Source organism: Grammomys surdaster, unplaced genomic scaffold, assembly GCF_004785775.1.
Source record: "Grammomys surdaster isolate TR1022 unplaced genomic scaffold, NIH_TR_1.0 261, whole genome shotgun sequence".
Taxonomy (NCBI): Eukaryota; Metazoa; Chordata; class Mammalia; order Rodentia; family Muridae; genus Grammomys; species Grammomys surdaster.
Window position 1 is genome coordinate 1,588,945 of NW_021604702.1, and position 144,179 is coordinate 1,733,123.

Sequence of the window (144,179 nt, forward strand, 5' to 3'; positions counted from 1 at the left end):
CTCTGTCTACTCAACCCCATTTTGTGGCCCACACAACTCTGGCTGCATCCCCAGATGTCTGCTTGTGGCAGGAACTATCAGATAGTTAAAGAACAGCTTAAGAACACTATCAACATGAGCCAGGTCAATATGATACCACCAAAGCCCAACTATTTTACTACAGAAAGCCCTTGATATCTCAAACACAGCTGAAACACAAGAAAAGAACTATAAATCCAAACTTATAAAGATGATAGAGGTCTTTAAAGAGGAAATAAATTGATTCATTAAAGAAATACAGGAAAATACAATGAAAAATTAAAGGAAATCAGTAAATAAAGACCAAAGATGGAAGTAGAAGCAATATTGAAATCACAAACTGAAGCAATCCTTGAGATGGAAAGCCTAGGTAAGAGAACAGGAACTACAGATCACCAACAGAATATAAGAGATAAAAGAGAAATTTTCAGGCATTGGAGGTATAATAGAAGAAATCAATACATTGTTTAGAGAAAATGTTAAATCTGAAAAGTTCCTGAAACAAAACATCCAGAAAATAGAGGATATAATGAAAAGTTCCAACCAAAAAATAATAGGAATAGAAAAAGGAGAAGACTCCCAGCTCCAAGGTCCAGAAAATATTTTCAACAAAATTATAGAAAAAAATTTCCCATAAAGACAGAGATAGTGATAAACATATAAGAAGCTTATAGAACACCAAATAGATTGGAGCACAAAAGAAAAATCCTTTCAACACGTAATATCCAAAACACAAAAATGTATAGACAATGAAAGAATATTGAAAGGTGCAAGAGAAAAGGACAAGCAACTTTTAAAGGCAGACCTATTAGAAGTATACACAACTTCTCAACAGACACTATAAAAAGGGACTAGGCATAAGAGCCTAGGAGACCAGAGATGCCATCCCAGCCTACTATGCCTAGCAAAATGTTCAGTCTCCATAGATGGAGAAAACAAGATATATTATGGTAGAACCACATTTAAATAATATTGGTACACATGAAGGAAAACTCCAAACCATTTAGGTTACTACACCTACAAAAACACAAGAGATAAATCTTTTTCCACCACTGAAACCAAAAGAAGGAGTACAAATGCAACCACTACAAACATCAAAATACCAGGAATTAACATTCCTTGGTCATTAATATTTCTCAGCTTTAGTGTACTGAATTCCCCAATAAAAAGTCACAGGTTAAAAGAATGGCTGTTGGAATAGTATTCATAATTCTGCTGCATACAAACATTACCTGAGAGCAAAGTGCTATAAAAATATTTTTCCATGCAAATGGACCCAAGAAACAAGCTGGAGTAGCCATTATAGTGTCAAATAAAATAAAATTTCAACCAAGATTAATCACAAGAAACAGGGAAAGACACTTTAAACATATCAAAGAAAAATCTGCCAAGATGAAGCCCTAATTTTGGATATCTATGCCTTAAAAGCAAGGGAGTATACATTTATAAAACAAACATTACTAAAGCTTAAATCAAATCACACATCAAACTACAAATATTAATAAGGGGAGGTTTGAACATCTCACTCTTATTAACTTACAGGTCAACCAGAAAGAAAGTAAACAGAGAAATAATTAAACTAGGTGATGTTATGGCTCAAATGGACCTAACATACATTCACAGAACATTTAACCCAAACACAAAAGAATATAGTGCTTTTCATAGCCTCAAAGAACCTTCATTAAAACCACATACTGTTATACTTATACTTAGTCACAATGCAAGTCTGAACAGGAAAAAAGAAATTTGAAATAAATCCCTGCAGTTTATCAAATAACCATGGACTAAAGCTAGATTTCAAGAACAGCAGAAATAACAGAAGGTCTACAAATTTGTGGAAATACAAAAAATCTCTACTAAATAACCACTGGGTCAAGAAATAAATAAAGAAACTAAAGACTTTCTAGAATCCAACGAAAATGGAACCACACCATACCCAAAGACAATGCTAAGAGGAAAGCTAATAGCTTTAAGGGCCTTCATAATGCAATTGAAGGGATCTCATTCTAGCACTTTACTAGCAAACATGACAGAAACAAAGAACAAACCAGCAGGAGGAATAGACAACAGAAAGTAAATTCAGGGCTGAATCAATAAATTAGAAACAAAGAGAGCAATACAAAGAATCCACCAAACTAAGAGCTTTTTGTTTGTTTGTTTGGTTTTTGTTTTTGATTCTTTTTGAGAAAATCAATGAGGTAGACAAACTCGTAGACAAACAAACTAAAAGGCAGACATATTATCTCCAAATAACAAAATCAGAAATGAAAAGGGAGACATAACATCAGACACTGAGGAAATCCAATGTATCATTAGGTCTTACTACATCGAACTGTACTCTACAAAGTTGAAAAATCTAAATGAAAGGCATAATTTTTGAGATAGATATCACTTACTAAAGTTAAATCAAGACCCAGTAAACAATTTATGTAGACTTACATAGAAACAGTCACTCAAAGTCTCCCAACCATAATAAAACAAACAAACAAACAAACTAGGACCACATGGTTTTACCTCAAACTTCTAAAGAAGAGCAAATGGTAATACTTCTCAAACTATCACACATAGTATAAACAGAAGGGTCATTGCCAAACTCGTCCTTAGAGCCCATATTCACCCTAATACCTAAACCACTCAAAGACTCAACAAAGAAAGAATGTCAGACCAATTTCCATTGTGAATATAGATGCAAAATACTCAGAAACTGAGTATATATGAAAGAACACAAGAAAACATCCTCCACATCATCAAGTAGGCTTCATCTCAGGGTTGTAGAGGTGATTCAACATAAAAACATCCATCAGTGTAATCAACCATATGAACAAACAAAGAAAACAAGACACATGATCATCTTATTAGAGTCTGCGAAAGCCTTTAACAAAATCTCACACTCTTTCATGATAAAAGTCATGGAGAAATCATGTATATAATGACTATACATAAATACAATAAAGGCAAAATACATCAGGACAATATCATCATCAAATTAAATGGAGGGAAACTTCAAGCAATTCTCCTAAAATCAAGGACAAAGTTGGCCACTCTCTCCATGTATGGAGAAGGGCCCAAGGGAGAATGCTTGAATTTCTCTGAGAAGAAAAAATAAAATAGACATTGGATGTGGATTGAGGTAAGGAAGTGAATGGAAGACTGTCTAGAGAGGGGAACAGGAGAAATCGTGTGTCAGCAGGAGAGAGGGAGAGAGACTGGTAATGAAAACTTGGAGGGACATCCTTGGGATTATCTAGAAACTTAAGACAATAGAAACTCCCAGGAATCTATGAGGGAGACTCTAGCTAAGACTCCTAGGAACAAGGAATATGGAACCTGAAACTCCCACCTCTTATAACCAGGCAAGATTTCCAATAGAGCGATGAGAACACTAACTCATTCATAAAACCATTGATCCACAATTTGCCCTGCCTACAAGTTGTATAGGGATAAAAAAGGGAGCAGAAATTGATGGCCAACCAATGACTGGCCTGCCTTAAGACCTATACCATGAGAGAGAGGCTACCACTGACACTGTTAACGGCATTCCTCTATACTTACAGACAGGAGTCTAGCATAACTGTCATCTGAGAGTCTTCACAAAGCAGCTGATGGAAACAAATGCAGAGACTCACAGCCAAACATTAGGCTGGGCTCACAGAATCTTATGGAAGAGAGACAATAAGGATTGAGAGAATGAGAGGGTTCAAAGATACCACAGAAACATACACAGAATCAATTAAGCTGGGCCCATAGGAACTCACAGATAGTGCAACACTAATCTGAGAGCATACATGAGACAGTCCACGGCCCCCTATGCATATGTAACAGATATGCAGCTTGATCTTATGTTGGACCACAAACAGCAGGAACAGGGTTGTCTCTGACTATGTTGCTTGCATTTGGATCCATTTCACCTACCAGGGCTGCCCTCATCCTCAATAAAAGAAGATACACCTACTCTAACTGCAACTTGATATCCAGGAGAGGCCTCCTCTGAGGAGAAAAAGAGGTGTGGGAAAAGGTAGGTAAGAGTCAGATAGCAAGAGAAACTGGAAGGAAAGAAGAGATTAGAAATTGTGATTGTGATGTAAAGCAAATTAACAAATTAACTAATGAAATAAAAGATTCTCAATGTAGAAAACCTATGAACCTCACCAAAAACACTATTAGAGATAATAGTGTTGAGAACATAATAAAGAGGCACAATTTAAAAAAATACAAACAACAAATTTTTTCAAGAAAACAAAAGTGTTATCTAAAAAAAAATAAAATAAAGTCAATCTCACACTTGAAAAGGCTCAATGAAAACATTATTGGCAGCTGGGCAGTAGTGGCACATGCCTTTAATCCCAGCACTCAGGAGGCAGAGGCAGGCAGATTTCTGAGTTCGAGGCCAGCCTGGTCTACAGAGTGAGTTCCAGGACAGCCAGGGCTACACAAAGAAACCCTGTCTTGAAAAACCAAAAAAAAAAAAAAAAAATTATTTGACATAGTCTCGGTTAAGAAAGTAAAAAAGCAATCCAATAAAATTACATGCTGAACACAAGAAAAAAATTTAAAACATTGTAATGTTTAAAGATCTCTGTCATTCTTGAACTGGAAGGATTTCTATATCTAAAATGTTCATTCTACTGTAAGTTCAATATAATACCAAATCCATTCTTTGCAGAACTAGAAAGTAAAATTCCAAGATGTATAGTCAAGTAATATAAGTAAGTGAGCTACAACACTAAAGTTATAGCTATCAAAATACCAGATTCTAAGACATATGAGAAAGTCATAGTACTAAAAATATTATATTGACATATAAACATAGATAACTGAAAAAAGAAAAAGAATAACAGTGAATCCATGCATCTGTCAAAACAATCATAGGAAAAATAATAGTCACTGTTAACACATTGCATTTGCTTAAAAGATATAAACTTGACCACATAGCTTACTTTACACACACACACACACACACACACACAGCAAACAAAAAACAAACAAAACAAAACAGAAAACCAAAACTAGATTGAATACCTTCTTTTGAATTGATAAAAGAAAAATGTAAGAGGTATAGTTTAATATATTTGTTTAGACAATGAGTTTTTGGATAGGTCTCCAGAAACACAGAAAACAAAATAAAAAATAGATCAGTGTAATTATACTAAACAAAAATTTCTCTGCTCAGCATTGGAGACAGTATTCAACTGGAAAAGACAGCAACAAGAAGGGGGGTAAAGAAAACAAGAGCTTTAGTAGTCATTTGACTGAGCATCAGCATCTATAATATATAAAGTACTCAAATCACTATCAGAGAAGTGACAGGTAATCAACTTATAAAATAGACAAAAAAAAAAAAAGCTTTCCATTTCTCCTCATACACTGTCACTTAGGCTCATCCCAAAGGCTGCAACAGAAGTTATTCAAATTATTCGAGAAAACTGAAACAGAAAGAACATTATCAAATTCATCTTATCAATCTGATGGTGGGACTGCATTGCCAATGACAACATCCACACAATTCATTGAATGTGTTGTGCTAGAGCTGGTGTCTGTATGGAGTCTTCACCTGTAAGTTCTAGGCTCTTTGATGCCTGAAGGTACACTGCAGGCTACTGAAAAAGGATCTTGGACATTAAATAAATCACAAAACCTTTGAACTACAATTTGTTCTGCCTGCAATGTGAGCTGAGACAATGCTGAAACAGAATTGTGGGAGCGTTCAACCAATATCTAATTTAACTTGAGGCCTACTTAACAAGGGGGAGTCCATGTACAACCATGCTTAGATGGCAGGAACTGTAGACTAGATAGCCCAGAGACTTTGAGAGAACCATACAGGACTACTCTAAGAAAATAATAAAAATGAAATAATTTCTAGTGATTCTGTGATTATAGTCATAGTAGGTACCTTGTCCAGCAGTCCTCAGAGAGAGTTCCTCCTTCAGCAGAAGGGAACAGATACAGAGAGCCATAGCTGGACATTATGTAGAGAGACAGTATAGACTGGAGATCCCCATCAGGTTCCTCTCCTCAGTGCTCATGGAACCTTGTAGAATCAAAGAAAAAACAGAAAGACTGTAGTATTCAAAGGGGATAGAGTATGACAGAAAAACACAGCCCAATAAGTCAAGTAAGCAGGGCTCACACATAAGCTCACAAGGACTGAAACAGTAAGCAAGGGGTCTACAGGGATCTGTATCAGGGCTTCTGTACATACATTGTGACTGTTAGCTTAGTGTTTCTGTAAGTCTTCTAACTATGGGAGTGGGTGTGTCCTTGATTTTTTTCTTTTTTCTCTTTTCTTTTCTTTTCTTTTCTTTTTTTTTTTTTTTTTTTTTTGCCTGCTCTTGGGACTCTTCCTTCTATTGGTTTGCTTTGTCCAGCCTTTGTATGAGAGTTTTGCCTTGTCTTAATTGTATTTTGTTTTGTTGTGTTTTGCAGCTGTTGCTTGGAGGCTTTTATTTTTTTCTTAAGGAGAATTTAAGGGAGAGATCTGGGAGAGAGAGGATGTTAGCAAGAGCTGGATGGAGTGGAGAGAGGAATGTGTGTGGTTGGGATGTATTTTATAAGACCTGATGAACCTGTTTTAAAGACAGATGGATGAACAGATGGATGAAAAGATGGATGGATGGATGGATGGATGGATGGATGGATATATAGATAGATGATAGATAGATGATGAGAGAGAGAGAGAGAGAGAGAGAGAGAGAGAGAGAGAGAGAGAGAGAATATGATATATTATGGAGTCCTGGCCATAAATACATTTAAATGGTATAATCTCACATTTGAAAAAAAAAGTGTTCACAAAGAAGTGAATAACAGTTATTATTACATACTGATGGTGAAAATGGAAATGTGAGTTAGTGTTGTAGGGGGAGGATCTGATACTAAAATCTGGTTCCCTAATTGATTACGTCAATAAGGATGGCAGAAGCCAATCACTGCATGAAGGAAAATAAGGTGGTATGTCTAGGGCCTAGGAGGAAGAAAAGGGGGTGAGATAGAGAGAGAGGGCTTTACAGCAGGCTTTGAAAAGAGCATGGACATCGTATAAGGCCTGGGGCAACTAGAACCAGTGGCAACCTCCACCACTGGCAGAATTCTGATACAGGATAGCTGATGAGTTTAGAGCAATAGATTCTGCATCCATCAGTTTGTTATCTGGCTGGCTTTAAAGTGTGAGAACTGTCTGGTGTTTTCCATCGGCAGAGCCTCAAGTGGATAAGAAAAAGGGCACAGTCTGGGTAGTTGTTAGAGGCTTGGCAGAGCTAGCCTCGTGGTTGGTTGGCTGGAGTAGAGGGAGCACAGTTCCCTGCAATCATGGTAAAAGCATCAGAGCTGGCAGTTTGACAGAGCTGAGTAAGAGGGTTTCATCGGTAGCTGAACTCAGAGCTAAGTAGGGAGCACAGCCCTGAGAAAGGAGCTATCTATCGTGTTTATAAAATTACACACAATATAGTGTGACCTCTGTGAAAAATAATGTGGGAGTTCCTCTGAAAACACTGAAGACATACCGTCACACAATATAGATGACATGCTTCTACAGTATATTCCTAAAGGAAATGAGATCAGCATACAGGAGTTACATTGTGTTCATGCTTATTTTAGTTCACACTGCCTAAAATACGGAACTAGTATAAGTGCCCGTGAACAGTTGAAGGACATAGAGAATGTTGTCCATTTGCATAACAGTATCATTTATCCCCAGAACAAAAATGAAATCCTTCTGTCTGCAGACAAATGGGTAGAAAGATAGCATACCATATTAAGCAAAAGAAACCAGACCTACCTGATCTTAAAGAAAAGAAACAGAGGCTTCCTCACAGTTGTGGAAACTGAAACAGAAGTTATAAAAGTAAAAGATTGATGACTAAGGAGTTTAAATTGCACTGCTATCCAGTGAGGAGAGAAAAAAGGAAAGGATCTCAGATGAATAATATATGTATTCAATGAAAATATCACCCTGAGACACACTATCATGCACACATCATATGTTAATTAACAACTTAACAATTTATTATATAATAAAATTAAAGAATAAAGCCATTTTACAATTGTTTATATTGAAGGGTTTCTCTTTTCATGATAGCACAAGAAATTCAAGTATATTACTGGGCCTTAGAACAAAAGTCAGTTGGAGATGCTGGTGAAAACCCTATTAAGCATGACTGGTTGATGATATAAAGAGAATATATTCTAGTATCTGTTATTAGTTTTATATAAAATATATATAATTTAAAACTCCATTTCATTTATTTTTTAAAAAATATTTTACATTATTTGTAAATACATAAAGATTTTTACAAATATTAATTTTTATAAAATAAGAGACTTCTGTTATATAAATGTACTGAATGTATTTTATAGACTACATTAAATACATTATATAATAAAAGGTTTATAAATGTGCTAAAAACATTAGGAACATTAATCATTAATGCATATTGAATTGTATTTTAGATATTTATTTGTGTATGTGAGTGTGTATTAGTGCATGTGTGTGTGTGTGTGTCTTCATATGCACATGTGTATGCAGATAGTCCTGGAGTCCAGAAGGAGCATTAGATCCTCTGGAGCTGAAGTTAAGGTGACTGTGAGTTGCCTGATTTGGGTGATTCAGCAAGATGACCACTAGTCCTTCCAGGAGCAGCAATTTCAACTGGTGATTTATCTCTCCAGTCTAGATATTAAATTTTATCAAAGAATTATCCAACAAATACTTAAGTGATTTATGATTTATATATTTGCTAGAGCATCTCATTCTCAGAATCCTAGGAGAAATTTTTTGTTTTCTAAAGTGAGAGACACAGTGCAGTATTTTTCACAATCTTATTTGTGCGTTTTAGATATCTCAATCATTGTTTCTCAGAAGTAAGAACAGAATTTTACTTAGAATGAATTATTTGCTTTAGGAATATTACTGTTGAGAAAAAATGCTATAAGTTGGAGAATTTTTAATCCAGTCCAACACATTTTGAGAGACAATGCTATGGATTAGTGAATACTAACAAAAAAATAAATGAATAAATAGAACATAATTATTTTTATTATAAATTATAAACCATTAAGACTATGATTTCATGTCATTATCATCCAGAATTAATGCTTTTCAACAGTTTTTAATCATAAATTTTGTGTACTTAATAGGATAAAAATAATGAAATTTAAAGCTAATGACTCAAAAAATTTCCTAGTCTATATTACATACATATTTCTATATATGTAGTCTATATATTTCCTGATCTATATTACATGATAAGTTAAACAATGGGGTAGACATATATACATGATTTTCATTTCTAAACAGAAGAATTAGTTTGCAAAAATGTAGGTACATACATGAGGTTACTCCAAATCAACAGAGTTTTGGGATCTCTGGCAAAGGAATCACTGGTGGGATAGTATTTAGCCTATATCGATGCATGATTTATTTATTTATTTTTTATAACACTCAGGGCCAGGAACTCTCCTGGAATAAGTCTATTCAGTGAAGCAGAGATTTAAAAACAGAGGCCAGAAACTTTGTTGTAAATCTGCCTGCCTCAGTCACCACAGCTTAGCTTATGGCTAAGCAGCTTAACAATCCTGAAAAATAGTGTTGCTGATCCTTGCACAGAGATGTCCCTGTTAATGTCAGGTTCAGTTGTACTTTCTGTGAACAGAAACACATGTGATTCATAAACCCACCTGAACATAAATGGTTGGGGGTGGTACAGAGCGAATAAATAGGTTAGTGGCCTGTTTCTCCATGCACAGATGGCACATGAGGAACAGAAAATACGATCTGTGATTATGTGAAATGGCAAAGGTTGTAACGAGCAGTGTTGAAATGTAACTGAAATGACACAAAGTTACAAAATGAAGGCTAATGTAGCCATTAAGATCTATGTCTGAGCTACGTTACAAAAACATTTATATTCCAGAGAGATTTGTGACAAAATGTGAGACAGATTTGAAGAAACCTTAAAGATTAGTAAATGTTCAATAAAGTGTCACACCATCTGTATTTTAGATTTCTCAAATATAGAAAACAAAACAATGGAAAAATATTGAATGCATAAGTGGAGCTGTAGAGATGAATCAGCAGTTATGAGCACTGGTTGCTCTTTTAGAAGATGCATGCTTGATTTCAAGCACCCAAATCGTGGCTCAAAACCATTGGTAACTTTGGTTTCAGGGGATTCATCTTACACCCTGGCATCTTTGCCAGGTTCTGGCATCTTTGAACACCAGGAGGGCAGTTGGTAAACAGTCATCTTTGCTGGTAAAACACACATACATATAAAATGCTTACTTTTTATTTCATTTGTTCCTTTTAATTAAACTTAGATTTTTCTCTCCAATAATATTTAAATACAGTTTGCATTCCTTCTACTCTTTCAAGTACCTCTTCATTTTCTCTTCCATCTGAGTCTATTTCCTTTCAATCTATATAGTGGCTACCTGAGTTTGTCCCCCCTCCACCAGAAATGTATGTACTCCTCTTACATTATACACCCTCACCCGTATGAACTGCCACTTGTTTTGTTGATCTTAGTCATTTTGAGATGTGTAAGACGAAATCTCAAAGTAGTTGCATTTCTTTGATGGTGAAGGAAATTGAATATTTCTTTAAGTGTTCCTCAGCAATTTGAGTTCCTTCTATTGTGAAATCAGTGGTTGCTCTACTTCAGTATTGATCAACTGATCAGTATTGAAATTGATCTGTTTCAATATCCAACAATGTCACTAGACATGTAGGCAAAGAATGTTTCGTCTTACAACAAGGACATTTGTTCAACCATGTTCATGGCTGTTTTACTTATAATAACCAGCAATTGAAAATAACATCAATATCCTTCAGTTGAAAAATGAATAAAGAAAATAAAGTAGATTTATATAATCACTCAGCCATCAAAAAAACCTGACATAATGAAATTTGCAGGCTAATGGATGGAACTGCAGCAATTCATCCTGAGTGATGGATCCCATAGCCAGAAAGAAAAAAAAGTATGTATTCACTTATATGTGGATATTAGCGGTTAAGTCCAATGATAACCAAGCTATAATAAAACAATAGATGGTAGGCATAAAGTAAGGTACTCAAAGGGATGGGTACTAGAAGTCATGGATCATCTTGGCAGAGGGGGTTGTGGGAAGGAATATGGGGAAAATACTAAAATTTAGTGATATTTTAGGGGCAGTATGAAAACCTAAAGTAGTGGAAACTTCTTAAAATATATATGTTAAGTTTTAAACTCTAGAGAAAAGGCTAAGGTGTTTACTAACATATTGAAGCAGATGCTGGCTGCAATTCTGTCAGCACTGGCAATACCTAATGTACTCTACCCTCTTATTCTCAACTTTGCATCCCAGGTACAGGTCTGGGCTTTCCTCCTCTCAGATCCTCTAGCTCCTATGTAACTCCAACATTTTGGGTCCATTGATCCCTTAGTCTCTTGTTCTCTTGATTCCTGCTTCTGTATCCTCTCTTGGCCTCCTGGCCTCTTGGCCTTCCAACTCTTCTGTTTTACCTTGTGCCTATCTTCTCATGGCCTGTGGGCTCAGTCTGCCAGCAATGTCTAGTCAGCACTCTTAAAGATATGCATCTTAAAGATATGTGCGCTCACATATATCTATAATAAATTTCTTCCACATGTTAGATATAGTCATGTCCTCCTTTCATTCTGCTTATTTATTATACATAAAAATATAGAGAGAATTGTCACTTACACCTGCCGAGAGAGGAAAATTCACTTTTCTCCAACTAAATAACACCTGGTATATCAATAAACCTAAGGTAAGTCTCATATTCAGAAATAGTTGACCAAAATATTATGGACATCACAGTTTTTGTTGTGTGGTTTGAGACTTGGTTTACAGTGTGATAAGTTTTTTGTTGTTATCAATTTTGCTGTTGTTGTTTGATTTGAGTGTTGCTTTCTATTGTACTTTTAGTTTTGGGGATTTGTTATTATAATGAGGTTTTGTTTTTTGACAAAGAGCTAAAAAGTGGGAGAGGATGGAGGGGAGAGAAGAAATTGTCAAAATATATTCAAATTTAAATATTTTTTAAAGTAATAGAAAATATAATAAAAAAGAAAACCTCACCCAGCTGTGGTTGTGCAGGCCTTTAATCCCAGCACTTAGGAGGCAGAGGCAGGTGATCTCTGTGAGTTTGAGGCTAGTCTGCTCTACAGACCTAGGACCAGGACATCCAGGGTTACACAAAAAAACTCTCTCCAGAAACCAAAACCAACCAAAAATCAAAAACCAAACAAAAAATGCCCAATAGAGTAATGTAGAAGACACTTATAAGCAAGTTTGTAATGGGGTACTGTCAAAACAAACAAACAAACAAACAAACAAAAGAATTCTAGCCAATTGATTTCACCAATGAAGATGCCAGATACTGGGGTTAAAACCTCTAACTCAGAGAGGCAGAGAAAGCATCCAGCTGACCTTCATACTCCACTTACATCCCAGAAGGAAAAACTCCTTCCCCACCTTGTCTGAAATCCCTTCAACTCAAGGACCAGTTTTTCTGCTTACTTATATTCGCTTACTGTCAGGTGGTTGCTTGTTCTGCCTCTTCACCCATGGCTGACTTTATTTAGCTCTTGAATTAAAGGTATGTTCTAGAACTGAAGCAAACCACAAAAAGGTTTTTCTGTAAATAATACAATCTTGGGATCAAATATCCTGCAAAAATGGGGTGAAAAAGGGAGTTCTATATGACTCCAGTTGAGTTCCTAGAACAGAGAAAACTATGAATCTAAAGAATGTTAACCCCATAAGAAGGTTAAAAATGTCTTTGGTGAATGGCATGGTCTTTGTTCTAATGTACTCATATAACCTTGTTTACCTGAACACAATACACTCAGGATTGGTAATGTCAACACTCTCTTGATAAAGGATTCTTATGAGGCTCTGCCACTCCATGTGGAACTATTGGCAACAATACTTGATGGTAGAAGGGGAGTTATCTTTTTCAGTGGTATAGCCATTGGTCAACATTTTATTTTGTGTTAACAAGAGCATTAAATAAGTTATGGGGTCACCTCTCAACTATGCAAAAAAGACATGAAACTAAAACACTAAGTGCTAACTGCAAAGAGGGAGGGTGGGGTAGATATAATCAAAATATACTACATATATGCATGAAAATGTCAGCCCATGCTGTTAGTATGTATATGTATGTATAAAAAAAAGTGTCAAATCACCTTACCATGTTGCAATTAATGTTCTTACCTTTTTCAAATTCATGCAGTTATCAAGCTGTTTTTTTTGCTGCCATAATTTGACCTTTACAGGAATATGTTCTTAAAAATGAAGGCAATGGAGAGATTGTGGGACTGCATAAGGGTATCCTGGTTCATAGCTGGGCATAGGCCTAGAACCCCAAGACTCTGAGTGAGAATCGGCAGGAGTTTGGCCATGTCCCCAGAACCCAGGGTCCTGACACATAGTCTCGTCTCCATAAACCTACATTGTTGAGTCAAGTAGGCCATTACAGATCCTCCCAAAGTGCACAGGTAGAGGGCATGACCCAGGCCTCAGGCCCTAAGGATTTACATACTAATGAAGGCCAGAGGGCAGAGCAAATTAAGCCTGATTCCCCAGAACCTCCCCCTTCCTTCCTCCCTATTTAACTCAGGACTGCCCTGAGTTTTACTGGGCATACATCCAGATCCACCCATCATCTGCCATGACAATAAACCCTTTTGGAATCAAGGACTTTCTCGTGTATGTGGGACCAGCCAGCATGGAAAGCCCCCAGGCCTTTGGAACTCTAGACTTTCTCCTGTATGTGGGACCCGCCATGTGGACCGCCTCTGGGACTCCTCCTCTGACATTTACAGGAATATGGTCTTAAAAATGAAGGCAATGGAGAGACGGCTCAGTGGGCAGGACTATATGTTGCAAGCCTTATTCAATGTTCTCGAGAGGTACAGGATTTGTACAAGGAATACATACGAAAAGAGGATTTGTTAGATCTACCTACAGGCTGGCAGCCATATTAACAATGACTGACTGATCCTGGAGAGCCAGAGAAATGGTAGGTATTCAGCTCATTAAACTGTGTCCTCAACAATTTCAATCTTGTGCTGAAAGTTTGGATGAGTCTTGGCAAGACATGGCTTTCAATCAATAGTAGAAGACCAGAACATAATGAGTTCTACTGTTAGTTGATGATGAAAGTATCAGCAATGTCAGTGACAAGGGAAGTATCAGCAACAGAGTTAATGAACTCAAGAAAAAGACATAAAGACGAAAGACAGTAGCTTTTGTACCTACCCCACCTCCAGGAACTCCTTCCATCTGGGCCTTTGAGAGGTACTAATCATATTTAGGGCCATTTGTACCACTTCAATTAACCCAATGAAGAAAATCCTTTACAGGAAAGCCCAGAGGCTAAACTAATCTAGATAATCTTTCAAAGGAATGCCTAGAGGCATCTGTCATTAGTGATTCTAGATCTCTTGAGATTGACAATTACCATTAAATATCACACAGTGCAAACATAAAGAAATGAGTTATTTTTCTTTTGTATCAGTTTTAGTCTTGTAAAAGTTAATACATGTATACAACAAACTATGTCAACACATATGTCCACCTCCAGCAGCCCAACAACCCTGTATCTTCCGACATACCCAACCCTTCATACATTGTTTTCCTTTTTTCCAAGAACCCACCAAGTACATTGGAGCTGTCTAACTGATCACATCTTCTGAGAGTTCATGTGTAAAATAGCCATGTCAAATCCAAAATATAGAATTTCATCAACACTCACCCCCAATTCTCCAACACTTAAATGCTTCATTCCTCTTTTACTTTGACATCTCTTAAACCTTGATGAGTATGGGAGCTTGAAAAGCATGTACCATTTAGGGCTAATTACTTACAGTCTCTTAATCTCATCATATTGATGAGTCATGCTTCTCATCATTGCTTCCTACTACAAAAGAAGTTCATACGACCGAAGTTAAAGGCAGTTTACCCACAAGGCACAAACATACTAATTTGTAAGGCGTTTTGACAGCATAATCATTGTACAAAATAATGAAGCAGATTCTACTCTAGCATCTATTGCCTCTTCACTGATAAGCTTTTGACCGGGATTTCAATAACAAATATGAAATTATTTCTGTGGATTTAGCCTCAAGTCCAATCAGAAACCATTTAGCTATTCTATTACAAGCATGCCACTATTGTATCAGTGAACACAATCTTGTCTGGCAGTTCAGGTCCATAATTTGTCAAGCATGATTTAGTGCTGAGAAAAACAATTGCTGCATTTTTTCCCCTCCAGAACCGTGTATTGCTGGCACTGTGAAAGCTAGCCAGCAGGAAAAATTTCTTGGTCATTTGAGACTGAGTTCTCTATGTCATGTAGGCAATGTGTATGATGTTTTACTCATCCAGGAATTATCATATAATTTCTGTGGTAACCAAGGGTTTCCATATAAGGTAACCATGTAACAATTATAACTTATGTGTGCAATAACACAAAAGGAGATATCTCCTGCTCTGTATTATGACTTGCATGTCTTCTTAGAGCACCATTGTCCACTTATGTTTGATACCTCAGTTAGAACTTTTTTTTTAATAATTTATTTTTTCTCAAATCGTAATTAATTCACACAGGGGTTATAACACAAAAAGGCAGGATGTGGGGGAAGGAATGAAACTGGAGTGTGAGTGATCAGGGGGAATACAGGTATCATAAGAACCGGGTATCGGCTGGGTGAAGGTTCAGGGGACAAGTCACTGTGACTCTGCCTATGACTCCCTTGTCCTTATCTAAGTTGGTATTGTCTGCCCAGGCTACCTATTTACAAGGTCTATGACTACTCAGGCTGGTAAATTTCCACAAAAGCTGCCTGTTTACATTAGCTTATAGTTATATGTTTCAATGTTTTTCCACTGAGACCCAAAACTTGGTGTTAGTATACATGTATGACAGGCCTATTGCTGACTTTAGGCCTATGACTGATTTTAGGCCTTCAGTGTGTAAGCAGGGCTGCCCCTGACATCTCCTCCCTTCTCTAAGTATAGAAGGGCTGTGGCAATTCTAAACTTGCAAAGGCAGGGATAGAGGCCTGACCTCCAGTATTTGAAGGGGACCTTGTAATGGCTCCAGCCACCCTGTCGTTGTCCAGTGAGGCATGAGGGCCAGACCTGTCCTGATGTCTTTTTCCTGGAGAGGGGATATTTTTGACATCAACCCCTATGCAGTCAGGCTTGTCCCTCAGGGAACCCAGATAGATATTTTTATCTTTTATTGATATTCCCTTGCAGTGCTTAGCCTTGCAGTCTAAGCAAGAATTCAGATCGCCTGACAGAGGGGGCTCTGGGTGGCCCCTCTCTGCTTAGTCTAGGGGCAGAAGTCCCCCCTTTTAGGTTGGGTGGAGATGGGTTTTGGAAACACCGTGTATAAAGTAGCAACCTCATCTTGAGTCTCGTGATCCTCCATATCTAACTTATGTTAATGTATCTGAGTAGGTTTTGCTACCAAATTATTTGTCTGTTGTATCAAAGAGTTAGTCCGCCTATTGAGAGCCAGGGACCAGCAGAAAAAAGAAAAAAGAACCCAAATAATGGTCCCAAGATGGGAGGAAATAGGGTTGACAACCTTGGAGAGGCTGAAAACCAATTCTTGTACCAGCCTTCATCTGTGTCTTTCTCTCTCTGATTTTTCTTAGGGCCTTCACCACCTGTTTCATGCTCTCTTTAACCCTCCTTGTCTTGTCTATGTAAAGGCAACCTTCTTCTTTAAGAGCTGTACACAGTCAAGAGCTGTACACAGCCTTTTCTATTGTAATAGAGTAAATCAAGTCCAGTAAGGATCTTTGCGATTTTAGGAGGTCTCTTCAGACAGTGAAACGAAGGATTTCTTCAGATTAGTGATGTCAATCTCTAGCTGTTTGATGTTCTTGTCAGTGGCCCTTCAAAAGTATGAGTAGTGTAAGTTCGGAGGCCAGCATCTGGATTAGAACTTCTTACAGCAGTCATCATGGGTGATTCATATTACCTGGAAAGGAAAAAGAAAGGAATTCTCAGGGAGATTTCTCTTCCCTGGATGTAAATTGTTATTCATCGTATTTATGGTTGGGCCTGGCTTTGTGGGGGGTATCTATTTTTTTATTAATCTTTTTGGTAGCCAGTTAGCTGTGCCTTCTGTGGAATCAGACAGGCATATCAGTCCTCGGCCCCATAAGGGAACTGGGTCTGGGCCATTCCCTTTATGGGTAAGAGGGTCCTTCCCCATATATGTGGCAAAGTTTGGTTGGTCTTGGTGTTGTCAGAGGCAGTCAGCACCAAATTTGCCATGAGCTTTCAGCTTTAGAGAGATAAAAGTGAACAAGGCACGATGGAGAGTATTTCAGGACGACTCCTTCTGAGGGGGTACAGTTCCCTCTCTTTTGTTTTTAAAGCCAATTTTTTAAAGTTCTTGTAACATCAGGGCAGAAGTGCCAACAGTCGCTCCTTCCACACTCAGAGAGTCATAAAGACCCTATTTAAGGATATATAAATTTATATTAATAATCTTTTGTCAAAGGACTGTTATAGCACCGCAGACAACTAATCAGACTATATAGTATATCGATTAGTAATAGCTTCTTCTACTTTTTGTGAGATTACCTCTCTTTTGTCAATTAATTGTTGAGGAAAATTAGGGTTTACCTCTCTCTTGAGAATATTGAACAGAGACTTAAATTCTTTTGTGGAGAGCTTAAAATAGGATCTTAGCCAATTAGCAACTCCTAGAAACTTTTGAAGTTAATTTAAAATAAGTGAACTCTCTCCTTCTCTTTTTTTTTTAGACCCTTTATCTGTGTGATTTTTTTATATTGGATAAGTATTTACCTTTCAGTGTAATCTCCTCTCCCATTCTCCCCAAAAACCCCTTATCCCATACTCCATCCTCCTAATTTTTGTGAGGGTGTGTTCCAAGCATCCTCCCAGTCCCATCTCCCTGCTCTCGAATTACCACACAGTAGGGGATCCAAACTTTTGGGGACCATGGCCCTCCACTTTCATTGAAGTCCAACAAGGTCACCCTCAATTTCCAATACAGGTGCATGAGTCCCTCCCTTTTTGTTCTCTGGCTGGTGGTTTAGACTTTCGGAGCTCTGGTTGAAACTTTTGATACTCCTTCTAGAAAGGACCAAAGCATCCACACTTTGGTCTTCCTTCTTCTATGTGAGTTTTATGAGGTCTACACGGTGTTTCTTAGAAATTGTGAGCTTTTGGGCTAATATCCACTTATCAGTGAGTGCATACCATGTATGTTCTTTTGAAACTGGGTCACCTCACTCAAGATGATATTTTCCAGCTCCATCCATTTGCCTAAGAATTTCATGAACTCATTGTTTTTAATAGCTGAGTAGTACTCCATTGTATAAACATACCACATTTTCTGCATCTATTCTTCTGTTGAAGGGCATCTGGGTTCTTTCCAATTTCTGTCTATTATAAATAAGGCTGCTATGAACATGGTGGAGCATGTGTCCCTGTTGTATGTTGAAACATCTTTTGGGCATATCCCCAGGAGTGGTATAGCTGGGTCCTCAGGTAACATTATGCTTATTTTTCTGAGATACGGCCAGACTGCTTTCCATAGTGGTTGTACCAGTTTACAATCTCACCAACAGTGGAGGAGTGTTCCTCTTTCTCCACATCCTCGCCAACATGTGCTGTCACCTCTGTTTCTAATCTTAGCCATTCTGACTGGTGTGAGGTGGAATCTCAGTGTTGTTTTCATTTGCATTTCCCTGATGACTAGGGATGCTGAACACTTCTTTAGGTGCTTCTCAACCATTTGAGCTTCCTCAGTTGAGAATTCTTTGTTCAGCTCTGTGTTCCATTTTTTAATAGGGTTCTTTGATTGTCTAGAGTCTAATTTCTTCAGTTCTTTGTATACCTTGGATATTAGCCCTTTATCAGATGTAGGGTTGGTGAAGATCTTTTCCCAATCTGTTGGTTGCTGCTTTGTCCTAATGACTGTGTCCTTTGCTTTACAGAAGCTTTGCAGTTTTATGAGGTCCCCTATGTCAATTCTTGGTCTTAGAGCACAGGCCATTGGCGTTCTGTTCAGGAACTTTTCTCCTGTACCTATGTGTTCCAGGTTTTTCCCCGTTTTCTCTTCTATTAGTTTCAGTGTAGCTGGTTTTAGGTGGAGGTCTTTGATCCACTTGGAATTGAGCTTTGTACAAGGAGACAAGTATGGATCAATTTGCATTTACCTACATGCTGACCTCCAGTTGGACCAGCACAAGTTGTTGAAAATGCTGTCTTTTTTCCACTCAACGGTTTTAGCTCCTTTGTGAAAGATCAGGTGACCATAGGTATGGGGGTTCATTTCTGGGTCTTCTATTCTATTCCATTGATCCTCCCGCTTGTCTCTGTTCCAATATTACACAGTTTTTATCACTATTGCTTTGTAGTACAGCTTGAAGTCAGTGATGGTGATTCCCCCAGAAGTTCTTTTATTGCTGAGAGTAGTTTTCGCAATCCTGGGTTTTTTGTTATTCCAAATGAATTTTAAGATTGCTCTTTCTATCTCTGTGAAGAATTGAGTGGGAGTTTTGATGGGGATTGCATTAAATCTGTAGATGGCTTTTGGCAAAATAGCCATTTTTACTATATTAATCCTTCCAATCCATGAGCATGGGAGATCTTTCCATCTTCTGAGATCTGCTTCGATTTCTTTCTTCAGGGGCATGAAGTTCTTGTCATACAGGTCTTTACTTGCTTGCTTAGGTTCACACCCAGGTATTTTATATTAACTGTGACTATTGTGAAGGGTGTCATTTCCATAATTTCATTCTCAGCCATTTTATCTTTTGAGTAGAGGAAGGCTACTGATTTGCTTGAGTTAATTTTATATCCAGCCACTTTACTAAAGTTGTTTATCAGGTTTAGGAGTTCTCTGGTGGAAGTTTTGGGGTCACTTAAATATACTATCATATCATCTGCAAATAGTGAGATTTTGACTTCTTCCTTTCCTATTTGTATCCCTTTGACCTCCTTGTGTTGCCTAATTGCTCTGGCTAGGACTTCCAATACTATATTAAATAAGTAGGGCGAGAGTGGGCAGCCTTGCCTAGTCCCTGATTTTAGTGGTATTGCTTCAAGTTTCTCTCCATTTAGTTTGATGCTGGCTACTGGTTTGCTGTATATCGCTTTTACTATGTTAAGGTACGGACCTTGAATTCCTGATCTTTCCAAGACTTTTATCATGAAGGGGTGTTGAATTTTGTCAAATGCTTTCTCAGCATCTAGTGATATGATCATGTGGTTTTTTTCTTTGAGTTTGTTTATATAGTGGATTACATCGATGGATTTCTGTATATTGAACCAGCCCTGCATTCCTGGGATAAAGCCTACTTGATCGTGATGGATAATTGTTTTGATGTGTTCTTGGATTCAGTTCGCTAGAATTTTATTGAGTAATTTTACATCAATGTTCATAAGGGAGATTGGTCTGAAGTTCTCTTTCTTTGTTGGGTCTTTGTGTGGTTTAGGTATGAGCGTAATTGTGGCTTCATAAAATTAATTGGGCAGTGTACCTTCTGTTTCTATTTTGTGGAATAGTTTGAAGAGAATTGCCATTAGGTCTTCCTTGAGGGTCTGATAGAATTCTGCACTAAAACCGTCTGGTCCCGGACTTTTCTTTGCAGGGAGACTTTTAATGACTGCTTCTATTTCTACTGGTGTTATGGGACTGTTTAGATGGTTTATCTGGTCCTGATTTAACATTGGTAACTGGTATTTGTCTAGAAAATTGTCCATTTCATCCAAATTTTCCAATTTTGTTGAGTATAGGCTTTTGTAGTCGGATCTAATGATTTTTTTAATTTCCTCGGTTTCTGTTGCTATGTCACCCTTTTCAGTTCTGATTTTATTAATTTGGATACTGTCTCTCAGCCCTCTGATTAGTCTACCAAAAGGGTTATCTATCTTGTTGATTTTCTCAAAGAACCAGCTCTTGGTTTTATTGATTCTTTGTATAATTCTTTTTGTTTCTATTTGGTTGATTTCAGCCCTGAGTTTGATTATCCCCTGCCATCTACTCCTCTTGGGTGTATTAGCTTCTTTTTGTTCTAGGTCTTTCAGGTGCGTCGTCAAGCTGCTAGTGTATGCTCCCTCCAGTTTCTTTTTGTAGGCACTTAGAGCTATGAATTTTCCTCTTAGCACTGCTTTCATTGTATCCCATAGATTTTGGTATGATGTGTCATCATTTTCATTAAATTCTAAAAAGTTTTTAATTTCTTTCTTTATTTCTTCCCTTACCAGATTATCAAGGAGTAGGGTGTTGTTCAGTTTCCATGTGAATGTAGGCTTTCCATTGTCTTTGTCATTTTTGAAGACCAGCCTTAGACTATGGTGATCTGATAGAATGCAGGGGATTATTTCAATTTTTTTATATCTATTGACACCTGTCTTGTGCTCAATTATATGGTCTATTTTGGAGAAGGTACCATGAGGTGCTGAGAAAAAGGTATATTCTTTTGCTTTAGGGTGAAATGTTCTATAGACATCTGTTAAGTCCATTTGGTTCATAACTTCTGTTAGTTTCACTGTATCTCTATTTAGTTTCTGTTTCCATGATCTATCCATTGCTGAGAGTGGGGTGTTGAACTCTCCCACTATTATTGTGTGAGGTACCATGTGTGTTTTGAGCTTTAGTAAGGTTTCTTTTATGAAAGTGAGTGCTCTTGTATTTGGCATATAGATATTCAGAATTGAGAGTTCATGTTGGTTGACTTTTCCTTTGACAAGTATGAAATGTCCTTCCTTATCCTTTTTGATAGCTTTAAGTTGAAAGTCGATTTTATTCGATATTAGAATGGCTACTCCCACTTGTTTTTTAGAGCCATTTGCTTGAAAAATTGTTTTCCAACATTTTACTCTAAGGTAGTATCTCTCTTTGTTGCTGAGGTGGGTTTCCTGTAAGCAGCAAAAAGCTGGGTCCTGTTTGCGTATCCAGTCCGTTAGCCTATGCCTTTTTATTGGGGAATTGAGTCCATTGATGTTAAGAGATGTTAAGGAGAAGGTGTTGTTGCTTCCTGTCATTTTTGCTAATAGTGGAGACATTGTTTGTGTGGTTATCTTCTTTTGGGTTTGAGGTAAAAAGATTATTTTCTTGCTCTTTCTAGGGTATGATTGCCCTCCTTGTATTGGAGCTTTCCTGCTATTAGCCTTTGTAGTGCTGGATTTGTGGGAAGATACTGTGTAAATTCAGTTTTGTCATGGAATATCTTAGTTTCTCTGTCTATGGTAATTGAGAGTTTTGCTGGGTAATGTATCCTGGGCTGGCATTTATGTTCTCTTAGTGTCTGTATGATATTTGTCCAGGATCTTCTTGATTTTATAGTATCTGGTGAGAAATCCAGCGTAATTCTGATAGGTTTGCCTTTATATGCTACTTGGCCTTTTTCCCTGACTGCTTTTAAAATTCTTTCTTTGTTTTGGGCATTTTGTGTCTTGATTATTATGTGATGGGAGGTATTTCTTTTTTTATCTAGTCTGTTTGGCGTCTGTAGGCTTCTTGTGTGATTATGGGCATCTCATTCCTTAAGTTAGGGAAGTTTTCCTCAATAATTTTTCTGAAGATATTTACTGGCCCTTTAAGTTGGGAATCTTCACTTTCATCTACACTTATTATCCTTACGTTTGTCCTTCTCATTGTGTCCTGGATTTCCTGGATGTTTTGTCTTAAGAACTTTTTGCATTTTGCGTTTTCTTTGACAGTTGTGTCAATATTTTCTAAGGTATCTTCTGCACCTGAGATTATTTCTTCTATCTCTTGTATTCTGTTGTTGATGCTTGTGTCTATGACTCCTGATTTCTTTCTTAGGTTTTCTATCTCCATGGTAATCTACCTTTGTGATTTCTTTACTGTTTCTACTTCCATTTTTATGTCCTGGATGGTTTTGTTCAATTCCTTCTTCTGTTTGTTTGTGTTTTCTTGTAATTCTTTAAAGGATTTTTGTGTTTCTTTAAGGACTTCATCTTGTTTTCCTGTGTTCTCAAGTTTTTTGATAGTGTTATTTATTTCTTTCTTATAGTCCTCTATCATCATCATTAGAAGTGGTTTTAGATCTGGTTCTTGCTTTCCTGGTAATATGGGGATTTTGGGACTTTCTAATTTGGGAGAACTAGGTTCTGATGATGGCAAGTACTTTGGGTTGCTGGTTCATGTGCTTGCCTTTTGCCATCTGGATCGCCTTTGTGCAATCTGTGCTGTCTCTGACTGGGGCCTGTCTTTCCTATTATCTAGGTTGTGTCAGAATTGTTTGGGATGGGTTTTGCTGCTGGGGTTAGAGCTGAGGCACAAGATGTGCTCTGTGCTCAGGTGGAAACTGGAAGGGGGCCCAGGCTCCGGGTCAGGAGTGGATTCCTGGGTCCTAGTGAGTCCCAGTTGCTCCCTGATTGGCGCAAGTATTGCTGCTTCCTAGCCTATGATACTGGTTGAGTTAGAGCTTCTGGGATCCCCGCTTCCTCTGGGTGCTGTGAGTTTGGGTGCAGTGCTGTTTCCCGGGATTTGCCGAGTGCTAGGGCTCAGACCATAAGGAACCTGTGCCCTGGGCCAGGAGTGAATTCTTGGGTCCCAGAGGGTCCCGGTTGCTCCCTGTTTGGGGGCAAGTATTTCCACCTCCTAGCCTAAGATATTGCTTGGGTTAGACTTCCTGAGAGCCCTGCTTCCTCTAGGTTCTGTGAGATTGAGTGCAGAGCTGACTCCTGGGATCTGCTCGGGCCCAGACCAGATGGAGTCCTTGCTCTGGGCCAGGAATGAATTCCTGGGTCCCAGTGGGTCCCAGTTGCTCCCTGTTTGGGGCAAGTGCTGCTTTTTCCTTACCTGGGATGCTGCCTGAATGAAAGCTCCTGGGGGTCCCTCTTTCTCTTGGTTTTCTGGGGTTGGGTGCTGAGCTGCTGCCTGTGACCTGCTCTATGCTTGGACCCAGACCGGAAGTCAGAACTTTTTTTTACAGTGTTACATTTTAAATGAAAAATCCTTATGATAACTTAATAAGACTTGATTTTTAATTTTAATAAATCAAGAGGCACTGCCTTGTGTATGTCTACAGTGCAAGTACTATTAGCAGCAACTATGAGAACTGTGCTTTGCTGGCTACCAATATAACTTAGACTGTCTCAGGGAAATAAGGAGGAGACTAATAGTCAGACATAGGACTTCCTTCTCTAACTACTGTATGCACACACAAATGTACCCGTATAACACACACACACACACACACACACACACACACTCATGCATGCATGCACACACACACCAAATACAACCCAAGCTATATTAGATATAACAAAAGTAGTTATTTCATGTTGAGGGCCATCGGCCACAGTTGACCGGGTTCACCTGAAAGAGAGGTTGGGAATGGAAGAAGGGACAGGAGGGCAGGAAGAGATGAAGCCAGGACAAAGGTTTCTGATCGAGGCTCCATGCTTTAATGTTCAGCTTTCAATTTAAAGGTGGATAACCCACCCCCACCCTCAGAGTTCCTTCTCGCTTTGGCGGCTGGGGCTGGGGGTGAGTTCTGGGTGTGAGCAGGAAACCATCCTGCTGGAGGTGAGTGGAATCCATAGGTAATCATGTCTCAAAGCAAGCTCAGCAGGAAGTCTATTCTTCTCAGCTTGTGTACTAGGCTACAGAAAGCCAGAGAGGTGCCAAGGGCAAAGCAAACACTGCCTCCACCAAGGGCAGGAAATGCCTCCAGGCTATACCTCCAGAGTCCTATTGTTTGGTCTATTGTTGTAAACAAGGTCTCATCTCGTAGGCCTGCTCAAAGCTGGGGGAAGGGCACAATTTCAGATTGAATTCAGTTTTCATATGATAAAAATCACTGAAATTTTTCCATGTTATATCATAGCTTGGTTGTTCATTTCCTTTTGGTGCTAAATAATACTCTCTCGTCTTCATGCAATGTTAATTTGTAATAAAACAAAACTTATAATATTTAATTAAAGTTGCTCGTTACTTCCATGTTTTGCACTTATGAATATTGTTGCTATAGTCTTTATAAACAGTTTTAATATAGAAATATAAATGAGCATACTTGCAGAAAGCAGAGTAATAAGAAGTATACATTTAAAAATTATTTCTTTAAGTTTTGCCATTTATAATAATTACGTAATTTCCCCATCTCTTTTCTCTCTCTAAATTCTCTTAAATATTTCTTTTGCCTTTTCCATGTTGCACTCATACATTCTCAGAAAGTTGACTGCCTAAAGATGAACTAAAGAAGGAGAATAAACATACTAACATGGGCAAGGAAAGGCCTTAACCCTGTACAAAAAGCTCCATAAAACTACGTAATGCTGAGAGATAGAAAATTAGTCCTCCCCAGGCAACATCATACCAATGGATTTTTATTCAATCTCAAATGGTCACCTCTTTAAACCTATACATACAAGTAACATTATATCAATTGTGTAGCTTGCACATTTCTAGGAACAAATCTATATATGTATACGTCTATATATGTTCACATACATATGACATATATACAAATTTTGTATATATGTAACATATATGTATATATACAAATATATGCCTATGTGTAGATACATATATATTTTTATATATGATATATATATATATTATACATATGTATATATGCAATAATACCTAATGAAAAATAAGTAAGTGGACTTTTATAAGACACTTTCAGATTGTCTTCCACAGCAGCTTTGACATTTGCATCATCATTAATGATTTGAGAGCAGTATTTGTCATACACCTAACCTAGATATTGATGAGGTCTGATAGATTCTTCCTGGGATGATTGCAGCCATCTTTTTTTCTTTTTAACCTCCCTGAGCAATCTTATCAGTTTTCTCTGTAGAGTTTTCCAGGCTAATATAAACAGGCAAAACAGTTAGACAATATGTAAAGTTTTCATACTGAAGACATCAGCATCTAGATCATTTGGATCAGTGAATACTTCCTCAGCTTGGATTGAATCATAATTCTCCTGGTATTTGCCAGCTTACCTTTGACTCAAATTGTTGCTGTTCACTTGGCTATGGAAATTGAAAATGTGTCTCTTAAATAAGAGTATGTGTTCTTTACTACAGTGCCTTCACTCCAGCCTTTTGGAGTTTAATATCAAAGTACTGTCTGCTGCAAGCCTTCTAGCTATCTCAGAATTCTTTTTAAATCATGATTTTTTACTAGAATTTGTTTAACAAGTGTTTGATATTTTTAAAAGTTCACTTCAAACAAGATAATAAGGAAATTATATTCAATAATATTGGCTCAGAAATGGTGCCCTTATATTTATGTCAGATATGATGATTTTTTTCTACTTTATGACATTTTGAGTGTCTTTTCTTGACATTCCTTGAAAATGCTGGAGTTTTTTTAGGAACTATCTTGGGATCATATTTTTTCTTCAAATCTCACTAATGAATGTCATAAGCTCTCAAAGATGGCATCTTTATGTAGAAATCTTCCAAATTCATGTCTTTAGCCTAAGCCTTTCCCCGAGCACCAGTTCCTACTTGCCATCTTCTATCAGATGTCTTCCAAAGATAGAAATTCACACATCACAAGCTTTGCATGAATGAATCAAAAATCTTGCTTTTTTTCTAATCAACTTATTTTGTATTTTACATGTTATTATTGTAGTAAATACTGCCACTAACAAGTAGTAAGCCGGGCATCTTTATACAAGCTTTCCCTTCTTTGAACTACTATGGCTAAGAATAAATCTGGTGTGTGTGTGTGTGTGTGCCCATGTGCATGTATACTATATATAAAAATGAACAGAATTTATGATGTATTTTATTCTGTGTGGTTGGAATCTATAATATGTAGATATTTTAGGGATAATTAGCTTGCAAACCTATTTGGTTTATATACAAACAGAGGTGGTTTTTTTGTATGTATGTATGTATGTATGTATGTATGTATGAATGTATGTATGTTTGTTTTTAATGGATTCTCTTTTACTTGTATATTATACTGTATTCTCATTTGTTCTTATAATTGCTCATAATCTGTAACCAAGACTTTAGACTTTCATCATGACCTTTCTCTCATCTTAGACAAACAAATATTTTAAATTTTGATCAAGTCAAGAGGTGGTAACTTTTAGAATAATTGAGTAAGCATAAAAAGAAGACAAAATTTATCCTATAAAAGTTATTCTGATTTGTAGGCATTCATATGCATTTGTGTGTATATGTGATATGTATATAATTCTTCTCATTTTACATATACAAATATAAACAAGTCTTGTAATAATGGTATGGTGAGTTAAATGAGAACATTGCCCACAGTTTCAGATGTTTGAATATTTTGTCTTCACATGGTGATGCTCTTTGTGTATGATTAGGAAGAGCAGTTTGGCTGAAGTTAAGTTTGTTAGTGGGGGAAGACTTTGCTATTTTAAAGCAACAGATTATTTTCTTTGCCTTTTGGTTGTGCTTTAAAATGTAACTTCTCAGCTTTCTTCTCCAGCTGGCACATTTGCTGCCACTATTCCTTGTCAGGACAGACTCTCATCCCTACAGAACCATTAGCCAAATAAACATGTTCCTTCATATGCCACCACAGTCATGGTGTTTATATCATAGAAATAGAAAACTAAACAAGAAGAAGGAAGAGAAGGAGAAGGAAAAGGAGGAGGAAGAGGAGTAGGTTGAGTACGAGGACAGGGAGATGAGGACGAGGATGAGTATGAAGACGAGAACGATGAGGAGGAAGAAAAGGTGGAAGAATTAAGATCTAGAATTATTTTGAAAAGTTCAATGTATTATCAAGAAGTCTTAAAAATGAATATTATTATTGACTCTTTAATGTGTGTTACAGTTTTTTTCTTTTCAGCTAGCTTCCAAATAATTGAAATTGGATTATGTTACTTATTTAACAAGTTTAAGACACATTACTGACTAGTTATTACTCTATTCTGATCCTGTAAAATAATCTGGCTACCTCCTAGCCAAAATCCTCTGGATATCTGCATGTTTTTGGTTTCTCTGCTCATGTTATTTTTTCATTCTGGCTTCTGGTCTCTCTCCCCATGGCTAACTCTCTACTTTCTCTCTCCAATCCCTTCGGCTAGCTGGCAGTAAGTCCAGCTCCATTTTTTTCCTTGCTTAATTTGTTGTTGAGCTCTCTTTATTGACAAATCAGGCAACATTTGGGGAGCTGATGTTTACACAGGATTGAGATAGGAGATTCTCTGAATAAGGATTTCAACCAGATATAGGGGAGACAGGAGTAAAAATTTGAATCTTCACACAGTGCACAATGACATTATGCCTTCAAATCATCAATTGTAATAAAAAATGCATTTATTCACCCTTCTAGAAATGATTAAGACAATTTATGAGTGATAATTATCAAAGTCTTTCATCAGAAACATTATTGTTTGTTTGGGCTGAAATTTCAGTAAACATAACACTATTGTATATACTTAGCTAAAACAGCTAAGAAATTTATTCATATTTCCTATATTGAATCATCTCCTGTTTAAATTCATTTCCATATCACAGTTTTTTCTTTCTGCCTATACTGTAGCTATCCAGTACAATTTTTCAGGCTGTAGAATTTCTAAGTTATTGGTACTTCTGAATTTTTAATCAAACTTACTATATGCCCAGAAAGAGTAGGCCAAGACACATTTTTGATCAGATATGTCTGACAACTGACTAAATGCAAATTCTTTTCACAGTTATAAAAATTTTTCAACAGATAATATTGAGTGATTGATATACAGTGCCAATAGACCTACATAAGGTTTCCTAATTTAGGCAATGGTTTGGATCATTTACTTAAAGCTCACCATACAGAGTAGGACTATGTATTTCACTAGGATGCAAGCTTCAGGTCTCTGCTGAGGTCAGAATAACAATAAATTTTTAAAAAGTAATTATTCATATCCCTCTCTGTGATTCTATCCTTATAGCTCATTTGTAATTCAGGAAAACTCCAGCCTACCACTATTCTAACACAGCTTTGTAAGCCAGGCTGAGAATAGAACACACTTACTTAATTCTTATTCTACCTGTTTATCCCAGTAACTCTTTACTTTATTACTTTCAAAATTTATAAACCTACTTTACCTTAATCAGTGTTCTAGGGATACAGAAAGAATAATGATCACAGCAACTTTTATTTTAAAACACATTTAATTTTGACTTAATGCATACATGGGACTGTGGAAGTTGAGAGCTCTGCATCAAGATTCACAGGCAGCAGCTAAAGGGAGAGCCACTTGGCCTGACTCAGGCGATTTAAATTTCAAAGCCCACATCCAGTGACACAATGCGTCCATCAAGATCACACTTCCACCAAAACCATACAAAACCATACTTCCTTTTTAAGTAGTTCCATTATTTAATTTGACACAACACCCTCTCCCTGAAATGGACACCTATACCGTATACTGCTTGGGTGACCAAGAACCTGATGCTAGATAGTCCAGAGATCTAGTCTAAAATCAAACACTACTAATATATTTAAAAAAAAAACCACATAAGGATAAAATGACCCCTAATTCAATCATCATCACAGAAGCTTACTCCTACAGCAGATGAGAACAACTTCAGAGGCCCAAGTCAGAAATTACACATATACACAGAGAGAAATTGGACCACACACCTCTAAATGGGATGCCCCCATCCAAGTTCTACCATCAGAACTCAGAGAACCCTGTTGAAGAAGACCCAGGTCTGGAGGAAATGTAGAACACAGAGCTCTAAATGGGATATTCTCAAAGCTCAGGGAACCCTGTAGAAGAGGGGGTAGAAAGAGTATAAGAACAAGGGAGGATGGAGGACACTAGGCAAACAAGATCCTCTAAGTCAACTCAGCAAAGCGGTATGAACTTACAGAGACTGATGCAGCAAGCACAGCCCCTGTATAGGTCCCCTGTGTATACATTATAGTCTTTTATTTAGTATTTTCATGGAACTTCTGAGTATGTTAATGGGTGGATCTCTGGCTCTTGTGGCTTCTTTTAGGCTCGTTTTCTTTTGTTAGTTTGCCTTGTAAAACTTTATTTTGATTTCTTTGTGTATGCATTGCTTTATTATGTTTTATATGGTTATACTTTTTTAAAAATTAGTAAAAAAAAATTAAAACTTACATTTTAAAGTCAGGTCATAGTGGTGCATGCCTCTAATCCTAGCACTTTGAAGGCAAAGGCAGGTGGATCCCTGTGAGTTTGAGGCTACCCCACTCTACAGAGTGAGTTCCAGAATAGCCAGGGCCAGTAGACAGAGAAATTCTGTCTAAAAATAATTACAATTTAAAATAAATTCTATAGATTTTTATTATGACTCAATGTCATTTTGATACTCATTCATTATGGATTTGTAGTAATTATTAACCATTAAAATGAATTTAAAATTATGTCATAAAAATTGCCAAGGTAGCGTGTAAATTGCAATGGCTTCATACAATCGTTTGGCATTCTATGAAATGTCAGGCCTACTAATACAATTGAAATCCAATGACAGATAGTAGTTATTTCATCATTTTTGTTTGAATATTCAGATAATGAATATATTTTCTTTTCCACTTATAATAGGAATCAGCTACCAACACATAATATTAGCATTCATTTACATAGAACACTAAGTAATCCTTTCTACAAGATCATGGCATATTAATAATTATTAAAACTATCATTTAAAATTTAAAATGTATGATTATATTTAAAATTATGTCTAATTTGTAGATTTTCTAAGCCTATATATGTATTCTCTTTTGTTTTTATTGCAAATAGTTTTCCATTCAATACATTTCAACTGTGTTTTCTCTTTTCTGATCTTCTGCCAGATCTTCCACACCTCCCTCCCATTTAACTCCATGGTTTCTTTCTCTCTTTTTAGAAAACAAACAGACAAAAGGAAAAGAAGTGCAGGAAGAAGAGGAAGAAGAGACTGAAGAAGAAAAATAAACACACACACAAAGACACGCATATGTACACACACACACACACACACACACACACACAAACAAAACCCTTAAAAGCAAACACAGAAATTATAATATAGAGGCATAATATCAGTAAGATAAAAATTGCTCCCCAAATTCAATGGGAATGCGATCTATGCTTAAATAGGGTTGATATGCTTAGTAAGAATCTGTTGAAGAAAACTAATTTTTTCTTTGCAGGCAGCTGTGAACTGGAGATAGTTCCTTGCATAGAGATGAGGACTCTTGTCCACTTCCCTGTCTCAGACCTAGGACCCTGTCTGGCTTAAACCTGTGCAGGTGCTTTGCATGTTGCCACAGTCTTTTTGAGTTCATCATGAAGAACACTAGATAAAATCACCCTGAGTTCTGTCATCCAGACTCATCAAGATAAATATTTTTTTTTCTTTTTTAATGTTATGTGATGCTGGTTTTTAAGTCCTTGATAGGCATGCTACAGTCCTTATAACCACAGAGTTTAGGTATGGAGTAAGGGAATAGCTGGGAAGGGAGGATCTCTTAATGGAGGAAAATTAGAATATATAATTTCAGAGAGGCAGCATGGGGAAACTGGAACAGTTTCTTTGATTCTTAATGACAGATACAGCACCTCATAGTGACAATATTAAATTTTAAAAACCAAACTGTTTTCTGGAAGAAAATTAAATGCAGCTCTCTAAACATATGATAACACATTTTCAGAATTTTCAAGCAAATGTTCCTACATCAAGAAACTGATAGCACACCTGAATCAATAACTAATCAGGACATACATACATTCAAAACTACATTTCTTACCTTGCAAATTTGTGAACTTTGCTGATGGGGAAATTGATTTTAATCTGTTCTCCATTGTTAACTACAAGCAATAAGGACTTTGAGTCCTGAATATTCGCAGCGCTATTAAACACTCTTCTTTTCCCTGGTGGGGAATCCCCATCGTTCTCACAGAATACATGAAAGCAAATGGTTTTTATCTTTTACAAAAAAAGCTTTGACATTGGAAAATCTTAATATTGCTAGATGCTTGTTTATTATGTCAATTTATAATTTAAATAACAAAACCCCTCTATACTATATTTATATGCATGATTAGGAGATATTATAGATATTGTATATGCATATTAATATATCACTTAACAAAATATATTAATAATTTATTTTAGCAATCATTAGCATTGGATTTTTGATTAATGACATAATGTTTGAGCCATAAATTAGATGTATCACATAATTAGATATTTATACTCACTGGCATATGATAGTAAATCATAAGAAATAAACTAGGTTTTTATTATACTTTGCACAAACTCTCCTATCAAGCCATCTTTGAAGTAAGTTTTGAATTATACTAAGAAAATTAATAAAGTAATGATTTAAAAAGAAGGTACTAATCTGTTAGTAATCACTCCACAGCCTCCTACACAGACAGATGTCTCCTTTAACGTTCATATGTTTATTAAAGGTTTCTCTGAAGCACAGTTTTATATAAGCAGCTCTGCTCCATTAAACAAAATTAAATACAGTATTTTTTTCCAGGTGGTACTGATATTTCAATGTGACCTTAGGATATTTCGTTTGGAGAATGGCTTAAATAATTTTTATACAGTGCAAGTACATAGTCTGCCAAAAGAGATGGGCACTCTACTTTTAGATAGCACAGGCAAATTGATGCATTATACAAATTCCGTACATCTTTTATAGGTGCCCAAATGTAATAGCACAAAATGCATCACCATAAATCATTTCTGTCTTATTATTTAAAGTATAGAATGCCATCTCCAATATTAAGACAATATTAGCTATAATATTTGCTATCGAGTAGTAGAGAAAGTCCATAATCTCTTAGTGATTGCAAGCCCATTTTTCCTTTGAATTTTGTGCTTTCCTCCATCTCACTTTTACGATATTTTTGATACTGTTTTTGCCCAAGAAACAAAAAACCATGGTAATGTGAAGCATAAATTTCCTGAACTAAATGGAGTCCATTAAGAGAAATGCTGGATGCAAAGCTGTTAGATAAGGAATGGCAGCTTACCATAAATTAAGCAGTAGCCATTCAGGAGAGGATGCATTAGAATTCTCAGATTCTCAGCAGCTCATTTATCAACAACAGAGGCTGTACTCTGTTTCAGAGGCAGAATATTAAATGCCAGATTTAAAAATCTTATAAAATCTTTCCATTTTTGACAATGCATAAGGCCATGTTCAAATCAGATCACTATTGAATATGTACTGCTTGCTGACAGTTTGATTACATAAAGGCCAAGAAATATGTATTCTCTTTTATTTGTTTTAGATTACTATAGTTTATTTAGAAGTCACTTCCAAGGGTTTTAGATACTTTTAAAAGTCAAGAGAAAGTATTTATAAGTTAACTTGGAAATTGAGCATGCAGTTCTCACGCAGAATGTTAAAAAGTAGTATAGTTAGATGTAGGAATCAAAGAGGATAGCTGCCTAAAACTCTCTTTCATTAAAAAGATAAAATTTACACCCAAAACATAAGTGCACTGATCTTTAAAGCTATGCGTGTCAAGAACAAGAGATAGGATCTCTCTACCATGAGTTATGGTGGAAATCAACCTTCTCTATCATCAACGTCAGTGTTGATGCTGAGTTTCCCTCTAATACAATTGCTTCCAAAGGCAGAAACAGTCAGAAGCAAAATGAGAAAGAATTACAAGTTTGGGTAATTGACAAAGACACATATAATAGTGTTCAAATATTACTAAAGCTAACGTCTGCCTCTTTTTCTCTAGAGTGATAAATTCCTCATGCTATAGCACTCACTGTAGACTTGCTGGCTATGACTAAGAGTACTAGCCCTAGGACCTTACAGTGTATTGGTAAAGATTTTGCATACATGATCCCTACAGAAAGTATGCTCACAAGAGGAATATTTATCTCAAATAACTTCATCAAAATATTCATCATAATTTTATAACATAAAAATAAAATGTAGAGTTATTAAACTCAAGCAGCAAGACCTATTTTATATCATTGACACCTTTATATTGTTTATAATCTCACCAGGGTGAGGTCTTTATTCAGATGACAGATACCTTAAAGCAGATTTTATGTCGATCATAATATTGTCTTATCACTTATTTATAGTAAAGTAGGAAACATTAATTTTATTCTTGTATAAGAGTGGTTTGACAGATGATTTTGGATGAGTTAAAGAAGATTGTCACAAGAATATCCAGTGTTTAAAAAAGTAGCATAAGGTTTACAAAACCCCATGTCTTTTGTAAGACAGCATGCATGGAGAGAATTCATGATTGTAAAATAATCATTAGTGGAATGTGTGACTTTCTCCTACTGAATCAAAATCTGAGCTTTGAGGGAAGGAATTAGAATACTGTGTAAGTACAGGACATTTAAGGCTGCTTGGATAAAGACAGGGGTACTTGTAAAGGAAAGCAAAGGCAGAGAATAAAAAGAAATCCATTAATCCAGCAACTGCAGTGAGTTACTAAGGTTACATTCTTAGAGAAATCTAAAGATACAGTAATAGAATTGAAATAGAAGCTCAAAAAACCCTAGGTTGAAGACAGTAGAGAAATATTAACAGCGTTCAGTGGTTCAGGGATCCCTCCAAAAATACTTCAAATCCTAGGTATTATTAAGCAGCAAGGCTTGTAAGTAGCACATCCTAGCAGCCTAACTGATGACAGACTTCCATCCATGAGCTGATTACTATAAAGGCTGGCTGTTAAACACAAAGTATGAAGTGGTTTTGAATGCACTGGGGCACAGACAGTGTCTGCTACACTTCACTAGCAGAGCTGACATTACATATCACACTAACAAAATGTTTATCATCAGTCAAAAACCCTCTTATCCATAATTCATGATGAGTCTAACTATGCTTCAATTATATAATTTAGAAGCATGCATCCAACTCTGAGTTAGAAACAAATTAAACAAAGTATTAATAATGTTTAAGAAGGTCCGTGCAGAGGGAGGGAGGGACCTGGAAAGGAGACAAAAGGGGGAGGGGGAAGGGGTAACATGGTCAAGTATTGGGGGAGAGAAACAGGAGAAGAGCCCTGAGAGCCAGCAAAATAAATTAAAATATATAATCTCAGGAGATGGGAGGAGGGGGAACACTCTAGAAAGTACCAGAGAATTGGGAGGTGATAGACTCTTAGGATTCAAAGAGAGGGACCTTAGATGAGTTCCCAGACAGTGGAGAGAAGGAACTTATAGAATCCACCTCCTGTAGAAAGGCCAGGCATCTAATGGAGCGATGGGGTTACCATTCCACAGTAAAAAATGTTGACAGAAAATTGTCCCTCTCTAAAAGAACTGCATGGATCAAAATGGAGAACAGACTGAGAGAAATGAGGTCCAGTGACAGGTCCAAATTGGGAAACATCTCAAGGGGATGCTCCATGCCCTGACATTATTACAGATGCTATGTTGTGCTTACAGACAGGAGCCTAGTATGGCTGTCCTTTGAGAGGCCCAACAAGCAGATGACTGAGACAGAGACAGATACTTAAACAAAACCTTTGGACTAAAGTCAGGAACTCCTGTGGTTACATTAGGGAAAGGCTGGAAGAAGCTGAGGAGGAGGACAACCCCATAGGAAAACAACAGTCTCAACTAACTCATACCCCTGAGATCTCTCACACAATGAGCCTCACATACTAGCTGTTCTGAGGCCACTGACACATATACAGCAGAGGACTGCCTTGTCTGGCCTCCGTGGAAGAAGATGCACCTAACCCTTGAGAAACTTGAGGCCTCAGGGAGCGGTGAGGCCTGATGTGTGGAAATATGACGTCCTCTTGGAGAAAGAGCAAGGAAATGGGATGAGGAACTGTGGGAGGGCAGACCAGGAGGAGGGTAATGACTGGATTGTAAAGAAAAAAAAAGTAATAATAAGTCGGTGGAAAATACATGTGTTACATTAGAAGAACTGAATATAACTTAAGAATATTGTCATCTTTTAATATTAAATATCTAATAGAAATTTGTTAGAGTATATGACTTCTATAATCTCTTACAAATTCTGAGGACTCTAAAAGAAAATTAGATTAAGAACAACAGAATATCATAAGTTAGCTATGGAGGACCATGAGATTAAAGATGAGGTTGTTACTCTATCCAGGGTGTTCCCAAAACCCATCTCCACTCAACCTAAAAGAGGAGACTTCTGCCCCTAGACCAAGCAGTGAGGAGTCACTCAGAATCCCTTCTGACTGGCAATCTAAATTCTTGCTTACGCTGCGAGGCTAAGCAATGCAAGGGAATATCAGTAAAAGTTAAAAATATCTCTCTGGGTTCCCTGAGGGAAGAGCCTGACTGCATAGGGGTTGATGTCAAAAGTATTCCCACTCCAGGAAAGACATCAGGATGGGTATGGCCCTCATGCCTCACTGGACAACAACAGGGGGACCAGAGCCATTACAAGGTCCCCTTCAATTACTGGAGGTCAGGCCTCTATCACCACCTTCGCAAGATTAGACTTGTCACAGCCCTTCTATACTTAGAGAAGGGAGGAGCTGTCAGGGGCATCCCTGCTTAAACACTGAAGGCCTAAAATCAGCCATAGGCCTAAAGTCAGCAATAGGCTTGTCATACATGTATACTAACACCAAATCTTGGGTCTCTGTGGATAAACACTGAAACAAAGGGCTATAAGCTATTGCAAACAGGCAGCTTTTGTGGAAATTTACCAGCCTGAGTAGTCATAGACCTTGTAAATAGGTAGCCTTGGCAGATATTACCAACTTAGATAAGGATAAGTGAATCATAGGCAGAGTCATAGTGACCTATCCCCTGAACCCTCACCCAGCCGATACCCTGTTCTGAAAAATATCTGTATTCCCCCGAATACCCATACTCCAGTGTCATCTCCTTCCCCACGTCCTGCCTTTTTGTGTTTATAACCCCTGTGTGAATGAGTATAAATTACAATTTGTAAAAATAAATAAATTATACGTATATAAGAAAAAGAATAACAAAATAAAATAGTTTTGATATAATGAGATGAATAAAACATGAAATTTAGATATATAGTTATTCCTTAACTGTTTTTCACTGACATATGACAGACTTTGAGGAAACACCTATTTTTGGTGAATTTGTATATGATGAGCAATATACAGGCCATGACTCGTCTTGAAAGTGAATCTAGAGCTGAAGAAGTCTGTGTTGGTTGCTTTCCAGAACAACACAACAGTATGGTAATCTAGAGATCAGATGGGCTGTGCTTGCACAGCTTTTAATTATTCTTTTTCCTGATGACTGAAAGCAGCACTATAAATAAGTGAAAAAAGTGTCACACTTGAGGCAACAGAATTATGGCTTTAGTATTACTTATTCTCAAGTGGCAATGAGTTCATTCTTTCAGGGAAATAACAGAATTACTTACACACATCAAGTTAAGATTTTCAAAAGCTTCTTAGCAGGGGCTTTCGGAGGTTATCCTGAAGCTTGAGACAGTCACACTGCCTGGGGTCTTCCACAGTTTCTTCTCTTGCTCTTTCTGCTGAAGAGAATATAATAAAATGGGGTAAATAGGGTCTTGACTAAATATTTGTGTGTCTGTGTGTTTGTGTGTGTGAGTTCTGTGTATACAGAAAACAAAAAATACTAAAGATAGATTTAAAATTATATTTACAATTCAGCTAACTTTAAAAAAATAATTTGGGTCCATTATGGCACTAAAATTATTTGTGAAGTATTTTCCTTATCCCTCTCCTTATGATGTGTACACACACTATGGAAATGACATTTTGTCATAGATGGCTTCTTATTTACATATTGCTGATAAGTTGAAAGTTCATATGCTAAAATCCATCCATACAATTTACTATATGTTAAAAGTAAAATCAAAGTTAGTAAAAATAAGAAATAAATCCCCTTTTGAGTATTTAATATAAATTTATGTCAGTTATGTCAATGTGCTTATGAACTGAATTATATGATAAAGCTCTGACCAGCTATAAATCATTCTGACGAGTGCTCTTTTTTCCTGTCACATACATTTTATAAATAAGGTGTAATGTTTATACTGCTGGAATATATGAGTCAATAAATAGCTCTTGATAGGGATGAAATGCCAAAATAAAGCAGACCTATTTGATAACCAACAAATCGGTGGTCTGTAGCACCTGTCTCTATGATGGAAATTGTCCCCACAGGTACAAATTTCATGAATAAAGGAATCAATGGTTTAATGGAATTTATTCAAAGCCCCACTACTATCTTACCTACTTTGTTGGTATTAAAGCAAAAAGTGAAATATAATAACCTAACTCAGTATAAAGGCCATTTTCCATGGCAAATTTTAAACTATAATTATTTGTAATCCTCTGTGGTTTAAAATGTCTCCCCTTGAAACAAATGTGATATTAGAATATTTGTTACTACCTGGGAGCACAGCCATGGGTTTTTCCCCATGCTACTGCATAACAATTGGACTTTTATTGCCACAATTTGAAATACCTGCCACGGTTTTGGTTGTTGCTGCTTACGTCATTTCCTAGTACAAGCCAGTCTCAGACTCATGATCCTCCTGCCTAAGTCTCCCAGGTTCTGGTACCAAGGCATGTGTCATAGTGCCTGGCTCTACAATGCAACTGTGAATATTTAAATGACAACTGCAGTCTTAAGAAAAAAATAAAAAAATACTGCTTTATATCAGGAAATACATAAAAAGCTTCGAAAACTACATACTGCAAAAGCCAAAAGGAGTTTTTAGCTTCCAAGGTATTGTAAGTAGTAAGTACTAATTAAAATAATGTTAAAGTATATCTTTATACTATTTTACTTCATTTTTTGGTCATTATCAATTATGTAATTTATTTGACAGAAAATAAGATAATATATAAATAAATAATTATTTTTTTTGTTTTTGACTATGTTTTTACCATGCATATTCATTGGCTTTTTTATAAACAGAAACACAACAATTTCTAAGTACAATGGTATATTAATAGTGTGTTTCATTCAGTTAAAGTGAAGTATGATCAGAATATACTGTTCTAGTAATAGTCTATATAGTTTCGAGAACACATAGTATTTTCAGCACCTTTGAAGATAAATTGGAAGAAGATCTGCAAATTTACCTCTGTACAATGAATCTCATAGAAAGGAAACAAAGAGCTTTCCAATGAAATGAATTAAATACAATGGGAATTAATCTCAGTAAAGATGTACAATCAATCACATACCAGAAAGTCAGGTTTTTTTTTTTGCATGAAAATTCATCAGTCACCATGTATGATGGTGTAAAATGCAAATAATGATCAACATGCCAGCAGTAGCAGAAGAATTCAACAGCTCAGAATCTCTCCTTGAAGTACTGTTGTGTTTAAACATTTGGGCATTTAAAATTTTTTCTCTTTTTATAAATTTTAATTAAAATATAATTACATCATTCTCACTCCCTTCCTTTCTTCCAGTCACTTCCACGTCCCCTCTCTCGAATTCTTCTCATGTGCCTCAATCTCAAACTTAAAACTAATTCCACAGTTATTATCGCTGTACACAGACACACACATGCATGTGCGTGCGCACACACACACACACACACACACACACACACACACACAGAGAGACACATACACACATCATATTGTATATGATTTCAGGTAAATATAAGATACTAAGATTTCTTGAAATGTTATCAAACAGCTTTAATGTGAATTTCCCCTTCATTTCTTCTCTTTTAAATTTAGCAAATGACAGTTGTTACCATAATACATGTAAGAATACTACAATTCACAGATTTTGTTTCTTTCCCAAATTAAGGGAATTTGGGTATGTAGGTTACCAAAATTTACACCATAATTTCTGCACTACTGAGTTGTATTTACTACAGGTTGTGTGTGTCTGTTTCAGTTAATTTTAAAATCCTGAGTTAATGTAAATGAAAATTAAAAATGGAAATATCTGAATGTGGGTGGAACTAATCTACCAAAATTATTCTCATTCAAATCAGTCCTTCATCAAGACACTGATTTCTTAGTGTGGAAGATACACCCCAATGTTTATAGTTGGTAAGAACAATTATTAGTTAACTTGGTAGCTCTTTTATTGTAAGGTGAAAATTTATAAAAATGTAAGTCTCGATATGAACAAACTATGCATACTCCTTCTCTAAAAGGGTATGAAAATACTTCAGAAAAATACTGATACAAGAATCATAAGTTGATGTCCAATTAATGAAATAACTCCACAGCATCATGCCAATTACTGTTATTTGAGATCCTACATATTTCTTTCTACTTCTCTGTTCCAATTTTCCAAAAATAAACATAATTTAAAGAACACAGTATTAGTAGAAAAACGCCTTCACTTCCCTCTCTTCAGTCTCTCCCAGAACTCAGCATTCTGAAAGGAACATGTTGTCTGTGGTTGTCCTCTCCCTTTATCTTTTGATATCTCTCACCCACAGAAATGAGAGGTCATCTCATCAATGTAGGTCTAACAGCTGTCACTCTTTTTTGAGGGTGGAGGAATGGTTATTAAGTTGGTGTTCAGCACATTACAATAATACTAAGCTAGTTTCTGCCATGGGCATCAGAAAGGCAGCTTCATCGATATCTTTCAATTCTTACAGAAATTGACCTATTATAATACATTTGTGAAAGAACAAACTCCCATTACATAGACAGCAGTGCCTTCTGCATCACACATGAGTGCTCTTAAAGAAAAATTTTGTGTTTTCTTTTACTTTTGAGGATATAATTTTCTTATAGCATTTCTCTTCTCCATTTCCTAGTTCTAAACTCTCCATATACTCATCCCTGCTCTCCTTAAATTCCATGGCCTTCTTTTTCTCACTAATTCTTATTACATTCATGTATGTTTATGTATATACATTTAAATTCCTAAGTATATAAAACCACCTCCTTGGTATGTATACTAGCACTTGTATGTATGTTCTAAGGGCTGACTATTTGATGTTGTAGAGCCTATTGGTACACTCTTTCCTGAGAAGATGACCTCTCCTTCTCTTGATTCTTCAGTTACATGTATTTCTTTGTGTAGGACTGAAGTCTCCTAGACTTTTCCCCATCCAGTTTGGAACTCTCTTTGGAGCTGAACAAGGATAACATCAAAGAAATATGAAGGTAAATTTTTTAAAATGCTGGGTTAAAGGGATATTATTTAAAGGTAATTAAATTTTTCTTTTTTCATATTTTTACTGGTTATTTTATCTATTTATGTTTCAAATGTTATCCCCCTTGCCATTTTCCCCTCCACAAACCCCCTATACCATCTCTCTTTCTCCTGCCTCTAGGAGGGTGCTTTCCCATTCACTCATCCATTCCCACCTCAGCACCCTTGCATTTTCCTACGCTGGGTTATTGAGCCTCCACAAGACCAAGTGATGCCAGATAAGGCAATCCTCTGCTGTATCTTCAGCTGGAGACATGGGTAATCCCATGTGTACTCTGTGGTTGGTTGGTTTAGTGCCTCGGAGCTCTGGGAGTTCTGGTTGGTTGATGTTGTTGTTCTTCCTATGAGGTTGCAAACCCCTTCAGCTCCTTCAGTCCTTGCCCTAACTCCTCCATTGGAGTCTTTTTGCTCAGTTCAGTGTTTGGCTGCATGCATCCACATATGTATTGGTCAGGCTCATAGAGACAGGGGTTAGAGGATGGGATAGGAGATTTGTGGAGGGGAAACTGGGGAGGGGATAACATTTGAAAATGTTAATAAATAAAATAACCAACAAAAATATGAAAAATAGAGAAAAATTTAATCACCAGACTCCTTTCAGCAAGAGCTTCCTGGCTTCAGCAATAGTGTCTGGGTTTGGTGTCTGCAGATGGAATGGATACCTAGGTGGGGCAGTCTCTGGATGGCCTTTCTTTCAGTCTTTGGGCCACAATTTGTCCCTGCATTTCGGTTTGACAGGTTTGACAGGAAGAATTCTGAATTAACATTTTTGAAGTGGGTGGGCCATGCCTATCCATTGGATATGGTCTCTAGAGTTTCTATCTTACCATTGTTGGGTATTTTGGCTAACGCTTTCTCTTTTGGATACTGGAAACCTCTTGGATCCCTGGCATCGGGTACTTTTTAGTGGCTACCCTCAGAGCCCCTAGCCCACTTCAATATGCCTCCTTTCAAATTCCTGACTGTCTGAACTTCTCCCTCATCTCCTTTAGTACCTGAACTAGCCCCCCTTTTCTCGCCCTCTCCCTTCCCTCCCAGATCCCTCTCTACCTCTACTTCCTGAGATTATTTTCTTCCCCCTTCTGAGTAGGACTGTAGCATCCACATTTTGGTGTGGTCTTTCTTCTTCTTGGGGTTCATATAGTCTCTGAGTTGTATCTTGGTATTTCAAACTTTTCTTTGGCTGATATCCACTTATCAGTGAGTACATACCATGTGTATTCTTTTCTGACTGTGTTACCTCACTTGGGATGATATTTTCAAGTTTCATCTATTTGTAAGAATTTCATGAATTCTTTGTTTTTAATACAGTACTAGTAATTTATTGTGTAAATGTATCACATTTTCTGTATCCATTCCTCTGTTCAGAGACATCTGGACTGTTTCCAGCTTCTGGCTATTATAAATAAGGCTGCTATGAAAGTAATGGAGCATGTGTCCTTGTTATATGTTGTAGCATCTTTTGGGTATATGCCCAGGAGTGGTATGGCTAGGTCCTCAGGTAGAACTATTTACAGTTTTCTGAGGAACCACCAGACTGATTTCCAGAGTTGTTTTACCAGCTTGGAATCCCACCAGCAATGGAGAAGTATTCCTCTTTCTCCGCATCCTCACCAGCATCTGCTGTCACCTGAGTCTATGATCTTAGGTATTCTGACATGTGTGAGGTGGAATCTCAAGGTCACCTTGATTTGCATTTCCCTGATGACTAAGGATGTTTTTCTTAAGATAACATTTTCTTTTTTATTTCATGCTTAGGGGAATACTTGCAAATTTGTATATAATTTATACTTTGTATCTATATGAAAAAACTCAAACACAAATCATATAACTGTGCTATATGATTGATCGCCAGAATCATGTAAGTTGCTTTAGTTACAGAAATCTATGGCCTTATCTAAAAAAGTAGAAAGTTAGTATCAAGCCCCTTCTGTCAGAGGTTGCTTAAAGTTTCAAATAAAATGATAACTCTAAAAGAACTTTGAGAAATTCAAACTATTTAATACATGTAAGCAAAAAGAGGCATAATGAAGAATTTAATAAGTAATGGGAATTGACTCAAACATAGACAATTAGACAACAGACAAAGCATGTGTCAGTTTACAAAATTAGTAATCGTCTTTCAAGGTATGTTTGAAAAAAAAAAAACCTCATCTGGTTTAGTTTTATCTCATATCTGATGAGTAATTTTAATATTGATACCATATCTAAAAGCCAGACTTTCCTTATAGAATAATTTGACTTCAAATTTCACAAACAAAAGTGATTCCTGATATATTTTATATATGTTAGGCATAATATAACAGCCATATGACTTGAAATTATAAGCTCTTAAGTAAAATTTAGAATGAGCTGTAAAACAGACAAATTTGTAAAGATTGCATTTGTATAAAATAGGAGAGATAAAATCAAATTCTACTTTTGTCTCCTTGTGTGACAACGCAGATTCTACAAACTTACTAGATTAGGTCAAGAAATTTTTTCTATGACGAACAATTTGAGAAGGAAAGCTAAGTATATTTCATGTATATGTTAGATGGAACTGCCTTGTTTCAAGGTACTGCTTCTGAGGTCTATGGAGCATTCCTGCTATATCCACTATTAACAAGGCCTGACATCACCTTAGGAACACAATGGAAATGCTAGAGCCAGAAAATCATGACATGCAAGCCCGTGTAGTAATGAAGAGAGTAGCACTTCACTAGAGTCTCCTAATGCCTCTGATTTTTGTAAATTATTGTCATATTTTTAATAAATAAAATAAACCTCTTCCTAAAGAAGCATCAGAAAAAAACTGTATAGTTCATGTTTAATTTTAACAAGAACATGTATCCCTGTACTTCCCAGCTGTGAAAAGGACAATTTGGGGAGTGTAGCACTGTGCATCTCTACTCTACCAACTGTTAGCTTTGTCTTCCAACATGGATTTTTAAAATGTTGGAGCTCAAAGCAGATGATGACATAAAAAGAGAGAATAAGTAGGTTAATAAGGGATTCTATAAAGTTTTTTAAAGATTATCTATTAGTATAAGTGATCCTTCAATAAATGCACTTGCTCAAGTATAACTTGGTGATGGGTAAAGAGAAACAAGATTGTAGAACGATGAATTATGGAGAGATACTTACAAAAAGAAAAACCATGATTACATCCTTCTATGAGCAAAGTCTGAAGGGAAAATAAAGGGGTCATTGTTGTTGCTGCTGTTATTGTTTTGGAATCTGTTTATTCAAAGCAAAGAAACAACTATGACTGATAAAGCCTGGCTGAAGACTTAAGAGAAACTGAAATGACCTAGAGCCAAGCAATGACTTTCTGGTCAGAAAAAAACAACTTTTTATCATCAAAGGAAAAACAGAAAATGTCCCTAAGTTCACATGAAGATCAATATTTGAACATCAAATCTAGAAAGTAAGTTACCAGATCTATAGCAGTTTTAATTTTATACTGTAAAGTTGAAGAGGTCATCTCTGAAGAATGGGAACATAAAGATACTGAAGAGATTTCAAAGGAAACCACCCCAAAAGGAAAGCAAGTGACCCATGATAGAATTGACAAGCAGAGTAGATATGGAAGCTGACGCAGAGAACCCCAGAGTCTAATCACCCTGGTCTCGTTCTTCAGCTGCACACACGAGCATGCATGACAGAAGACCAAAAGTGATTATGGGAGTGCTTGCAAAAACATGATGAGGAACAAGTACTTGCAAATACTGAAAAATCTTGGTGAAGAAAGAAAAGAAATAAGCAAAGAGCTATTTTGGACAGTATCATATGATAATAATGATGATACCTGATTAACACAAATAGCTAATAATTGCTTAATTATTATTATGTGTCAGGAAGTACTCAGAAGGGTACTTATATCAAATACACGAAATTGCTGCTGTTCTTAACTCCTTTTAATCAGTCAGGTAGGACACAAAAAATTAGCTAAATAGTTCCCAAACCATTCAATTAGCAAATGGAATTTTTAAAAACGACCACTAAGCTGATATAAGATGATCTTTCAGAATACAATAAATTGAGAGTTAATGAGGAAGACGAGGGAAAAATGTGCTAATTGTCATATTAGAGTGTAAGATTTAAAAGGTTGAAAATTTGTTAGGATTCTCACTACCAGTACTTGTGTGGGTGAAGAAGAAAACATTTCTAATTAGAACCTGAGTCATAAGTATCACAAATGTGAAGATTCATACATAATTAATATAACTGTTGAAAATACTACTTATTTTTAAAAATATACCCTTTTTCATTTAAACCAGATGTTCCAGGGGCTTTTCCTTTATTTGTTTGTCAAACTGACCTTGACCTTACAAACAGTCCTCACCCCTCTAGTGACTCAGAACAAGGTTTGCAGTCAGTTTTGTTCATCTGAAGATTTTTCATGTAATAAAATGTATCAGGTGAAAGTTACATCTGAGCTGGGCGGTGGTGGATCATGCCTTTAATCTCAGCACTTGGGAGGCAGAGGCAGGCAGATTTCTGAGTTCGAGGCCAGCCTGGTCTACAGCGTGAGTTCCAGGACAGCCAGGGCTACACAAAGAAACCCTGTCTTGAAAAAACAGAAAAAAAAGAAAAAAAAGAAAAGAAAAGAAAAGAAAAGAAAAGAAAAGAAAAGAAAGAAAGTTACATCTGTCCTTATCATGAAGAATATATGATAAAGCAATAAATGTAACATTAGAAAAGTCATGAAATCCTGTGATACACAAAGAAAGTTAAACTATTTGAATAGTAAGTTCTTCTTGAACTAAATGAACTAGAGGACAAGATGAGTTACAGTTCTCCAAGTTTATTGAATGGTTATGGAGGGATGATATTAATTCTTTAGAGACTGGTAAACGAAACAATTACACAACAAGAAATGAAACAGAATAGCTGGACACCAAGGACGGGTAGAATTTAAGAACAATTGATTTTGATCTTTTAAACTATGTATCAAGCCCTGGATCTCACACATGCTGGATAAATTCTCTAAAAATAGTTACATCCCTAGCTCTTCATTCAAGTCTTACAACATAACCAAACTTGTACAACCACTGTAGACAATAACTTCATGGTTTCTCAGATATTAAAAATAGTTATACCTTAACCCAACCATACCACTCCTGCATATATATGCAAAAGATATTCTAGTATACCAAAAGAACATTTACTCAACTATGTTCATAGTAGTTTTATTCATAATAGCCAAAAGTTGGAAACAATCAATATGTCTCTCATCAAAGAATATTAGAGAAAATATGATATATTTGCACAAAGATGTCATGAAAATTTCAGGCAAATGGATGAACTATAAAATATCATCCTTAGTGAGGGAATCTAGACCCAGAAATACATGGTATGTACTTATTTTTAAGTAGATATTAGTCATAAAGTACAGGATAACAATGCTACAATACAAAGACACAAAGGTATTAAGTAACAAGAAAGACAGACCTAAGGAGGATGCCTGAATCTCACTCAGAAGGAAAAATAAAGTAGGCAGCTGAGGTGGATGGAAGCAGTGAACTGGGTGGTGGTGAAGGATAGAGAACTGGGAAAGAGAAATGGAGTTGGTAGGCATCTCTGGGACAAATTTGAAATCTAGGACTAGGGAAACTCCCAGGAATTTATGAGGGTTATCCTATGCTAAGACACCTAGCAATAGGGCATATGGAACCTGAAATGACCACCTCCTGTAACCAGGCAAGACTTGCAATGAAGAAGAGTTGGGCACAAACTCCCCCACAAAACTTGTGACTCAAAATGTATCCTGCCTACAAAATGTGCAGGGAAAAAGTTGGGACAGAACTTTAGGGAACGGCCAGCCAATGATTGGCCCAACTTGAGAACCATGCCATGAGAGGGAGGCCACTCCTGACATACTGATGATATTCTATTATACTTGAAGACAGGAGTATAGCATAACTGTCCTAGGAAAGTCTTAATCCAGAAGCTGATGGAAACAAATATAAAGGTGCACAACCAAACATTAGACAGTCTAGAGGAAGGAAGGGGAAGGAAGGACTAGAGAAGCCAGAGGAGTCAAAGACATTATAAGGAAACCTACAGAGTCCACTAACCTGGGCCCATGGGGGCTCAGAAAGACTGAAGGATCAATGAGAGAGCATGTATGAGATGGAAATAGGCCCCCTACACATATCTAACAGATGTATAGCTTTATTTTCATGTGAGATCCTTAACAACTAGAGCAGGGACTGTCAAAGACTCTGTTGCATGCCTTTGAATCCCTTTACCCTAACTGGGCTCTGTTGTCTAGGCTCAATTTGAGAAGATTACCTACTCCTACTGCAACTTAATATGCCAAGGTAGGTGGATATCCATGGAAGGAAAAGAAAAGAAGAGAGGAATGGGGTAGTTGAGGAGAGAGGGAAGGACCTGGAGAAGAAGAAGAAAGAGAAGCTTCAATTAGGAGGTAAAGTAAATAAATAAAAATTTTAAATACTCTCAATAACAACAACAACAACAAGAATATCAATATGAAGATCCAAATTATATTGGGTCAAGATTGTGGCAAAAATATTTCTACAAAAAATAAGAATGTGAGCGTAATATTGCTTAATATTGTGCAATCTTCAAGAATGTTTGCTGTTAAGGTTAAGTAGAAGTAAAATTTATAATAACAGGCAAAGAAACAGTTTCATTTTGCGTGATAAGCATATACAGTACAAAGGTAAACAGCTCAAATACTTTGTTTTGCTTCATTTTTTTGGTGTTTTGTTTTGCTTCAACAATACCAGATTACTTTTTTTCTCAGCACCAAAGACAGTTTTGATAATCAGATATATCAGGTTGTTCTAAGAATCATCATATCACTCTGACTCCTAAAAATGGAATTGGAACATTCATTCTTGAAAGGAACTAACTGTACGCTGTTTCATTCTGTACTGACCACTAAGGTAGTATGGGAAGCATCAGGCAGGAGAATGAGTCTTCTCTTTAAACAAGAAAGTTAAGGCCTAGGTAACTTTTGTCTAGCCTGTCATTTTGTGCTGTTACAAATGTCAAAAGGAAACTTTTTTATATGCTTTTACTGTTGTTACTAGGATGCTCTATGCTTTGGTGTTCTTGGAAACCAGTCACAATAGAAGAAAATTAGAACAACTCTGAAAGCTATCCATGATAAACTTGGACCCAAACCAACTGCCCAGTAACACTGCATCTGTGAATGAACTTTTTGTGATCTTTGCTTTTAAAAGCTGCCCCTGGGATGGATTCCAACAAAACAGAGGCACCTGCACTAATATAAGAGATTCTTTGCAATAAGACTTTCATTTTGAGCAGGGATTGAATAAGGTTTAAGTTCCCAAGACCTCCCTGGGAACTGACATCCTGCTTATCAGAATAAGAGACGTACATACGTAACTTATAAGCTGGTTGACAAGTTAAGACATGAATGTTAGGCAAGGCAAGTCTCCTTTCACAGTTGAATATCCCAACCAATAGAAATAGAAGAAGTGTACAACAAAAACATGTTCCTAAGGAAATTCCCTATCCCTAAATTTTGATTTGTGAAATAACTTGGTACAGATATTTGTACATTTCAGGCTTAACAGGATCTGGACTTGATGTCACAGTCAGCCCCTTAGTCTGGTCTATGATCCTGATCAGTGAGTACTAGGGCAAATGCTCAATAAACTATTTCTGTCTGATAGAGATCACTGTCCTGAATTCCAAGAATGATAAAGAATTTATTGAGTGTAGTACTACAAGACAACAGTGGGTTTGGTAGTAATTACAATATTGTATCTAACATAGAGCAATAAGCTCTGGATTCCTTGAGACTGGTTGTTTTTTTGGTTGTTTGGTTTTCAGTTGTAGTGAGTTTCTGTGTGCATACCATGAAAAGAAAAATAGCAGTCCAGAATTATTGTGCACATAATTTCCAGTCTTGCCACCTCTGCCTGACATAAAATGGCCAGATACACCATGGCCTAGGTAAATAAAGACCAGGAACAAAAGGTCAGTCCTGATTAATCTATATCCAAACTTCATCAATGAATTGAGTCACACTACTACAATGCTAGAAGCTTGAGATTTCTAGATAATATTTGTAACAATTTCCTAAGGGAATACACTCCATTTTCCTGGTCTCTTTAATGGAATTTCCCATCAACACTAAATATGACACTAGTACAGTCAATGGAATTTAAAAGCAACAACAGACACAGGTAGGAAACAGAGCTCTTCAGTATATGCTTAATAAGGCAAAGGAGTCTATGATTACACATGATACTAACGATCATATCATAAATGCATAGATGGATTTAGAGTAATTGATCTAGACTCAATTGTTGTGGATAGACCCGGCTTTGTATTTTGATATTAATTCCACTTTCCTGTAAAGGGCTACAGAGGAGGTGTGAGTCATTACACAGGTGATTTCTAGTGAACCTTCTGCTCATCTTAACTTGTAAAATAAAGGCTGAAGCCAGTGACTGAGCATAGGAAGGGGAGGTGGAGATATAAAGGCTGGTGGGAAGAGAGCAGAGGGGAGGACAACTGGAGGAAGACAATGGAGGAGGAAGACGACAGAGCCCACAGAGATGATGACAACTGAGGAGAGAAGAGAGAGGATGACTAGGGAGAAGAGAGGAGAGAAAAGATAATGTAGGATGACTGGGAAACAGGAGGTGGAAGGACAAATGCAGGATCTGGAAAAAACTCAAGTTATAAGGGTCTCATAGCTGGGGAACAGAGTAGTGTAGGGGTATCTCCCCAATCTAGGCTTAAAGAATATATTCATAATTACTGAGTTGTGTTTTCATTGATCGGTCATATTTGGTTTGGAGATTTAAATATCTCCCACAATACTCAACCAATGATATAAATGTGCAATGTAATATATGCACGAGTGATACAATGTACATTGTTTGTTGAAAATAATCAACACTAGCTTCATTTCTAAGATGTGCCTTATACTACACTATATCTAGTCACAGGTTATTCCATTAAGTAAGATTAATTTAGAATTTCCCAGACATACCCAAGGGTCAAAATAAAGTACTGGATTTCATTTTATGATCAATGCATCAGTGAACATCTAGATGACATCCTGACTGTAAAAGATGAATGTAATTACCAGGCACACCCCTGAGTCATCCTGCTATTTGTGTAACTTTTTGGCTGGATGATCATAGGACCATGTACTTAAAATCACTACTCAGGAAACATTAACATATATTTCATATCAGACATTAAAATTAAGAAGATACGTGTACATTGTATACTGTAATATTTAGTACATTTATTTAGATTAATACTTAGATTTTTTTTTAAAAAAGCTGTTCTTAGGTAGTGTTATTAATGTTATTCTAAAAACTGTAAGGATGACCAGAGAGATAAGAACAAAATGCATGCCTTGGTTTAGATTATTCATAAACTCATTCAACTTTATGAATTATTAGATGAACAAAAATGACCTACAGAGGCATGCTATGGTTCAAAGAATTCACCAGAACAATGAAAGAATAGAAAAAAAAACCTTTACAATACATGGAAAAGGAATTATAGGAGAAGTTCAAGTGATACTGCATGATATCACAGCATCTTCTCCCCAATACAAATGCCATGTGGTTTACGTAAGTATGTATTCTGAAAAGCATGAAAATCCACACTATTACTAATATAACAAAAGTTGATGTTTTAATTTTCTTTCTCAAAATACACAAAGCTCGGTGTTTAGAATAAACTTTAACAATGACAAAATTAAGCCTACAGAAAAAAAAATCCTTTATGGTCATTAACATAATCCTAGTTGTGTGAGTTCTAAAGTCAGTTAGCATGGTTTGGATCTCAAAGCAGCTGCTTAATTGATAATTCAATAGAAACTATATAGTTTCAACCCTAGGCAAATGTGTAAAGGTTCAATTTTAAATGGAATATTAATTATACTGTAAAATTTAAGTATATTAGAAAGTTTACTTAAAATCATTAATGCTCTACGATGAGGGGACTGTCTTCAGAAGTCCTATAGAGTACTGATTTTCTTCTCTGATTTTTGGAGGATGCTGGAAGTTCTATCTATTCAGATAAAGCTATGGATCTCATTTATACAATGACAGGTTAAATCCTAATTAAACCTTTGAACATTAAAATATTCCACATCAAAAATGCATTTAGTACACTTAATATCCTGAGAACTGAGGCTGAACAACACAACATAGCACATCATATATTCCAGTTCTTTACCTTCAGGAATAAATGACTGACTGGGATTGTGGTCTGCCACCCCGGCCAACAAAATAAGAGAGATTTATAATGACAATCACCAAAGCTGAAATATAAAGTTTACACATGATTCATATAACTTATTTGTATACATAAACTTTATACATTTATAAATCAACTATTCTGAAACACATCACAAAGTATTTTTATTCACTCTGATTTATTTTGTTTCATATATCCTGTTTATTACCACCTACTATAAATATTTCAAAATAAAATTAAAATACTTTGAAAACTTTAGGTGACTTGGGCTATATGATTATTTTATGCATTATGATTGGCCATTTGATTTTTACCAAACATGAACCAAATTTAGTTTTTTTTTTCTTTCAAAGGAAAAGTTGTTATTGGATTAGAGAAGAAATGGGCCTGTGTTTTCATCATCCAAGTTCTGTGTTTCTTCTCATAGGATCCCCAGACACAAAACCTACCACTTAAAAGTGATGCCTGTACTAAGTTAAAAGTCTCAAAAGAGTGGTTCTTTCTAATACCTTCTCTAAACCCAGAAACATTTGAAGGACTCAAACTGCTAGACTGAGATTGCTCATTTAAACAGAACTCCAAATGTACCCAAACACATTATATTTTGCTTAGAAAATGTATGAAGAAGATAATAAATATCATGCCCTTTTTTGAGGTGACAGATACAGGAGATACTGACATAGTTTTTATGTAGTTCTTATCAAGTCTTTAAGGCAACAGTAATGCTCCTGGCAAGGCCTGCTAGACTACCCAAAAATGATCCCAAGATTTGAATCTTATTTATAACCTGAAAAATGTAATTAGAATTACGCAAACTCATAAATGGGTCTTAGTGAAATCCATCTGTTGCAGTTATAGAATAAAGAGACATTTAAATATATAAACAGCAACACTGTTAATAGAGTTCTTCCAAAAAAGCCTCAGGAAAAATTCAGCCTGCTAAATCCTAGAGCTTTGATTTACATCCTATAGATATATGAAGAGCATAATTTACTTTATTTATATAGCTTAGTTGATTGTATTTTATATTATTTTATAATAATGTTAGCACATTAATTCTGATTTTGCTGACTCTAAGTTGGGATGGTGCTATAGCAAATATCTAAATCTGTAGCAATGTCTAGGAAACTTAATACCATGTGGAACTTGCAAAAGTGTTAAGAAGCATGTGAAGAAGAAAAGGACAAGATTTGCCTAAACTAACTATTGATGGTAATGTATGTGTTAAAGGTGATCTGCTAAAGGTATAGGGAAAAAATGTAAGTGATGATTTTGGAAACTGGAAAGTGACACGCTAATAAAATGATAATTATTGTGACTGAATTGTGCTCTAAAATTTTGTAGCGATAAGTTTGGATATACATCTGAGAATATTTTTAAGACAAGATTTAAAGATGCTGCCTTGATTTCTCTTGGTGCTGATAGTAAAATGTGAAATAAGGAAACACATTAATGAATAAATAAGTAAAAAGGAATGACAGATTATGGGTGTTGGAAGGTCTCACCAAGTACACATTGTAAATAAAAAAGAAATATGATCTGAGGAGAACTTGGATTAATCATGTAACTAACTCAGGGGTTTATCAGTCATCTCAGCAGAGTACAGGAGGAGATGGAGCTAACAGCACATATACTGCTAGTGTTGCAGAAACGGGACAGAAACAGGGCTGACTGGAACATCGGATGTTTGAAAGACATTTCTTCTATTATTAATATTTTATAATTCTTCTTGAAAGTTTTGAACATCTATGGGTTATATGTCCAACTGTTTTCTCTTTCTGAGTCTTCTCTTTTGAACTAGTTTGGCTTCTATAAAGTTTATCTCACCAATGCATTTTAGAGACACTTATTTGTAAGGTTTTACAATTGTTCTTGGAAAAAATCATAGGCAAGATTTGTATTTAGAGAAGATAGTAATATCAGTAATACAAATCTTACTTATCAGTAATTTCTGTATGCTTTGGAGTTGACTCTGAACTTAATTTATTTTCAAGGAGGACATCAGTTTGAGGGGTCAAGAGATCAAGTGTTACAGGCTGAATTATGTACTCTTTCGCGAAACCTGCATGTTGAAGCTCTAACTCCCAGATGTCAGAATGTGGCAACATTTGAAGATAAAAGACTTTTTAAAATGTAGTGAGACAAAATTAATCCTAACAGAATGCAATTTATATTCTTAGAGAACATAGGTGATACATACATGCAGATGAGAATCCTGTGGAAGTTGTGCAAGAAGCTGGCTGTCTGCCAACCAACACGGGGAGGTGGGGAGGTGGGGAGGGGGGCAACAGGGGAAACTAGTTCTGTCAGCACATATGTCCTAAGACATATGTCTTATAGAATTACATGAAAATATGTGTTGGCTATTGAAAACTCCTAGTCAGTGGCATGCCATTATGACAGTCCCAGAAAACTAATATATATGGCAACTCATTAAAGTCACATTCACTAATGGACACTTCTCCCTTTCCTCTGTCTATTTTATTGTATTTGCTTTGCAAAACCACAACTCTAGAAAATGCAGTGTCTACCTATTTTATTACCCAACCCACATTAAGTGTATGGAAAGCAACAATGGATCATACAAAACCACACTGAGTGTTCCTGCTGGAAAACAAACCTACCATTGTCAAAGGGGGCCCTTAATTGAATCGCAAATGTACTGTGCTTCCTAGTGACTTTCGACATGGCTACAAGAGCAGTCTCAAAGTTTTAACACCTCAAAATTCTCACAGATTCAGAAATGTATTCTTTTATTGAAAAGCTCGAAACAAGTAAAATCAGTTTTCATATTTTTTATTACCACATTCCTTTACTCATCAGAAATTATGTCAAAATGCAATAATGTTTTATGAATTTGGAACATAGGTATTAAAACATTGGATTAATACATTACTGTAACATCTCATCTTCAGTTTTATTTGCTGACAAAGAAAATAAGGTTTAAAATTCAGTCTGTATCCTAAATAGTCTAACTAAATGTTGGCCAAATGCTTATAAATGGTAGAATATACACTATAACATATATGTCTCACACAAACAGGGAAATAAAGATTAACAAGAAAACTGCACATTTGTTTTTATGTATAAACTAGTCATGATCTTGTGATTGTTTTTTTTCTTTTAATTTCATTCTAAAACTTCTATAAGGATTCTGATTCAATTTTATATTATGAAAAAGAAAAAGCACAAGTAAACCATTTCCTAAGCCTACATATGTGGCCTGTCTACTCCTGATCCTATGTACTTCTTACTTTTCCATAGCCCTTAATATCTGCCTGTTTATGCAACATATTTTATGATATTTTTCCAATCCTTCCTATTATTGATGTATCCCAGATAATTAAGACTTCCATCTTTATGATTAAATGGCATTATTTACTTAACCAACAGTGGCTTTGTATACTCCAGTACCTGCTTCTTATCTGAATTGACAAAAGAGTTAAATGGAAATGTGGACTTTCAACTCTTCACTTCCTTGCTTTCAGTGGTTGGCATTAGTTCTGGTCTCTGTGCAGACATTTGTTCCTGGAAGTTCCAGGCCAAAGAGGCAAAATAAATACCATAAGATCTAAGAAATGACTGGTGCTTCCTGACTTGGTATTAAATAAAACACTGGTCCTTGGTCTAATCGTTCTACTTCAAAGTCCAATTAGCTTCTTGGGACTGTGATCTTAACTAGGTTTTAGAATGCTGCCCCTCAAGCAGTCTTAGCAGTATTATTGAACATTCTATAATTCTACATAAGGTGCTCTTTTTTAAATTATTCTATATAGCATGACTCATTTTTTTTTAACTTGTAGAAAAGTTCTGAACGAATTATATTGCAGCAAGCCACTGAGCCTCTCCCATTTCAGTATCTGCAGAATATCTCTTTTGAACCTTTATCAATTGCTTCCCTCTGGCACCATCAATATACCCTTGTCAAATTTCCATACAACATTTCAAACTGACCCCTCTTCATTTTCTATATAACAGTGTTCTAAAGTTATTTTCCATACCAAAGACCAAAAGCAAACCAGCTTTTTTACATGTGAGCCTATTGTAAGGGAGTATTATGGAAAATAGTAGGCTGCAGTGGTGGTGGAGTCCTGAAGTCTTTCCACACTTTGGTGGGTCCCACATGCGGCAGGAGGTCTAAGGTTCCAGCAGCTGGGGGCTTTGGCAGCTGCAGGACTCAATGACAAGAGGAAATCTTTGGTTCCAGAAAGGTTTTATTGTCATGGCAGATGGTAGATGGATCTGGTTGTACCCCCGTAAAACTCAGGGCAGTCTCGAGTTATATAGGGAGGGAGAAAGGGGGCGGCATCTGGGAAGGATCAGGAAAGGATCTGGGGAGGCATGCTTAATTTGTTCCGCCCTCTGACCTTCATTACTATGCAAATCCCTAGGGCCTGAGGCCTTTAGTCACACCCTCTACCTGTGCACTTTGGGAGGGGCTGTAATAGCCTACATGACTGAACAATGTAGTTCTATGGAGACTAGACTGCTTTTCAGGACCCTGGGTTCTGGGGACATGCCGAACTCCTGCCAGTTCTCACGTAGAGTCTCATGGTTCTAGGCCCATGCCCAGCCATGAAACAGGATACCCTTACACAGTCCTACAAAGTATATTTTGTTTGAATGTTATGATAGATAACATTCAAATTGAATTGAGAGAGTATTATTTCACTTTTAGCCATAGTACTTTAAGCATGACTATGAGGGATAACTATTACATTCTTTTTGATTCTCCAGAAACATAATTAAATAACAGAGGGAGGAAGAGCTATGTTTACCTGACTGTATTTATACAGAATTATGACTATATGTATACAAACTTTTAGAATTTTTATATCTAATAAGGCACTGATATTTTTCCAACTTACTCAGTTTTCTGAATACACAGCTAGAGTTTAGCAAAAGAACTAATGATGAAATAATTTGCATTGATGTATTTTTTCTTGTCTATAGCAACTGAAGAATAAACCGCTGCTTAAAAATCCTTGTAAGTACCACATCTTGCAGAGAGGAAGCAAACATGTAAACCACAGAAAAGATTTAGACATGGCCCAGAGACTCAGGTTCACATCCAAAGATTTATGCTTCTTTCAACCTTAACAGAAGCTGCTGATGCCACTGGGAAGTGGACAGTGCAGACTCCAAACTCTCCCATGTGCCCAGAATAAGCAACTGTGAACTCTCAGCCACAGATTGAGTATTATCTATTTCACATTTCCACTGCTGCAAGCCTCAGAAACCCTCAAGATAGAAAGAAAAGAATATTAAGGCTGGAGGATGGGGAGGAAAACTGCCAATCCCTGCCTTCTGGGCATGAGTATTTGGATACTCAGCAGCTAAAGTTAGCTGCACAAGACTTTCAGAAGACCAAACAAGCCAGTTAACAATCCAGCACTGCCTGAGGAGATGCCCCTAAAGCAACACACCTATCTAAGGAGCTACAGACAGTTATGATTTCTGGGGAAGGGAGAATGGTTATTCTTTAGGGTGTGTCCATTGGTAGTTTGCCTCTGTCAGAATGGATGACTACATATTCACATCCATGTGAGTAACAGTAATTGGACTTGGTGAGTTATCTTTAAAATGAAAGGTGATAAAGTTGAGGAGGCTATATATTTAGAGGCAATGACAGTTTGGAAGGGGAGGAGTTGTAGACTAGTAAGATTAAGATACATTGTATACAAGTAAAAAATTCAAAAAATAAAAAATAATACAAAAGATAAAAACAAAGCAAAAGCAAGAAAAGGTAAATCTGTTTTGTCAACTATATTAACAAAAAATTAATAGAATAATGAAATGAGATAATATTTAAAACTTAGGTATACCAGGAAAAAATTTACACTTTACAATTCTAAATGACATAAAATATGAAATAGGAATACATATCTAGTACTTATCAGATTGTCTTCTCCTCATATTAGGATTATAAGAGGATACTTATAATTGTCAAATAAAATTCAGCTTCACTGAATGCTTTTCTTGATTCTGTATAAGTACAAAGTTAGAGTTAGCCTTCAAGTACATATATCAACTTTCATTTTTCCACAAACATGTGGGTTTAAGATTGTTGTTGTTGTTTTATGGTTGAAGGGAATGAAGGTAGGAACTTGTATATATTAGACATGTTCTTTACTACTGAGCTACAGGCACAGCTTTAAGCTGGTGACAATGAATATTATATATACACATATACATACATAATATATATTAATATATTCAGTGAGAGATAACATTCAAACTGAATTGAGAGAGTATTACTTCACTTTTAGCCATAATACTTAAAGCATGATTTTGAGGGATAATTATTACATTCTTTCAGATTCTTCAGAAACATAATTAAATAACAGAGGAAAAATAAGCTGTGTTTACCTGACTGTATTTATACAGAATTATGACTATATGTATACAAAATTTTAGAATTTTAGTATCTAATGAGGAACTGATATTTATCCAACTTATTCTGTTTTCGGAATACACAACTGGAATTTAGTTATCACTTGTTACCCCAATATATATATATATATATATATATATATATATATATATATATATAGATAGATAGATATATATATATATATATATATATATATAGATAGATAGATAGATAGATAGATAGATAGATATTAATAGATATTACATATATTATATGTAATATATATGCTACATATAAAATATGTAACACATATCACCTATATTATGTATATAAATTTATATATATATTTATAACTATATAAGATACATAAATATATATATATATGTTAGGTAATATGATAATATAGTATATTATGAAATTATCTATTATTCTTTTTTTGGTCTTATATTTGTTATTAATCTGATAAACTTATTTTTATTAAAATTAGTAATTTTATTTGCTACTTTCTTTTAATATATTCATTAATTATTAAACTAAATTAATTATGTAAAATAAATTATATTCCATGTAATAATCATACATAATCATATGCATTATTATATTTAATTATATTAAAAACAATAATTAGTAATTATTTATCAATAAATTTTATATTAAGATTGAAAAGATGTTTATGTGTTGCCTATTCAATAATTGTATTAATTATGATTACATTAATAATGCATATAAGTATATAATTAATTATAATTATTTTAATATAATCTCTATATAATAATGTATGTATTATATACATATACTTAATAAATTATATAATATGTAAATAATGTATGACATATGTTTATATAAAATTCTGTATATAGGGGCTTATATATTATATTCAATATATAATAAAATACATATACAATATATATACTTAAGTATTAAATAATATAATAATAAATATGTTATATTTTATGTAATATAATGTGTAATATGGAACCTAGAATATAAATGCATATATATTTGTCATATAAATTCATACTTATTAAATATATGTACATATACACCTATGCACATTCATATACAATGCACATCAAATATATTAAATATTAAATGAAAATACTATATACAATTTATGTATAATATATATATATATATATACATATATTTATATTAAACATGTGTATGCATGCAAAATATATATTTGTATGGTAAATATAACATTAATTTCTTTATTATATCTAACATATATTATATGGAAATTATATAAAATATTAATAATATTAAGGTAAGTGTTTAAACATCAAATTCACATATAGGAACTGTACATATTTACATGTAATAAACACACATACACATCAAAACACAAATAGAATATTGAATGTTGTAGATAGGATTCAGAGTTTGCATAAGGCACAGTTTAAATATATATATAATATATAATGTTTATATATTATTTATATATTTGTTAAAGACAGAAATAGTTCGTGCCATGTCATAAAAGTTACTATTTTAGCTGATGTGCAAATATAATTAGAGATAAAGCAAAGCATGTCTGTAGCCCATGTTTTCCATATCTATTGCACTAGCTGCAAAGCAACCTCTCTCCAAAATAAATCTCCTGGTTCACTTCATTGTTATATAAAATGTTTATTCTACTATTGTCAAAAAGTATTCATTTGTCAAGCCAAAGATTTGAATTAAAACAAAAACAAATTTCATAAATAGAAAGATATGGATTAATAATCACTGTGTTGCATTACAGAGGATTTGGAACATGTACTAACTAGGTCACATGTTCAGAGATTCACATTTTAATACATATTTATGGAGAACTAATGTAATCACATTCACTGTGAGTTTAGCTAGAGCGTAAAAATTAGAACCTTGAAGAAAAGGAGAAAAAAATTTCAGAAGTGGATTTGGGAGGATTTAAATGGCTTTCCTGTTAAGAGCGCTGGCCGCTACTGAAGAACACCTAGGGTCAATTCTCAGTAGTCACATCACTGCCCACAACTGTAACTCCTGTTCTAGAGGATCCCATGCCCTCTTCTAACAGCCTCAGGCACCAGACTCGCAAACACCACTTGCACATATTTACATGCAGTTAGACACACAAACACATAAGAAACATAAATATATTTTACATAAATATATTTATAATATATTACATATACATTTATGAATATAAATATATTAAGCTACATGAAGATAATTTTGACTATATAAGTAGGAGTTGTATTATTTATAAGATACAGACTACAAAATAGTTGAATCACTTTTGATACAGTTTTTACACCATTCATTAATTATTGTTCAGTTTATTTTTACATCAGGTACAATAACTGAAGTCATCATCAAAAGCCAAGTTCTAGGTCCTGATTCAAGATGTTTCCTTCCAAACAAAGCAAACAGAGTTAGTTTTCAGCTTAGCAAAAGCAAGGGATCTATTTTAGCACTACAAGAATCCAGCCATTTTAATAGGATAGAAGGAAGTGGATTTGTTCTCAATCCTTTAAGCTTCTACTTTAGAAGGATAAAATGTGGTAAAAGGAGTTTCTGATCCAATTTTAGAAAATATTTCAAATCCACTGAGATGTTCCACTTTCAACATACCTCTGCAACATGACTGGTTTGAGAAAATTTGTACTTTCCCAAGGCTGTCCACTTCTGTGTTGAAATGTAGGAAAAGAATGAAAGCATGCAGTCAAGGGCATGTAAAGAGAAATAACCAAAGAGTAAAAGAACTTAGAGTATAGTCACTCCACTCAGCATTTCTTGCTTGTTAATTTTACTTCATCTAAGAAAACTTTTAAAATATTTGAAAAAATTTTTTCTAGGAATCTGACAAAATTGTTTTTGTTATGCATCCAGAAATTGTGTTCCTTAAGTGAATCAAAGTTATGAAATATAACATTCAGAATATATTACCAATTTGATGAGAATTTATATATATCATTTATTATTAATATTTATTATAATAGATTATATTAAAAGAGAAAAGGATCAACTTATGATCTTTCTAATAAAAATTTTTGATATATTAAGGTATTTTATAGCCTTAAAACTCTATAAGTTGGATCTGCAATGTATCATTTACTAAGATAAACTTTAACTTAAATATGAATTATGATTCTTTATATTCTGAAATGAGCTTTTATAAGAGTGGACATACTTATAGAGTACATACAGATATATAGATTAGGATATATCTTATTATCATATATTCTGGCAATTTTTACTGTTATAGAATCTTTTATTCCTAATCCTCTCCGTTCTCATGATGTTTCTTGCTTTCCACATATATGGTTTCTTTTTAAAAATAGACATATATATATATACATATATATATATATATTTCTCTGTATCTATGTGCAATTGCAGAACTTATAACTCACAATCACAAATGAGAGAACATGTGATATTTCTGTTTATGATTCTTTTATATTGCTTCATAAGGTAAACTGTAGTTCCACCCATTTTCAGTATTACAGGTTACAATGTAATTATGTTATTTTTTGTGTGAACAAAATCCTACTATAAATATATTTCTTGATTTCTATCTCCAATCATCAGTTGAATTACATAACTTATGTAATTTAAATAATGTTGCAAGAAACACAATAGAGAAAGAGATATGTTGACTTAAATTCCTTTGAATAAATAAGCATGGATGGTATGTGTCATAGTTGTATACTTAGAATCTTTCCTTATTTGAGGAAATCGCATTCTAAATTCCACACTGGCAATGTGTGTGCCTTCCCTTTTGCATTGTGTATGGGTTCTGTATTCTCCAAACATTTGTTATCATACAGTTACTTAAGATAGCCACTCAGCTTGAAATGACATTAAATCTTGATATAATTGTGTCTCACTGATAGTGATTATTTTTATGTTTATTGCATATCAGTACTTCACCTGAAAACTCTTTGTTTATTGTCTAGGCATTTGTTGATTGTGTTATTTATTTGTTTTATATTTTATTCTCTCTGTTCTTTTATATATTCTGTATAGTAGTCCCCTGGTAGATGGCTATCCACCAAACCTTTTCTCCCATTCTGCATGTTTCCTTCCTTTATAGAGTTGTTTTCATTACACTTCAGAAGCACTGTTACTTGTGCAATGCTATTTTTTATTTTTATGTCCTAAGCATCTGAAGATTTTTTTCAGTATGTCCTTGTCTGTAGATATAAATCTATCTCCTTGCAAGTAAATTTCTATAAATATTTTAAGCTATTGTGATTGGAATTCACTTTCTGATTTCTTGTTCATCGTGTCCATTATTGGCACAAAAAGAAGCTATTGACTTGTGTATGCTAATTTTCAATAATTCTATTATATTAAAGTGTTTATTACTTCTCAAACCTTTATAGTACATTCCTTAAATTTAATTTTGTGTAAAACATAAAAGTGACAAGTTTTATTCCTTTTTTATTTGTATCACCTTACTTTCTTACTCCTATTTCATTGCCCTAGCAATAAATGGGACAAAGAAACCTAAAAACAAAAAGAAAATTAAAGACTTCTTTTTTCACAAACATAGACACAAAGTACTCAGTAAAATACTGGCAAAAAATTCTATGCTACATTAACAATATATTGGTTTTATTTCAATGAAGCCAGAGTGATTCTATAAGCATTAAATTATTGAGGTGTTGCAATTATCGACTGCTTTTGCATGAAGGTCAGTCAATACTTTTACATCTAGAAGTATATACTTTATATAATTTGGTACAAGTTTTGATATGTCCATATTCAGAATTAAAATATTGTATGTAGAGAGTATTCTATTAATCTATGTGAGGTAACACTCTCTATACTTTTTGGTTTATTTATTTACTTTACATTGCCATCACAACTTTCCCTCCCTTCATATCTTCCAGTCCGTATCTCTCACCTCCCACCTACATTGTTTCCAGTATTTAGTTATTTCAAATAAAGCTACAATAAACATAGCTAACCAAATGTCCTTGTGGTATAGTGGAACATCTTTTGTATATATGTCCAGATGTCATACATTGGGTTTTGGTGTAAAACTACTTCCAATTTTCTAAGAAATGACCAAATTGACTTACAAAGCTTATACAACTTTGCACTCCGCATTAGTGTAGGATTGTTCCTTTTGCTCTATATTCTCACCAGCATGAGTTTTCACTTGAATTTTTATTCTTAGCCATTCTGACTCATGTAAGATAGAATCTCAGAGTCATTTGGTTTGCATTTCCCTGTTGACTAAGGATGTTGAACATTTCTTTAAATGCTTCTCGTCTGTTAGATTCCTTTATAGAGAATTCTCTATTTAACACTGTGCCCCATATTTTATTTTCGCTATTTGGTTTATTGGTGTCTAATTCATATACATGCATATATGTCAGCCCTCTGTCAGGTTTGTGAAAAATCTTTTCCCTTTCTGTAAGCTATTGTTTTGTCCTATTGACAATGTCCTTTGCCTTACAGAAGCTTTTCAATTACTTGAGGTCTCATTTATCAGTTGCTGATTTTAGAGTCTGAGCTGTTGGTGTTCTGTTAAGGAAGTCATCTCCTGTATTATGTGCTCAAGACTATTCCCCATCTTCTCTTCAATTAGATTTCATGTACACTGTCATATGTTGAGGTCTTTGATTCACTTAGACTTGAGTTTTGTGCTAGGTTATAGGTATGGATCTGTTTATATTCCTCTACATGCAGACTTCCAGTTAAACCACCAACATTTGTTGAAGAGGCTTTCTTTCTCCACTGTATAATTTTGAACTCTTTGTCAAACCTCAAGTGTCCATAGGTATATTAGTTTATTTTTAATTTAATTTAATCGAATTTAATTTAATTTACTGTTCATTCTTCAGTAGTACAGCTTGCAACTAGGGATGGCGATACTTCCAAAAGTTCTCTATTGTACAGGATCACTTTAGTTATCCTGTATTTTTATTTTACCTTTTTCTATTGGTTATTTTATTTATTTACATTTCAAATGTTCTCCCCCTTTCTTGCTTATCCTCGTCAATAATCCTATCCCATCCCCACTCCTCTTTGCCTCTATGAGGGTGTACCCCCCCACTCCCATTCCATCATCACTGCCCTAGCATCCCCTTTTGCTGGAGTATCAAGCCTCCACAGGACCAAGGACCTCCCCTCTCATTGATGCCAGAAAAGGCAATTCTCTGCTAAAAGGAATTCTTTCTTTCCAAAATGTGCCACCATGATATCCTTTACTTGTCTTATTCCTTTAGCTAAAAATATAAGTACATTCAGATATAGAGAGATACAGAATAGATACAGCAGCTTTGTCTTATCCTTGATTTTAGTTAAGTTGCTTTAAGTGATTCTAGATTTAATTTGATGGTGCCTATCAGCTGCCATAGATTGCCTTCATTGTGTTTAGATTTGTGCCTTATAGTCCTGATCTAAGACTTTTATCATGAAGGACTATTGGATATTGTCCAAGACTTTTTCACCATCTAATGAGATAATGATGTGAGGTTTTTTTTCTTTCAGTTTATTTATACACTTGATTGTATTAATGGATTTTTATATGTTGAACCATCTGTGCATCATTCAAATGAAGCCTACTTGAACATGGTGGATGAAGTTTTTGATGTGCTCTTGGATTCAGTTATATTTTGTTGAGTATTTTTGCATCAAGGTTTATAAGACAAATTGGTCTGAAATTCTCTTTCTTTGTTGAATTTTGTGTGGGTTATGTATCAGGATGACTGTGGCCTGACAGAATAAGGTTGTCAATTTTCCATCTGTTTCTATTTTATGAAATGGTTTGAGAAGTATTGGTATTAGCTCTTCTTTAAAGTCTTGATTAACTATGCACTGAAACCATCTGTTTTTAGGATTTTAGGAGGGGATTTTAATGGCTGCTTTTATTTTCTTAGGAATTATAAGTCTATTGAAATTGTTTACCTGATCTTGATTTAATTTTGATAAGTGTTATCTATTCAGAAAATCATCCATGATGTTTAGATTTTCCAATTTTGTGAAGTACAGGCTTTGCAAGTAAGATCCAACAATTCTTCCAATGGGGTTGCAAATCCCTTCAGCTCCTTCGGTCTTTCCCCTATCTCCTCTATTCGGGTCCCCATGCTCAGTCCAATGGTTGGGATGGCCTTAACTGGCATCAATGAGAGGGGAAGACCTTGGTCCTGTGAAGGCTTGATGTCTCAGTATAGGGAAATGCTAGGGGAGTGAGGCAGGAGTGGGTAGGTGTTTGGGGAAGCATGCTCATAGAAGCAGAGGGAGGGATAGGAGATGGTGTTTGTAAAATAGACACTGGGAAGGGGGATAACATTTGAAATGCAAATAAATAAAGTAACCAATTAAAAAAAATTAAAAAAAAAGATCTAAAGATTCTTTGGTTTTCCCCAGTAGCTTTTGGATGCTCCCATTTTTGTTTTGGATTTTGCTAAATTGGATATTCTTTCTGTGCCTTTTAATTAATTTGGTTATGGGTTTTTTTCTATCTTCTTGATTTTCTCAAAGAACCAGCTCCTGGTTTTGTTTGTTTGTTTGTTTTGTTTTGTTTCGATCCTGTTTTTCTCTTTGTAATCTTCTTTATAGATTTCATTCCTGTTATGGATGGGTCAGAGGCTGTTTGTATTTTGATATTAATTCCACTTTCTTGGGAAGGACTGTGGACAAGGAATGAGTCTGTACTCAGGTGACTTCCTGTAAACCATCCCCTAATGAATAAAGGAGCCAATCACTGGGTAAGTAAGAGGGACTTCCCGGTTGGAAAAGGTAAGAGAGGAAGCAGGAAAGAGAGAGCTCTTTTCAGATGGCATAGTGATAGGGCATTATGTAGTTACTAGTGTTTCTCCACTAGGATTCACCACTGGAGAATTTAGATTCAATATGGTTTACACATTTAGCATTCTAGTTGTTGCAACCAGAGATTGAGTTACCATTGTTTCTAAAGTAAGTTTGTGTGGTGTTTTTCTTCTCATGGTGACTCGACTGGGAACAAGAGAGAAAGGTAGAGCAGCAAAGTGTGGGTTTGTCTGATGTGCACCCCAAAGGCTCTGGGGGTTTTGAAACATGAGGCTGGCTTGGGAGCGATCCGCCAGTGAGAATCTTGTTAGCTTGGTGGAGAGATTTTGGAGCCACTGAGTCAGAGAGTCTGGTGAGATGAGAACACCTCACTGTTGTCATGTGGCCTGCCAGGGCCTGGCATAATGTGGTAACTTGCCATTCTTCTTAAGTACTTCCTGCAACACATCCTTAAATTTGTTTGGTTACTCCTGTCTACTTGACTTGGGTATATTTGCTTTTTTTTCCTCTAGAGCTTTCATCTGTCCTGTTAATTTTTTAGTATGCATGTGGTCTTTCATTCCAATTTCTTTGTGAAGACACTTAATGCTATGAAATTTTCTCTTAGCATGGCTTTTATTGTTTTCCATAATTTTTAGATATGTTGTATATTCATTTTCATTGTATTCTAGAAATGTTTTTTTCTTTATTTCTTCCCTGACTCAGAGATCATTGAGCAGAGAGTTGTTCAATTTTCATGAGTTTTTAGGCTTTCTGTTGTTTCTATTGTTGAAGTCCAGGTTTCACCCTTGGTAATCTGATAAGATGAAAGAGTTTAATTTTATTGTATCTATTGAGGCTTGCTTTGTGACCTATTATAAGGTCAATTTTGGAAAAGGTTCCACAAGGCACTGAGAAGAAGGTATTTTCTTTTGTGTTTGGGTGAAATGTTCTACAAATATGTGTTAGGTCCATTGAATCAAAACCTCTGTTAGTTTTATTATTTCTCTGTTTAGTTTCTATCTCACTGTCCAGTCCATTGATATGAGTAGGGTGTTGACATCTCACACTATTGATGTGCAGAGTTCAGTGTATGATTAAACTTTATTAATTCTTTTCATGTATGTGAGTGCCTTTGCAGTTTGGAAATACATGTTCTGAATTGAGATGTTATCTTGATGGATTTTTTCCTTGAATGAGTTGTGTCATTTCTCATCTCTTTTGATTAACTTTAATTAAAAGTATATTTTATTGAATATTAGAATGGCTACTCCAACTTGATCCTTGGATCCATTTTCTTGAAAAATATTTTTTCAAGCACTAGATAGATAGAAGTAATATTTTTCTTTGTTGCTGAGGTGAGTTTCCTGTATTATTCAACTGAATGATGAATCCTGCTTTTGCATTCATTCTGTTAGTCTGTAGTGTATTTTAATCATTTATTTATTTATTTATTTATTTATTTATTTATTTATTTATTTATTTTAAATTCCAGATTTTATTCCGCTCCTGGTCCACCCTCTGACTGTTCCACATCCCAAACCTCCTCTTGCCTCTTTGTCTCCATGAGGATGTACCCACTCCTCAATTCCCTCCCCACCAGAGCTGTAAACTCCCTGGGGCCTTGAGGGTCTCTTGAGGGTTAGGTGCAGTACTCTTCTGTATATGTGTTGGGGACTTCATATCAGCTGGTGGATGCTGCCTGGTTAGTGGTCCAGTGTCTGAGAGATCATGGAGGTTCAGGTTAACTGAGACTACTTGTCCCCCTACAAGGTCACCCTCCTCCTCACCTTCTTCTAGCTTCTTGCATTTTATTCTTTCAGCTGCTTGTTGGGTCTTCTGAAGGGCAGTCATGATAAGTCCCATTTTGTGAGCATTCCATAGACTCAGTAACATTGTCTAGTCTTGGGGACTCCCCTTGAGCTAGATCCCACTTTGGGTCTGTTGTTAAACCTTCTTTTTCTCAGGTTCCTCTCCATTTCCATCCCTGAAATTCTTTTAGATAGGAACAATTATTGGTCATAGTTTTGACTGTGAGATGGCAACCCCATCCGTCACTTGATGCCCTGTCTTTCTGCTGGTTCTGAGCTCTGTAAGTTCCTTCTCCCCAATGTAGGACATTTCATCTAAGGTGCCTTCCTTTGATTTCTGAAACTCTCACCTTCCAGGTCTCTGGTAGGTACATTCTGGAGGGTCCCCCCAACCTCATGCCTCCTGAGGTTGCCTGTTTCCAGTCTTTCTGTGGCCCTCAGGACTTCAGTCCTATCCCCACACCCAATACAAGATCATGTTCCCTCTCCCACCTTGTCCCTACCTCCTTCCTCCCTTATGGTTGCTTTCTTCTCCCTCTCAAGTGGGACTGCAGCATCTTCACCTGTCCCTTCAACTTGTTGACTTTTTTGAGTTCTGTGGACTTGGGTATTCTGTACATTTTTTGTACTAATATACATGTATTAGTGTATACATACAATGCATGTCATTTTGGGTCTGAGTTACCTCACACAGGATGATATTTTCTAGTTCCATCCATTTGCCTGGAAAACTCAGGATAATCTCATTCTTAGTAGCTGAGTAATATTCCATTGTGTAAATAAATCACATTTTCACAAACAAGGCCACTATGAACATAATGTAATACATGCCCCTGTGAAATGATGGGACAATTTTAGGTACATTCCCAAGAGTGGTATTGCTGGATATCCAGGTAGAACTATTTCCAACTTTCTGAGGAACCTCCATATTGTCTTCCAGAGTGGTTGTACCAGTTTGCAATCCCACCAGCAGTAAAGGAGTGTTCCTCTTTCTCCACATCCTCACCAACATGTGCTGTTGCTTGCAGTTTTGATCTTAGCCATCCTGATTGGTGTAAGGTAGAATCTCAGGGTTGTTTTGATTTGCATTTCTCTGATCACTAAGGACTTTGAACATTTCTTTAGATGTTTCTCAGCCATTTGAGATTCCTCTGTTGTGAATTCTTAGTTTAGTTCTATACCCCATTTTTGGTTAGGTCATTTGTTTGTTTGTTTGTTTGTTTTCTTTTTTATTGGGAAATTTTGAGATCATTGATGTTGATGATGATGATGTTTAATTCCTGTTATGTTGATTTTTGCAGTGGTAGTGTGTGTGTGTGTGTGTGTGTGTGTGTGTGTTGAGTATATGTGTAGAGAGAGAGAGATTCCCTTATTTTGGCATTTCTGACATGAATTTGCTTATTTCCTGTATTTTCGTGGGAGTACAAAACCTCGTTCGGGCTGAAATTTTATTTCCAGTACTTTTAATAGGGCTGGGTTTTGTGTATCATTATCAATTAAAATAGGTTTTGAGGTTTTGTCAATATATATATATTTTTTTCCAAATCTATGGGGTTGAATGTTTTGCTGGGTATAGTAGTCTGGAATGATATCTGTGATGTCTTAGAGACTGCAAAAGACCTGCCAAAGCCACTCTGCATTATAGAGTCTTTGCTGAAAATTCCAGTATAATTATAATAGTTCTGCCTTTTTATGTTCATTGACATATTCCCCTTGTAGCTTTTAATATTCTTTCTTTTCTCTGTGCATTTAGTGTTTGGATTGTTATGTGACTGTAAAATTTTCTTTTCCAGTCTAATCTATTTGTTTCTCTGCAAGTTTTCTGTAAGTTTATAGCTATCTATTTCTTTAGGTTGGAAAAATTTTCTTCTGTGACGTTTTGTTGAAGATATTTTCTGGGCCTTGGTGGTGGGACTCTTCTCTTTCCTCTATTCCTAATATTCATAAGTTTGATCTTTTCATAGTATGCTAAATTTTCTGGATGTTTTTTGTCAAGAACTTTTTAGATTTAAAATTCTTTTCAACTTATGTATTAATTTCTTCTCTCATATTTTCGACACCTGAGATTTCCTCTTTCATTTCTTGTATTCTCTTGATGTGCTTGAGTCTGTCTTGTTTACTTGCTTTTTTTTCCATCTCCAGGATTTTCTCAGTTTTGTTTATTTTTTCTATTTCCATTTTCAGGTCTTGAACAGTTTTATTCATTTCCTTCACTGTTTGATTGTATTTCCTGTATTTCTTTAATATTTTTCTTAATTTCCTAATTAGATGCCTTTATCATCTTTATAAAGTTGGATCTAAGGTCACTTTTTGTGTTTCAGCAGTGTCAGGGTATCCAGGCTTTGCTCTAGTATGATATTTGGGCTCAGATTATTCCATATTTCCCTGGCTCTTGTTTATTGTATTCTTGCCATTAGTCATCTGGTTGTCTCTGATGCCCAGAGGCCACTGGGGATGCAGGCAGAATTGTGGGTCAGAAAAGAGAGTGTAGGGGAGCAGGTACAGTTTACTGCTATTGGATGTGCCTGAGACTTACCAGACGAAACTCTTTCTTGTGGGAAGGAGTTTTACCTCATAATCTCTGATACCAGAAGGTCTCTGGAAAGCAAAGTGCAAGGCTAGAAATAAAGTGTAAGGAACAAAGTGCATTTTACTCCTGCTAGATGTTCCTAAGATGACTTAGTTGGCAAATGGCCTGGAGCAGAGTCCTACCTGGTTGACCCAGATGTTGGCTGGCCTGGTTGTCTCTGGGGCTAGCAGGCCTCCAGCTGTTTTTATATTGCCTAAGTCTTTACATTTTATTCTACTATTCTAATCAAATTATTCAAAATATCAGGTGTTTATATAACTACTCATACATCTTAAATTCTTTGTTCATGTTCTCTTATCTGTATTGTCATCTGAATTTTCTAATTCATCAACTTTATCCTCAAGTTCTGACACTCTACATTCTTCTACATTGTTTCTATAGAGGACAGTTTTCATGGACTTAAAAAAATAAACAAACAAACACCAAACCTAAGTACTCAAAGCTAGTAATGTCATGGATATGGGAGGAAAACCTACACCAACTCTGTTACTAAGCCAGCAAGTTCCCTAACGACAATCAGAATATTTGTCCTTATAACCACAAATAAGTATAATCTGCACATTTCCGCAAAGAAAAGACCACTATAGGGAACCATCAAAAAATTTCTGGATACAAAAATATATATAAGACTCAGTAAACATTATAGTGAAAGAAGTAGAAAATATTTAAGAGGCAGGGGGTTTTACTGTGAAACTCTGTCTCTCAGAAATGTCAAAACTTCACCAGCATATATGCTTAAATATGAGCTGAACAAGTATGATACCCAAAGATATACCAAAGTCTATTGAGTATATGAGGCTTCAAGACTACAAAAAGCATTGCAGGCAACTGGGGAATGCTGAAAGTGGGAGAAATAGTCTTCCTCAGGAAAACAAACCAATTGGGTATCTAATACCTAATAGTTATCACTGAAAATAACTGAAAATATAAGTAGCATTATACTAACTGATCAAGTTATATTTTGGAATATATACACATATATATTTGTATATATGCATATAGTAAGAACTATTGAAAAAAGTATACTGTAAGTTTGAAAGACAACAAATAGGGATATATGGGGTGGGTAGAAGGAGGAAAGGAATGAAGAAATGTTGTGATTATTTTATAATCTGAGAAGTAATAACCTAAACTAAAAAGCCCCATGGAATTCATACAAGGTTTTACTTCCAACATTTGAATTCATTACTATTGGTTTCACCATTTTTACCATGTTTCATAATTTCACTTATATTTTAGGTAAATTTTTTATTTTTCATATTTTCTTAATTTTCTCTTCAATTTTATTCTTGAGATTATTTGAGCAATCCTAGTTTCATTGAAAACTCTTTAAATCATTGTTAAAAATTCTTTGGGATTTTATCTAACTCACTCTCATTTGAGTCTACTTCTGTGGAGTTGATCAGTTTTGGAGAAGTCATGTTCTTTTAGATTTTCTCATTCCCTTATGTCATCAGTCACTCTTGCTTAGCTTGAGTACTTGGGTTAGGTTACTGGATTTTTAAAATTACCTATATTCTTTTAGTTATTTTTGGAATCATTTGCAATTTTAAGTGGGACTAGTTATATGATAGATAACAATATTATATATGACAATGACAACATGACATGAGATAGTGGCATCTGATAGCTTCAATTGGTAAGTTGTCCTGATTCCAATAATTAATATGGAGTACCCACTAGAAATGAGTCAAGAACCTTCTAGTAAGCTCAGTTTTAAAAAGCCACAGCAGAAGAAACAGTGTTTGCCTTTAATTCACTTCCTTCATATCCCTGTGTTGACTGACTTTTTTGCTGTTCCTATGAATTCTTTCACTGATATCACAACCACCATTTCTTGTATTTCACCATTGACTGAGAAACAGCAACTATTCAGAAATTGTCCTGGTGAGAACACTGAAGAGATATCCTGTCTTGTGGACTGAGAAACAAATCTTGTTACTATTTCAACAGACTTGATTTAATAAGTTATACGCACACACGCACACACACACGCACAAGCACACAAACATGCACACATAAATACAATATGCATATATATGCTGTATGTGTTTATATACATAATATTCATCCTATCAGTTATGTTTATATAGAAAGCCATGAGTAACTCAAGATTGTAATATAATTTAGTTGTCATTTTTCCCACACTAATGGGTGACTAGTAGCTCACTTCAATGCAATCTCCATCAAAATTCCTACATAATTCTTCAAAGATATGGAAAGAGCAATTCTCAAATTCATCTGGAAAAATAAAAAACCCAGGATAGTAAAAAAGAAAATTCTTAACAATAAAAGAAATACTGAGGGAATCACCGTCCCTGACTCCATCTATACTACAGAGTAATAATGATAAAAACAGCATGGTAATGGTACCAAGATAGATAGGTTGATCAATAGAATTGAAGAATCAGAAATAAAACCACACACTTGATCTCTGACAAAGAAGCCAAAAATATAAAATAGAAAAAAGAAAGTATCTTCAATAAGTGATGCTGGTCAAACTGATAGTCTATATATAGGAAAATGAAAATAGATCCATATTTTTCACCTTGTAACATGCTCACATACAAGTGAATCAAGGACCTCAACATAAAACAAGATACACTAAACCTAATCGAAGAGAAAATGAAAAAAAGCCTCGAACTCATTGGTACAAAGAGAAATTCCCTAAACAGAATTCCAATGGCTCAGCCTCTAAGATCAAGAATTGATAGATGGGACCTCATAAAACTGGAAAGCTTCTATAAGGCAAAGGACATAGTCAGTAGGAAAAATCAGCAAGCTACAGATTGGAAAAAATCTTCACTAATCCCACATCCAATGAGGGATAATATCCAAACTATTTAAAGAACTCAAGAAGTTAACCATCAAGAAATCAAGGAACCAATTTTTTTTTTTAAATTGGGTTTAGAACTAAACTGAGAATTCACAACAGTGGAATCTCAAATGGCTGAGAAGCACTTAAAGAAATGTTCAAGGTCCTTAATGATAAGAGAAATGCAAATCAAAATTTTCTCTGAGATTCTACCTTACACCAATGAGAATGGCTAAGATCAAAAAGGCAGGTGACAGCACATGTTGGTAAGGATGTGGATAAAGAAGAACACTCCTCCATTTCTGGGAGGATTGTAAACTGGTGAAACCACTCTGGAAGACAATCTGGGGTTTCCTCAGAAAATTAGAAATAGATCTACTTGAATAACCAACCATATTACTCTTTGGAATATACCCAAAAGATGCCTCGCCATGCCACAGAGACACATGTTCCATTATATTCATAGTGGCCTTCCTTCTGATAGGCAGAAGCTGGAAATAACCTAGATGTCCCACAACAGAACAATGGATTCAGAAAATGTGGTTTATTTACACAATGAAATACTACTCAGCTATTAAAAATAAGAGCATCAGGAGTTGTGCAGGCAAATGGATGGGACTGTAAAACATCATCCTGAGTGAAGTAATTCAGACCCAAAATGACATGCATGCTATGTACTCACTTATAATTGGATATTAGCCAAAAAGGTAGAAAATGCCCAGGATACAATTCACAGAACTCAAAAATGTTAATAAACTGAAAAGCCCAAGTGAGCATCCCTTAATCCCACATGGGAGAGGAAAGAAAACAAACACAAGAGGAGGGGAGGGAAAAAGGGAGGGGCTTGGATTGAAAGGGGACAAGGAGAGGCATAGGGAAACATGATCAGGTATTGGGTAGGGGACAGGACTGAAGCCCTGAGGGTCAGCAGAAAGAATGGAAACAGGCAACCTCAGAAGGTAGGAAGTGGGGGGACTCTCTAAAATATACCAGAGACCAGGGAGGTGAGAGATTCTCAGAACTCAAAGGGAGAAACATTAGATAAAATGCCCTACAGTGGGGGCGGGGACTTATAGAGTCCAGCACCTAGAAAGATAGGGCATCATCTGGAGGGATGAGGTTGCCATTCCATAGTCAGAGTCTCTGACCCAGAATTGTTCCTGTCTGAAAGAATTTCAAGGACAAATATAGAGAAGCACCTGAGGAAAAGGCCATCCAGTGACAGGCTCAAATTGGGATCCAGTTAATGGGAGGCCCCAAGGCCTGAAACTATTACTGATGCTATGGTGTGCTCACAAAAGGGGCCTATCATGACTCCCCTCCAAAAGATCAAACAAACATGTGGAATAGTCAGATGTAGATATTTACACCCTACCAATAGACAGAATCTGCTGACTCGTGATTGAATTAGGGGAAAGCTGGAAGAAGCTGAGAAGGAGGGTAACCCTATAAGAAGACAAACAGTCTCAACTAACCAGGACCCCTGAAATCTCTCAGATACTGAGCCATCAACCAGGCAGCATACGTCTGTAATATGAGGCCCCCAACACATATACAGCAGGGTCTGGACTCATTCAGAGAAGATGCACCTAACCTTCAAGAAACTGGAGGCCCGAGGGAGTGGGGAGGTCTAGTGGGGTGAGCAGTGGGTGTGGACATCCTTGTTGAAATGGTGGTTAGGAGAGGAGGTGTGGAATATTGAACAGTCAGAGGGTGGACCAGGAGGGGGTACAAATCTGGACTGTAAAAGAGATTAAAATTTTTAAAATGAACAACAACAAAAAAGATTCCTTTCTGGTTGAAATGTAGCTAAGCTCAGTAAGCTAGTCAATGTGTGTAATACAAATTTCAAGTCTTTGTTTTATAGATTTTTTCTTTTCTTACCATAGTGTTCTTGTCATTTAAGAGCTCTTGTATATTTTTTTCTGTCATTATTTATCTTTTTTCCTTCCATTCATTTCACTACCCCCTTCTCCCTTCAGTAGTTTCTGTGGTATTAAAAATACAGTAAAAATCTGGGACAATTTGTCTCAGAGTATGATTCTACACCAACCAAGTGCCACATACACAAAATTCATAAAGCATGGCAGAAGAGGAAGTGTAAGGAGTATAGAAGATAGGTGAATGGGAGGAGTACAATTGAATATTGTCTCAAGGTGATTAGGGTAGATGTAGGGAAAAGCCCACCACCTTTGTAGAAAGCAGAGAATATTACAGAGGACAGGAGACATTTGACAGAAAACTGTAAATTACAGGAGGAAAACTTTGCCTGGGATTGTCTCCAAGGAAAAGCATTAGTTCTTTTAATTTGTCTAGATTCCCAAAGAGATTTGGGAGACTCTGGAGTTGTAGGAGCTTTGAGACAATGAATCACAGTAGTCACCCCAAAATACAATTTTAATTATAGACAGGCTCTTCCTACACTAAACATGGGAAACTCAATTTTTGATCCCTTGAGAGCAAGGATTGGACTTTAGTGGATAGAAATGTTTCTTGAAAGAAAAAGCTTTCTCAGTATTTGTTGCATCTGTGACAACCAGAGTAAACCCTTCTCTACTTTCAATTCCAATCTTTGTATATAAATATTCTCCAAAAGGGTTGAAAAATAGGTATACGACCAAAATAAATAGCAATGATACCACAAAGACTTGACAGAGAAAGTAAGAGAACAAGAAGTTCTTAATTTTGAACCTAATGAAATTGAGGATCAAGATAGATATTGAACCTACAATGCTACCTCTATCTCTGCTAATGTAACAGGCCTAAAGGTGCTAATATCATGAGAGATCAATAGCTAGGTGGAGGTGAATATGCTAACTTAAAAAAACAGATGGAGTTTACTGACTTTATTTTCATACAATGTAATTTAGTAGCTTTATGATTATGGGATAAGGTAGAAAAATGAGAAAAAAAAGGTCTATGTTATTTAGAAAGATTATGCAAAGCCCCATACTTTTACTGGTTTCTTATATAAATTAGCTTCTGCTATAAACAGGATAATAGCAGATACAGATGAAAATGGGAATTAATTGAAACTTTAGCTATTAAAAATGTAAATGCACAATGTAAAAAGTTGTTAGACCTTTAAGAGCACCCATGAGTGGATTAAAATTACTGCTGATATTGACCCAATGGCTATCTAATTGAACAAGCATTGACCAATAATCCTAGATGCCAAAATGTCTTCTTTTTTTTTTTATTGATAGTGGAAGACCATTTGAAAGATCATTTGGAAGGTCATTTGAAAAGTGATTGTAGACAAGGTTATTTTAGAAATTTCTCTAGTACAGCCCAGATTTCCTGGATTTGTCAAAGTTGTGGTATGGGTAGGCCTTGGACAAATGAATGCAGATCAGTAAAAGATAGATGAGATATTCCCTTGCCAATGGAAAAGTACCTAAAGGGGTTAGCTTGTACCCTTGGCAACAAACAATATGACTTAGTCATTTCCTAGCAGCATCCTACAGAGCAACTAGAAAAAACTAAAAAAGTTATTAGAGACACTGTATGTTGGCATATTATGTAATATAGTTTGATAATTTCTGTGTTTAAATGTTTGAGAAGCCTGGCTCACTGACATGGAGCCATGTTAGTTATTTGAGTGTCTAGATATATGTCGATTCATAAAGTTATAATTTTGCCTTGGTAAACAGAAAAAAATAATTTTTATCTACATGAATGATATATATTCATATTTATATGCCATTTTATATACTATGACAGCATCCACAACATTACTAATATCCTGTGACCAATTTTTCACTCTACCTATCAACTTTTAAATGTATGGTAATCAAATTTTACTTTTCTTTTTTCTTTTCTTTCTTCTTCTTCTTCTTCTTCTTTTTTTTTTTTTTTTTGGTTTTTCGAGACAGGGTTTCTCTATGTAGCCCTGGCTCTCCTGGAACTCACTCTGTAGACCAGGCTAGCCTCGAACTCTCGAACTCAGAAATCTGCCTGCCTCTGCCTCCCAATTGCTGGGATTAAAGGCGTGCACCACCACCAGCTGGCAAATTTTACTTTTCTTAACCAGCCATAATTTTATATTTATTAGAATCTTTCAACTTCAAAATCATGTATTTACTACTTCCATAGTATAGCTATTCCCAAAGTTAAATATATCTGAAATGAGTATATGAGGAAGAATATCAAACTACTTAAAAATCAGCAGTTATCATAATATCATTAAATTTAATCCTACCCAGTTATTCTTTAAACAATGGATTAACACAAATTTAAAAATCCAATTAATATTTGTTTTTAATTTTTCCACAGTCCTCTACATCATAATTAATTATAATTACACCCATCAGGTAGCTGGATTCTAGTGTTTGTATAATCCTCACATTCTTGCTTTTTTTCTTATTCTTTATGTAATCATTTGAATATTGTGTTAGTTCCAGTTTCAAAATGTGTACAACATCTGGTTACTTCATGAAAACTCTACATCCAAAATTGTATTCCAGAAGAGTACCCCTTACCTTACAGTAAAAGCTTTTTGATCTAATATCCTTTCTTATGTACATGAATACCATAGCTTCAGCTGAACCTTTACAAATATAAGCAATTTAAAGAATTTACATTATACAACTGTCGTGAGGACAAGTCTTGGGAGATTAAAACTGTCCACCTTGATGAGAATCTTATTAAGAGATAGGAAATGAAATAGGAGGAGAAACAACGGATTATTGGAAAAAGATATTAATAGACAAGTAAAACAATTGGCTATTCTCAGGTGAATGTCCTAAGGACAAAATATGATTACAGGCAATGTAAACAACAGGATATTCTACGGGGAAGTAATATATCTCATAATGCAGAGAAGTTTCTTAAACACAGGAAATAAACAACAGAAAGGCCTTGGAAATTCCCTGGAATTGACCAGATTCACTAGGTACACTTATCTTCATGAAATAAAAGTGAGAAGGATTTCTGAGAGATCTTTTAGACAAGCCAAGCTGTATGAAAGAAACAGAAATAAGCCAGCCAAATGGTTAGGAAAATCCAAGACAAGCCAAATTGCCTGGAAAAATGTTCAAAACAAGTGAACTACCTAGCAAAGACACTCTTCAATCTGTTGAGATACCTCCCGGTTGTGCAGTGTTCCAGATTTCTCGTTCAAGTTGCTATCATCAGTGTTGAAATGGGCTTTTCATGATGTAGCTGTTTTTGAAGAAAGATACACTGAGTCTTGCATTTGGAACCTCGGAGCTAACCCTCAGTTGACATATTTCCTCCAGTAAGGGCATGCCTCCTAATTCTTTCAAATAATACCACTCCCTGATGATTAAGCAATGAAACCTATGAACCTATGGGAGGCATTACTATTCAAGCCACCACATTCCATTTTCTCGATTTTGTAGGCGTGTTGTCATATCATAATCCAGAAATATATCCAGTCCAACTCCCAAAGTTCCCACAGTATTATCACATTCTCCACACTGTTTGAAAGTGCAAATTCAATATCTCTTCTGAGATTCAAAGCAATCGCTTATCTATAGGCTTCTATAAAATCAAAGTAAATGATCAGATCACATACTTCCCATATACAGTGGCACAGGATATTGTCATCCAAAAGTGAGGAAAAGAGGACAGTAAGGAAACACTGAACCAAGGAAAAAAAAATCAGTGGGGTAAACTCCAAATTCTGAATCTCTGTGTCTGATGTCACGGTGCTCTTCAGATCTCTAACTCCTTCTATCTTTGTTCCATATGCAACCTACATATCTGTTTAGCAAGTATTCCATGGCTTTGACAACCCTAACATTTTGACATCTCCAATAAAATCTAGGTTTTACGTTTACAGTTTTATGTAGTGTCTTCTCCAGGTCTCCATGCATAGATACCTCTGACACACTCATTGCATCATGGCTGTCTTTAACCTCAAAGGGAGATTATACAACCCCTTTCTTGTTCTAAAGTGAGAATCATGTGGCTGAAGCTACCAAGTTCCGCTGCTTACTTTAGCTGGAACATATCCTGTCATTTAAATATATTATTATTATCTTTCTGTGTTGATAATTTCTATTACTGCTTACTCATTTCTTTAATTCCCTCTCACAAATTGGAATCTTAAATGGGTGGGGTCTTGCCCTCAGGCCACCACTCCATTTACTCTATTGAGCCTCAGACTTTTCTTTAAAGATTTTATCTCTTTGAGCATAGGACTTAGTGCCACTTCAATTTCTGGTGCTTTTGTTTGTTTATTTGTTTGTTTGTTTCTCCTCAAATGATACATTTTGGTTTGGTTTGGTGTTTTTATTTCAGCTTTTCATTATAAATCTGCCAAATAGTACTCACAAGTAATAATACAAAAGAGTCATATGAGGCCTTCAAGAAATCTCCTCTGACAATGCCATTAATCCAAAATTGTAAAGTTTAGCCTCAGGAAGATTTTTTAGATAAGAACCAAAGCAGTTCCATTCTGTGCCAAAATTTTACAAGAATAGACTAGGCTATTCATTAATAATCTTCTTCTCCATGGTGGCCATAATCTACATTGCTCCCAGCACCACTTTCTTCCATGTTCTGGCTAGTATGCCCATTAAGCACCACTTAAAGTTTTCAACTGCTTTTCTAATTCAAAGTCCCAAAGTACACATTTTGTCAACAAACATTATGGTCAGGCATGTCAAAACAATACTCTGCTCTTTGATACCACCTCCTGTCTTAGTCTTCTATTGTTGTGAAGGTATACTATAACCATGGCAACTCTTATGAAGGAAAGCATTTAATTCGTTCTTGTTTACAATATCAGCAGTTTAGTCCATTGTAATCAAGGTGGAAAGTGTGGCAATATGCTCGCAGACATGGTCCTGGAGAAAACTACTGAGAATTCTACCTCCAGATCTAAAAGGGACCTGGAAGAGAGACTCTGGGATTTGTATGGGCTTTTGAAACCACAAAGCCCATCTTCAGTGTGACATTTCCTACAACAAAGACACACCTATTTCAAATAGTGGTGTCCTTCAGGTCCAACTATTCAAATCTCTGAGCCACTTGTGGCTATTTTTATTCAAACCATCATAATCTGTCTGAAAAAATTTGTATACAACCCCAAATTTAATAAAACATAATTTTAATATGTCTATAAAAGAGTTTCTTGTTGATAATGTTGCTCAATCTCTTATATCAGCTTCATTTCTATAAAGACATTAAAAATTCACAAGTCATCTATATATGAACTTTAACCATGCTTGCTAGCAGTATGTATGTTCACAGGCATGTACTAAATTGAAGTATTATGGAGGCAAAGAACCTTGCCAACATTTAACTTTATAAAGTTTACAGATATTCTAATACAAAACTATCTTTATAGCGTTCATTATTTTTAGAAAGCATCAGAAAACAGACCAAACAGTGATTTCTGTGGTGATTTCAGTAGAAGATATAGGATATACTTATTGAATACTCTGACCATATATAGAAACATACAATGAATTGCTTAGTGAGGAACCTGAGAGATGGCTTACCCACTAAAATGGCTTGCTTTTCTGGAAGATGATCTGAATTCACTTCCTAGCACTCACACATATACATTGGTTCACGATAGTCTATAACTCTAGATCCTGGGGAGTCAACATCCATTTCTTACCTCTACTAGAACCTAACTACATAAAATATCACACACACACACACACACACACACACACACTCACACATGTACACATTTTTAAAAAAAAATCTTTAAAAGAAGGTTCATAATTGTATTTAACAAAAGTAACAGTCTAAGGAATATTTCATATTATCTGTATAAAAACAATAAATACTAAACTTAAAAAATGCTGCAACATGGTATTATTAGTGAATAGTAGATCTGCAACTCAAAGCTCAATTCAAGTAACATCAAAATTCTGTTGTTAACCTCTGAATTACACACGCTAGAGTGAGTTAACCCAGTGTTTAAATAGAAAAGACAGTAGTGTGTTTTTAAATCCTTTTGAACAGATCTAGATAATATCCTAGATAATATCTAACCTCATTAAGCTTATTCCCTACAGAGATATTCTTCAGCTGCTGTAAGAAATGCTGCTTTTACCTTTATTTTCTTAGCTGTATTGATTTTGGCATTTAGGTCTTGTTAGGGCTTAGGATATAAATTGTATGCCTATAAAAATTTCCATTTTGTTAATGTCTTTTATATGGCAAATTCCTCTTGTTCCTTATTATGGTCTATGAGTGTAATGATTGGGTAATGATATCCAATATTCAGAATCATTTTATATATATACACCATATGCATGCAAATTCAGTTTGCCTAATACTTTACTTTCTAATTTGCATTTTCATAGAACCAGTTGAGTATTATGAGGTAGAATTATATTGACTGGTCTCAGTATCTTGGCAAGCTAAATCATCATTATATGATAAATGTTTGAAGGCATTAATTATAAGTGAATTATGAAAAATATTCTCAAGGCACACATCTTGAGTTATAATGTGGTAATAGCTACATGTCCTAAAGATTTATTTTCAAATTAGTGCACATATTCAATGATTTGATTACAAAATAAGAATGATTTCCCAAACAAAACATTCTTGCTTTTTTTAAAATATAAGAATATACAAATCAAAGCAATTCTTTTCTCTTTTTTCTGTAAGTTAATGCAAACTAGAATGTGTTTGTGTAACTCTATGCTAGTATCAATTAGAAGCAAATTATGTTATAATAGTATAAATCGCACAATGTACAAAGTGCATTACAAGAATTTTTGTTCTTGTTCCCACGTCTCAGCAAGCTTTCTACTCCAATGCTTATCTGACTAAATATTACTGTTCACAGCTGCATGAAGGGATTTTATTGATTAAAACTATAATTTAAATATGAAAACTGAGAAATTAATAGTATTACATCATTAGGACTAAGACAAACTATTTATTGTAAGGAAAACAATTTCTCAGTTATGAATAAGATCTGAGTGAGATGCAGAGATCCCGGAGAGGTTATAAGTCTACAAAGAGCTGAACTTTCCACTGCTGTTTTGAAAGTTGCCATACTCTACTCTAGGTAGAGGTAGTACTTTAACCTGCACAGCAAAACTTAATCTAACAAAAAAGGAAACAAGCACTTCAATGCATACAAACAAAGAGCTTAATGAACAACTGAATAAGCAGAAGCAGATTCACTCATGGGGTCTCCAGAAAGAATGAGAGATGTCATGATTTAGGTCTTGTGATACTGAAGGTGGAAAAAATTTTAGTGACTCAACGACATTCTGTGATAGTTTTTCTTTAAATGTCTTACATCTTGGCAAATAACAATTAGAACTCCATACAGTTGTTTTTAAAAGTCTCACAAAGCTAGAGAAGTCAGTATTTCATGGAGAGCCTCTTCATGTTTGTTTAAGTAGACGAATAGTCAAAAGCTGAGAACTTGTTAGTGAAATTTTCTGGCCCAACAGAAAAACTACATTACATTGTTTTGTCATGTATTTGATTTTCTAAGAATATGGATATGAGTGCAATTTATTTATTTGGAAGATGTAAAAATACAAGAATACAAAGCAGTGGTTTACTTGATAATTAGGATGGGCTCTGGTAGAGAATTAGGCCATCAAATAAAGGGAATATGATTTCAGAGTGATATACTACTAGCTGTCTAAGAGAACAGCAGACCTGAGGTTGACCTGACAAGAGGATAACAAATTGGGATAAATTCATTTTTAGAATTATAGCACATTTTTCCTCCACAGACTGTAATGTCAAGATACATATGCCTGTCCTTAGAGTCGACAAAACAACTCCCTTAGCAAATCTCTCAAGTACGGAGATAGAGATATTAATTCCTCAAATTTTACTATTGCACACTGAGAGATTTTGTGATGAAAGCAGGCAAGATATCAGTGTTTTTTCTTTGCCATGTAAATTGTACAGAACTTTTCAGGACATTTCAAAGAAAAGTCCTTGTTTTCTAAACCCTAAGGTCTGTAGCTAAAAGCAACTGTTACTATGAATTCATTTTCTTAAACCTTATCATGCAAAAGAAGTTGAAGAATTATTATTTTCCTTAAATTGCCTTCAGGGTTGTAGATTTAAGACTCAACAGTCAAGGGAGTTTCTTATGTTTTGACCAACTTAACACAGTTGACAGCTATTTTATTCATATTCTTAAATCTTTTGCTTTAGGTTTATCTGTCAACCTTCTGTGCTATAGTTTATGCTCTTCTGATGACACTGACATAGTTCCCCTCCTCTAATGCCTGAATGCTGAAATGCCCAAGCTCTCCGGTACTGGAGTTCTGACCTCTTCACTCATGAAAGAAACGCTTCATCTATTCTCATGGTCAGGAACAGGACCTAGATGTTGATAAAATTCTAGGCTGACATATACTCCTTGGCCATTATCTCCAGAACTCCTGGCAGTCAACTTGATACACATATCTGAAGATCAAGTACGTACTTATTTTTTATAGGCATGAAAACGTATCTTCATTTTTTTCTAGTACCAGTGTCCTCCTCTTTAATTTCAGTTTTTATTGAAAACTTTGTAGTGACCTTATCCCTTTGTCCAGTGTGTCACTTGCATGTAATTACTGTTACCTTTTTAACCTTAACTATTACTTCTTACCTCAGATCTTCCTTCTTGTCACACATACCAGAGATAATCTCTGTGCTTGATAATACTTGGATAGATCTTTTGACACCCTCAGGAGTCATAACTGTGTGCTCTCCATACCTGTGCTAATACATAGTCTTTAGAAATTGATTCTATGATTTTCCCCTATCTCTTAAAGCCTTCCTGGAGTTTTATGCTTTTTTAATTTTTTTATTTTTGTTAGTTTTTAAAAGAAGCTTTCATTTATTTTTTAATATATGCATCACAGGAAACAAAACACAAGAAGGCAAGAACAAAGTCACTCAGTTACAAGCAGCTTAGGCTCAATATGTCATTCTAGATCCTGCAAGCGTACACACACTTGAGTAATTGAGATTATACAGTATGTACCATGCTTTCCCCACATTGTGCATATTCACCAACTAAAAACCCCATGCTACACAAGGATTTTGATAACCAAGAATACACCATGCCATCTCAATCTGTCAGACAAAATTGTAATTCTTTCTTGGCAACAGAAATTTCATAGAAGATGAAAAATGGCAGCAGACCTCTAGATAGACGTACTGGCAAAGTTACAACTAAATTCTGCATTCACTCAGTGGTCAGCTCACAAGGAAACACAAAGTAACAGACCACACTAAGTATAGCATTCCCAAACTTATAATCAGATCTACACACTAACATATGTAGAAGAAGGGGTGTTCCCGCTCAAGCAATGTATTCCTATGGAGCTGCTGGGAGATGTACCTACAGCAGGGGCTCTCAGGATATCAGTCTCAATACAGTTGCAGACCTCGCCCTGAGAAGATCTCTCTGGCCCTCCAGTCAGCCTAGCAACATGAATTTCCTCACTGTCCAGACGTGGCTTAACAGTTCCATGTTCAAGAGGAACCTGACATCCTAAAGGAGAGCACTTGGTTAAAAGTAGAGCTAGTGGATATGGTAGGATTGACAAAGTTTTATGCTTCTTAATACTTTTCTTCTGCTTTAGTGAGTCTCTATATGCATACTGCACACAGGAAAATAGATAAATAAACATTCTTTAAAAAGGCTATCTTATTGATTTATGTGAGAAAGTATATATTGAGATCTAGGTCTAGTTTGTATCTATACCCTATTTACAGTATCTGGGTTTCACTGGTCACCAAAGAAATGAGATATATTTACATATATATCTTTTTCTGTATAATATATAATACCAACTAAACTATGCATCGCTGCATCAAAGCAGCCTATTTTTGAAACAAATGTACACACAGTACAGACAACCACAATTGGTTATAGTTCAGAGATCAGTTTATAGGTGGGATCCCAGCAAAGAAAACCTGCTCTGATACAGTGTCTTCTAAAAATGACAGAGAAGTTAAAACTATGATATCCTAATAATGTGCCTGCTTAAACAAGACTTGGAAAATGATAATACAAACAGATATGGTAAAGGGGAAAGAAAAGGGGCATTACTTAGCCCTGTTTTCATGTGTGAATCTCCTAACATAGAAAATAGATTATCAACATCTGTAAGTTCATTCTTCCCTGAATTTTTAACAATAAGAAACATATTCATTGTCTGGCTGAACACAACAGTTTACATAGCATTACTGTCTTAGTTAGGATTTTTTCTTGCTGCAGTGAAAATCCATAATCAAAGAGCAAGTTGGAAAGGCAAGGGTCCATTTGGCTTATGCTTCCACATTGCTACTTGTCACTGAAAGAAGTCAAGACAGGAGCTGAAACAGGGAAGGAACCTGGAAGGTACATGTGATGGAGGGGCCATGGAGGGCTGAGCCTTCCGGTCTTGTTTTGGTTACCTTTTTATAGGACCCAGGACAGATAGCCCAAGGATGACACTACCAATAGTTTAAAAATTACCTTACACAGCCGGATCTCATGGAGGCATTTCCTTACTGAAGGCTCGAAATTTTTCTGATTACTGTATCTTATAACAAGTTAACTCACAAAAGCAGCCAGTACAGTAACTTTACTAATTTTTACTATTGATGAAATAATACCTATAGGAACGAATAGTATGGCTACTCTAACTGTTTAGAAGTTCATTCAGATGTACAAACTAGGTGTGGTTAATTTCTCTGTTTAATAATTTCATTTGTAAGTTTTTATAAGAAGTTAATTTAAAAATTACAACTTGGGTAAAATCTCAGTCTTTTTGGTTTGTGTTTCCCTGATCACTAAAGACTTTGAACATATGTTTAAGTTGATCTCAGCCATTCAAGATTCCTCTGTTGTAAATTCTCTGTTTAGATCTATTCCTCATTTTTTGATAGAGTTGTTTGGTTTCTTGGTGGTTAGTTTCTTGAATTCTTTATGTATTTTGGGTATTAGCTCAGTATTGGATGTGAAATTAGTGAAGTTTTTTTTTCTAATCTCTAGGTTGCTGATTGGGACAAAAATGAACAAAAGCCTGAGGAAAAGGAGGTTCAGTAACATGCCCAAAGTGGGATCCAGTTCAAGGGGATGCCCCAAGCCTGACACAATTATTGATGCTATGGTGTCTTTACAAACAGGGGCCTATCATGACTGACCTTCAAATGGCCCAACAAGCAGCTGAACGAGTTATATGCAGATATTTGTACCCAACCAATGGACAGAAGCTGGTGACTCTTGTGGTTGAATTAGGAAAAAGCTGGAAGATGGTAAGGAGGAGGGTGACCCTATAGGAAGACCAACAATATCAACTAATCTGGACCTCTGGAGATCTCTCAGACACTGAGCCACCAACAAGGCAGCATACATCAGCTGATATGAGGCCCCAACACATATTTAGCAGAGGACTGCTGAGTCTGAACTCAGTTAGAAAAAATGCACCTAACACTCAAGAGACTTGAGGCCCCAGAGATAGGTGGGGAGATTGGGAAGGGGACATCCTCGTGGAGAAATTGAGGAGGAGCTTTGGGATGTGGAACAGTCAGAGGGTGACTAGGAGGAGAATAAAGTCTGCACTGTAGACAAAGATTGAAGAATAAATAAAAAAATTACATCTTGGAGATTAACACTTAGTATATGGCTTTAAATTTTTAATTCTGAAATAAAGCATTGTATATTCCACTATCTGGATGGATGAACTAGTGTATGAACTAGAAGGAATAGACTTTATCAGGGCATTCTAATCCAGTTTTAGGAGTCAGAAGAGCTGAAGTAATTAATAGCATATTCAAACTGACTCAGACCTGAAAGCAGTGATATTTATCTTATTCACCAAAGAGTTATGAACAGTTATGTGTTTTTATATGCTTCAACTACTTACTGTATTCTCAAATTTTACTATCTTTTTAAAATAATTCCATAATAAAGTATGATATGTGGAAATCGCTTACCTCATCTGTGCCAGGATTTTTCCTGGCTTGACCTTATACTTATCTTGTGCATGTAAGCAGAGCTGTAGATTCATGAGTGTGATATGCATAATTGTCCCAAAAACAGTACTTCATAACCCTCCTCACCCATTTTCTGGCTCCTAATTTTTTTTCTTTTTTTCCCCTCAGTGTTCCGTGTTTTCTGGGGAGAAATTTGGCAACCAGTTTGTAAAATAACAATAACAGATTCTCTCAAAGGGCCTATGATCCCACAGCCATGGACTCAACTAATTAAAGAAAGTCAGATGTGGAACTAAACAGAAAATTCTACAAAGAAGAGATGCACCACTCTAGGAAACACTTTAAAGGTTTTCAACAACATCCTTAGTCATTAAGAAAAGGCAACTGAAACTACTTTAGGATACAATGTCATTCCAGTGAGAACAGCATCATGAGGATTATAAATTATAGCAAATCTTCTGATAAAGGCTAGTAGAAATATGTCTAACTCAATATTTAGTAGAATTCAGCACTAAATACATTAGAATCTAGAATCTTCTGAGGTGAAGAATTATTAATTTGATATCCTTAGTAGAATTAGGAGCCATTTAGGTCATCTAATTTTTTTTCTTTATAGGTTTTAGCTGATTGCATAGTTAAGAAATTGCTATATTTGATAAAGGCTAATAAACTGGGAGGCATAGACTTTGATTTTTTTTACTGTATTCCTTTATTATAAAGTCATTAGAATGTTCTGTCCTTCATTTCTTATTAGTAATTTTATTACGTTAATGTTAGGTGTCTTCAATCCCACTCGTCCCACAAGGAAAACACGAAACGCGAGCTCTTCTCCAAGCAGTTTATTCAGGACCTTGAATAAGCTTCTGACTGACGACACTGGGGGAAGCCTCTCCCAGGCTTAAGTACTCTAGGAATAGCCTACCCCCAGCTGCCACGTGGCAACAGCAGATAGGCCCGCATACACGGAAGCAAGCCAGATCACTAGCCACAGCCAAATAAGGACTTGTTTACTCCTAAGAGCACTCACCAACAGGTGGCAGGAGGCAAAGACTGGCGCCATCTTAAGGGGGCGGCACTATATGGCTCTCCACAGTTCCCCCTTTTTGTTTTTGTATGAAACAGGTGAGAGTAGAGGTCTGATCTCAGACGGAGAGAAAAGGACATTGTATTAGCCCTTCCAAGGTATCTCTACCCAGGCAGTGCCAGACCCATCCAGTACCAATTTTTTTCTGAGGCGGGAGAGATTGGATAAATTGGGGAAAAAGACGGTACTAACCCACATCTATCAGACTTGCTCTCCTTGAGGCTGCGAGCAGCTGACAGCATACCTCAAGTGCAGTGCTTAGCCTCACAACCTGAACGTGACGACTTAAGGCTCAATGGCTGCCAGCCAAGCTTGGGGGGACTGTCCAGCCTCAAAGGCTGCAAAGGCTTGAACAATCATGGCTGCGTTCCGATTCTGTGTATCTCTGATCTTACAGATAATCCACAGGCAGTCAAAGGAGGCTAATACCATGAGTATAGCCAAGGAACCTAAACCCACCCACTCCTTCAAGTGATCCACAGCTGATGTAATCCACAAAGTCAGTCCTGTAGCCAGAGAAAGGTCCACTCTCATGGAATTAACATGGACTATTGCGAATCTCAACTCCTTCAGGGTTTCTTCGAATTCCAAGCTCCAATTCTATAATAAGAACTGTGACAGGGTTTTAGAGATATTTGCGGCATGGGTAAAATTATGATACTGTATAGAAGTAATGCACAGGCCAATCATTTTCTATTCACATCCTAGCTGCGCCAGCTGCCAGAGGGTATCCACTTGTTCCTGTACTAGGTCAATTCTCTGATTGACCAGCATCATTCCTCTCTTTATTTGAGAATTGATGGAAGCTTGCATGTCCAGGGCAGTAGCCACATTGGAGGATAAGTTATTCAAGGTCTCTGCAGTTTGTATGGAACTGGACAATGCAAGACCTCAGGCAGTGGCGGTGGCACCAATGGCCGCTACGGTAACAATGACAACAATGGCTGCCGTGATGCCAAAATCCCTTTTTAGTCTAAATAGTTGTAGGCTGCTAGGAGCCTCAACTGGCACTGGCACATAATGAGGCATGCGAGTAATAATGGCAACCTGATAAAGAGTGGCATTCCAACATAAGGTATAAAAACATGTTTGAGAAGTGCATTGTAGCTCTCCCTTAGCAAAAACACTACTATTACTGACTAACCACAAGAATGGGGGCCAGACACACACTGGGGTAGGTGTGAAAACAGTCCTGCTCATTTCCTGATAAGTAACTTGGTCCATCTGCCAAGAAAACTTACCAGATGAACTTCCTGATTTTAACATATCAGATAGACTTCTTTTCCAGTCAAATCTTAAAACTCCTTTACCTAGGCTACCTCCGCCCAGCATGGCCAGGGGGGACAAATCGGTGCAGCTCCCATTAATGCCACACAGAAGCCACAAATCAAAAGGATTAACACTACTCTTATCTAGACCCACAGCAGTAAAATCGGGGCCAGGATAGGTTGCATTAAATTCTATGCTAATATATGGGGAAAAGGAAAAATAATTATGTATAACCCATGTGGCTTTTCTACTCTGACAACCTGTCCATGAAAGTGGGCCACTTTCTTCCATGACTCCCTGGCAAAAGGGGGCCCAATGTGGTTGAGCAGGAGGGCAAGTATGGCCCTCCTGGCTGGGCCACCAGCCTGATAGGACAGATGCACTAGCCTTCATTTCATGGCTAGTGCCCCAATATGCTTCTTTCATCCATGCAGCGGATTGATTATAAATTTTAATGCAATCACTTGTATCTGATAAATTTCTAACCATGTAAAAGCACAGACTGCCCTGTAGTTTTAGGCTTCTATTACTTTCTATGCTACTAAATTGGCTATCATAGGGTAAGTAAGCCATTCCCAAGCTTCTATTGGTGTTAAACAAGTGAGGGAACATTTGTGCATTGTACATCACTGGCATCAGTTTTAGGAGTTCCAATAGGATCCCCCATCTCGGCTCTGCTGTCCCTGATGTCACTGTCACCATCATCATTGTGAGCCTCAGGAGGGTCTTCATGGCGAACCTTCTGCACCAGGCACTCGGGCACCCACACTGGATCTTGCTGGTCCTGAGGAAAAACACAAACAGAACCTTGTGCCCATGTCAGTATGGGATCAGGCCCTCGCCAGGAGCCTGTCAGGATATCCTTCCATTTCACCATGCCCTTAGATGGACCATGTAAGTCCTGATGTCTGTCCACTGCCGAGCGACCATGAACATCCAAATTTAAAAAATTAAGAGTCAACAGAACTAATGATATTCTTTCTTTAGGGGTCCGGCCTTGGCCTATTCCCCCTTTTTGTTTTTGTAGACATTCTTTTAAGGTGCGGTGGGCACGCTCCACAACGCCGTGTCCTTGAGGATTATAAGGTAGTCCATGGGAGACCTGCACCTCCATCTGTTTGCAGAAACTAATGAAAGTTTGGGCCGTATATTCTGGTCTGTTTTCGGTTTTAAGCTGGCGTGGTTTCCCCACGCAGCCCAGGCTTCCAAGAAATGTGCGACAACATTGCGAGCTTTTTCTCCACTCAGAGGTGTAGCATGTATGACACCTGAACAGTTGTCCACTGACACATGTACATATTTTAACCTTGCAAATTCAGAGATATGTGTAACATCCATCTGCCAAGGTTTAAGAGGCAACAACCCTCTAGGGTTGACTCCAATGCTAGGAGGATGATGATGGATAATACATTGAGGGCAGTCCAAAACTACTTGTCGAGCGTCTGCTCTAGACAAGTGGAATTTTTGTTGCAGGGTTTTTGAATTGACATGAAAGGTTTGATGAAACTGTCGAGCCTGTATGTTTTCCTGTACTTAGGAAAACATACTCCACTCTGGTCCATCGGTCCACAATATCATTACCCTTACTCAATGGCCCCGGTAACCCCGTATGCGCTCTGATGTGTTGGATGAAGAACGGTTGTTTTCTTTGCTATATCAACTGTTGAACATTATGCAGCAGACTGTGTACAGTACTGTTTAACTTTATGGCCCCTGCAACCTCCAGTACCTTTACAGCATTTACCACATAGGCAGAGTCAGAGATCAAATTAAATGCAAATGGACAAGCCGTAAAGACCTCTGCAACTATACTCAACTCCACGATCTGAGGAGATCCTGGTGAATATTGACACAGCACCGGTTCTTGTCCTTCTACCATGTAGGCTCCACAGCCTGTTTTTGAATCATCTGTAAATACAGTCGGAGCTCCTATAATGGGGCTGACTACAGTTATTTTTGGAAAAATCATTGGATGCTCCTTAAAAAAGGACAATAATGGATGTTTGGGATAATGATTATCAAATTTCCCTTGAAAACTGCATTGCAAGATGGCCCAGTCATCAATAGTACCGCATAGGATCTTAAGCTGGTGGCTAGAATAAGGCGCTATAATAGTGCTCGGGGGGGACTCCAAAATGTTGCACATATTGCTGAACACCATTTAGGGTGAGCGCTGCAACAGCTATAGGATAATGTTCTATAGATTTTGCAGGTGAAATCTTAGGATATATCCACAACAGTGGCCCTTCCTGCCACAGCAAACCTGTAGGTTGATAGGCAGTGGCAAAAATACATAACAAAATAGGAAAAATGCTTCCTGCAACTTCTCCTCAACCTTCTGCAAAATTTTCCTAGCCTCGGGAGTTAAATGCCTAGGGGAATCGAGTGCCGAATCACCTATCAGAATGTTATATAGGGGCTTTATCTTATAATTTGGAAGTTTTATATAATTTCGTATCCAATTAATATCCCCTAGCAATTTCTGAAAATCATTCAGGGTTCTTAAGTTATCTTTCCTCAATTCAATTTTCTGAGGCAATATTTTAGTGGGACCAATTCTTGCCCTCAAATAATCAACTATGCTTTCCTTTTAAACCTTTTCAGGGGCTATAAACAATCCTTTCCTCTCCAATAACTTAACCAAATCTCCATAAGCTAGATCCAACATTTGTTCATTTTTAGCTGTCAGCAAAATGTCGTCTATGTAGTGGACACACCTCAAAACTGGGAACTTTCTCCTTAATGGAGTAATGGCCTTGCTTACATAGAGCTGACACATGGTAGGACTATTGGCCATGCCCTGTGGCAGAACCACCCACTCAAACCTTTGATCAGGTTCCTCATGACTGCATGATGGGATGGTAAATGCAAACCTTTCACTATCCTTAGCACACAGGGGAATGGAGATAAAACAATCTTTAATATCTATTACTATTATAGGCCAGGAGGCTGGCCAAGATGATAAAAGTGGCAACCTTCGCTGTACTGGGCCCATGACCTGCATTTGTTGATTAATAGCACACAGATCATGCAGCAACCTCCATTTCCCTGATTTCTTTCTGATAACAAAAATAGGTGTATTCCAGGGAGAAACAGATGGTCTTACATGCTTTAAGGATATCTGCAGATGCAAACTTGTGAATGTAACCATTTTCCTCCCCTCTAGAGAACTACAGGAAGCTGTCAGCCATCTCCAGCTCAGATGTGCCCCGCTTCCAACACACACAAGGCTGGCAGGCTTCCTGTCAGCCACAGCTAGCCCCTGGCTTTCTCCCACTGTTTACAGATGTAGTTCTTATGCACAGGTGTCACTAGCTGGTACCCTAGGCCTGTCCCCAACCCAGTGGAGGTGGGGCTGCAGGCCCAGAGCTGGCAGTGGAAACTGACAGAGCTGATGACAGACGTCTTACCAGGTAGGGTCTTCGGGAAGCACACAACATTAACAGTCCCTGGATTCTCCCATGGCATCCTTCCCTGTGGCTTCAGTTCTGTGGCAAGTCCACACTCCATGCCACAGGTGATGGATGCTTCATAATCCTGCTTCTACTCTTAGCTTTAGGACAGAAGCTCTGCCAGAGAGACAAGCTTAAAGATCAAAAATGATTTAAACATTTTACCTCAGAGTAATTTTTTTTTTTTTAAAAAAAGGATTCAAGTTTCTATTTACTATTCTAGTTTACTTCTCTGCACTGCCCTACTAGGGCTCCTGCAACTCTGAAGTTGGGGGCAGCGAAGTACCACTGCCCCGCTCACTATGAGCCAAGCTAGCATGTTAGTGTCCTGACCTGAGGCCATATCCCTGGTCAAAATTATCTCCCTGCATGGGGGTGGGGGCAGGTTGAGTAGGCGGAGTAGCCTGTGTGGCTTCAAGATAAGCTGGAGGAACTGAGGGTGTTTTAATGACTGCCTCCGATCCGCAGCTTGCTGCCAACGGGGGTTTCTCCTTCTCTTTTTTCTTTCCCTCTTCCTCACAGTTGTTCTCTCTAGCTGTTTTACTAGGGTATGCAACTCTCCTTCTGAGTCCGTGGACCCTGAGTCCTCCAGGCTAGGGTACAATGGCTCCCTTTTCTTATCTCCCTTCTCACTTGCAGCCCTCTCCTACCTCTGCTCCTGCAACATTTCCAAGGCCGTTTGTCCCTCTTTGACTACCTTACAGCATTTCTGATCTTCCAAACAGCTTCTCACTAACTTCCAAATGGGTTTCACTCCCTGTTCCTGAGCAAAGTCAAGATCTCTGAGGAGCTTGTCCCAGCAAGATACTGTGAGATTTCCTGATACCGTGAAACACTGAACCATGGTATCACACTCACTCAAAAATGTTAACAGAGTTGAGCTTTTTATCTTTAAACTCCTCGATAAAAGTAGCTCCTGAGGAGCCAAAAAAATTGGGTGTGACTGAGAAGCGCCCATAATTAAATTCCACCCAAAAGTATACTTTTGACCCGCCGTGCCTTTCTGCTTTCAACTCGCCTGTGGACAGATTCCACCAACTTCCGCCTTCAGTTTGCCTGCGGATGGATTCCGCCAATTTTCGCTTTCGGTTTGCTAAACCGCGAACTTTTCACTTTCGGTTCGCTAAACCACGAAACTTGCCTGCCCTCTCTTTATCTTCAGAGAAGAGCAAAATAGCCGTGTTCCTCGGACTTAATTGTCCTAACTCACCTTGGGAACTTTATCGTTCCATCCTGGAAACTTTATCACCTCTTTTACCGAGGACCTTGACTTCATCGCCCCAAGTAACCTGGGAACTTACCGGTGCACCACCCTGACTGCTTGAAGTTCTGAGCTTTGGATTTCCCCACGCGGGCCACCACTTGTCACGTTCACACACGTCCCGCAAGGAAAATGCAACACACGAGCTCTTCTCCAAGCAGTTTATTCAGGACCTTGAATAAGCTTCTGACTGATGACACTAGGGGAAACCTCTCCAAGGCTTAAGTACTCTAGGAATTGCCTACCATGCCTGCCACGTGGAAACAGCAGATAGGCCCAAGTACAAGGAAGCAAGCCAGATCACTAGCCACAGTCAAATAAGGACTTGTTTACTCCTAAGAGCACTCACCAACAGGTGGTGGAAGGCAGAGACAGGTGGATCTTAAGGGCGCGGCACTATACGGCTCTCCACACGTTCTAAGCATCATAAATGTCTCTGGATGGCAATTGAATAATATAAATTTCAATGTAAATAGTGGATTCACAGCCAAAATTTAGTGTATGATAAAACATTAAAAGAAAAATAAACATGCAAAGCAAGTAATTTTCATGTAATGTTTTCTAAATATTTGGCATGAAATTTCTAATTAAGAAATACTAATTGCCTATTTTAAAATTCCCATTCCTCTTACAATCATTTTCTTTGTTTTATTTTTAAATTGGATATTTTATTTATTTATATTTCAAATGTTATCCCTTTTCCTGGGTTCCCCTCCGAAAGCCCTCATCACATTCCTCCTTCCCCCTGCTTCTATGAGGGTGCTCTTCCACCCACCCACCCACCCACCTACTCCCATCTCACTGAGCTGGCATCAAGTCTTCACAGGACCAAGGGCCTCTCTTCCCATTGATGTCAGATCAGGTCATCCTCTACTACATATGCAGCTGGAGCCATGGGTCCTTCCATGTGTACTCTTTGGTTGGTGGTTTAGTCCCTGGGAGCTTTGGGAAGTCTTATTGGTTGATAACATTGTTCTTCCTATGGGGTTGCAAACCCTTTCAGCTCCTTCAGTCCTTCCCCTAACTCCAGCATTGGGTTTTCCGTACTCAGTCTGATGGTTGGCTGTAAACATCAGCATCTTTATTGATCAGGACCTAGCAGAGCCTCTCAGGAGACAGCTATATAAGGCTCCTGTCAGAAAGCACTTCTTGGCATCAGCAATAGTGTCTGATTTTGGTGTCAGTATATGGGATGGATCCCCAGGTAGTACAGTTTCTAGACAGCCTTTCCTTCAGTCTCTGCTTCACACATTGTCTCTGTATTTCCTTTAGACAGGAGCAATTCTGGTTTAAAACACTGGATTGATGCTCTTTATGATACTATTCAAATTATTGGGGAGGAGGTTTAGAGTTTAAGAGTAAGAAGCCATCTTGAGCATCATGCTAAATACTAAAGGATTTTTGGAATTTACAATGATAGTCACTATAATTACATAAAAGTTCAAAGACACTTGCAGTGTATTTGGCATAATTTTACTATCTCTCTGGATGTTTTAACTTTGCATACTAAGATCATGAATTTAAAGAATGCTGATCCACTGTACTTTGATGCTGCAGATAGTGCTGATAACATTATTTGTGGCCAGAGGTCAGTATTCCCATCTTGGTCAAGCTTCAAGAATGACATACATAGCTTGATCATGCTAGTCCTTCTTGTCCTGGGAATATTTTTATTCCTACCCATTGTAATAAAACATGCCTTTAATGACATCAATATGTTGACGGTCAGAATATATGGCTTAAAACTAAAAATGTATTCACACACCGAGTTATTAATTTAACATGCAAGCACAAGTAAGATTCTACACAGGACCTTACCAACCTAAAATTAAGGCATTGCTTTTGATAATGCATATTCCATGATGGATAAGGGAGGCATTCTTGTCATAACAACCTAAAACAGGTGTAATTTTGTTTATGAAATAAAAAAGGGTGAGATGTGGAGAGCTTTTGGCAGCCACTTCTAGGAACTTGGAGGGAATTTGACATCAGGTCAGACCAAAAGGTCAGAATCTGACTTTGGGCCAGGACACAGAAAATAGGCTTAGATTAAGAACATTTACATTTGAGTTAATGCAAAGCTCAGAGCAGAATCAGCTGAGGATGTATGGTAGTCCTTTTTTCTTGGTCATCCTAGTTAGTCCCTAGAAAGTTGTTTAAAGTATTTTGTTTATTGCCTTGCTTGTTCCTTGACCCAGAACTAATCTTATTATTCTGAAACTACTTAAAGTGTTATAAAAGTAGACTAGAAAAAAATAAACCCACGTTTGCCTCAGGATTGTCTGGGGTCATGCTATAACAAAATAAAACAAAACAAAACAAAAGAAAACAAAACAAACTTTGTAGATGAGTGAGTAGCCCCATCCCTAAACTGGCAGTGTTGCCTAACCTCTGGATATTGTCTATACAGTTCTTTCTCCCCTTTATTGGGTATTTCAGCTAATTTCATCCCCTTTGCATCCTCTGAGCCTCTTGTTTTCTTGGCATCTGAGACTGTCTAGTGGCTACCACCAGCTCCCCAATTCTTATTGCTATACACCTCTGTTAAATTTCCTGACCCTCTGTATATCATCCCCCTCTCCTCCCATATCTAATCCTCCCCCCTTTGTTTCTTCCCCCCTCCTCTTTTCCTCTCAAGTCTCTCCCAGCGTTTACCTACTGTGAGTATTTTGTTCCTCCTTCTAAGAAGAAATGTAGCATCCACACTTTGGTCTTCCTTCTTCTTGAGCTTCATATGAAGCTGTGAGTTTTGTCATTGTTAGTCTGAGCTTTTGGCCTAATAGCCACTTTTCAGTGAGTACTTACCATTTCTGTTCTTTTGTGACTGGGTTACCTCACAGAGGATGATATTTTCTAGTTCCATCCACTTGTCTAAGGATTTCATGAAGTCATTGTTTTTAATAGCTGAGTAGTAGTACTTCGTTGTGAAAATATACCACATTTTCTGTATCCATTCCTTTGTTGATGGACATCTGGGTTGTTTCCAGCTTGTAGCTACTATAAATAAGACAACTATGAACATAGTGGAGCATATGACCTTGGTATATATTAGAGCATCTTTTGGATATATGCCCCCAGGAGTGGTATAGCTGGATCCTCATGTAGTACTGTGTCCAATTTTCTGAAGCACTGCCAGAAAGATTTCCAGAGTTGTTGTACCTTCTTGCAACCCCACCTACAATGGATGAGTGTTCCTCTTTCTCCACATTCTCACCAGCATCTGCTGTCTTTTGAGTTGTTGATGTTAGCTATTCTGATTGGTATAAGGTGGAATCTCAGGGTTGTTTCGATCTCAATTTCCCTGATGGCTAAGGATGTTGAACATTTCTTTAGGTGCTTCTAGGCCATCTTTTATTCCTCAGTGAAAAATTCTTTGTTTTGCTCAGTACCCCACTTTTAATAGGGTTATTTTATTCTCTGAAATATAACTTACTGAGTTATTTGTATATATTAGATAGTAGCCCACTATTGGATGTAGAATTGGTAAAGATATTTTCCGAATCTGTTGGTTGCCATTTTGTTGTATTGCTTACATAACATTTCACTTTTATGAGGTCAGATTTGTCAAATGTTGATTTTAAAGCATAAGCAATTGGTGTTCTCTTCTGAAAATTTTCCCCTGTACCCAAGTGTTGGAGGTTCTTCCCCACTTTCTCTTCTATTGGTTTCAGTGTATCTGGTTTCATGTGGAGGTCCCTGATGCACTTTGACTTGAGTTAGTACAAGAAGATGAGAAAGGATCAATTTTCATTCTTCTTCATGTTGACTACCAGTTGAACCAGCACCACTTGTTGAAAATGCTTTCTTTTTTTATACTAGATGGTTTTAGCTTCTTGTGGGACGCGCATGTAATCGTCTCGCCAGCAAGAACGCACATGCACACACATCAAGATCCTTCCATAGGAACACATTTATTCCCAAAAAACAAAATGGTGGAAGAAGACGACCAGACCCGGGAAAGCACTGCTTATATACCCTTAGAGCGGTGTATTCACCTCTGATTGGCTGCTTACTCGTTGCGCACCAAAACGCCGTGGGATGGGCTTTAACTTTGGCGGGCTTTTACCATGGCACATGCGCAATTTACTTGTTTACTAGGAAAAATCCCGGATGTCAGTGCCATCTTCCAATGGCGGATTTTGCCAGCACCCGCCGCGGCTTCCTACAGCTTCTGTGTCAAAAATCAAGTCATCATAGGTATGTGGGTTCATTTCTTGGTGTTTAATTCTATTCCATCGATCTACCTTCCAGTACCATGCAGTTTTTATCACTATTGCTCTGTAATACAGCTAGAGGTCAGGGATGGTGATTCCCCCAGAATTTCTTTTATTGCTGAGAATAATTTTCACTGTCCTGGGTTTTTTGTTATTCCAAATGAATCTGAAAATTGCTCTTTCTATCTATATGAAAAATGAGTTGGAATTTTCCTAGGGATTACAATGAATCTGTCGATTTTTTTTGTGACAAGATAGCCATTTTTACTATATTAATCCTACCAATCCATGACCATCAGATATCTGTCTATCACAGCATAACTGAAAGCTCTAGAACAAAAAGAAGTGAATATACCAAGAGGAGTAAATGGCAGGAAATAATCAAACTCAGGACTGAAATCAATGAAGTAGAAACAAAGAGAACTGTACAAAGAATCAACAAAACCAGAAGCTGGTTCTTTGAGAAAATCAACAAGCTAGATAAACCCTTAGCCAGACTAACCAGAAGGCACAAAGACAGTATCCAAATTAACAAACTCCAAATCAAAACAATAACAGAAACTGAGGAAATTAAAAAATATATATATCAGATCTACTATAAAAGCCTATACTCAATAGAACTAAAAAATCTGGATTAAATGGATAGTTTTCTAGACAGATATCAGGTACCAAAGTTAAATCAGGATCATATAAACCATCTAAGCAGTCCCATAACCCCTAATGTAATTGAAGTAGTCATTAAAAGTCTCCCCACCAAAAATTGCCCAGGACTGTGGGGTGGTGGGCTGTGAGAGCAGGGAGCCTGGTCAAGCACAAACCTCAAACCCTGGACCCTAATGGGACGGTAGTTGTTCGGCTTTGCTTCTGGTCCCCTGGTTCCTTTCACTTAGTTTCAGCCCACCACAGCCCCTCTCACAGAGAGGTCTATGGCCATCAGTCATGTGGGAACAGTGCCTCAGGCTCTCTGACCAAGCCAATAGGGGTTATCTGCTGCCCTAACCCACCCTAAAGCTCTATATAAAAGCCGTACTTGGGAGAAGAAAAAGTGTGAGAGAATCATCCTCTTTTCCAAGAGTTTCTGTAACAAGAGCTGTAACACTTGGGAAGAGATCTACTCTCCCGATGCTCCTTCAGGACCCTCCCCTCCTTGCTAGCTAGCCAGCTTCTTACTGGCCCAGCCTGGACTGGTTCAGTGAAGAGAGACAGGTGCAGCACCTGGGAGCAACTGGGTGGCAACAGCGGAGGCACTGGCAGAGGCACCAGCAGAGGCAGCAGAGGTGATACCCCCTCCCTGTTTGCACTCTATCCTCTTAGCCTGATCCCCTGCACCCAGTCTGGCCAAAGATCTTTGTGGGAAACCCTCTGGAACAGGGACCCACATAGGACCAGAAAATTTTGGTGAAAAATTCTATTGGACCTTCAAAAAAGAACTAATACCAAAACTCTTCAAACTATTCCACAAAATAGAAACAGAATGAATATCACCTAATTTGTTCTATGAAGCTACCATTATACTGATACCTAAACCACACAAAGTCATGCTCTTTAATTTAAATAAAAAAATTATTTATTTCACTAAAAAAAATCTGTATTTTGCCGGGCGGTGGTGGCACACTCCTTTAATCCCAGCACTTGGGAGGCAGAGGCAGGTGGATTTCTGAGTTCGAGGCCAGCCTGGTCTGCAGAGTGAGTTCCAGGACAGCCAGGGCTACACAGAGAGATCCCGTCTCAAAAACAAACAAACAAACAAACAAAAATCTGTATTTTTAGGAATTCCATGTTTACATTGTTACACAAAAGCTGATGTTTCTTATTTTAAATATATGTAAAATGGATCACTGAACCTGTTCCATTCCCTGCTCCCCAGTGTTCACAATAGTGAAAGTAAGAAAAATTGAGGTTTTTCATATATGTTATCATTGCAAAAATAACTTATACTAATACATTTTGATTTTACAGAGTCCTAAAGACAATCTAAGGTGGTCTGAGGTAACAATAGCCATTAGTAGTTGACAAGTTTGACCTAACAAGAGATAACATCTGGCAACAGCTACTATGTTTGTCCTGTCTCATCATCTCAAACATACTACATATGTGCCTATACATATTTAATGAACTGAAGAGTACCTAAGAAAGTACTGACTGAGTTCAATCATAATTATTTCAACAACACTTTTTGCAGCATGTTTGTTACAGAACAAATTTTATAATACATGTAAAGTATTGAAAGTCACTTTACAAAACTAAGGCATTATTATTGTTCTAATACATATGATAGAGTTTTATGACCAGTGGAAACAGATTCAATCACTAGAAATCATACTCAGGAAAATTATTCATATTTTGAGTTTTGTTTGTTTGTTTCATGGAACATAAGAATAAAAGGCAAGGTATGGTAGAGATGGGTCATAGTATAAAAGATAAACCTGGCCAGTCTTTCAAAGTGAGGCTCTTGAGACAAGACCAGAACAGGGAAAATAATTACAAATTACTGTCTAAAAGAAAACTGTACCCAGTTCCATTAACTACTTAACATCTATTGAAACACTTACTTCCTCTTATCTCCTTGTCAGAAAAGCCTTTTTGGAACTGTAAGGGACCCCTGAGGGGGAGACCCCACTCTCACCCGGGGTTGCGCACACCCAAGGAAACACGTAGACTGACTTGATGCAAAATAGCAAAATGTAGTTTACTGGCGAGGGGCCCTCAGGTCAAAAATGCATCCCATGCAAGGGAAGGATTTCGACCCCAAACTCTGACAGTTCAAAATTTATATAGGAAGCTGTGCAGGGGGAAGGGGAGAGCGGGAAACTTTGGCATGGTTACATTTGATTGGGTATTTTAAACATCAGCAATAGGTGTAAGTTATCATTTTGGCGGGCATAGCAATCTTTTCTTGGTGGTCATGATGACTCATATTTTTGGCCATGTAACCTCAGACCTCCTGATAGAGGAAGAAAAACACCAGATGGCCCATTTCTCATTTGGGCATGTTTAGACTTGTCAAGGCCTGTCCTTGCTAGTTCTTACATTCGTGGTCACCCTGTCCTAGTAGGAACTTGTTAATTTTTTTGTTTTGGCTGTTCTCTGCAAATTGTTGGTGGTCTGGGGGGCTCTGCTGAGGTATTTTGATTTTTTTGTCCTCACAGAGCATGGCTTGGTACGTAAAGAATTGCTTATACTCGCTTGTGTACTAAATTTCTCACTACACCAAGGCATTCCAAGGTCAGCAGTACCTTGTCCAATTTTGATCAATGATTGTAATTGTGAGTCTATGCACATAGACAATGTTCAATATGTGGTTGGTGGAGATAATTTTCATTACTTTTCTTATAACTAAAATTTATTCTCTTTCTATAGGAAGATAAAAGTTAGTTCAATATCACAAGCTGTTTAATGCATGCATTTAAACCCAACTTTCATTCAGTAGTTTTACCCAACGGCTAATTTGTAAAAGAGCTCTCATTTTTATTCTATTTTAGTAACTGAGTCACTTTTCAATTTTACTATTGCTACAACTGATGGGATTAAAAATAGATGACTTCTTTTTGTTCATTTTATTTAACTAGTCATTGAATTTAACTTATATGTGAAGAATCTGGTCGTAGGATTAACGCTTCAATTACTCTGCCCTGGTGGGATTATTAAATGTATGTGAGGTGCATACTGGATTGTAGAGGGAGATCCCTTTCCTATATGCTTTACATATTAAAAGGCAAGCAAATTTGAGGCACATGTCCTAACTGGGTCAGGAAATCAAAGAAAAGAAATTATTTAGATGGGTCCTCTCAGAGGTTTCAAGTCTTAGGGGATAACCACTCAAGTTTGTTCTTTTCAGAAGTAGCAAAATGAAAGACAATCCAGAATCCAGTATTGATTTGTACAATACGAATTTGCAGCTTAAGAACTATCAGGTAGAAAGAAGAATTTGTTGCAAATGTTGAAGAATAGCAATCTTTCAAGTGCATCCTGTAGGAGGGTTACAAGATGCTGATCATACAGATCATACAGTGTGGTACTGTAGAATCCTGGATGTTCGGCCATGCCCCCAAAACCCAGTGACCTAGCATAAAGCCCTTGCTAGGTCACGTAAGACATGAGACTAACAAGTCTCCGCCTCAAAATTTTTCGTATTACCTGAAGCCCCGCCCATTTCCAATATATAAACAAACCCCTTCTGACATGTTTTGGGAGAGCTCTTTACCATCCAAACCCACTGCCATGTCAATAAATCTGGACTTGTGTAACTCCACATGTCTCTTGAAATCCGGACTCCTTGTGTAAGTCAAGACTCGCACGCACCCCTGTCCACTCGGTTGTCCGCCTTGGAGCTCTCTGTACTAGGGGTCCGAGACGGCCAAGGAGCCAGCGCCCAGGACATCCCCACCCGCTCCTGCTAACATGGCTGCCCGCATCGGCTAGTGTCCTGCGCCCCCGCTGCTGCCCGCACCAGTTCGCGGGACAGGGGGATGAGAAGTCTTTCTCTCCACGGTCGGCTCCATCCAGCACGACTGAACGATGCACCTCGGGACCGCAGCCCACCGTTCTGCTCCCCTGCCTGTGACCGGCCCACGGGCTGCGCCCAATAATACAGGAAGATTCTGTCCAGACCAAGTAGTACTTCTACACATTCTGAAACTTTCAGGAAAGTCACCACTGTTGAATATGCTACTATCTCCTAAATTTTAACACTGAGCTTCTCTGCTGAGTGACCACAAAGCTTAGTGCCACATTTAATCCCTTTAGGAAGACATGTGATACCTTTACGATGCACTATAACCTGTTGCTTTGATTAATACATTTATTTTTTGAGATTATACTTAAATCATTTCAATTACATCATTATAATTACATATGCAAAAATATAATTATGTATACACCTGTAATTACATATATATTCCTAAATATATAGGTCCAGCCGTCTCGGACTGTATAGAGTGCTTGTATCTGTGTTTTCAGACCTGACCTTGATAATAGATAACCAACTGGAGTGTTCTTCTCTCCTTACCTGCATTCCTCATTTGCCTAAAGTTATCTTTGTAGGGTTGAGGTCATGTAGTCTTCCCCCAAATCCTCTTTGGCATGTTTATGGTTGCTGTTCTTATTCAGCACACATTTAGGCAGTCATGTTGGTGAGACTTTATGGATGTAGCTTTTGATATTCTTAGGACTCTTAATCTCCCAACAAATTCCCTGATCCTCTGGCTCTTAAAACATTTCCAACACTTCTTATTCAAAGTTCCCTGAGACATTAATGCAGGAATTGTTTTGTAGTTTTGTTCAGGTATACTCTACAACTCTGCATTTTGATTTGTTTTAGATTTCAAACAGGATTTTCATTAATTGCAGAAAAGTTTTCTTGATTAACCAACCATAAGGCCTGTACATATCTATGGACATAAGGACAAATGTTTACAGTGTAGTTAGGAAATAAAGTAGTGGTTCAAGGTGCTTCTCGAAGATACATGGCTTCATTAGCCCTGTTTAACTACCTACATTTGTAATACCAGGCATGATTTTCTTCTTGTTAAGTTGATATTCAGTTCAATTAGAGAGCTGTTGGTTACCTTAGAGGTAAGCATACCTTTAGGATTATTGTATCATTTTGTCCTTCCTGTAGTTCATAGGTGTCCCAGTTGGGTAGGGAATATTAATATTGATTGATGATCTCCTAAAGGTACATATCACATGATCTCCCTCATGAGAGGCCCTAGATCAGAGGCTATCTACAAATCTTCAGAAGTGCATAAGCACTCTGGAGTAACTACAGATAGAAGAAAAGTTAAAGGGAGAAATTGTTTCTGGAGTAGGGTGTTGCAGAATAAATAGAAATAATAGCTAGGTATAAGTGATCCTATTTGGAAAAGGGGAAAATGAGTGCCTCTAATTATGGATGGCGAAGAGGATGTATATAGGTGGGAAGAGGGTAAAAGAACAATAATGACATCTGGAAAAGTTATCAGTGATTATGTCATTATCTACCCAAAATAACATGAACAACTAAGACACACACACACACACACACACACACACACACACACACATATTTTTGGGCATCACTCTGTGATTGGCTTCTGATTTGATTCTTTTATGATTAGCATATGAAAGTGTAAAGTTTCTCATATGCAGTTTGTACAAGTTAGCTTCTGTGGAATATACTATGAAACTTTTCATTAATATTCCATGAATACCTCCAAGGAATTTTAAGTTAGTATCTATTTTTTGTAATAACTTATTTTGTTGTTTAGATTCTGATGTCTTCTATTTTTTTCCCCATGACACAAACATGGGTTCAGTTTTACTCACAAAACAGCCTGGTCTCCTAAAGCAATACAAACAGCATGTTCCTCAGCAGGGAGTTGGCCAGGGGCAAGGGGCCCCTGGGAACCCAACCCTACCAGCAATGGACTACACAGAGAAGTCCTTCTTTCTGCTGCTGTGAGCAAGGCTGAAAAAGAAAGAGGGCTTATTTTCTCTAGGGGAAGTAGCCAAGATCAGAAATACTGAGATGTGGGGTCCCCAGATTTCAATGGATCAACAAATGAACAGAATTTTCATCAGGGGACGATGGGTGCAACATGATCTGGCCTGGGTCAGGAACTCCCAGTCCCAGTGGGTTCTGGTCAGTCTCCACAAAAGGATGGATACAGAGGGGTTTCTAAATGATGTCATCAAGATTTCCTTTATAAATGTGAGAGGATTCTCCCTGCAGACTATGCACTATTTCATGGTTTGAAAGAATCAAAATAATTTAAAATAAGAGTAGAGTTAAAACTGTGTTAAATTACAGTAGTGCTTATTAGTAACTAGATTGCAAAAGGTTACAGAAAATTTACATTTTCTACACAAAAATAGCATCTCCTGCACAGACAATATTGACATTGATACAGGAAGAAGACTGATTGTCCATTGTTTGCCCAGGATGTCTCGGTACTTTATAGATTCGTTTTTAGCTCTCTTGTTGTTGATGTTCTTCTGAAAAAGCAGTTAAATTTTTTTCTTTTCTTTTCTTTTTTCTTTTCTTTTCTTTTCTTTCCTTTCCTTTTCTTTTCTTCTCTTTTCTTTTCTTCACTTTTCTTGTACTGATGTGCAGATATAAAAACAAGAGCAACAAATACATATATATATATATATACAATTTCACATATACATACATATATGTGAATGAAATCCATGGGAGAATATTTTTGGTTCTAAAGACAGGTACATCCATTTGTCTTCACCGGAATCCCTTGCTGGAGACCATGCGGGGAGTGACATTGCATGGAGAGGACATCTGCTGCCGTCTTGTGTTACGTTTGTATGAGCCCCTGGTGATTTACTTTTAGTTCTACAAGTATCTTCAACGAGGATATTTAAGTCTCTAGGTGAAATTTATGGTCTCCACATCCATAAAATTCTTACTTTTTGTGTTTTCAAATTTCAATCATGCATTTCTATTAAGCATCGCTATATATTTCTGATCAAATGACCTTTGCATTATTATGCAATTCTGATTGTGTCTCATAATCTTTACTCTAAATTCTATTTTGCTTTGCTGGGTGTTACGATGTCTACTGTATTCCATATTAGCTTTAATGAAAGGCCTACAGGAATTCTAAAATGTAATCAAAAGAATATTAACTACATCATGATCATGAAGTCGCCAAAGTTAACAGTAAATTACATATATACAAAAGATAAAAAAAAATAACATTGATACCAAATTACAGCCAAGACATGATGTTGAATGCCAAAGCAGAAAGGAGACTGTGAAGAATAAACAAAATGGTAGTAAAACACACATTCACTTGAGTCTATTCTTATCTTCCAAAAGTGCCACTAAATGGAAACAAATTGAACTCTCCCATTTAAAACATATAGATTGCAGGAAATGATTAGCTCATGTGTGGGCATGGGCATGGATTCTTGTTGGGCTATTGTGATTCCCATGAGTCTTCTGCCCCAGTTGGCTGGAACTCTGGGCAGCAGAAATGCATGCAGGGCTTTGACTGAGTTCCCTCCAAGTAGTGCTGGGCGGGCACTGTGGGGCTCATGCCAGGGTGTGAGAGAATCTCAGTCTGAAGCTCTGCGGGGAAGCAAGGCTCTTTAGTTGGGGATCCCTGGGCCAGGAAGTAGTCAGGAACTGACTGGTCTCAAGCTCTTGGGCTCCCAATAATTTATATCTCAAGATTAGATTTGATAGTGTGATGGCTACTTATGATTGTCAAATTGACTACATTGGAAATTAACTAAAACAAGAGATGGCTTGTGACACTTGTGAGGGATTTTTGCTTAACAATATCTAATCCAGGTTTTGGAAGTGGAAATACACATGTAATTTAGATCTTTTGAGGTAAGAAGACACACCTCTAATCTGTTTCACACTTTCTGCTGTAAGCCTATATAAGGAAGTGAAAAAAGAAAGATTCACTTTTTTTCCTCTCCTTCCTAGAAAGTCAATTTGTTCCCGGCATTAGAACCTACTTTGGCATTCTGGCCTATACTAAAGACCAGATAAGACATCTAGCCTAATAGAAAGAACAAACACTAGATGTTTGGATCTTCTGTTTATGTGCAGCTATTGCAGGGTTATCTGGCCCACAGCATATACAATATTCTAATAAATGCACTATTAATATATATAGAGATTTATTCTGTACGTTCTTTTATTCTAGACAATGTAGCTAGAACAGATGGTTTCACTTATGAATTTTGCCAAACTGTTGAACTAAAGTCAATTATTTTGAAACTGCCAGAGAATCTAGACAATCTCTTTCTACAATGACATTATCTTCATACATACTAGATTAATTAATTAATTAACAGGATTAATTGATGTTTCTGATGAATACAAATCTCAAATTTCACAACAAAATAATAGCAGATTAAATCTTACAACAGATAAAATGCCATATACCATGATCATACCATTTTTGCCTCCACTGTGTAATTAGTGTCTAAACTACACAAATTAATAAAGATGACACCTCACAGTAATCAGAGGAAGACAGAACCCATGAAGTCACCTCAATAGATGAGCAAATTTGAGAATTTACTTTTTTACTGTATAAATACATAAAACAACAAACCCCCAAACACTAAATATGGAAGTAATACATCACAATTAATAAGTACACTATCTCAGTGGACTAGAACTGCAATCCTTCTGACATGACCTCCTGATTTCTGGGATTACAAGCTTGAGTGATCTACTTTCATCATAAGTATTGAGTAGACTAAGTAATACTGTGCATACCAACTAGATAAGATAAATAAGCCAAAAATACCATATAGAAAAGAAAAATCTAAATATCCTTGCTTACAGTTGAAAGAATTTCACAAAGTAAAAAAGTTAAGGATTCCAACAAAGACCATTCAAACTAACAAAAGAATTCAGTGAAGTCAAGGAAGCAAGAGCAGAAGTTGTTTCCAGATAGCAGTAAATATTAATGAATATGATATTACTGTTTAGTCTCATAAAACACCAATTAAAATCATTTTTTATTGTTTTTTTGAATTTTTTATTGGAGGTTTTATTTACATTTCATATGTTGTCCCCTTACCCTATCCCCCACCCACCCAGGAACCCCCTATCCCCTCACCCCTCCTCCTTACTCTCTGTGGATGTAACCCCTACCTACCCTCCCACTCCCACTTTCCCACCCTCAAAATTCCCACCCTGTGGGGCGTCCAGCCTTCATGAGGTCAAGGATCTCTTCTTCCACCTATGCCCAGCAGGGCCCTCCACTCTTACATATTCCGCTGAAGCCCTGGATCTCTCCCTAAGTGCTCCCAGGCTGGTGGTTTAGACCCTGGTAGCTGTGGTTGGTTGGTATTGTTGCTCTCCTCATGGTGCCACAAACCCTTTCAGCTCCTTCAGTCTTCACTCTAACTCCTCCATTGAGAACCCCATTATCAGTACAATGGCTAGTTGTGAGCATCTGCCTCTGAATATGTCAGACTCTTGAAGGCCTCTGAGGAGACATCCATATCAGGCTCTTATCAGCATGCACTTCCTGACTTCCACATCAGCATCTACCTTTGGTGACTGCACATGGGATGGATACTGAGGTAGAATGGTCTTCAGATGCCCCCTCCTTCAGTTTCTGTCTCTTACTTTGTCTCCATATTTGCTCCCTTGAGTATTTTGTTGCTCCTTCTAAGAAGGACCGAATCACCCCCACTTGGTCTTCCTTCATCATGAGCTTCATGTAGCCTGTGAGTTGCATCTTAGGCATTTCAAGGTTCTGGGCTAATATCCAATAATCAGTGAGTGAATACCATGTGTGTTCTTTTGTGATTGGCTTACTTCACTCAGGATGATAATTTCTAGTTCCATCCATTTACCTAGGAAACTCTCAAATTCATTATTTTTAATAGCTGAGTAATACTCCATAGTGTAAATATATCACATTTTTTAAATCCATTCCTCAGTTGGAGGACATTTGGGTTCTTTCCAGCTCCTGGCTATTATAAATAAGGCTGCTATGAACATAGTTGAGCTTATGTCCTTGTTATATGTTCGAGCATCTTCTGGGTATATGCCCAGGAGTGGTATAGCTGGATCCTCAGGTAATGGTATGTCCAATTTTCTGAGGAACCTCAACACTGATTTCCAAAGTGGTTGCAGCATCTTGCAGTCCCACCAACAATGGAGGAGTGTTCCTTTTTCTCCACACCCTTGCCACCATCTACTATCACCTGAGTTATTAATCTTAGCCATTCTGACTGGTGTGAGATGGAATCTCAGGGTAGTTTTGATTTGCATTTCCCTGACGACTAAGGATACTGAACATTTCTTTAGGTGCTTCTCGGCCATTCGAGTTTCCTCAGTTGAAAATTCTTTGTTAAGCTCTATACCCCATTTTTTAATAGGGTAATTTGGTTGTCTGGAGTATAATTTCTTGAGTTCTTTGTATATAGTGGATATTAGCCCTTTATAAGATGAAGGATTGGTAACAATCTTTCCCCAATTTGTTTGTTGTCATTTTGTCCTATTGACAGTGTCCTTTGCCTTACAGAAACTTTGAAATTTTATGAAGTCCCATTTGTCAATTCTTGATCTTAAACCATATGCCATTGGTGTTCTGTTCAGGAACTTTTCCTCTGTGCCCAAGTATTTGAGGCTCTTCCCCACCTTCTCTTCTATTAGTTTCAGTGTATCTGGTTTTATGTGGAGGTCCTTTATCCACTTAGACTTGAGCTTTGTACAAGGAGATAAGAATGGATCAATTTTCATTCTTCTACATGTTGTCCCCCAGTTGAACCAGCACCATTTGTTGAAAATGCTGTCCTTTTTCCACTGGACAGTTTTAGCTCCTTTGTCAAAGATCAAATGACCATAGGAGTGTGGGTTCATTTCTGGGTCTTCAATTCTACTCCATTGATCTTCCTGCCTGTCTCTGTACCAATACCAAATAGTTTTTATCACTATTGCTCTGTAGTACAGCTTGAGGTCAGGGATAGTGATTCCTCCAGAAGTTCTTTTATTGTTGAGAATAGTTTTCGCTATCCTGGGTTTTTTGTTATTCCATATGAATTTGAGAATTTCCTTTTCTAACTCTGTGAAGAATTGAGTTGGGATTTTAATGGGGATTGCATTGAATCTGTAGATTGCTTTTGGCAAGATGGCCATTTTTATTATATTAATCCTGCCAATCCATGAGCATGGGAGATCTTTCCATCTTCTGAGATCTTCTTCAATTTCTTTCTTCAGAGACTTGAAGTTCTTGTCATACAGGTCTTCCACTTGCTTGGTTATATTCACACCAAGGTATTTTATATTATTTGCATCTATTGTGAAGGGTGTCATTTCCCTAATTTCTTTTTCAGTCTGTTTATCTTTCATGTAGAGGAAGGCTACTGATTTGTTTGAGATGATTTTATAACCAGCCACTTTGCTGAAGTTGTTTATCAGGTTTAGGAGTTCTCTGGTGGAAGTTTAGGGGTCACTTAAGTATACTATCATATCGTCTGCAAATAGTGATATTTTGATTTCTTCCTTTCCTATTTGTATCCCTTTGACTTCTTTTTGTTGTCTAATTGCTCTGGCTAGGACTTCCAGTACTATATTGAATAGGTAGGGGGAGAGTGGGCAGCCTTGTCTAGTCCCTGATCTTAGTAGGATTGCTTCAAGTTTCTCTCCATTTAGTTTGATGTTGGCTACTGGTTTGCTGTAAATTGCTTTTACTATGTTTAGGTGGGGGCCTTTAATTCCTGATCTTTCCAAGACTTTTATCATGAAGGGATGTTGAATTTTGCTAAATGCTTTCTCAGCATCTAGTGAGATTATCATGTGGTTTTTTCTTTGAGTTTCTTTATATAGTGGATTACATTGATGGATTTCTGAATACTGAACCATCCCTGCATTCCTGGGATAAAACCTACTTGGTCATGATGGATGATTGTTTTGATGTGTTCTTGGATTCGGTTTGCTAGAATTTTATTGAGTATTTTTGCATCGATGTTCATAAGGGAGATTGGTCTGAAGTTCTCTTTCTTTGTCATTTTTTTTGTGGGGTTTGGGTATGAGTGTAATTGTAGCTTCATAGAACAAATTGGGTAGTGTTCCTTCTGTTTCTATTTTGTGGAATATTTTGAAGAGAATTGGTATTATGTCTTCCTTGAAGGTCTGATAGAATTCAGCACTAAAACCATCTGGTCCTGGGCTTTTTTTAGTGGGGAGACTTTTAATGACTGCTGCTATTTCCTTAGGGGTTATGGGACTATTTAGATGTTTTATCTGCTCCTGGTTTAACTTTGTTACCTGGTATCTGTCTAAGAAATTGTCCATTTCATCCAGGTTTTCCAGTTTTGTTGAGTATAGGCCTTTGTAGTAGGATCTGATGATTTTTTTTAATTTCTTCAGTTTCTGTTGTTATGTCTCCCTTTTCAGTTCTGATTTTATTAATTTGGACACTGTCTCTTTGCCCTGTGGTTAATCTGGCTAATGGTTTATCTATCTTGTTGATTTTCTCAAAGAACCAGCTCCTGGTTTTATTGATATTTTGTATTGTTCTTTCTGTTTCTATTTGGTTGATTTCAGCCCTGAGTTTGATTATTTCCTGCCTTCTATTCCTCCTTGGTGTATTTGCTTCTTTTTGTTCTAGAGCTTTTAGCTGTGTAGTCAAGTTGTTAGTATGTGCTCTTTCCAGTTTCTTTTTGTAGGCACTTAGAGGTATGTGTTTTCCTCTTAGCACTGCCTTCATGGAGTCCCACAAGTTTTGGTATGATGTGTCCTCATTTTCATTGAATTCTAAAAAGTCTTTAATTTCTTTCTTTATTTCTTCCTTGACCAAGTTATCATTGAGTAGAGAGTTGTTCAGTTTCCATGTGCACGTGGGTTTTCCATTGGTTTTGGTCATTATTAAAGACCAGTCTTAGTCCGTGGTGATCTGATAAGATGCAAGGGATTATTTCAATCTTTTTTTATCTGTAGAGGCCTGTTTTGTGACCAATTATATGGTCTATTTTGGAGAAGGTACCATGAGGTGCTGAGAAAAAAGTATATTCTTTTGTTTTAGGGTGAAATGTTCTGTAGATGTCTGTTAAGTCCATTTGGTTCATAACTTCTGTTAATGTCAAAGTGTCTCGGTTTAGTTTCTGTTTCCATGATCTGTCCATTGCTGAGAGTGGGGTGCTGAAATTCCCCACTATTATTGTGTGAGGTGTAATGTGTGCTTTGAGCTTTAGTAAAGTTTCTTTTATGTATGTAGGTGCCCTTGCATTTGGAGCATAGATGTTCAGAATTGAGAGTTCACCTTGATAGATTTTTCCTTTGATGAGCATGAAGTGTCCTTCCTTATCTTTTTTGGTTAATTTTGGATGAAAGTCGATTTTATTTGATATTAGAATGGCTACTCCAGCTTGTTTCTTGGGACCATTGGCTTGGAAAATTGTTTTCCATCCTTTTATCCTGAGGTAGTTTCTGTCTTTGTCACTGAGGTGCGTTTCTTGTATGCAGCAAAATTCTGGGTATTGTTTGTGTATGCAGTCTTATAGTCTGCATCTTTTTATTGGGGAAATGAGACCATTGATGTTAAGAGATATTAAGGAATAATGATTGTGGCTTCCTGTTATTTTTGTTATTAGAGGTAGAATTATGTTTGTATAGTTATCTTCTTTTGGGGTTGTTGGAAGATTACTTTCTTGCTTTTTCTAGGTTGTAGTTTCCCTCCTTCTGTTGGCATTTTTCCATCAATTATCCTTTGAAGTGTTGGGTTTGTGAGAAGATACTGTGCAAATTTGGTTTTTTCATGGAATATCTTGGTTTCACCATCTATTGTGATTGAGAGTTTTGCTGAGTATAGTAATCTGGGCTGGCAATTGTGTTCTCTTAGGGTCTTTATGATGTCAGTCCAGGCTCTTCTGGCTTTTATAGTCTCTGGTGAGAAGTCTGGTGTAATTCTTATAGGTCTGCTTTCATATGTTACTTGACCTTTTTCCCTTACTGCTTTTAGTATTTTTTCTTTGTTTTGTGCATCTGATGTTTTGATTATTATGTGACGGGAGGTATTTCTTTTCTGGTCTAGTCTATTTGGTGTTCTCTAGGCTTCTTGTATGTTTATGGGCATCTTGTTCTTTAGGTTAGGGAAGTTTTCCTCACTAATTTTGTTGAAGATATTTACTGGCCCTTTAAGTTGGGAATCTTCATTCTCATCTATACCTATTATCCTTAGGTTTGGTCTTCTCATTGTGTCCTGGATTTCCTGGATGTTTTGAGTTAGGAGTTTTTTGCATTTTGCATTTTCTTTGACAACTGTGTCAATATTTTCCACTGTATCTTCTGCATTTGAGATTCTCTCTTCTACCTCTTGTATTCGCTTGGTGATGCTTGCATCTATGACTCTTGATCTTTTCTTAGGTTTTCTATCTCCATGGTTGTCTCCCTTTGAGCTTTCTTTATTGTTTCTATTTCCATTTTCAGATCCTGAATGTTTTTGTTTAATTCCTTCTTTGTGTTTTCTTGCATTTCTTTAAGGGATTTCTATGATTCCTCTTTAAAGGCTTCTACCTGTTTACTTGTACTCTCCTGTATTTCTTTAAGGGAGTTACTTAATTCCTTCTTATAATCCTCTATCATCATCATAAGAAGTGATTTTAATTCTGAATCCTGCTTTTCAGGTGTAATGGGGTGTCCAGGGCTTGCTATATTGGGAGAACTGGGTACTGATGATGCCAAGAAACTTTGGTTTCTATTGCTTATGTTCTTGCGCTTGCCTTTCGCCATCTGGTTAACTCTAGTGTTACTTGCCCTCACTGTGTAAGACTGGAGTCTGTATTTCCAGTTATTTTGCTTGTTGCAGAGCTCCTCAGAGTCCAGATGTCTCTGTGTTCTTATGATCCTAATCTCCTGGGTGGAAGAACTCCTGGGACTCAGGCCACCTCTTGGATCTGGAAATCCTTCTGCTCTGGGTGCAGTAGTTCCCCTAGGATGGCTCAGGATATGATGTCTCCCAAGTGCAAACCACCTTGGTGTCTGCTGCTCTGAGTGCAGTGCCTCCTCTAGGATGGCTCAGGTTCCAGTATCTCCACAGGAGCAGACCAACTCTGTGTTGGCTGCTCTCAGTGCAGTGGCTCCTCTAGGATGACTCAGGATTCAGTATCTCCACAGGACAGGAGCAGACCAACTCTGTGTTTGCCCCAGCCCAAAGGACCAGGCAGGGGCAGAAGGGAAGTGGAATTCCGGATGGGTGGGTTTTGGGTAGCTGCTGTGTCCTGAATGTCCCTGGCTCCCAGATGTATCTCTGGGGCTTAGGAAGTGAGTTGGAGTTCTTACCAGCTGCTCTGAGTGCAGTGGCTCCTCTAGGATGACTCAGGATTCAGTATCTCCACAGGACAGGAGCAAACCAACTCTGTGTCTGCCCCAGCCCAAAGGACCAGGCAGGGGCAGAAGGGAAGTGGAATTCTGGAGGGGCAGATTTTGGGTAGCTGCTGTGTCCTGAATGTCCCTGGCTCCCAGATGAATCTCTTGGGCTTAGGGAGTGAGATGGAGTTCTTACTGGCTGCTCTGAGTGCAGTGGCTCCTCTAGGATGACTCAGGATTCAATATCTTCACAGGACAGGAGCAGACCAAGTCTGTGTCTGCCCCAGCCCCTATTAAAATCTTTTGATTAATTCAAGTAAGACAGTAAATTGTGTTTGAAATTAAAATTGTATAAAACAAAGACAAATTATTATAAATATGTACCATTTTATTAGTTATAGAAATTAACGTTATTAAATATACATGTTTCCTGTAAAATAAGAAAGGTCAATGTACAGCTTATCAAAATACCAAGCAATGTTTTCCTATAAGTGGCTGAAAACGGTCTCCTAAAACTTGAAACACAGTATATCTTTTAAATAATCAAAGCAATGAATCAAGTTGTGTCTTTGTATCACTGCTAAATACAAATCTGAAATCTCCTAACAAAATTACAGATTAAATCCAACAGTACATAAAATGAGTATGTGTCATGATCATTTGCCTCCACAGAAATGAGTGTCTAAACTGTGTAAATTGAGAAAGATGATAATACACTACAGTAACAGGAGAAAGAACTCATGAGGTCACATTATCTGATTAACCAATCAGCAGAACCATAGGCCTGTGTACAGTGTAAAAAATAAATTCACTTAGTAAATATTTCCGGGAAATAAAACAATAAATCAACATGTTTCTGCTACAGAAAGAAACTAGACAGATATCATATATATATATATATATATATATATATATATATATATATGTAAAAGCATGTATAATATACACATGTATATGTGTTTATATACAAATATATGCTTATAGGGATGGCCAATGGTAGCTCACAGGCTGTTTCTAGCCTGTGATACAAATAGTCTCTCAGCACACAATGTTAAATTTTCTTAAAGTGTAATGAGATTTTTATTTTAAGATTTGTAACTCAATTGCATGGTTTTTGATCATGAACTTTGAAGATGACAGTGGTGCATTGCAATGTCAAAGAGGTTGGCATGCCTGGAAGAATTGAAACTATGAAATTAATAGAAAGAAACACTTCAGGACATTGAAATGGAGAAAAACTTTTTGGAGATGACCTTAAAATCATAAAATCATAAGCAATGGGATAAAAAAATGACTTTGATGAGGTTACATGAAACAATAAAGCTTCAGGGCAGAAAAAAAATTAAAAACCAAATCCATTAGCTATACCATAAGATAAAATGGTGGTAAACTCTTCCAATAAGTGCTTATTTTCCAGAACATATGTGAATATTCCATAAAACATCATAAAAAATAAATCCAATTAATATGAGTAAGTGAACTTAATAGACATTTCTCAAACAAAAAGTATGTAACTACCCATTGTAAAATGGTACAATGTCATTCAGTTTTCTTCTTCGGTATATGGATATATAATTCCTAGCACTATTTATTGAAGAGACTTGTATCTTTCCTGACTTAAATTTTTGATGCATTTGTAGAAAATAATCAAGTTTTAAACTATGGACTTCATTTTTTTTGTAATGGAAGATCTTAATAAATTTATGAATACCACAATGATGGAATTTAGCAATCCACTTCTCCAGTATATGTGAAGGAACTGATACCAGTATATCAAAAAGAAAAAGAATATGCTTCTGTAGCCTTAGATTTTTAAAATCCTACTTTTAATAAAGGTCCTCAAACACTTTGCCCTCCCCTCTAGCCCACTGTCCAAAGGCAGGGAAGAATAGATGGTAAATAGGACAAGAGGATGTAGAACTGTTTAGAAGTATTTCTTTAGGGTGATTCCAGTGTCTGTTGTCAGAATACCAGAAGCACAGTTCAATAGTGTCAGGATACAAAACAAGAATCAACAGTGGTGGCACAACTCAGCAGAAACAGCTAGGCCTCCATAGAATCAGCAGGAGTCAGGGGAAGCCACCACAACCAGCCCAGATGCCAACAGACATTCTCTGTCATGACTTTCTCAAAGAAGTAAAGAACAGCAAAGCCGAGAGACCAAGGAAGCTTTGCAAGGCTTGCTATGTAAGTGCTTGGTCACTGTCTTTTGAGTCTTACTTAAACTCTTTCCAAATATCTTTCCATGGATCTTGTCTCAGCAAAACATCACAAAATCTGCATCACATGACCCAACCAGAAACTTCTACTTCACACTTCCGTGTTTATTATAAAACTACTCATTATAGCTAAGACATAGATTCAGCCCAGGCATCCTTTAAAGGGCATAAGGATATGGAGATTACATTATGCACTTGCTAGCCACCTTTCCAGACACCAACATGTAAGGAAATTTCACTTTGGGCTAGATATTTGGTGGTAAACATCTGCCATTTGCAATTACATGAATGAAACAATAGGGCAGTATGTGTAGGGAGAAATACTGTGCACTAAAAATAAAATAAACCTTATTTATAGTTATACTGGAACTTACATGGTGAATTTCAAAGAGGTGGAAAATAAGCAAGCCGTTCTGTGTTCATAGGAAGGGCTATGGGATGGGCAGATGAGATAGAATCTTTTTTTTTCTTTTTTTATATACTTTTATTTATTTTTTTAAATCAAATCATAATTTTTACTTATTCACACAGGGGTTATAAACACAAAAAGGCAGGATGTGAGGAAAGAGATGACACTGGAGCGTGGGTGTTTAGGGGGAGTACAGATATCTTTCAGAACAGGGTATCAGCTGGATGAAGGTTCAGGGGACAGGTCACTATGACTCTCCCTATGATTCACTTGTCCTTATCTAAGTTGGTATTTTGTACCCAGGCTACCTACTTACAAGGTCTATGACTACTGAGGCTGGTAAATTACCACAAAAGCTGCCTGTTTACATTAGCTTATAGCCCTCTGTTTCAATGTTTTTCCACTGAGACCCAAGACTTGGTGTTAGTATACATATATGAAAGGCCTATTGCTGATTTTAGGACTATGGTTGATTTTAGGCCTTCAGTGGGTAAGCAGGGCTGCCCCTGACATCTCCTCCCTTCTCTAAGTATAGAAGGGCTGTGGCGATTCTAATCTTGCGAAGGCAGGGATAGAGGCCTGACCTCCAGTAATTGAAGGGAACCTTGTAATGGCTCCAGTACCCCTGTTGTTGTCCAGTGAGGCAGGAGGGCCATACCCATCCTGATGTCTTTTTTCTGGAGAGGGGATACTTTTGACATCAACCCCTATGCAGTCAAGCTTGTCCATCAGGGAACCCAGAGAGATATTTTTAATTTTTATTGATATTCCCTTGCAGTGCTTAGCCTCACAGCCTAAGCAAGAATTCAGGTCGCCTGTCAGAAGTGGTTCTGGGTGGCCCCTCTCTGCTTAGTCTAGGGGCGGAAGTCCCCTCTTTTAGGTTGGTTGGAGATGGGTTTTGGAAAGACCCTGGATAGAGTAACAATCTCATCTTGAGTCTCGTGGTCCTCCATAGCTATCTTATGATAATGTATCTGAATAGGTTTTGCTACCAAATTATTTATCTGTTGTTTCACAAAGTTAGTCAGTCTATTTAAGGCCAGGGACCAGAAGAGATAAGCAAAAATAACCCAATTAATGGTCCCAAGATGGGCAGAAGTAGGGTTGACAACCATGGAGAGGTTGAAAGCCAATTCTGAGCTCTCATCTTAGAAAGAATCTTTAATGGTATATTTTATGACTGATTGGAGAAGTAACTTGTTAATTCCCCAGAGACAAATATAACTACAGTAAGCAACAGTACATTGAAAAATTCAAAATAATTCAAAATAAAGAGTATATTAAATGTTCTCAGCATAAAATGTGACATATGTCTGTGGTGATATATTTGCCAATTATCTTAATGTGATTATTTCACATTATATTTATTTATCAAAGCATTATACAGCATGATATATATGCATACTTGCTATATCAATAAAAATAAAAACAAGTTAATTTTTCTTTTATTAGTATAGAATAGTGTATTTCTCTCCTCTTTACTGTAGACTCTGTATCTTGCTGATTGTGACTTGAAATTTCTAAGAAGTGTATTACTTGTCTTCAGACTTGAACTTTGTCCTGGCAGTATTGAGGTTTCTACTGCTGTGCAAGACTATGATGCTTTGAATAGGTAAGGCCTTTATAGACTCATGTGTTTGAACATTTGGCCATAAGGAATGGCACTATTAAGAGGAGTACCCTAGTTGAGGTAGTTGGGCTTCTTGGTGAAAATGACTCACTATGGAGGCAGGCTTTGAGATCCTATACTCAAGCTATACTCAATTTGATGTATAGTCTATTGCTGCCTGAGGACCAACATGTAGAATTATTTTCTCCTTTTCCAGCACCATGTCTATGGGGCAGTGGGCTATGAGAAAAGGCCAGAAAGCTTGGTAGAAAGCTCTGGAAGCCCCAGAAACCTTGGTATGAAGAAGGCCAGTAGGACGGGAGGCCACTTCGAACTTTCCCAAACTCATCTGGCCCTCTTAGCTTCCGCTCCCCACAGCCCCTCCCATGGAGAGGTCCATGGCCTTTGATCATGTAGGAATAGCACCTTCATGCAAATAAGGCATTCCCAAGCTTTCAAATCAAGCCAATAGGTGCTACCTGCTCTCCCCCCAAAACTGTATATGTTACCCAAAGCTCAAAAGTAAAGTAGATGTGAGATCTTTCCCCGCTGTCGGAGACCTTTATCTTGCTTCCTCCGTGTTGCCAGCTAACCCGCGCATTTCAAAGAGCTGTAATACTTTTCCTTCTCCGCATCCGAGGCACTCCTCTCCGCGAGGGCTGGGGAGAGGAAGCAAAAGAGCTGTAACACTCACCCGCCTTTGGAGAGGCTAGATCGGCCCTGCCCCGCGTGACTGAACAGCATGCTGTGCTCCAGCTCACGGCAATGACCCTGCCTGTGCGCCCTGTGCGAGCCTTGACCCACATCCTCAGCTCACTGGTGGTCTGCGCTGCTGAGTCCCACTGGGAAGTGCCATGCCCCCGTCTGCTCCTGCCCTTGCCCTGCGCTGCTGCAGCCGCGGTTTCCTGGATGGCCTCGGAGCCCGCGCCCCACCGCCACCTGTGACCTGAGCGCGAGATTGGACCCACACATGCCTGCCTCAATGTCACCATGCTTCCTGCCACAATGATAATGAACCAATCTTCAAAAACTGTAAGCTGGCCCCAAATTAAATGTTTTCCTTTCTAATAGTTGCCATGGTCGTGGCCATGTCTCTTCCCAAGATGTGTCTTCACAGAAATAAAACTCTAACATACCAACCTAGCCCTACCCCATCATTATTCAATTTTTAGTTCTTCTGGTTCACTTTTCTTTCTTTCTTTTTTCTGACCTTCTATTTTCATAAGCAGTATTTCTTGTATAAAATTGTGACTTTCTCATCTTATTTTCCTGAATATATATCAACATGTATATAAATGGTTTACCAGCTCTAAGTGTCAGTATTTGACAAAGAAAACTTAGAAATAGATTCATTAATGTCCCTTTATTTTTCACAATACTAAATATTTTATTTATAACAAATGATAAATGAATTGAATTATCAAATATAATTTCTAAAACTGATTAAGAATAACTTTATTACATATGGTCATATTTTTACTTTTTATTCTTTGTTTTATAGTACTTGAACTTCCTGTCACTATTTTCTTCATTCCTGAGAATATTCATTCTGTCAATATTTTAAGATATATATGTTAATGACTATGTGTTATCATTTTATGTGAATGTATCCTAATTTTCCCTTAATCCTTCAAAACAGTTTTTCTAAATGTAGAAATGAGAGTTATCCAAACCACAAAAACTGCACAATGCCCTTAAATAAATAAAGTGTAGAAAAGTATATAAATGAATATATGGATATATATATATATATATATATATATATATATATATATATATATATTCTTGTCATAATTTTCTGTTTTAATATTCTAACCAGACTCCTGAATCCATGCTAGTAGTTATCACATCTTCTTAAGGTCCTCTTGGTTTTGGCAATTTCTCAGACCCACATTGTTTAATGACTTATGACAGTTTTGCAGAATTGATCAGATGCTTTACAGAATGTCAATTCATTTATTCTAACATTTTCTTCCATATATATATATATATATACATATATATATATATATATATAGTACATTATATATAACATATAATATGGTATATGTTGTGTAATATAGAATACATAATATATATCTAATGCATAATAAATAATAATTATATATGTTATATTTATCTAAATACATATAAATATATATAATTGCTCAGCCAAAAAAACCTAAGTAATTATGTCATGCGAAGTCATTGATGAGTTCCAATGAATATTTTTATATTCTGAAAGTAATACTGTAATCATTTCATTTATGTGGTTTCCTCCAAAGCACATGGCTATAGAGACAGTAAACTAGGCAGTTGTTTTAGTTTTGAGAATGGTGAGTTGGGAAGATACAGTATAAGAGTACAGTAAATCAGCTCTCTTAAGATAGCTTGTGTAGGGGTAGACACTTCAAGCTATAATTTAAGCAATGTGTTGGTTGTATCATTAAACAAGTTTAATCTACATGAAGTAAACAGTTTTATAACTTAGGTAGTCCCAAAATGTAAGCCATATCTCAAATACAAGAATTAATAGTACGTACAGCAGTTGGGGCGAAGTGCTAAGCAAGGAGCCTGTTAGGAATCTTTAGAAACAATGAAGGCTAAGAATAAACACAAAGGAGGGAGGAGGAACGGAATATGTACGAGGTGATAATAATGTATATTTTGGACAGAGAGAGGTTCTCACCAAGGAGAGAGCATAATATGGGGGGAAACACTGGGAAATGACATGAATTAAAACAAAGTAAACTGAGTATTACCTATAAAAATACCAAAATAAATCCATTACTTCTCATGCCATATTCAAAATGTTGAAAAATGATCCAGAGAAGCCAAAATGTTCTTACATTCTAGTTAATAAAGTTATCCTTCAGCAGGAGTAGAGTTTATCAGTTTGAAAAACAGGAACCATAGCTACTGAATTTGAACAATGCAAAGAAAGCATGTTCAGCAGTACTAGAAGCAGATTCAGTCTGAGCAAAGCACCATATTCATTCTACAAAGTGTCTGACCAATTTTCCTGAAAAACTGTCATAAGACTCTCAACAATAAGCCTGAGCAAGTGCCAGAGCCAAGAGGACCTTAAAGAAACATGACAACTAGCATGAGAATCTGATTAGAATATTGGAACAACAACAACAAAAAGAACATGAAATAAGTCTGAAAACCTCCAAATTAGTTTTACACTTACATGTTAATATTGATTCATTAATTTAAAAAACATACCCTACAAATTGAAGATTATAATATTGGGGATACTAAAGGAATAGTATTTGAAGGGTTCTTACAAAATTTTCTTCTGTAAATTCTCAAAAATTCTGTAAATTCTAACAAAAGTAGTTTTTATATAAAGAGAAATCAAGAAAATATCAAAAAAAACTAATATGAGAGAAATGCTATCTACAATTTACAGCAATACATTTCTATCTTTTTGTAAGTTGTATTATAATCATAATATGTGTATAGTGTGATTAACTGTGGATATATATTTATATATGAAGTTAAAAGAATGAGGCCATGGACAGAATATAGGGGTGTTTAAGAGTTTGATAGCCTGAATGCTCAAGAAAACCCAGAGTACCTGCTGTGTTTACTTGGTGGCTAGGATCCATCTAGGAAAAGTAAGAGATCAGAGAACTCAATATCTCTGCTTATTGCCGATTCCTTCCAAAGGTACTATGGCTTGAAAGAAACCACAGACTGTGAAAATTGTTTAGAGAAAATTAGCAGCCTACGTGTTCCTTGCTTTAAGGTAGCCTAGGATTTTCGTTCTGCCCAAGTGACAGTGTTGTCATAAGACAACAGAAATATTATCAGAAGTGACATACTTTTAGGATTTTCGCAGTTATTAGAAATTAAAGTTTGTACCAAATTATATTTCTGTGAAACCAAGATATTCATGTACCCTATACCTTTGTCTGGTTACATGCATTTGCACATGTGTGTGTGTGTATGGGTGTGTGTGTATGTGTGTGTGTGTTTTAAAGTTGTATAGAACTATTCCATTTAAAATGTAATTCGATGAATTTTATCAGTACATATTAAAATGTACTGACTAGATTATTTTCCGTGTTATTTATGATTATTGCTATTCTCTAACTTTGTTGTCATATATAAGCAACCTACTTTTTTCTTGATTTATATGAAATCTTTATATATAAAAACAATCTTCATTACATATTAAGCTCTGATATATTTTTAATTACTTCCAGCATATTTTTATGTTTAATCTATCTTTTTGGCACACCAAAATCTATCTACTTCACTAAAAAAAAAATTCTTCATGCTACGTTGATATCATGATTGAAATATTTGTTCAAAGTCAAAAGACATGAACAAAGTCATTCTGCTTTGCAAAAGTGGAGCATGTGCAGTTTGAAGTCTTTGCCTTTCATATGTGTCAGTTCATGGTAAATTCATCTACCAAAGCCTTAGTTCCACTTTATATCAGAGATCCCCAAACAACCATTAGTGAGATAGTAGGGATTGCAAATATGTCCATATTACAGGGAATGAGCTGGTCTCCAGATGTTATTAGTCCTGTAGTCTATTCATGGTCAATGTCAGATTGCAGAAGCAAGTAAAGCAGGTCTGAGGAAATGAGGAAATGGTTCACATGTCATAAGTCCACAGTGTGTTTCATGAGAAGCTTCCTGAACACTTAGCAAAGTGTGCAGCAATGAAAAACTCAGTTTCTACTTTTTCCTGAAACACTCACTGTGAATTGGTCTTTATCAGGCATTATAGACAAATAGAAATGGGCAGTAGTCTAGTGTATAACATTAAGAACTGGGCCAAACTCCAGCCAGAAGATATGCGGGAATTACAGTAGTAGTTTCCTAACTGTGAAGACCTCTCAGGTAGCAAAAGGTCACAGATAGAAGACCTAGTCATATTTTTTTTCTCAGTATATTTTAAACAGAAGGAAGAAAAAGACTACCCCTTTTCTCATCATTCTAACTGCTAAAATGAGAATAATTCTGATCAGACACACTGAAGCAGAATCTAAAAGAAGTCTCTTATTACTCGTACATGCTTAGCTCATGTTTGTCACTTCTTGTTCAATAGATGCTAATTAAGTCAGCAAAGGTTATTGTTCTTGTTTTTTCTCTTCTTTTGTTGTTGTTGCTGTTTTACATATTTTTAGAATTTTATTCCTGCAGGAAACGTATGTGTAGGTCAAAGTTCCCTATTAATTCATATTTTGGCAAGAGCTTTACATTTGCTGGGTCTCTAATTTCTTATGAGTCAAAATTCATTTAAGTATTGTAAGGTTTAGTAAACTAACATGTAGCAAGTATCTTCAACTGTGGCTTTATATGATGGGGGCGTGAAAGCTTACCATTTGGTTGCTTATTTATTTATTTATTTATTTTGTTTTTTTTCTAGACAGGGTTTCTCTGTGTAGCCCTGGCCGTCCTGGAATTCACTTTGTAGACCAGGCTAGCCTCGAACTCTCGAACTCAGAAATCCACCTGCCTCTGCCTCCCAAGTGCTGGGATTAAAGGCGTGTGCCACCACCGCCCGGCTATTTATTTATTTTTATAGATTAATCATGTTTGGTAATGATTAATAATAAGATGCCCATACAAAGAGAGTTATATCCCAATTAGCTAGCTTAATTGTAAGTTGTTCCCCATGACTGTTCTCCATACCTGTGTGGTTCTCCATCCTCCTACATCTCTGCTCTCTCTTGTTCCTCTTCTTCTTTTGTCCTCTTGCTCTAATTCCTTCCATCTTAGCTCCTCCTACATATCACTCTTTCTGTTAAAATAAAGAAAAACTTTCTCTCAAAATACAATTAGAGCATAAGTGTACGAATTTGTATCAGTAAAGTACAAGATAGACCTAATACTCAGTCCATCATTTTGTTGACTAAACAGAACCTCTGTCATCTCTTCTAACTAAAAGACTTAATTTTGAACCTAGCTTGTCCTGGCTTCAGAATGAATGTCAGCTGAAAACCATCCTTTCAAAGTAAAGAGCCTTGGTTGGCTGTGAGATTATAAGTCTTCAATTCCATCAGAAATCCAGAATGACTGAATTTACTGAAGATATGGGAAGTACTAACTGTGGCTTCTAAAACTTAGCCAATTTATAGAGACCACTGATTACCTGGACAGTCCCTTACTTTAAAACGTTGGAGCATCTGGTCTTCAGCCTTCTGGCCCAGGATCATCTGACAGACTTAGTAATACAGAATTTTGAAGGGCTGATCAATCTGTCTTGGCAGACATAATTAGTTGACTGTTCCACAAGTGTGTCCCTTTTCTGGACAGTATTTTGTCTGTAGATGAAAAGAGGCAATTCTTGCCTAGTGGCTGTCTCACCACAACTGGAGTAACTCCAAAGATGTTCAATTTCTTCTTAGAATCTAAGAGAGGGAAGCTGTCAGGAGCAGGAAGGTCTCTAATCAAAATGAACATTAATACAGAAATGTTTGCAATGTCAATTCTGCGGACTTCTGAGGTTTTGAAAACAAACTACCCATGTAAGGCAATCTGGACTGTTGTCCATTAATTCCTTCCAGCTATTTCTAATTAAAATATAGAAAACATCCTAACAATAAACTCAGCGCCATGAATTTACTATAGGCCTTTAACTCATAGGGCTAACCATCTCCAATCAGTTAAAAAAAAAAAGTTAAAGAAGGACTGGGTCTAAGCCTTGAATTTCTAAATGTGTTATATAGGCACAATGCCTATGAAAGCAACAATATTAACCTCACTTTTATATCAATAAGAAACTTGTACCAATGATAACCTTAAATTTGAAATCAAAGTAAATTTTGTACGATTTAAGAAATTATAACTTTAGCTTAATAACAATTATACAGATTTCTACCAATAGGTTATGGTTATGGAAAAAATCCTAGCCATTCCTCTCTGTTCCAACAAAAGCACTACTTTTCCCTAGAAAGACAGCCCGACATTAACCACATCAGTCCCCAAATCCAGGGAATAGGGGCTCTGACTCTTTATTAACTTCTTCAAGCTGAATTTGGGTGTTGAGATATTAGACGAGGGGTGGGGGAAAGGGTAAATAGATAAGCCTCTGATGTCTGTGTCTTCACAGCATCCAGCTGAAATTCCAGGACATCAGATGTTCGAGCAGGTCTGCTCAGCTTGCTTGATGAGTAGATACACCAAGGCTATGTATTCTGCAATATACAATTCTCAAAACAAATTTTAATATCAAGATAACTTTTGTTTGAATTCTGAAATCTAGTCTTCTGGTGGTCTGACTCTGTCATGTCTAATTCATATAATTCTGGGAGGTAGAAATATCTTAATCATCTCTTCTGAAAACACACAGACAAAAGCTTTTTCCCAAAACAGTATTTCCTTGAACCAGTAAACAGAAAAACCTTTATCTTGACCTCTTTCCCAGAGGAAAAATATAACCACAAAACTGAAAATCACACCAATCTTCCTTCCCTATTTTGCCAAGCAGGAAATGATCCCAGAATTCCCGTGAAGCCCACGTTAGACAGAACTCCTATGAGGGAATATAACTTTATATCATCTGAATACACCCAATCTACACTATACTTCTGTTTGGCTTTCTGCCAAAACAGTCTCTATTTATGCACTGTACTCTCTACTCTAGAGTCAGTGACAATTTTTCCTATCTTAACTGAAGTACTGTATGTGCTTATTCTTAGGCTTTCCCTATTTTGCCAAGCAGGAAATGAACCCAGAATTCCCCAGGGGCCCACGTTAGACAGAACCTGAGTCTCCTGTGAGGCAATATAACTTTATTTTTATTTTTTTAAATAATTTATTTATTTTTTCTCAAATCGTAATTCATTCACACAGGGGTTATAAACACAGAAAGGCAGGATCTGGGGAAGGGGAAAACACTGGAGTGTGGGTGTTCACGGGGAATATAGATATCTTTCAGAACCGGGTATTGGCTGGGTAAAGGTTCAGGGGACAGGTCACTATGACTCTGCCTATGACTCACTTGTCCTTATCTAAGTTGGCATTGTCTGTCAAGGCTACCTATTTACAAGGTCTATGACTACTCGGGCTGGTAAATTTCCACAAAAGCTGCCTGTTTATAATAGCTATCTGACTGAATACATTTGATTTATACTATCTTTCTGTTTGGTCCTCTGCCTAGAACAGTTTTGTATTTATACCATCTATCTGTTTGGCTCTGTACTCCAGAGCAGCTTCCACTTGTACACTGTACTCTCCACTCTAGAGCCAGTGACAATTTTCCCTATCTCAATATCTATCAATTATTCCAAACCACAGGCAATAATCCCCATGTGATTCAGACAAATCTGTTTATAAATCTTTCCTAAAAGCAAATAATCCCTATATTTTAACTTTATACTTAAATCAGTAACTGTTCCACAATTGAGGCTTATTTATTTAGCTCTCTTGGTTAAAAACATGCTTGTCTGTCTGTGGTTCTGTGCCTAGAGCCACAGAAAAATTTTCTCTACCTATCTTTGTTCCAAACCACAGGCAAGATTCCCCATGTGAATCGGACAAAACTGATTCTAAATTTATTTTAAAAACAAATAATCTTGATTTTAATTCATAGACACTTTACTCTCTACTCTAGAGTCAGCTACTTTCTTCTTTTCCTAAAAAAAAAGCAACTTGCGTTTCCCCCAGCAGAGGAGTTCAACTGCAGTTTTTTTTTTCAGGGTTCCCATGCTAGGAGTCACGTGTCACATGACTTAGCACCAATCCCTCACTCACTTTCTTTAAAAAAAAAATACAACTTTTCCTTTCAGGTGAAATAGACTTAAATTTTTAGTGAATTTGTGCCAGATGTTGGTTGCCACTTTGTTGTGGTAATTATTTAAAATCGGCTGCTGGCCAAGCTGACTATCAAAGCTGCGGTGTCTCTGCCTAGGTCAGCCACCATGTTCTGTGGCCAGAGGCCACATGTGTGCTGCAGCTGAAACCAGCCTGCCAGAAACACCAACCCTGCCACCCACGAGACACCGGCTTGAGAGATGGCTCTGCCAATCTTCCATGCTGTGTCTGCAAGGCTGGCCATTGCCCAGACCACTCCACCATCCATGCAGGCCCAGTAAGAGAATGGGACTCTAATTCTTACAGATTAATCAAAGGCTTTATATATTTGGTAATGATTAATAACAAGATGCCCATACAAAGAGAGTTATATTTCAAATCTGTATTGCTGATAGAGATAAAAATCAAATGTAAGGGCAGACATAGTGGTGATCTGTGAAGCTTAGAGTTTTATTGAGAAGAATGTGAGAATGATACTTTTAAAAAAGATTTATTTATTATGTATATAGTTATCTGCCTGTGTATATGCCTGCAAGCCAGAAGAGGGTACCAGATCTCATTATAGATGGTTATGAGCCACCATATGGTTACTGAGAATTAAACTCAGGACCTCTGGATGATCAGTCAGTGCTGTTAACTGTTGACCTATGTCTCTAGCCCCAATAAGATGATTTTTAAAATAAACTACCAATTCAAATAGTCTCTCAAATAATGGCATGTGATTTTGTGAAAATCTATGACAAAGATGTTCATTCCCTTGTCCTAGAAAATAAAAACCATTCATCAGAGGAATCATCTAGACCAGATAACTAATCAAAGAAGTAAATAGTAATAGTAGTGAAATATGTCACAATATAAAGAGAATAGTGTGGGAAAACACTTACAAAGAGGGACAATATTCACCTTAAATCACTAACAAAAGGCCCAGGTGCTAGAGCAGCGAGAGATTTAAGAATAAAGAGTGACTAAGGTATAGTACAGTAGGATTGTTTTCTCTTTCATTTGTAAGGGTCTAAAAATTGCTCAAGTAAGACAAAGAGTGCTTACTCTAAAGAAACAAGCAGCATGTGGGCATCAGTCATTCTTCATTATGATGACTCAAAACATAGGCATGCAGGCCTTTTTCTGGAAGCATTTGATAATCTCTAGCATGAATGGTAGGGTTCAAAGTAGTAACATTAGTACAATTTTGATTGGCTACTATGTTATTTCTTTTATATATAGAGAGGGGGTTAGGTTATCTAAAATTTCATTGGTAGGAAGTTATATGTGTCAGCTTCTGATTGGCTTGTGCCAGGTGGTTAATACTCTGCATTCCTATGTCATCAGTGTTTAATGATAGGATGAAATAGGGTGGCCCAGCATAGATGACCCATCCTGAGATAAGATACTTTCCCATTCTTGTGGTTGTCTCCAGGCTATTCTTTGGAAGGGGTTTTTGTGACCAGGCTGTTATTTGGGAGAGGGTTTTCTGACCATGTTCCTGAAACTTATGACCTGTTCCTGACACTTGTAACATATGGTCTATTTCCTGGGACTGATGACTTTCTTTTTTAAATCAACCTGGTCCTAAAATGGAGACAAATGGGGTTTCTTTTTCCTTTCACATTCAGACAGCAGGAATTTGTGAAATGAATATTGAGTAATAGCTGCATGCTAGTCAGAGGGGATAGGACAATGAAATAATCTAAAACTCTTTGGGAAATATAACATCAGGATGGTTGTAGTACTTCATAGAGATCAAACAAGCTGATATAATGGGAATGCAGATTTTCACATGTGTGTATTCACATCTGTATTCACACATTCAAGTGTGTGTGGGTGTTCTTGTATTTGTAGTAAATAGGACAACCTCAGGTGATGTTACTAAGGCACTATCATATTCTCTCTCTGTCTCTGATCTGTCTCTGTCTCTATCCCACACCCCTGTTCAACACAGAGTATCTCGCTATTTTGGACCACACAATGAAATCTAAGCTTACTGACTAGTGAGCTCTAGGGATCCATTTTTCTTTACCTCTGGAACTAAAAGGTTATAAATACTCACCACTGTATTTGGCATTTTCAAGTGGGTTCTGGAGATAAACCTCGGGTTCACATGAGTGAAGTGAGCTTTCCTGACTGAGAAATCTCTCCATCCTCCAGAAGCAGATTTTCAAGTGCCCATTTTATAATAAGGAAAACAACTGTTTGTGAAAGGCTGCTTTTTAAATTTGCATGGAGGGGATGTTCAGTGTGCAAAGGGGAAAAACACCCTGCAGAGGAAGATATTGTGAATACTTTGAAGAAGGCAATATGATTTCAAGTATAATGCATGAAAAATGGAACATAAGAGGAATGTGACAGAGATGCAATAGGCATCAGAGACAATGACCTGTCAGAAAGCAGCAGGAGCTGGGTCATATAGAACCTTACTAACCAGGACCAGGAGCTTGTCTGTACTCTCAAAATCACAACTGCAAATAAAATATAGAGATTGCTCGTACACTGGTACATATTCAGTGGACTTGCTGACTGACACAACATAATGACAGGAAGAAAAACAGCCAGTATGACTGTCTAGTGTTTGTTCAGAACCATGGCACAGAAGCTAGTACAGCTGGCCAAGTGCAGGAGGTAAAAACCAAACGCATGAAGAGATAACAAGTTGGGTTTTTTTGCTGTGTCTTTGCTATCTAAGGTAAATGTCATTTATAGTTTAATAAATACACTACTATAGTGTGAGAGATCAGAACCCAATCTCTGATTTGGAAAGTCATCTTTATGGATGTGGCCATAGATGAATGTCCCTCATCTGAGATTTATGCAGATACTGCCCCTTAGTCAGGATTAATTGAATTTAAGATTCTTTCATGAATTTGATTGGCTTAAGCCTCATACTTGATTCAGTTGAAGTCAAATAGGATATTCTACTATGGTCTTTTGGTTTCTGTTCTGTTCTGTCTTGTTTTCTGAAATAGGATCTCTCTATCCCTATGTACCTTTGCCACTTTGGAACTTGCTATATGGAGTAGACTGGCCTCAAATTCAGAGATCTTCTTGCCTCTCCTATTTCAGCTATGGGCCAGAATCCCTGACTTTTATTTGTCATATGTACAAACACCAGCAGCAGCAACATAGTCTTTTATTACCTTCTTCCTTACAGTCTTTTACAACTTCTCTTACAATTTCCACTACTGCACTCTCTGTCCCCGACTTTCTGAGAAGATCTGTTTTGTTCTATAAAACAAGGTCTTCCAAAAGGTCCCTTGAGTGGTAGACTGTGGTGTTTGTGTGTGTGTGTGTTGAAAGTCACTCTGGTAAGAATTTGATAGTTCATGATTTTTATAAAATTTACACCTGTCTTCATAAAATGTTCATTTTGATTTTTCATCTCCATCGTCTGTACTACATGATGCTCCCTTCTTCGTTTTGTCTTCAGAACGTATTTACTTAAACAATGTTCATCATGATGGTTTTTGGCCTATTGTAAAGCTTTTCACAAGACAGAATACTTAATCATTGATGATTTCAATACACACATAGGAATGTACTTAACACTTAATGCTTGTTTTTTAACTCCTCTTCTATCTATCTTGCTTTTAGTTTACCTTAGAAACAGACTCACATGTTCTTAACCTATGACTTAATATTACAAAGAAACATAGTTCTTCATGATGTAATTGGATCAGTTTCACCTTTCATTTTTACTTGGTATTTCCTACACAAGTTCTCAGCTAGTGACTTTCTAAATTATTAATTTTATTTAACTTCTCTTGTAACCCAGATCTCTGATACATTTACCTGTTCCTAAATCAGTTTAAATGTCATAGTTTATTATTATAAAAGTCTTCATGTTTTCTAGTTCATTGACTGTGTATTTAGCTGGTGAATGTGTAACTTATTTGATACAAAGGTTTGCCTCTTATATGTCTAAAATTTGTGCACACAAGCATAGAAGAAGTAAACAAAGTTTTTGACTCCCTACTTTACTATGAATTTATGTTCAAATATTCTTAGTTCTTAAAGTGTCCTTAATACTTCATGGTAATCATATTATAGCTACCTCCCCATAATACATTTCCTATGGTCAAAACCACTAGTTTTAATTTTTTTTATCTCCTCTAGCAATTAACACTTTCTCTTTGATATTCATATCAAGTGATAGTCTTAATTTCTACTTTTTGAGAAAAAAAGAAGTGCTCCAAGGAAAGCTTCAGCAAGTTCCCAATTTCATATTTTTCTTAAGGGTTGTCCACACTCAGGTAGCCACGTTCTAGGGCATCAGAAGCTAATTTGTCACTTTCTATTTTAGTTGGTGTACCTATATTCAAACCATTCACTAAGAACAAAAAAGTTATTACCTTTTCCCCACTACTATGTTTCATCTGTCTAGCAAATTGTTCTGATTACGATTATTAAATTATTTATTTAAGTAAATCTGATGAGCCTAAAAATCTTACTGAGTATCATGAATGTTTGGATTTGTCCTCCTTTCCAGTGATTGTTCCCTCCCTATACCTGCTTCTCTTTTATTCTAAATAAAACTACACGAATGGAGATGCCACCTATAGTAACACATCCATTATTTTTACTGATGTCAGTATTGTTCTCTATCTAACATTAGTTTGAGTTTCAGCTGAATCTTAGTCTCATCTGTTGTCACAGCAAGGTCATTTCAGTGGTGCTTGATGGTACTTATCACGTGATACAAGTTGATTCCTTCCAATGATTCACTGCAAATTCCCACTGACTCTTGCTTTCTTCAGTCTTTATTGGCATTCCTCCTCATTCTTCTTGATTATTTTATTTTGCAAGTTTTTCATAACTTAGTACCTGTATTCTCTTCATTTTGTGGCTTTCAAGACGGTAATCATGTCTTTCAAGATATTAAATGGTTTCATGATATTGAATACTATGAATGTGCTTATTGCTTATTTGCTAACTGGTATCTCTCTCTTGGCTTACTCTAGTAAATCAGTGTCCACACTTCTACTTCAGAAATCCACTAAATAACTATTACAAAATTATAATTCTATAAAACATTAAGTTATATAATCAATATAAGTCAAGAGTATTAGCATTTCTATTAACTCCCACTTTTATAAATCTTTTTTTTTCCAGCTGTGATCACATTTTAGCTCAGAGACAGCCAAGATTACCTAATGGGTTCTATGGCCACCATACTCTTTCCCAAGTCTTACCCCAAACGGTGCAGACACATCTACTCAATTTTCAACAAAATATGTATTAAGGTATATTGTATGTCAGTTATATGTCTCTAGTTAAGAAACTTCCAGGGGCATCTCATTCTAATCAATAATGTGATATTTTCCTAAAGCCTTTATGTGATTTATTCTGCATACAGAGTGATAAAATCCAGCCAAATGTACAGCCCCCTTTGCCATTTTGGTTTCTGATGAACTTCATCCAAACCACAACAGTTCCCTACACACCTGAGTCCTAAGCTCCTATGCCTTTGCTAATATATACTTCCAAGAGTGCATCACTTTCTGATTTTCACACAGCTGGCTCCTCTTCAGCCTCCTCTAAATGTTCATATAATAATTTACCAATCACCTCTTTTATTTACATCCTTTGCAAAGTCATAGCACCTATACATATAATATTTACATTCTTCAAATTTTATCTAAGTAAATATTTCATATAAGAGCAATCACTGACTTGAAGAAAATATGAAACTAGAATACCAAGAATTCTCATACTCCTATATGCACATTCCTCTACTGTGAAAATTATATGTCAGCATGTTACATTTTATGTTAAATAATAATATGACATTTTGTACTCACTATAGTTTAGTCATATTTCTATGGGTTTTACTGAATATCCTCTTTTTCTTCTATGTAGAATCTCTTCAGGGCATTGCCTTTGAATATAGCTTTACATATTTCTAGCTTCTTGTTTGACCATTATAGCTTTCCAGACAGGCTTTGTTTTGATGTCTTTGACAGATTGTAAAGTAATTAGTCTGATTTTATAGATTGTCTCACCTTTTGTAAATGTGGAGTGTATTTTTTATTCCTGATTAAACTGAGCTTGAGTTTTGTGTTTGGAGAGGCACTTCATTTTTGTTACCTCCTACCAAGGTTACGTGCTGTCAACATGATGCTGGCATTGTTATTCATATGTTATATCTGGCTGAAATGATACTTGTCAGATTCCTCCACTGTACAATCCTGGAGTTCTTCTCTATGTTCTAAGTTATTTGGGAAGAAGCTACTTCTTCAAGCCACAGTTAGATTCAGGGATGATGCTCTGTCTTCTTTGGGTTGGAAAAACTACATAAAGTTTTTGGAATTTTTTCATACACATTCATCATTTCTTTTTTTTTCATTTATGTCTATACATGAAACAATTGTAGTCTGAATATGTAACAGAATGTATTGATGGTATGTACTGGTGTGGATATTTGCTTTATGCTTTAGTACATTCCAATACTATTTTATTACATTATCAAATTGTTAGAACTTTGGGCATTGGGAGTTTTGTTGGGTTTTATATATTTTGGTACATATTATTATAATGTGTGCATGGTTTTGTTTCTTTAGTATTTCCTCATTTTATAGCCCATAAAGACATATTTGTTGATCATGTGTATTTCCTGTCTGACTGCAATACGGTGGTATTAGATGCCAATATGTGGGTGTAGGATGAACTCATTACTAGTAGGAGATTTCAATATTTAAACCTCTCAGCCAGACGTATGTGCTCTCAGATCTACATATTTGCTGGTTATTATTTTTACCAAATTGACACAAGATTATCTGGGAAGGCAGACCCACAATTGGGAAAAATGCAACCATCAAATTGGTCTATATGCAAGATTATAGGGCATTTATCTTCAAACATTATAGACATGGAAAGTGGTATTCCACTCTGGGCTGTGACATCACAGGCAAGTGTTCTTGGATTGTGTAAAGGAGTAAGCTGAATGGAATGGATCAAGGCCCCACACACATATGTAGTACATGTGCAGTTTTGCTTTCGTGTAGAACTCCAACAACAGGAACTGGGGCTGTCCCTGAATCTATTGCCTATCTTTTGATCTTGTTCCCCTAACTGGGCTGCCTTGTCTGGCCTCAGCGGGAAAGGATGTACCTAATCCTTCCGAGACTTGATGTGCCAGAGTTTGTGATATGAAAGTGGGTGGGGTGAGAAGTTGAAAAGCTTCTCCCTTCTCAGAGGAGAAGAGTAGGGAGGAAAGGGGGAGGAGCTGTGGGAGCTGGCACTGGGAGAAGAGAAGAACAGGTTTTATATATAAATTGTATAACAAATTAATGAAAACAAAAAACATAAAACAAAAAAAAATTGCAATTTGAGAAAGTTCTGAGGACCAAGCCAATAAGCGACATTTGTCTGTGGTCTCTACATTAGCTCCTGACACCAAGTTCCTTCTTTGAGTTTCGGCCTTGGCCTTTCATGATGATGGAATGTAAAGTGATAATATAAAATAAACCTGTTTTTCCCAAGTAGTTTTCATGGTGTTTATCACAGCAACAGAAGACAAACTAAAACAACATATATTGTAATTACTCACATAAATAACAATCTTATTTATATACTGATGCCTTAGCTATGGTTTTACTGCTGTGAAAAGACACTATGACCAAGACATATCTTATAAAGACAACATTTAATGGGGGCTGGGTTACAGGTTCTGAGGTTTGTCTATTATCATCAAGACAGGAACATAGAAACATCAAGGCAGGCATGGTGCAGGAGGAGCTGAGAGTTCTACTTCTTTGTCTGAAATTCAGAAGAAGACTGGCTTCCAGGGAGCTAAGATGAGGTGGTTTGTTTGTTTGTTTGTTTGTTTGTTTGTTTGTTTTTCAAGACAGAGTTTCTCTGAATAGCCCTGGCTATCCTGGAACTCACACTGTAGACCAGGCTGGCCTCGAATTCAGATCTACCTGCCTCTGTCTCTAAAGTGCTGAGATTAAAGGCATGTGCCACCACTGCTGTTAAGGGCTAGGCTCACAACCAAAAATATAATATGAGGATCTTAATGCCCACACCAACAATGACACACTTCCTTCAACAAGGTCATAACTATTACAAGAAGGCCATACTTCCTAATAGTGCTACTTCCTGGGGTAAGCGTATTCAAACCATCACAAACACAAATCCCATCTTCTCACCAAGTGGAAAAGATAACTGTATGGTACATGGCTATAACAACACTCTAGTTATTTTTTTTTTCTTCCTCTGATAAGATACTACAACCAACTCAACTTATATAAGAAATAGATTTTTGGAGCATAAGAATTTCAGAGAGTGAGTCCAAGACCATGTTAACAGGAAGCATGACAGCAGGCAGGCATGGTGCTGGAGCAGTAGCTGAGAGCCTACATCTCTATGTGCAAATAGCAAGGAGGCAGAGATAACTGGGAATGACTTGGGCTGTTGAAACTTCAAAGTCCAACCCCAGTGCCCTACAGTCTCCTACAATGTTTCACGTTCTAAACCCTCCCAAAATATTCCAAAAGCTAAGGAGCAAACATTCAAATAGATGAGCCAATTTACTGATTCTCATTCAAACCACCACAGCTAAGCATCCTGATAATACAATTATTTTATATAACATATATAATATCTATAAAAATTTCATGCTACACTGCAAAATATGTACAATTACTAAAAGTTAGTTAAACAAAATATAAATTGTTAAAAATTAAGGCCACAGATTGTATGTTTCCACAGGTAATGGTGATTTAGTTCCAGAGTCAATGTGTCATTGCTCAGTTAGTTACAATTTATCTGTATAGGAGATTTGCTCTTTTTGTGATCTCAGTGTGGCTTTTCAACTTATCTGGAGGGACTGAGAAGCTAACAGCTCTCAAAATAAACAATCTTCTACTACATGAACCCATGAATTCTTGCACATGACTATTTTACCAACCTTGGATTATCTCTTTTCAAAGGCAAGACGGAAAAGGTTATCACCAACCAGTACCTTAGGGAGCTAGGATTCCAAGATCCTGACTGTCTTTTTTTTTTTTTTTTTTGGTTTGGTTTTTCAAGACAGAGTTTCTCTGTGTAGCCCTGGCTGTCCTGGAACTCACTCCGTAGACCAGGCAGGCCTCAAACTCAGAAATCCTCCTGCCTCTGCCTCCCAAGTGCTGGGATTAAAGGCGTGAGCCACCAGTGCCCGGCGATGCTGACTGTCTTAATTGGGTTTTACTGCTGTGAACAGACATCATGACCAAGGCAACTCTTTTTTTTTTAACAAACATTTCGTTTTTTATTGAATATTTTATTTAATTTTTTCTTTTTTTCCTTTTTTTTATTTCATTTTTTAAAATTTATTTATTTTTTCTGAAATCCTGATTAATTCACACAGCGGTTATAAACACAGAAAGGCTGGATGTGGGGAAGGGAATGACACTGGAGTGTGGGTGTTCAGGGGGAATAGAGATATCTTCAGAACCGGGTATCAGCTAGGTGAAGGTTCAGGGGACAATTCACTATGACTCTGCTTATGACTCCCTTGTCCTTATCTAAGTTGGTATTGTCTGCCAAGGCTACCTATTTACAAGGTCCATGACTACTCAGGCTTATAAATTTCCACAAAAGCTGTCTGTTGACATTAGCTTATAGCCATTTGTTTCAATGTTTTTCCACTGAGACCCAAGACTTGGTGTTAGTATACATGTATGACAGGCCTATTGCTGATTTTAGACCTATGGCTGATTTTAGGCCTTCAGTGGGTAAGCAGGGCTGCCCCTGACATCTCTTCCCTTCTCTAAGTATAGAAGGGCTGTGGCGATTCTAATCTTGCGAAGGTGGGGATAGAGGCCTGACCTCCAGTAATTGAAGGGGACCTTGTAATAGCTCCAGTCCCCCTGTTGTTGTCCAGTGAGGCATGAGGGCCATACCCATCCCAATGTCTTTTTCCTGGAGAGGGGATACTTTTGACACCAATCCCTATGCAGACAGGCTTGTCCCTCAGGGAACCCAGAGAGATATTTTTATCTTTTATTGATATTCCCTTGCAGTGCTTAGCCTCACAGCCTAAGCAAGAATTCAGATCGCCAGTCAGAGGGGGTTCTGGGTGGCCACTCTCTGCTTGGTCTAGGGGCAGAAGTTCCCACTTTTAGGTTGGTTGGAGATGGGTTTTGGAAACACCCTGTATAAAGTAACAACCTCATCTTGAGTCTCATGGTCCTCCATAGCTAACTTATGATAATGTATCTGAGTAGGTTTTGCTACCAGATTATTTATCTGTTCTATCACAGAGTTAGTCTGCCTATTTGAGGGCCAGGAACCTGCAGAAAAAAGGAAAAAGAACCCAAATAATGGTCCCAAGATGGGAGGAAATAGGGTTGACAACCTTGGAGAGGCTGAAAACCAATTCTTGTACCAGCATTCATCTGTCTCTTTCTCTCTCTGATTTTTCTTAGGGCCTTCACTACCTATTTCATGCTCTCTTTAACCCTCCTTGTCTTGTCTATGTAAAGCCAACATTCTTCTTTGAGGGTTGTACACAGTCAAGAGCTGTATACAGCTTTTTCTTTTGTACTAGAATAAATCAAGTCCAATAAGGATCTTTGCGATTTTAGGAGGTCTCTTCAGACAGCGAAACGGGGGATTTCTTCAGATTAGTGATGTCAATTTCTAGCTGTTTGATGTTCTTGTCAGTGGCGATTCAAAGGTTTGAGTAGTATAAGTTCGGAGGCCAGCATCTGGATTAGAACTTCTAACAGCAGACATCACTGGTGATACATTTTTACCTGGATAGGAAAAAGAAGGGGATTCTCAGTGAGATTTTTCTTCCCTGGATGTAAATTGTTATTCATCATGTTTATGGTTGGGCCTGGCTTTGTGGGGGTATCTATTTTTTCATTCATCTTTTTGGTAGCTGGTTACCTGTGCCTTCTGTGGTATCAAACAGGCATACCAATCCTCGGCTCCATAAGGGAACTGGGTCTGGGCCATTCCCTTTTAGGGTAAGAGGGTCCTTCCCCATATCTGTGGCAAAGTTTTGTTGGTCTTGGTGTTGCCAGAAGCAGTCAGCAGCAGATTTGCCATGAGCTTTTAGCTTTAGAGGGATAAAAGTGAACAAGGCATGATGGAGAGTATTTCAGGGGGACTCCTTCTGAGGGGGTACCGTTCCTGCTTTTTTGTTTTTAAAGCCAATTTTTCAGAGTTCTTGTAGAATCAGGGCAGAAACACCAACAGTCACTCCTTCCACACTCAGAGAGTCATGAAGACCTTATTTAAGGAAATTTAAATCTATATTAAAAAATCTTTTGTCAAAGGACTGTTATAGCACTGCTGACAACTAATCAGACTATATAACATATCGATTAGTAATAGCTACTTTTTGTGAGATTACTTCTCTTTTGTCAATTGTTGAGGAAAATTAGGATTTACCTCTCTCTTGAGAATATTGAACAGAGATTTAAATTCCTTTGTGGAGAGCTTAAAATAGGATCTTAGCCAATTAGCAACTCCTAGAAACTTTTGAAAATAATTTAAAATAAGTAAACTCTCTCCCTCTCTTTATTTTTAAGACCCTTTATCTGTGTGGTTTTTTTATTGGATAATATACGTATTTACCTTTCAATGTTATCTTCTCTCCCATTCTCCCACAAAACTCCTTATCCCATACCCCCTCCTCCTAATTTTTGAGAGGGTGTGCTCCAAACATCCTCCCAGTCCCATCTCCCTGCTCTCGAATTCCCACACAGTAGGGGATCCAAACTTTTGGGGACCATGGCCCCCCACTTTCACTGAAGTCTAACAAGGTCACCCTGAATTCCCTATACAGGTGCATGAGTCCCTCCCTTTGTGCTCTCTGGCTGGTTGTTTAGACTTTCGGAGCTCTGGTTGAAACTTTTGATACTCCTTCTAGAAAGGACCAAAGCATCCACACTTTGGTCTTCCTTCTTCTATGTGAGTTTTATGAGCTCTACATGGTGTTTCTTAGAAATTGTGAACTTTTGGGCTAATATCCACTTATCAGTGAGTGCATACCATGTATGTTCTTTTGAGACTGGGTCACCTCACTCAAGATGATATTTTCCAGCTCCATCCATTTGCCTAAGAATTTCATGAACTCATTGTTTTTAATAGCTGAGTAGTACTCCATTGTATAAATGTACCACATTTTCTGCATCCATTCTTCTGTTGAAGGGCATCTGGGTTCTTTCCAACTTCTGACTATTATAAATAAGGCTGCTATGAACATGGTGGAGCATGTGTCCCTGCTGTATGTTGAAACATCTTTTGGGTATATATATGCCCAGGAGTGGTATAGCTGAGTCCTCAGGTAACACTATGTTCAATTTTCTGAGATACTGCCAGACTGCTTTCCATAGTGGTTGAACCAGTTTACAATCCCACCAACTGTGGAGGAGTGTTCCTCTTTCTCCACATCCTCGCCAACATGTGCTGTCACCTGTGTTTTTGATCTTAGCCATTCTGACAGGTGTGAGGTGGAATCTCAGTGTTGTTTTCATTTGCATTTCCCTGATGACTAGGGATGCTGAACACTTATTTAGGTGCTTCTCAACCATTCGAGCTTCTTCAGTTGAGAATTCTTTGTTCAGCTCTGTGCTCCCATTTTTTAATAGGGTTCTTTGATTGTCTAGAATCTAATTTCTTCAGTTCTTTGTATACCTTGGATATTAGCCCTTTATCAGATGTAGGGTTGGTGAAGATCTTTTCCCAATCTGTTCGTTGTAGCTTTGTCCTATTGACTGTGTCCTTTGCTTTACAGAAGCTTTCCAGTTTTATGAGGTCCCATTTGTCAATTCTTGGTCTTAGAGCACAGGCAATTGGTGTTCTGTTCAGGAAATTTTCTCCTGTGCCTATGTGTCCCAGGCTTTTCCCCAGTTTCTCTTCTATTAGTTTCAGTGTGGCTGGTTTTAGGTGGAGGTCCCAAGGCAACTCTTATTTAAAAAAAAAAAACTTTTAATTGATCCTAGCTTACAGATTGAAAGGTTCAGTCCAATAGCATCAAGGCAGGAACATGACAGCATCCAGGTAGGCATGGTGCAGGAGGACCTGAGAGTTCTACATCTTCATCTTAATTCTGCTAGCAGCATACTGACTTCCAGGGAGCTAAGGATGAGGGTCTTAAAGCCCACACCCACCATACTATGCCACTCCAAGAATGTCATACCTATTCCAACAGACCCACACCTTCTAATAGTATCAATCCCTGTGCCAAACATATACAAGCCATCACACCATCTTACAACTATTTATTTCTATAATATCCATTCATTGCTTGTGTACTTACCCTCAAGTCTAATCTTCTGTTTACAGTCATTTGCAATCCTTCTCGATACCTTATCTTATAAATGGTTGATAATTCTTCACAGCAAGTAATCCCTGTTATATTTGTATAGGATTTTCTTTTCATGGTGGTTCCTCCCACAAACACATACATTTATATACAAAGAATAGCAAAATGATGATTGCTACATCCTGGAAGTTAGGTTGTATTGTCCTCTATAAACATTTTAGTATAATGTCTAAAGCTCCTATCATAACATGATGTGTTTCAGCTATAGAAAAGTATGAAACTGTCATACACAATAGTTAACTAAAACTGTTTTTCCTTCCATTAAAGGAAATAACTCTTATGGAAAAAGGTAAGTATTGCCTGATCTCACTAACATGTGAATTCCATAGAAGTTGATCTCAATGTTGAAACCAGAATGGCAGTTATACAAGGTCAAGGAGAAAATGAAGAAGTGATAAGGAACAGTTGATAAGTACATAATGAGTTCTAGTTATATAGAAGCAGCTATGACAGTTTATTATACCAAGTGGTATTTACATAGAAGTAGCACTAGTGTATCATTGCTCTGTGTGATGGTTAGAATAAACTAGCCAACTTCAAATTAGTAGGAGAAAGGATAAAGTTTCACTGTAAATGATTAATACACAATCAGATTTCCTTTATTGATTTAAATTTGAATTATATATCTGCATATTAAAACATGACCTGCCACTCCATTAATACAAACAATGCTTTATATATCTGTCTAACCATATCAAGATTGAAATTCTTCAAGCCTCAACCTGAGAAGTTTTTAATCAGCACAATCTTGTGTTCTGTTTCTTTGAAAATGAAATGAAATTATAAAGAGCCAACGCTATGAAATGACTTCAACAACAACAAGAATTTTCAAAAGCTTGGGATGTTGCTGCTGTTATTATAAACTAATAACATTTGCCAACAAGACAACAAATAACAGAATTACTTTTACAAACTTCTCCTCTATCAATATTGCTGTATTTAGTGCTCTTTAAATGGAAAGTGACAGGGGATAACCCAAGCAGACAGTACAGTGGCTGCATTATCAGCGTGCTGACATGGCCTCCTTTCAGTGTTCTCTTGATTTAATGTCATCAGACATAAGGTGATTTAGAACCTCGCTAGTGATAATGGAGAGACTGAGAGCAGATGTGTAGATATTTTTAATACACTCTCCTCCCCTAAGGTTTATGCTTTGGTTAAGGCAGTGCTGTAGAGACAGTCAATGTTGCAGAATGTAATGAAAATGAATATCAGGAGGAGATTATGTTGACAAGGAAAAATTTGTTGTTTTTTAATGGATTGCTGCTCAGTAATATAGAGCCACTGTTTCGTCAGCATTTTCTCTGTCAAATTTTTAGTCATGTGCATTCTGTCTCATTCTCTGTGAGTCCATATGTCTGCTCTTCCTGTTGAGTTATAAGGCTTTGATTTCTTGGTGTCCTCCAAGCTTCAGGCCCTTGACTCCTCTTCCACATTATTATTACTCCTTAGACATTTATTTGTTTTCTAATGAGAGACAGAAAGGGGTCATATAAGGTTGGAGGGGAGGTGTAGAAGGACTAGGAGGAGTAGCTGGAGGGGAAACCATAATCATGATATATATGTGAGAAAAAAACCATTTCAATGAAAGAAAAAAATGACATCTTCTTATATGCCATTTTGCAAAAGACTCATGACCAGGAAAACAAATGAATAGTCAGCTCATACTTTAACTTTCAGCAAGACATTTAAAACAATTATATCCAGAAAAACCGGAAATTTTTTAACTCTGTGCTTCACTTTATAGAAACTTCCCTAAACTACTAGAACTAAGTCCAGGAATTTTTTCATATGTCAATGTTCTTAGGGGTCTCTTCGTACATAAAATTTGGGCAGCATGTTTCCCAATTGCTATAACCAATTTTGAAGCTTTATCTAAAATCCTATATGAGTCCTAAGTTGACACAGATATTATGTGGTTTTATTTGTGCTTACAATAATATGCACTGCCATACATCTTTAGTAGTTTTTCAACTTCAGTCAATGCAAATCTGCATTGTTATCAAACATATTGGAACTTGCTCAAATATCGACAAGCTTACACACACGTATCATGCAACTATGAAACAAAAATGATTGCTTCTAAGGCCACAGAAATGTATTGTTTAGTTTTCATGCCATTTCTCAAGGACTGCTCTCTTACAGCTTGCTCCAGCTGCACCAAAGCCCATCAGAGAACTCTGCTTTGACTTGCATAACAGCAAGCACTCCAACTTTAAACAACACAACCTTTATTCTGATTTCTCTGAGCTGCCAAGCCAGGCACAGCTCCAGCAGGACTAAAACCACTCTTGTACACAGCAGCACTGACATCGAAAGCACTGCTGTTTCATTGTGCCAGGGTCTCAGTGTACACTTGTACTCTTAATCTACTGTCATAAGGGCTTGAAGCCAGAGCAAGTACTCATTCTGATTTCCATCTCCTCTTGGGAAAGTTGTTTTAAAAATTCTTATTGTTTACTAGCATCAGAACTAGTTAAATTATCAAAAAAATATATATGGACAAAATTCTTCCTTCAAGTGAAATTATTTAAGCTACCTGTCCTTCAAGGTAGGGAAAAGATCTTCAACTACATTAAATTGATTTTACAACTTAAGATGTATTTTGTTATTTTGAAATAATCACTACCATTTATTATTGTTCCATTGTTCAGTACTCTTTACACTAGAATCTTTTACTATATTTCTCTTCTCAGATGATCAAAGTCTGGTATTTTTTTAAACAAATATATTTCTTTAGGGGTTATGGGACTGTTTAGACAGTTTATCTGCTCCTGATTTAACTTTGGTACCAGGTATCTGTCTAGAAAATTGTACATTTCATCCAGATTTTCCAGTTTTGTTGTGTATAAGCTTTTGTAGTAGGATCTGATGATTTTTGAATTTCCTCAATTTCTCTTGTTATGTCTCGCTTTTCTGTTCTCATTTTATTAATTTGGATACTGTCTCTGTGCCCTCTCATTAGTTGGGCTAAGGGTTTATCTATCTTGTTGATTTTCTCAAAGAACCAGCTCCTGGTTTTGTTGATACTGTGTATAGTTTTTTTGTTTCTACTTGGTTGATTTCAACCCTGAGTTTGATTATTTTCTCATCTTGGGTGTATTTGCTTCTTTTTGTTCTAGAGCTTTCAGTTGTACTGACAGGTTGTTAGTTTATGCTCTTTCCAATTTCTTTTTGTAGACACTTAGAGCTTGTATCGCACAAGTTTTGGTATATGTATCCTCATTTTCATTAAATTCTAAAAAGTTTTTAATTTCTTTCTTTGTTTCTTCCTTGACCAAGTCATCTTTGAATAGAGCATTGTTCAGCTTCCACGTGTATGTGGACTTTCCAGTGATTTTGTTATTATTTAAGACCAGCCTTAGTCTATGGTGATATGAAAGGATGCAAGGGATTATTTCAATCTTTTTGTATCTGTTGAGGTCTATTTTGTGACCAATTATATGGTCTATTTCAGAGAAGGTACCATGAGGTGCTGAGAAAAAAAGATATATTCTTTAGTTTTAGGATGAAATGTTCTATAGGTATATATTAAATCCATTTGATTCATAACTTCTGTTAATTTCACTGTGTCTCTGTTTAGTTTCTGTTTCAAAGATCTGCCTATTGTTGACAGTAGGGTGTTGAAATCCTCCATTATCATTATATGAACTGTAATGTGTGCTTTGAGCTTTAGTAAAGTTTCTTTAATGGTGCTGGTTAAACTGGAGATCAGCATGTAGAAGAATGCAAATCTGTCCATCCTTATCTCCTTGTACAAAGCTCAAGTCCACGTGGATCAAGGGCCTCCAAATAAAAGCAGATACACTGAAACTAATAGAGGAGAAAGTGGGGAAAAGCCTCGAACACATGGGCACAGGGGAAAAGTTCATGATCAGGACACCAATGGTTTACACTCTAAGATCAAGAATTAACAAATGGGACGTCATAAAATTGCAAAGCTTCTATAAGGCAAAGGACACTGTCAATAGGACAAAATGGCAACCAACAGTTTGGGAAAAGATCTTTACCAATCTCACATCTGATAGAGGGCTAATATCCAATATACACAAAGAACTCAAGAAATTAGACTCCAGGCAACCAAATAAAACTATTAAAAAATGGGGTACAGAGCTGAACAAAGAATTCCCAAATGAAGAATACTGAATGGCTGAGAAGCACTTAAAGAAATAGTCAACATCCTTAGTCATCAGGGAAATGCAAATCAAAACAACCCTGAGATTCTACAACACACTAGTCAGAATGGCTAAGTTAAAAAACCTCAGGTGATAGCAGATGCTGTCTAGGATGTGGA